Source organism: Ammodytes marinus (assembly GCF_949987685.1).
Source record: "Ammodytes marinus genome assembly, chromosome: 2".
NCBI classification, from domain to species: Eukaryota; Metazoa; Chordata; class Actinopteri; order Uranoscopiformes; family Ammodytidae; genus Ammodytes; species Ammodytes marinus.
This window is the reverse complement of record NC_137231.1, coordinates 25,174,315-25,300,012: the sequence shown is the minus strand read 5'-3', so window position 1 is coordinate 25,300,012 and position 125,698 is coordinate 25,174,315. Positions and strand designations below refer to the sequence as shown.

Here is a 125,698-nt window from a genome sequence, read left to right as displayed (position 1 = left end):
GTCACTGTCTGCTACCTGTACGCTGTCTGCTACCTGTGCGCTGGTAAAACAAACCCGGTGTTAATACAAAGCCTAGGCTGTTTAAATGTTAACAAAGGGTATGTTAACAAAGGGGGGCCTACGTAGCTAGCAACATGCCTATTTACAGAGCCTATGCTTTGTATTAACACATGTTGTTCAGCCTGCACACAGGATGGACAGGTAAAAGATCATTGGGAAATATTCCCTGATTTTGACAAAAAGGGAATTTGACAACAAGCTTTCTACAGAATGGCTGACTCCACCTTTAATGTCTACCGGGGCTTTCATCTTCATTTCCATGTATTGTTGTGCGGGGGGAAAGTATCATAGATTGAAATGCACCCACCCACTTATTACTCAAGTAGACGTGACAATCCTGACAAGTGGCCATCCTCCTCTATCTCTCCAGATACAAATCATATTGAGTTCCCGTCTGGATGCGTGCTTATCACGGCCATCTTGCCGAGGCCTCTCTCTTTCCCTCATCATGGCACTTTACCGTTATCTTGCCTGGGGCGCTGTAATGCAAGGACACTCTCCAGTTTCACTCAACAGACCTCTGCCTTCCTCTGTGACTCAGGTGTCAGAGTGGCCCTCAGCCCAGTGGGACTCTTTTACCAACCATGCATGATACGCTCCTTAAGGTAAGGTGATGGGCACATGAAGGAACAACGCCATAGCGGACCAGACCACAATGCACAACATGTGCAGTGGAGGTGCAAACTACAGGGGCTGGTCACTGTTCTCACCAAGAACACTGATTTGTTCCAGATTTGAAAAAAAACAATCTCTTGTTTTATTGATTTACTCTCATTAAATCAACAACACATGAGGAGGCGGGGAGAAGCAGAAGAAGGAGTCAGACGAACCTCAAAAGTTCAGACATGGACGGTGCAGAGAAGGCTGCAGCCTTGTTATACCTGTGGAGCAACTTTCAGGCTTATTCAGATGATAACAATGATCAAGGACCATATTGTGACATTTTAACAATCCACTGGGATAAACAGAACTTGTGCTGGTGGTCTTATCTGTTCTCGCTGATCCTGGTGTCTTTAATGTCGGGCCTGTCCTGCTCCCTGCTTTCCTTCCCTTAAGTCCTAGTTTTTTTGGCGCACGCTTTAATGTCTGTCAACGATCTATGGCCAGAGCAGCAGTCGGGTCTTAACTCTGGTCTTGGCATGGCATTATCTGGGGATACAAACAAAGCAATCTTATCAGTGCTTCCTTTGTGGTGTCCCCCTCCCCATGGTGATAACCTGAATCAGTTCAGAGGAAACAGAGCAGGGAGGAGCAGGCCTCGTTTATATTGATTGTTGTTGCAGTAATTATAGTTAAGTTATAGTTTCTCTAAATGTATTCCCATTACTTCAGATAGCCCCCAATTAACCTTAATTGTATCTGACTTGTGCACTATGAATGATTTAATCTAAATTTGAATATACATTTCTTTATCTATATTAAACATTTCAAAACCTCTTCTTCAACATGTTTGTTCAGGGTTCATGGTTCACTAAGGGATTTCTGCTTCCTACTGTTGCAGTCTTGTAGATCAATTTATCTGCATCCTCTCCACTTTTACTGCAATAAATAAATAGGTCTTCTTGTTTTACCAAATGCACACGTCTATTTTAAGTTATTTAATCTAGTTGAGTAAATGCATTTTATTTCTCCACTTGAAAATACAAAAAAATTAAATGTCACTCCCCTCTCTGCCCCATTTCGTCTCTGTCTCTCTGCACTATCAATAAAGCATAAAAGTGCCTAAAAAATATCTTTAAAAAAAAATCTCCCACTGAGGTTAAATAGTTTAATACGAATTCACTCTGTAGTAGTGTAGTTTCAACATCTTGAAATAACCTGTTAAGTAAATACTGTATAGTGTGCCCCAAACAATTCATGAAACATGTTTAAGAAAATATGATATTTTGGGATATATACTAGAATTATGTTTGTGTTTGCATTCTTCCACTGCAATCTTTGCGCCCTATACTAAAATAATGTATTATTCTTCAATTGATAGATCGGAGCAAGTGCATTCAGTTCAGAACTGCACTTGAAAACAATCACATTAAAGGCACGTATCTGGCTCCCAGATCAGGGTTCAGAGACTGAAGAGTCTCAAACTGTGCAGCTCTTGGTGTTCTTTCCACTAAGACAGTAATGTCCTCTGTAGGGGCCTCGGAGGGATGCACTGATGCCTACTGACTCGCAAGATTTGCAGGATTTCTTCGGAGGCCAAGGAGCAAATTCTTTGTAAATGTAACCGTGCGTCCGTGCCTGTGTTTTTTTCTGCAATATAAGTGAGATTTGTCGGCTCGGGAGACGGTCTCATCTCCCTTTTCTGCTCTACAGCTTTAGCATTTAGTTTATCTTTATAGGTCTATCTCCTTGAATTGCATTTCAAAGTTCAAAACAATAGGCAATAGAACAGACAAATGTGCTTCTGATCCCTCCCTACAGGCTGTGGCTCTGGCTGGGTTTTTATGCTATTCTCAAAAACAAAAACATAATTACAATAAAGGCAATGAAAAGTCAAATACCGGAAATTTCTACTCCTCTACGGAGATCTGAATTTCACACAGTGCCAATTGCCAAAAAAAATGTATCAAGGCGAAACACATGGAAAGATTCATGTTATTCCTTTCAGCAAGTATTATGAGTTTCACCAAAGCAAATCCTTTTTTCACCCACATTCATCTGTGTCTTTAACTTAACTATTAAGTGTTGTTTTTGTTGTATTAGATCAGGTCTTGACTAAACATCTACTGTGTGTAATCACATTTGTATTTGAAACAAACAGGCAAACAGTACCTTGTTGATGATTACGTGAACAGCCTGTGTATTTGATGTTGAACTTTAGAGCCTTTCAGCAAGGATGAGATGACTTAAGGTTTAGAAAAATCAATTTTACCGGTATCAGTTGTTTTATCAGGTATTTGTATCAGTATTTGGGACCAAGACACAAACATATATTTGTGGCGTACAGCAAAATTTGTTGAGTAAAAGTTAGATTGAAGCACTTTGATTTATTGGAGGTATACTTTCTATAGTCCACCTCCACGCATACACAGATATTTTATAATAATTTTTTACTTCAATGGTTTTGAATTTAACAAATATTTTCTCTGCAAAATGTTGCTGCTTTTTCATTGTTATGTGAATCTATAAGGGAATATAGCAAACAGTTACATGCCTACAAGAATCAGTCAATATACAGTAGGGGAGAGTGGCCTAAGTTGTGCAACTTTTCACTCAAAGTGACTTTAAAGTAAGGCCTTGACAGTAAAGTCTCCAACTCAAATATGTACATATATTTCAGGGTGTTGTGCATCCCTGGCAATAAAAACTTTGGATCTGGAATAAACTGTAGAAGAAATATAGCTTTCGGAAAAAAAGTTGTCTTGTTGCACAACTTGCCCCCGGTGTGGTGTAAGTTGTGCGGTTGGAGAGAATACCATGGGGTGAATTGTGCCATTGATATATATCTCATAAACTGTAATGCAAGACAAATCCATTAGACAATCACTTATTTAAGGTGTATTTAAAGTAAATAAAGTAAATAGTTGACAAAGATTGAAGGACAATTTTCTTAAACAAGGCCTAGCAGATCTAGGTGGTTTTGCCTGCAAAGCTCACAATGACAAAGTCACCATCATCATCTTTCTGGCCATCTGAACTCTCATCAGTGGTGTCGTTAAGTGGAATTGAGATGTCACTCTCTTCTGAGCTACTGTAGACAATCACTTTTTTTTGGTGATCAGCGTATACAGCCATGCCACTGGCACAACTCTCAGAAATGTACTTTGCACTAGTTGCTCCGTGCTTGTGGAACCAACTGCCACCTGACAAATGTGATTCCCCCTACATTTCTGCCTTTAAATCAAGGCTCAAAACCCATATGTACACCCTGGTGTTTCCTCCCCATTAACTATCTTACCTCTGCACTACTATCTGTGTTTATGTGGATGTATGGGCTTTACGTCTTTTATTTTGGTTATTGTTATTTTACCTTCATTGTTTATCTACTGAATGCACTATGTACAGCACTTTGGACAGTGCAAACTGTCATAAATGTGCTTTTATAAATACATTTTACTTACTTACTTACTTACTTACTTACTTACTTACTTACTTACTTATAACTCACATAGGCCCTTTGGCACAAATCACCCCATCCCCAGAATTTTGGATAATAGGCATGACGCAGCAATTTAGGGCTGACATTATGCTAACTATATAGACTCAAAGTGTAGCATACCAAAGCACTAAAACATGTGTCAAATGTTTTCAAACGTGTCTATAATTGTTCAGACACAATAATCAAAAAACCTTGATCATGGAAATTTTACTTTGAAAGGCAAAACACAGTTTTTTGAGCTTAAATGTGTCTCCCTTCTTTACAGGATGAGTCAAATGGATGGCTCTTGTTAAATATGTGGTCACATTTCCAATTTCTTCCACGGTTTTCTAGAAACAAGGGGTGGCACAACTTCCAAAATGCACAACTTAGGCCACTCTCCCCTATATTGATTTCTATTCTAACATAATAGGCAGTTTGCTAGCAAAATGTTGTATCTGAAGTTATTGTGTGGGTGTAACAATTGAATCAGTATCCAACAAAGTTTTCATCTTTTTCTGACGTTACATGTGCTCTGGACTTTGCTTAACCCTGATCCTTGTTGCAGCAGGTGGATCCAGCACTGAGCGTTCTCTCTATGCTGTATCACATTAACAAGTCGAGCTGTGGAAATTCACCTTATTCTAGTCATGTGTCTCTGATTTTTGCTTGGCCCCATCGTGAGTATATCGGCCCTTCCCTTCTGGTACACTATCATTAAGCAGATGTTTCCTTAGAGAAAAGCACTCCACTCCAAGTTATTTTAGCTCAAATCCATATGTGGTCTATGAGGGACTCAAACGCACAACTCACAAACAACCAAAGTGACCTATGGGAACCATGTGTGTGTCTGTCTGCGTTTTCCTGGGCCCCCACTCTGTGTGTGCTGGGTCAGAGCAGGCTGTGGCTTTAATAAAGGAACAGGCTTGGTACAGAGATGCCAGTCTGACTGCCTGGGGACATTCACACTGATGGGGTCCAGATGAGAGCCACCAGACTGGACTTTTTCTTCAACACCAACAGCCAGTTGGTGCACGGATTACAGTCTCTTCCTCAAGCCTCTCTCTGGGTTTACACTGGGATTTGTGGGGTAAGCCGCCAGATTTAAGGAACATTCTCCTTTAATGGTACTTTAAAGCTTTTCAGAGATCACAGGAAAATGTGTTACCTCATGTTCCAAAAAAATCAAAACTTCCAAACATGTGCTCGGCTCACAATGGACGCCTCCTTTCTTTTCTTTTTTTTGTTGGTCATCAAATGTAAATATTTAATCTCTTCCTGGCCGTTGCATTGTGGGGTGTCTGGTAACTTCCATGATGAAGTTGCTGTTTCCCTCTTCACTGTGATCAGTAGATGTTTGTCATGTTACCTTCCACGTCCTGACCAGGCACTTACATCATCCTCCTCCTCTGCAGTGTCGGTTTTAGCAGGGCAGAGGAATTTACTTACAGGTCAGACACTAGATCAGCAGAGCGGCACTGAACTGTCCTCTGTCTTTCTCAGGGCAACGTGAGGTGACAATGCAGTAAATAATACAACCATTTGGCAATAGTATACCACAAGTGAAAATATATTGGTCAACCTTCAGGGATTTTGCCACATTAACAAAGTGGCAGCTGGTCCTTTAATATTTCTGGTTGTGGTAGGCATTGCAGGCAAAGTGGCCAATCAATGAGCAGGAATTTCTTTTTTTATATGGCAGATTCCTGATCATTTTAGATAAAGTGCCTTGTGTTGTCAAGTATTTCATTTGCTAGATTAACCAACAGCACAGATTCCTGTCTGGTTATTTTATCCACTTAAAAAAATCTCAATTGATTTTCCAGAAAGTGTATTACTGTATATCACAATATATATTGATAATGTGATAATTATGACATAGTGTGACAGACAGAAGATTGTAACATTATGACCCACCATTTACAAAGGAACATAAATGTAACATTGATTGTATTAATCAAAATAAACTAAATGGGACCATAAATATAAATAAAAAAAGTTGCAGAATTGTGCATGCTTTGTCAATCAAAACCTCAATATTTACTCCTACATTTCCTCTGTTCTCAGACCTCAACTTGCACTACAATAATCTGGTGAATGCAAATCGCTCTGAGTACTTTTCATAATGTGAATAACAAAGTAGACACTCAAACAATAGCAACCTTTTAAATTGACTTGTTTTCGAAGAGATTAAGAGATGACATAATGTCCCAGCTCTGCATTTTTCTGTTTACCACTTACCTGTCAATCAGGCATGCACTAACCCTTATTCTAATATTTGAAGCCAACATCTGTTTGCTACTGTTGGCCTTGTGCAGAGAAAGTCTGGAAAAATCCACAAATAAAGAAGTAAACATTGCACTATTGAATCCAAAACCACAGTTGTTTGGCTTTAGAATACTAACATTGTTTTGTGCCAGCTGTTAAAAGTACTTTTATGGACATTTTTGCTCTTTTTCAGAGAACAACAAGCCAGTTGCCACTTATGTTGTTGAAAACAGTTAAACCTGAGCTGTTCCAGGTCACACTTTAGTAATGCTATGTTGATTTAATATGACAAAATATTTTTTGTTTAATTTTGAATCCAGATGACTTTGCCATTTTCTTTTTGTTATCCTGCTCTTCTCTATGTCTTCTGTTAATAATCCAGGATGAAGTCAAGAAATATATAAAGATGTGTTTGAAGAAATTTGAAATCATAGAGGATATAAAAGAATTTTAGTTTATATAACCTCACTGCTCTGAAGGTTAAAGCCACGGGGAAATCACCATCTGAGATGTTCCCTGATATTTTCAGGCATTTCCTGATTTTGAGCTCTATCATTTATTTCCATTCCTCTACACACAATGATGTAACAGAATGAGAGATGTGCTTCTGTAATACAACGGGATGGTTTGCTTCGTCATGATAACACATTATCACACACACACACACACACACACACACACACACACACACACACACACACACACACACACACACACACTCTGTTGGGTTTAAGGACATGGTGCTCCACATTGACACTATATTGTGTTACTCCATTCCATTACTGCTGACTAACTCTCGGTCACTCGCTTGAATGATAGCAGAAGGGTGCATGGAGCAGGGCAGCGTCCGTCCGTGTCAAGTTATCTGGCAAAGAGGACCCTGGGAAATCTGGGCCAGCTGAACCCGATCCTTGAAAGCAGAGCCTGCTGCTACAAATTCTGGTGTTAGCGATCAAGCACACTTACAAAAAATATTCAAAGAAAACGTTTATTTAATGTCTCAGTTACAAAGCAGTTTCGTCACAAACATGTTTCATTGTCACATTTATCGATGGAGACGTGAAGTACAAATAAGTCAAGTTGATGTACCATTTGCATGACAACAGTATTACCTGTACAACATCGTACAAACACAACTTTATAGGGACCCGAGAGGGATGACCTGCAACACCTCTTTCTCATTGGTCAATCGCACACCAAAGGCGGACCACCACAGGTTTGATTTAATTAATCGCTGATGATTGTTATAGAAATGACTGAAGCAGGAACTTGTACCCAAAATAATGTAAACACATAATCAGATCATCAATACTATTAACAATTTAATAAAGAGGTCACAAAAATCTTTATTTACATTCTGTTTCCACCAGTGAAATCAAATATAACTGGTAACTCTACCGTAGAGCTGTGAATGATGTCAGCACGTTGATTACAAAAGCATCCGTGGGTGAGAAAGATGTGAACTAGGTAATCATTTTTGCACCTTGTGTTATAATGTTATTTATCACAGCTGTGTACGAGCACCTATTGTACTGGCATGAGTTTTGGTATCGTTTGAATTGTGCATCTTGATTTTTTTGAGGATGTAATTTTCCTTAGGATACAGTACAGTAAGGATTACTGTTGGTGGGATGTGTCCATTGTAACAGCTGGGTGTGTAACCCCTGGCTACGACCCACAGGTGACACAACACTGTCTATGGACTGACCTGAGAGAGCAGCGACCCAACAGCTTCAGCTTGTCACAGAAGCGAGAGGACATGGTGTTCTTCCTGCAAACTGGAACTGCAAAAAAGACAAATACAGATATGTTAAAGTCAACTTTATTTAGTGGGATTTTAACCAAGAGGTTTGTTATAAAAAAACAAAAAACATACTGTAAAAGTCATGGTAATTGCACGTGTATTGATCCCAAATCTCATCTTGAAAATATTCCACAAAGCCAGGCCAAAAGATTGAGCCACAGAACAGACGGATTGAGTGTTGCATACGAACCTGTGTTGGTCTTGCATTCCTGAATATTGCACTTCCTGAGTATTTCTGGTTTGGAAATCTTCTCACAGAGGCTGTTTGGCATGACAGCCCAATCCAGCTCACTCACACAGTTAACGTCACGCAGCTGCTGACCCCCGCCACAACTTGTAGAGCACTGCAAAGTCACACGCACGCACACACACAAAGCGATATTATTAGTCCACTTGTTTGACTGTTACAACTGCCAGCATCATTACGCGCCCTCAGTGCCTCTATGAAATCTCTTGTATGACTGACCTCCTCCCAGTCCTCCTCCTTCCATTGAGTGCAGGGCTTTAGACTGCACGTCTCTGTGCTGTTTGGCCTCAGTGTGTTGCTACAGCGATGAGGTGCTGGGCAGTACACCAGCCGCTCCCTGACACCTTCACCACAGCTGCCCGAGCACTGAGGAACACACAAGGGTTTAAGCGAGGTACCCTTAAGCCCATTTTTATTTTTTTCCTGAGATCCAACTCTGCATCTTTGCGACTACACTGGTGAAATATCCTCAGCAATAATTGTGGCCCTCGGTGGAAATGGTTAAACAAAAATGTGATATCAAAACCTTGGCAAATAAACCAAAAAACAGTAAAATTCTTTAGGTTTGCGAGAAAATAAACAGAAACATGTAAGCAGTTCTTTAAAGCTATAAAATAAAATGTCAAAAGTGGAATCTGTAGATGTTTTGCCTGATGTATTTAAGATTGAGGTTACATTTGGTAAATGTTAGCTGCTTTTAGTTGTTGTCGAATGTTTTTAATGTTTTTGTTTAACTTTCATTTGTGTGTATGTGTGACTGTACTGCTGCTTGTCTTGGCTAGGGCACTCTCAATGGGTTTTTTTCCTGGCTAAATAAAAGGTTAAATAATATAAACAATAAAAGTGTATATTGCTCTTACCGGTCCCCAGGGTGACAAACTCCAACTGGTACAGGGCTTGTGGGGGCAGGTCAAGGAGCTGAGGGGTCTGCTGGACGCAGCTTGACAGTGGAAAGGTCTGAGAGGACGTTTATTCTGAGATTCCACACACTGAACATCGCGGTACCTCCTTCCAACCAACACACAGCTATCTGGACACTGCGGAGAATAACACAGGGCAACAGAAAAAAGATATATAAAATAAATATATATAATATATAGGGGTGAAGAAATATGACAAGTGAGAATTTGCAACACAAGAAAAAACTTTTGGTCGTCTGGAAAAGTAACAGGTAATAGGCTAAGTGGAATTGTGATTAAGTATTAAGTGGAACAGCCTAAGTGACAGGAGGAAGTCTAACATGACTCGCCTTGCTCCAGCTGCCACTCTGCCAGATAGCACAGGGCTGCAGGTGACACGTACGCGCAGGCTCCGGTCTCTTCATACTGACACAGTCCTCCTCCTTCTGGGAGCTGCACTCGACTGTCCGCCATATTGCTCCGATCCCACACGTTGTTGAACACTGGGGGAGGCATTTTCTAATTACATATTTGATTTGGTGATGATTTCCTACGACAAAGAAACCATAGTAGAAAACTTTTCACTATTACATGTGTGGCTATCTTATCCACCACTGAAAGATTTGTTGCATCTGAACCATGGTATTCAGTTGCAAGCAGGGACGGTTTTGAAAACTCTCGCTTTGGGTGATTTCAAAGATGCTCCATCATTAAAGTCAGCTGAGATATATGCCACTTTTCCCAACATACACATCTGCTTATTGTTTGTCTTATGTGTTTTCAGGTAACGTCATTCTTTTTACTCGAAATTGACACTCTAAACCTCAAATTTGAAGCATCTGAGAAGATTTTTCAATCCTCACTATCAAGTCATTCTCCATGCAAGAAAAACGTATTAAAAGTTTAAAACTTAAAAATATAAAAATAACAACATGTCCGCTGTGATGGTTCGCACAAGTTTCAAGTCAACACAGGTCAAAATGAAGCCTTCAAAGCCACAGCGATCATGGCGTGCCCTGGATGGGAAGAAAACAATCTTTAAAAGTTATGGTATGACTTGGAAAATAACCAGCATTAACGTCAAATCCATAGTTAAAGGGCTTACACATGCAACTTCACTGGTATGTTGCTTTAGTTAAGAGAGAAGGATATCATGGTCAAACAAATGTTGTCTGTGCCCACCTCGCTCCAGTTTCCCACGGCCCAAAACATATCCTTGCTGACTGGCTCTCTGGCCGACAGGTTGCCTTGTTCACTGGCAGAGCTGCTCACGGGACTCTGTGGTTGCTGCTTGTTTTGGTTCTTGGAACGACTGCCTTTGGTCGAGGTAGAAGGCTTTTTAGAACGCGTGGTAGAAGTGTTTTTCTTTGGTGTCACAGCAGGCTTCTTTTGTTTAATAATCTTAACTGTGGTCCGGGGAGATCCTGCGCTTGTGGATTGTTTTCTTGCCGTTGTGGAGGGAGCGTGTGTTGTGCGTACGCCAGCTTTGGAAGGGACTGAGCGGCCCCTGTGCATGGAAGGAGTGGTGAGGGAAACCCTGTGCGTCCAGTGGCTGTATGGGTTGATACGAGAGGTGGTGGTATGGGGGCTGAAGAAGGGATCAAAGTGGCGAGTGGTCTTTGCCCACGTTTCAGTGCTGGTGTGTGGGGTGGAGTACGTGGTGGGGATGGTGGTTGTTGGCTCTTTGGTTGTGTGCACGATAGGGGGACTTTGTGTCTGTAAAGTGGGAGTGATGAATGCAGGTGTGGTTGATTTCAGAGGAGTTTTGAGCGTTGAAGACCTTGTGGTAACATCCAGGTCAATAATCCCCTCCTCACCCATTGTCCTATCCTCGACAACATAATCATACCCTGGAGTATACATCACCACATTTGGCGTACTTCCCTCCTCCTCCTCCTCCTCCTCCTTCTCCACCTCATCCACCTTTTCCTCATCCACACCATCTTTTTGTCTTTGGTCTTTTTTATCAGTAGAATTGGCTTTGGATGTAAAAACTTTCCCTCTCGTATCCTCGTTTTCCCTCGCTTTAACACGGAACTCATCCCCATCTGTGACTAAGGTCTCTGGGCTTGTGGTTTGGAGGGTTGAAAGGGATGTGGTGGCAGGGATTAAAGCGGTTGTAGTTTCTTTGGTGGTTGTTTTCTTCCTCACAGTGACAGCAGCTGTGGGCGCAGCTGTGGCCGCGGTGCTCGCAGGAGCCCAGGTGCTATTGCCAGGCTGCGTGGTGCTGGGCTGGCTCATAGGTGGTGGGTACATGCGGCGGTAATTAGGAGGAAGGGGACCGGGCCGTCTGCGATGGCTGGAGTTGGGGCAGCTCTGCAGGGCACACAGTGATCTGGATCGAGGTTTGGTTGAGAGGTCGCAGCCCTTCTTGGAGGGCAGGGCACACGTGACTGTACGTGAGCGGACACCACCTCCACACGAGACAGGGCACTGCGAAGAAGATAGGAAAAAACAAAAACTTCATTCATTCACTTATTCAGGTCAAAAAGAAGTAAGAGAAATAAAATCAAGAAAACAGAATGACAAAATCAAACTAAAATTGAAAACAGATGTACACCTCTTCCCAATCGCTCACAGCCCATTCCTGTCCACAGGGTACATCTCTGCTGCAGGGCACCACAGGTTTAGGTTTAAGGAGATGCTTGCACTCGACAGGGTGGAGCACCCTCTCCTCTCCTGACACCGTGCGAACACACAGCACTGTTCGCTTCCGTATCCCTTCTGATCCGCACGTGGCCGAACACTGCTGCCAGCCACCCACCCACCACCTGAGGAAGAGGGGATGGACAGGAAGAGAGCGTGAAGAGAACTAGAGAGTGCTGACAGAGGTGATTTAATGGCGTTCTAAAATTAAATGGGGAGCACATGGTAAGCAGACGGCGTTGTCATCCTTTGCTTACAAGGAACATGGCAGGGCATATTTTGTAAATGTGTGATACAAGCAATACTTTGCCTTGAGAAAAACATGTTTTACTACAAAACTTTTGTCATTAAAATATTTTTTTAATACATTAATAGTTAGTTAGTTAGTTCTTAATAGTTCGGTGACAGAAAAACAAGTAGAGAGCATTTTAGAGAAAAGGACCTTGCAGGACAATCCATCGTCTTGCATTTCCGGTGTCTGTCCTCTGGACGGCCCTCTGGGTCACACAGAGACTCATCCACGACGCCCATGTCCATTTCAAAACAGCGCACAGGCTGGTACTGCTCACCTGGAAGTCACAAAAGCAGATGGCCAAGTCAGGTTCAACTTAAATGTCACTGACGTCCTCCTCCGACCTCACATTCATAGAATAACATTTTTTTTGCAACACCAACCTAAGCCACATGTGGTGCTGCAGTCTGTCCACGCCCCGTGTCTCCACCTGTAAATGGGCTCCAAGACCTCGTTTCCTGTCCCTTTGGTCTTCTTGATGGTGTACTCGTACTTTAAACCAGGGTTTCTTTCCTGAAATAGCAACTGGACAACCACATGAATTGTTATGCATTATTGCCAAGACCATCAACTTTTTGACATTTATAATTCACCTTATTTTCCCGTTTTCATCCATTTCTTATTCCAGGGTCAGGTGACTTTGAAATATACTTACTTTTTTATCTTGAAACGATAGGCTGGTTTAGAAAATACAAATTTTGCACATTCTAATTGGTTGGTTATCCTTGAATTTGGTCCCTTTTCCCTTTGTTGGGCGTACTGTACATACCTGGAGCATCAGGGGCTGTTTGGTTGGTCCAGGTGCGGTGAGGTTCTCCAGTTTCCCGCTGCGTTCGTAGTAGAAGGTGGTGCCTCCGGCCTCGTACTCTCCGTTCCACTGGATGATGTAGTTGCCGTTGAGGAAGTAGTCGTCTGATAAGTCGCTCCGCAGTGCCAGGAAGTTATCTGCCTCCTCCACTTCCTTTATCAGGATGTCCCGCGCCCCCTCAGGTATCACACCCACGTCCACGTACCCTGGGAGAGAGTCGGGACGGGAGTCATAGTTAAAGCAAAAAGGTAATGGATGGCCCACCATGGCTGCTGCTATACGCTCACATCCCAGACTACCAGACAGTTTCTCCCCTCTGATCTTTAATAGAGGGTGGGCTCGCTCTGTGGGGGTGGTTGGCATGTATGTGTGTGTGTGTGTGAGCGTACGTGTGCGTCTATTCGGCGTGGGGGGCACTGCCCTGTCTCTGTTTTTTATTGTGTGTGGATGGGGGGAGGGGGTTGGGGGGGCTGGATGGGGGAGGACGTAAGCGGCTATGAGTAGGTCTCTGGGGAGTTTAATTATGTTTGTGGGAAGGTGTGTGTGTTTCTGTGTTTGTGCATAGGAGAGAGGGGGGGGGGGGTTGCTCTCGGGCCTGGGCCTTTTGAAGTCTTACACATCTGGGCCGGTTATCTGGAAAGGACGCCGTGCGGGGCAAACGCACACACACACACACACAGAGAGAGAGAGAGGGAAAGAAGGAGGGATTGCTTTATTGTTTTAGTCCCTCTTTCTCAATTAATCTGACTTTGCCATGTGTTGATTCTATAATTTGAGTTATAGTTTTTCCAAGCTCATAAATTCAGACGAAGACATGTATCTCTTTAGACAAATACAAACACGGGCCTGCAGACACACACACACACACACACACACACACACACACACACACACACACACACACACACACACATACAAATATACACAAACACACATTGCACCAGTCAAGTGCAGCGGGACAAACAGCTGCACTGCAAGGACAAGAAGGCTGCCATGACAACAAAGAAACAACACAATGGCGTCATGCTAATGAACTGTCCTGAAATGACTTTCTGCCTGAAGACACTAGACAGTGCACTTTTTCACACCCTTCATGTGGGTTATTAGTGTCTTGTCTGTTTTGCATTTTTTTCAACAATTTCATATTAGTATGAATGCTTATAATAATGATAATAATAATAAATGTTATTTATATAGCGCTCTTCTCTCACTCAGAGCGCTTATGTCAAGATCATTCAATTTTGTTTCCTGCCGCTCAAATATTCTCAGTGTAGCACTCACCAAAGCCTTCTTGTTCATCGTAAGACTTATGGACGGTCTCACAGCTTGTGCCATCGCCCAAGCAGACTCCACAACGATCCTCCACTGCATTTGAGTCAATGCCATTGTCACAGCCTACCTCCTACGGCAGAAAAACACACACACACACACACACACACACACACAAACACATGAAAATACAGTCACAGACATGGGGGCACATAAATTGATAAATTGGCAGAGACAAACTGGTCCCTCCATTATACTGTCGTTACACTGCAGCTTGTCTCACATCCTGCTCCACTCTAAACCCCCTCCCGTCCCAGTCTCCTATAGTCTCTTACCAAAGCCACAATACCTTGCACACTCCATTGACGCAGATGTTTCTGGACTTGTTGTTCATGAAGCATGGCGTCCCGTCCGTCACGGTGTCAAGCATCTTCTCCGAAAAATACTCCACAACTGGACGACAGTGCAGCTCACAGGGATACGCTGAGGACGGTTTAGGGTTGGCCGAAAATAAAAAGATTCATTTAGTTTCATTGCAATGAAATGAGTTTTAATCCAGCCCAGAGAAAATGTCAAGCCAAACTATTGGGGATAGATGATGAAGCACATTGTTAATTGATGACGAGTACATTTTTGGAGGGGATTTTTTCTAACAAAAAAAGGATCTCATAAGCTCAATTAAATACATTAATTATGTATTAACAGTGAATTGAAAGTGGGCAATGGCACATAAGAAATGCAATGTGCAGTACTGAAGGACTGCGTTTCCCTGCTTGTGCTAAGCTGCAAGGGGTAGCTGCCTCAATGAAGTCTTTCCAGTGTAAATGCTGCCCCCTTTTGGCTAACAAGTACAATCGCAGCTCCAGAATTTCTGTGATATAAAAAGGGGAGTAAGTATGGAATTGCATTTTTGAGGTTTTGATCACTTACATGGGTTAGCCACAGGAATCCACTGGTAGAGCTCATTGTGGTAGGCCACCGTATCAAACTCACTGCACAGCATTTCTCGAAAGGTTGGGCTATTCTTCAGACAGGGTTTGGTGTTACAGGTCCGATAACGCTTCCTTTCCCCAACGCAGTACTTGCCCCCGAACTCTGGTCTGTGGAAATAAGTACCACGTTTAAAAATTAACCAATGTTTAATCTAAGAATGTCATTTGTTGTAGAAGACATCCTGATGAAAGGATTCATTGAGTGTGTTAGATGGTGTGTGAGACAGATCTAGAATCAGATCTTACTTAGGGTGGTTACATTCCCTGTCCGCCGACTGAACTCCAGTTCCACAGGTCCTGGAGCAGTAGGACCAGGTACTCCACTGTCCCCAGCCTCCGTTCACCGTCTCTGGGAGTTTACCTACGATCACGCACTCTCCTGAGATACACCACTGGAGGAAACAAAGCTGGTAAGATCACTCAAATACTCACTAGTAATATGACACATGTAATAATCAATGCTCTGAGAGCTAATACCTCCCTCATATCTGTAAAGCTTACCATCTCCAACCCCCGGACTAATGTAATTCAAATGCTAACAAGACAAAGCAACATATATTGTAACCAACCTTCTCCGGTCCACAGCGGGTGCCATCTATAGGTGAGTCCAGTTTGGAGCGACAGGAGCCATTCACTGAACACCAAAGAATCTGGCAAACGTTCTGAGAGAAAGATGGAATCCAAAAACATTGAGAAAAATAAAAAATATTTGTGAGATTCAGTGTAAGGTTGGTGCTTTGGTGCCCAATACTCACATCAACCTCATGGCAGAAGGTGGCATTTGGGCCATACTGGAGCTGGCACTGGTGGTGTGTGGTGTATCGGACACCAAGGCGAGCCAGCGGGGTGGTGAGGTCCCTTTTGGAGGGACGATCGTCCAGACAAAAACCCCAGCCGCGACTAAGATATATAAACAAAGATATGATATTAATTTGTGAACTTTTGAAAGACATTAAGGGAAATGGGGACAACACAGGTGGTGTTTGAAATAGATACTTGACAGAAGGTCAACATAATAAGACTTCTGCAGGGAGAGAAATCCTTGCCTGTAGCTACTAGCATGCTTTCGCACATTGAACAAACATTTCTTCAATGATAGAAACGTGTGCCATCCTGTGAACATGGCAGTGGAAATACCCATTGCTTGTTTCAACACTGAATTTTGCAGTCTCCTAGCCAAAACAGGGTGATTCTAAATTCTAAATTCTACTGGTAAAACATGCTGATTCGGCAAACACATAAACTCTGGCTTCATCATTGACTCGGTTTGCAACAGAATATAATGAGAGTCCAATCAAAACATTTCCAAATAAGTGTGAGCGCCCTTCTGTCATTTTCTGGAGTTTCTGTGCTTGCCTTTAAAAACTGAATTCGTAATTATAACTAAGTTTTGTTCCCCCACACACACCACACCCAAACCCCAGCTGTCTTTTTGGATCATTTTCACCAAATCTGCACAAGCTAATCCAGGAAGAGTCATTGGTAGTTTTGAAATGACTCCTGTTTTCAAACAGTTTTCACTCAAGCTGTGTGTTCCCCATAGAGAACAAATAGCCTGAACACTGACTAAACCATGATGATACTTTTTGGTATACTGGCTTCAGAAGAAAAAGTATAAATGGAGGCTTACTCGAGGAAGCGCGTGATGTATTCTTTGGAGCAGGAAGACCAAGTGAGAGGCGAGCTGTCATACATTAGCTGTCTGGACATGATGAACGGATGCCTTCCTTCCAGTTCACAGTCATTCCCTTGACCGTCATGATGAATTCCAAAGCTGTGCTCAAAACAAAACCAACATGACTTCATTTTGACATGTTATCACAACACAGAGAAACGTCTGACAAGAATAGATGGCCTCCATGCTCTGGCTGCTGCTCTTGCGTCTGCAAAAAGCTGATTGTGCATCTAAAACAAACATATTACTAATCTTAAAAGAATTACACAGCAATGTCTCACAATCCCTATATCCATGCAAGTAATACATCTTGTTTCCATATTTGAAATCCGTAATTTGATGACTTTTGTTTGTTTGTGCATTGTCTTATATCATTTAACATCAGTACGAAGCAGTAAAGTATAGGGCGCTGTTAAGATTGAAGTGTAGGTTAAATGGAGCCTATAGAAAGTTCCATCAGGAAAAATACTTAATTGATTTGCTTGTTTTTCTTCGTTGATTATTTTATATATATATAAGCCATATGCCTCCTGGCTCCTTCATATATGTCTCTGCTACCCTCTGAGTCTGTACCAACTCTCATTTCATCTTAAAGACGTTATGTTAGTAATCTGGCGCCTTCTGATTGAACTGACACTGAAGCTGCAACTCAACAATGCTCAGGAGGAGAAAAATAGGATTAAAGAATCATGTGTCTGAGTCATCCAAAATGACGTCTTTGTCACCTTAACAGTTACTAACAGAGCTACACCCATGATGCCACATCAATCTTCTCGGGTATCTGCCTTTTTATGTCTGGTTACTAGATACTAGATAATAGTTTATCAGGGTTTCACAACCATTAAAAATCACACACACACAAACACACACACACACACACACACAAACACACACACACCTGTGGCCCATTTCATGAGCGACAGTGAAAGCGACAGGTAGTCCTGAATCCTCATTGATGTTGCAGCTGCGGTGCGGTTGACACATCCCAGAGAGATGAGACAGACCCAGCGTCTCACAGGGCTGGTTCATCCCAGCACAGATGTCTTTCCTGGGGAGCGAGTGATGGGGGACAATAGCAAATGATATGTGTGTGCATGCCATTTCTTTACCTTATTCTCACCATAAGAGTGTCTAGCATCAGAGCAAATCATTTATCCATATCATTGAAGTTATCTTTTGGAATGTGCTGGCCTATAAACGCATATACAGGTATGTAAATGTTTTAATCACTTGCCTGGTGACCAACACAGCCACGTCATGATGAGCCGGGTGTGTATCACTCTGGGGATTGAGGTTTTTCTGCCAAGCACAGAAACTGCCCAGAGTGGTGTCTGCATGGTGAACGATCTTCAACCCTTCCTGCAAAAAAACAACAACGGAAGAATGAGATATAACCTGAACCCACTGCCCTCTGGGGACAAATACAATTGAAATTGAACATTCAGCACATATTTGGCATTGTTTATATTCTTTTGTTACATTCTTTCATTTGAGGAAATGGCTTGAGATTATTTTTCTACCCTGGAGGTAACAGTTACAAAAACCTGTAAAGGTAGGTATGCGTCTAAGAGTGAGCACAATTCCAGCAGGGCCACAAAATACATGACATGTCTTTAGTGTAACCAGTTCACCTTTTCTTTAAACAAAGCTGTTTTATTATTGATTTTACAGTGATGTTATGAGTATTGTTCAATGGAATCATGACAAGACATTTTATTGGGACAAACAAGATTTAGATTGCTTTTGTTGGTGCGTCTAACAGTTTCTTGTTAGACTTTGTTTGAATTTGCTTTCCAGTTTGTAACCCGTGCAGCTATGAATGGAAGGCTGATGTAAACCAAGGTGAGTTCATAATGTTTAATGGGGCTTGAATCTTCAGCTGGATTCCCATTGTGCAAGGCGCTCGAACCACAGCCAAATGTAGGAGAGTCTCCTAATTTACATCGACTCCTACCCCAGAGAGGAATGCTCTACAGATGTGCGTGCCTTTTCACTCCGACTATACACTCTTTGGTTCCAACCGAAACATACGCCTTGCCAAGATAAAAAAAAATCACATTAACGTATCTGGAGAAATCTCTTGTTAGGAAAGCGTTACCTCATCTCCCTGCAGCAGAATAAGGCGGACCAAGATGACGTGGATGGCATTACCAATACTGGCATCGTGAAAGATCCCAGCCACCTGTCAATATGGAAATATTTCACTACTATAAGATGTTTGCCAAACATTGCATGGATTATAGAAATGTGTAAAAACTCAAGAGAAGTTCATTCTAAATCTCCTCACCATGTTCATGATGGTGAAGATGTAGGACTCCACATTGTCACTGCCGTGGTATTCTATGAGTTTGGAGTCGGCCACCACCATGGTCTCCACCCAGCGCTCCCTGCTCACCGAGCGCTGAGAGCGGGACTGAGTGGACTGCTGCTGCTCCCTCTCCCATGCCTCCCTCTCCCTCTCCACCTGCACAGAGTCACTAGGAGCATCTAAAGTGTGGATAATGGAAGACAGCGCTTGCATCAAATTGACTTGCTTATCCTTGCTTGCTTGACACAGATACTACTCACTTGTGCACAATAACGCAAACACATCTGCAGTAGCATTACGCATGCACACACAAAGATTCGGACACATACACACACACACACACACCTTGAACTCCACAGGGGCTGGGCGTCTCCTTGGACTCGACACTGCGTTTTTTTCTCTGACTCTCTGGAGCAACCCGTGGATAGACAACGTGGGGCTCTGGAGTCCCTGCAGCATCTTCAGGAGACTTCTGGACAGGTTCAATAAAAAAGTGTCCCTCGGGCAGGGAGAAGAAGCCTCTCTGAAAAAGGTTCAAATGAAACATAAAAAATTACATCGATGAATATGCTTTGAGGAGTCTTAAAAATGAGGGCAATTTATCAGGGTCATGGCGTCCTACTTAGTCACAGCTCCAAAAAGTAATTAAGCCTCAAAAGATTATTTTTATTATCCCAAAATCTGCCTAATGCAGCTTTAGATCTCTTTGCATGCATTCTCAGACTGTGACTAAAACAGAAAAGAAGCAGCCTAGTAACAAGCACTTTTTTGGTATACAACATTCATCAGTGCAACAACAAATGACCATAAATTGTAGTGTTTCAACAATTCCCACATTTGAAAGGTGAGAGGTTGCACTTTCTCTTGCAAAGGGCCAATTCCTCAGTAATTTCCACTGGGGTTGGAATCCATCATTACTAGTCAAGTGAATGATTATGAACCTTTCTCCTTCCCCGAGGCACATTCTCTGTCTGCTGCTGCAGCAGCACAGAAACCTTTCCTCAAGTATGCCCTGCATGTTCTTACTGGCGTAGGCTATTGACTCACTTGATCGGTGAGGTCTGCTCGTGAACACACACATAGACAAGAGCATAGACACACACAGCTACATGAAAACATACATGCATGCCATCAGACAAAGTAGGCTTCTGTCAAACCTCTAACTTTTCCTTAAAACACACGCATTATGATTGTTTCACCTCCAGGTCATTGTTTGCAAGCTTTATTCATTAGGGTGATTGTGTGTGTGTGTGTGGGTGTGTGTGTGTGTGGGGGGGGGGTGTTGTGTCAAGTTGAGTCCAAACAAGCCCAGACTGTTCCGAGATGAACCCCTCCCTTTCCCTCTAAACCAACTTGCAACAGACAGAATGCCAAACAAATGGAAGAGCAACCGAGTAAAATTATTTTAGATTTTTTATTAAAGATGGCTGCTAGCATGTGCTGACTGATGGTGCGTGCATGTAATAGAAGCGAGTAAAAATAGACTGCAGATTGCCTCGTGATGAGGTACTGTATTTATAGGCGATTATGTAAGAATACAGATTAATAATGGTAATGACAATGGTGAAGCAGATTAAACTTTGATTTAGTACTGTTTGGGAAACACAGGCTTTTCCGGTCTGCCTGCCGTTAATCGTTCCGTCTAAGTTGGCGGGGATTTGGACCCAAGCAAAGTCATTAATAATAACTATATTAAAAAACGCATTATTTTTCGCTGATGGTCTCATTTGCTGTTAAAGGTAATTTATGATCATCAGAGGGAAAATGTGATTTTTTAATAAATATGTAAAAGTTCCTCATAGTATCTTTAACATGCACATGTATGTATGAACAATTGTAAGATATGATTGTTGCATCTGATTCTTGGACCTCCTCTCTATGTTCGAGGAGCCAAAGGCAGATGTCACAAATTGGGTCATGCAGCATGCTTACAGTTTGGCCACTTGTGGTTCCAAGGGGTCTACCCCGCTGTTAGTTGCAGTTCAGCACTGTTCACCTTTCTGGGTCGTCCTGACAGCTTTTACATCGTGTTTCTTGCAGTTTCTTGGGACATGTGTTTCTACATGAGTTCTGTTCGGGTATCCCATTTCCCATTCAGGGGGTTCAAAAGGCAAATTCAGAGTAGCACTCCCTTTGGAATGATCGTATTACTCCACCTGCTAAACCAGACCTTGTAAAATAAAATAGTGTCCACAAACTAGAACAGAAAAATTGTAGGAAATGACCAATCTGTTTTTCCATGTGAAACCACCAGAAGAACAGCAACAATAACGCAGCAAATGACAAACAACACTGTTCTGTATATATGTGAGTTTTTCCTCTTCCAAACTCAGATTACATAAAGTGTTAAGGGAGGGTTTTTCCACTGACTCAGAGCGTGGCCTTCTACCAGGGGTCTCTGAGTTGTGGTGGACTCATCCACAGAGCACGCAGGCTGATATGTCTAGTCAGCTGGGAACGCTTCCCAAAGGAAACACTCAGCTGATTTCCCTGCTGTACTATGTCTCATCCCATTTGACAGGATTTATATTTTTTCAGATGAAGATTTGTTTTTGCATGTGCGCCAAACATATCACTGCAAGACACACAACAGATACAACAATGCATGCGGTCAAAAGAGGAGAAGAAGGTTTCGGTGAATTCTTTGGTATTCTCTGTTATCATGCCTCTCCCTGTTGCCTCTTATATATTGTCCTGAGAGCTAAACCTCCAAGCGAGTCCTTGTAGAAAAAAGCAGGTGGAGGAAATCAACCAGGCAGGAATGCTACAGAGAGGCCCATCCAAACATTCAGACCATTGCGCTGCATGAATCAGTATGCACGAATGTATTCCTACTGTGTGCAAGACAGCCGGCAAGGCTTTGCATGTACAGTGTTGTTAAGGTGTTACTGGTGATCCTTAAATGACCATGTACAGATACTGTGTGTTGTCCGCGTTCAACAAACAAAAGCTAATTAAAGGGATCGCATTTAGAACTTTGTTTTTCATTTGAACAAAAAAATAGAACATGAGATATTTCTTGAACAGTTTCGGCTTGAATGCTGAATGCTGTGGCAGCTGAAACAACCTCGGACTGGACTGGAGTTCACTTTGTAACTTTGGCCACCTCTTCTCCCTCTGCCACCTCCTCCTCCTCTGCTCACTATTAATCCCACTCCTCTGACCTAGAGGAAGCGTGTTTGGGTGTGAGGTGCCAGAGCCAGGGGAGGTTACCATAACACAGATCTGTGCTCTAAATACATGGGCCATGTGGAACTGCTTTACTTCTGTTTCCTGCTTCTGTGGGTTTTGTAGTGCCGGCCAACTGGGTCTGGAATAAAGTCTCTGCTGTTAAGCCGCCTTTGGCCACAGCAGTTATTAGTGGGACATGAGGAGAGGCGGGCTGCACGGTGATCGTTACTGCAATATGATTAACCACAACAATTTCCTAACCAAACAAACTTGCATTTATTCTTAGTTTTTCTTGATTAATACGGCTTTCATTACACTTGTTATTTTTTTATACTTCACAAGATAATTCTTCCCTTGAGCTCATTTCTTCCTCTGAGGTCAAAAACATTATCGTATTTCACAGTGAGGGGGAAAAGCATCTAAGGGAAGAAAATACTCATATATTAGGTCTGAACTTGCATGCATGTTCTTGTTTGGTGTTGTGCCTAGGGGATTACTAAAGACTTCACTGAGCCAGCGTCGGCTTAAGTTGATTTGAAGGGTTTCCCATGGAAACAAAAAAAAGACAGTGACAGCACTGAACCTCAACCAATTACTCTGGAGAAGATATGGTTTCACATGTACAGTAAATAGTAGAGGGGAAGGGGAACCTGAACTTTCTAAAGACATAATCACCTGTGAAGTAAATACAGGTCACTTCAGAGCAGCTCTCTCGGTCTGGGTATATGCCACTTTTTTTTCTAAACAAGAACAGGAGTTTAAAATGACATAATGTGAAGGTGTTAACTTAGATATAGAAGGGGACCGTTTTGTTGCGTTTATGGCCCAGGTTTTATCAGCCTGTAGAAACCATCTTGCCTGCCTTCAACTATAGCTGCAGGCAGGTATGCAGCCATTTCCTCAGAAGAACTGTTGTGCAAACATGTTGCGAGATGATTTGCCTCACCATCAAAGGAAAGGCCAATGTATTGGTGAGGCTGCTGGCACAAGCATCACTTTGATCAGCACAAGAGGTGGGCAATTATCACTATAGGAATCCATCTTGAACTTCTTCCCCATGGTTTTGAGAAAGGATAAGATGAATGAGTGCTGAAACGATGAGTCGATTGATCTATTAGTATATCAGCAGAAAAAATTTAATTGTCAACAATCTAGAAAGGTAAAGGTGGAGTCAGCAACGTTTGTTGTGAAAATCTGACTACATTTAGCTACATACCGTTTACTAGGCTTTGTATGAACATTAGGATATTTTATTCAGCGCACACACAGTAAAGACAGTTAGCGGATCGTGAGGAGATATCCACTGATTTGGAGAAAAAGTGATTTTGACAACAATGTTCTCCAGAATCGCTGACGTTACCTTTAAGTCATTGTTTCAGTGATTTGTTCAAGAAAAATACCACACATGTTGTGGTACCGTGGAGCTATTGGAAATTGGGACCAGCCCTCTTCATTATTTTCTGATATTTTATAGACCATATGAAAAGTCAATTATTGATCCTCATATTTCATTTATGCATGATAACTCCAGTCTTTGTGCTACATAAATAATGATAATTATGAACGTGTATCCCTAAGCAGTCCACTTCTATGTGTCTCCAGAGGGTGAATGACCTCCACTGCAGCAGCTGCAGGGTTTCCCTCCCACATCTGGCTGACTCTGGCTGTTTAGTGGTCTCTCTGTGGCTTTAGCTGCTATAAACCCTCTCCCACAGAAAACAGAAAAGCAGTGTAATAGATCACAGTGGTTCCCCTGGTGGGTTGGAGAGATGGGGCAATCCGGAGCGTTCTGGAGTTCTGAAGAAACCCCTCTAATTGCGGTAGGTTGTAGATAGGTGGAATTATAGAGTGACGGAACGCATTTTCCCATTGGTTTTAGTTTTAGCATTGATTTTTTGTTCCCGGTGGTCTGACTAAGATGTAACAAATTGACTGCATTTGCAAGATTTGGCAAGAAGAGGCAGTGTAACCCACACGATCATAACAAGAGAGGCGGGAGGCAAGACCCTGCAGGAGAGGCATTCCTGCTGTGACACAATCAAACAAAAAAGAGAGACATTTTTTCATGTCTTAAAATGACACATCACACCATTTCAGGGCCGGAAAGTTCCTCCTTTTCCACATCCTTTTTGTACTTTTTTTTTTCAAAATAAAGTTGTAAATCAAATGTATCTGTGATGCTTTCAAATATGCTGGAGTGCATTTTGAGCAACTCTTATTTGGTAAATAAAAGTTTTTGAACAAAAAAGAGAAGGTCTGGAGACGCTCGTGGTTAGAGCTTCCCCCCTTGAGGCTTAGTCCTCGCAGCAGACCCGGCTCCAATCCGACCCGAGGTCAGTTCTCTGCATGTCATTCCCCTCTCATGCCCCATTGCATCTCTGTCTCTCTGCACTATAAATAAAGCATTAAAAATGCCAAAAAATTCATCTTGAAAAAAAGAGAAGGTCCCGCACACTGTGTTGGCTTGCAAAAATAGAACTGACTTTATCTCTTGTACAGACAGCATAATTGGATCAAAAAGATGTCTGTCCAATAAATAAAGCCAGTTCTATTTTTGCAAGCCAACATAGTGTGCAGGACCTTCTATTTTTTGTTCAAGCTACTTCTCTCCAACACACCTGTGACCTAAGTCTTTTTATTCATGTGTGTCGTGGTATCCTTTTCCCACTTAAAAAGAGTTTGAAAAACCTGTGAAAATGAATTTCTCCAGGTGTTTCTGCATGGTTCATAGGCTATCTCTTTTATAATCCATATGTTTCATATGTTCAGCTGTCCCTTTGTCTTTTTGCCGCCCAGCGGTCCTCTGTCCTTTGAAGTTGATTTACTTTTTTGAATAGAAACATTAAAGCTGAAGTGAAAGGCAGACAAAAGGCACAAAGTCTGGGAACAAAAAGTATGACCCTATTTCCTGTCTCTACATCTGTCAAACCGTTATGTTCCAGTCTATAAAAATGTGGCAAACTCTATTACTGACAGTGTCACTCAGCGTAGAACAAAGTAACACTGGTGGGGGGTTGCGTAGACTTTGTGCGGGATGTGACTGAATGAATGAGTGAGTGAGGGCCAGAGAGAGAGAGAAGGAGAGAGCACAGAGGGAAAACATCTGAGAGACAAAGAAGACAGAAAGGGTCTCTTGGTTGGCCGAGAAGCAGCAGCCGTCAGCGGGTCTGCAGCACAGTCGTTCTGCAAATAGTGTCAGGAAGCCTTTTGAAGGGCAAACTAACACACAGGGCACTGTCAGATAGAAGGGTTTGCTTAACAACCTATACATGACTGCCTACACCAAATACCAGCTTTCCCAGAGCAATGCCCCTCTTTCCACTGAGTATAGACAAACAAAAAAAATCAGCCTAAAGCAACCAGACTTTTTAAAGAGATATGTCCTTGGAGGTTTAGTCAGTGATTCTGGAGAATGCTTTTTGTCAAAACATTTTTTTTTTCAAAATCAGTGAATATCTCCTCACAATCCACCACCTGCCCGTGTACACCTGTACTCTGTAATGAGCATGTTACTAGCTATGGTGGGGCCCTTTAGTTCACCCTCTATTTACATACCCGTCGACAGTAGTGTGTATTATGGACAGATAGCAGATGGTGAGGAGGAGATACATTTTTGACAGAAAATATTCTCCAGTATTGCTGACCTTTGCAGAGTGCAGATTTAGGGAGAAATATGCTACAGGAAAGCTTAATGTGCATTAGAGGATATAGGCTACAATCTGATGAATGAGTTAAGGTTCGAATTGACCTTTTTGTCCTGCTGTGCTAGTTAGACAATGCGGTTCCTTACCAGTCCTTTACAGGTGCTGATGGCAGCAGTTCCTCGCACACCGGGGGCCTCCACGGTGCCGAGGAGGTGGCAGGAGTTCCCTTCAGAGGGCTGATGATGATGCTCCGTGCTGCTGGCACTGCCGTTCCTCCTCTCCAGGATGTAGCCACTTGAAAGCAGGTTGTTGTTTGCAGTCAGATTGAACAGTAGAGCGCGACCCTGGTGGTTGACCCTGTAGTAAACCTGTCCCTCCGTAGCCGGGGGTCGCAGCTCACGCCTGACTCGCCCACCATTGAAGTGGTGAGAGAGAGAGTGGGAGATGAACGCTCCATCAGCGCTGGATTTCACAGGGTGGACGATGGTCAGACCCGACTCTGACAACTGACCTGCAGAACAGGGTTGAACACAGCACAACAGGTTAGCAATCTTCACGGTTAGGATGCATTGATTATTCTGATTTCCTACTATTCATTTCTTTGTTTTACCTGAATTGCATATTGATACTGATGTGTTTTTAACCAAGCAAACTTTTCTGATCATGCACTCAGTTCAGGCATGCAAAGACATGCAGCTTCACATTAAAGGTGCACACAGCACTGACCTTGCTCTGCAAAGAGGGAGAGGAGTCTGCCGGAGTCGGAGAGCGTTTCGTGGCCGGCTGCCAAGATGAAAACAAAGTGCAGCAGAAAGAGAACCGGGCGCTCCTGCGAACATCGCATATTTCATGTAGCCAAACTCAACGCGCTACGAACGAGTCCTGTGCACCGGGGTTCTAGTGGCGTTATAGGCGACCACTTCGATCCTACGCTGCACTGTCATGTCATGGACAAGCTCAGGAATCTGCCTCTCTACGAAGGGGAACGTGCACCGAGAGAAAGACTAGGAGCCAGATCATGGTTTAAAGAAAAGGGAGAACACTCCGGCCCTGCCAAGGAAGGAGGGGAGGAGGAGTGTTCTTTCTTTGGGCCAGTGTCTACTTTCCTCACAGTCAGGAGCGAGGGGGAGCAGAGCGGGAGCGCGGCTGCTGCTGCTACTGCGAAGGAAGAACATTCAATGATTTGAATACAGCAGCCCGCTTTGACATGTGTCGAGACTTGTCATCCAACCCATGGCTGCACTGCTTTAGCCTATCGCCGCTCCCAAAAACACGTGAACAAATTAAGTGGAGCATAGGCTAATTAAACTCTAATGCACTAATGACTTCAACAAGATGCTTTGTCCACTAACCAAGCTGATCCAACAGTGTCTAATAAATGTAGTAGCCTAGTGCTTCTGTCGATGTCTGTGTTGGTGTAAGTTTGTTCTCAAATAGACTTTTCTTTATTATTACAAAGTAAAACATATTTTTCTACAAACAAAAGCTACTTCAGTTATTATAAATGCATACGATTACAAATTGAAAGCGTTATAATCTATCTTCATGATAAGATTAAATTTGGCTACTTTTAGAATAACTGTTACCTTGGTACAGATAGGCCTAATTTCATATGATCTAGCGAGCCTCTTCCATGGGGGTCATTTTATAATAGGTCAAAGGGGTCACCTTATGTTCATTTATTTCCATTAATTATTTCCCCCGGCAAAATTAGGCCTTAGGTTACCCCAGGCCTTTCATAATTGAAATTATGGTTTTTCCCTGTTTTGGCTTTATGTCGGGTAATTTTTCTAAAATAAAAAGCAGGAGAATTTCTTTATTTTATCAACAAGAGGGAAAACAGGACCGAATGAACATAGACACGCTCCCTAATATAGAGATATAGATAGAATAGAGATGCATAGGTATAAACTTGAAAAAGTGAGTAAAACATTATCAAAAATGAGTGCATTTGATTTGCATCTTGTAATGTTTGAAGAGTTTGTGACATCTTAGAAGAAGAAAAACAGGTTTGAAAGTCAAACAATAGGCACATCCGATGCAAACAGGCATTGTTCGCTTTAGTTTGAGTAAAATGTTCAAAGGACAAATATGTGTTGTGCTGCTGCAGCTTTTTAACTATTATTTCTATACAGACATGTTCTGATTCTGCCATTATTTGCCAACGCAGTTTAAATCAGTTTACACCAATCAGGAATTACACCCGTTCCAGGGTGCAAGATTGTAGTGCATGCAAGGTAACAAATATAGTAATGGTATGACATTATTTCCAGATAATATTTCCTGTCAACCGTGTCATATTGTAGTTCAGGGTGAAAGGCTTTAGCCTGGGGGCGTATCTCCTGAATGCCCCTCTCAGAAAATACTGCGGTTATTCAGTTGTCTCATGTATCCCCGGAGCAGGTTTATGCGTCACTCAAGTGCTCTGAGACATGACACATTCCCTCCTGCGTTGTCTCAGTTTACTCATTCAGTGGAGTCTAAACGTCTGTCTGTCTGTCTGTCTGTCTGTCTATCTATCTATCTATCTATCTATCTATCTATCTATCTATCTATCTATCTATCTATCTATCTATCTATCTATCTATCTATCTATCTATCTATCTATCTATCTATCTATCTATCTATCTATCTATCTATCTATCTATCTATCTATCTATCTATCTATCTATCTATCTCCATCCACCCATTCATCTATCCATCGATACATCCATACAGCTAAATAAATATATTTTCATTTAAAAAAGGTGGTTACAAACTTACCACGTATTAACTTCTGCTGTGTTATTCAAAGCTTTGCATATGCTTATATGTGTCAAGAAGTGTGATGTAAATAGTTTTATTGTTGAAACTAAATATTTCAAAACGCAGCATCTTTGGTACTACATTAGGCTGCTGTATAATGTGGCAGTGGCCTTTAAACAGGGAAATGTTTGTTAGATTTTCTCAGTCTCCTTAAGAAATCTGTCTTGGAGTGGAGCAAAGATCATTTAGGAAAGGTGTGGGCCCCCACTAAAAATAACTTTGAAAACCACTGATAGCACACAATTCCACACATTTATATTAGCCTACTAATGGGCCAAACTGGGGTGTTCCCTCAACAGGACCACATACAACTAGCATGCTATTTTTGGAACAAACAAGCAGTGCCTTACTGGAATTAACACACCCACAAATAGTTCGTTGTTGTGGTTTACTACTCTGAGAATGTCTACCTGATCAAACAGGACTCCGCAATTTGTGCGATTTATTACAGTTTTTATTACAGTCGCTTTTGTGCTTTTCTCACATCACTACATTTGCACAGCAGTTAGTGCATTTCTCAAAACAATTAGTGCAAACTGCAAAACCTAGTGGATAACCTGCAAAAGTACGTCACTTGCTCAAAATGGATAGTCTATTCCTCAAAAGCAAGTATTCATGTCAATGAAACTGCCAGTGTCATCAAAATGAGAAGTCTTGACACCATCGTTTATGAACAAGATAGTCAAATGGCTTTGTCATGTTTTCATTATGACAGTTTATTCTCTCAGTGTTTTCCAATGCAAAAAAAAGGTCAGAACTCGGTGACACTACCTGAAAATGCTCAAGACAGCACTATACACTACTTGTACAGCCATTTGAAAACAGTAAAGTTACACATTGCTGTAGTTAGGGGAGTAAGTGAGTAGCCTACACTGAATACGTATGTTTCACATTTTTACTGTATATGCTCTTTGCAATTCTACAGCATTGTGCAAAAGAAAAATACACTTCAGTCACTTATTTAGAACAAACATAAAAAACACCCTTTTGGTAGAGCTGTGCACAAATGTGAACAATGTAACAGGACATATTGTAACTGAACATATATATAGGTAAATCATTCTGGCACATCCAGACGTTCCTGTCTGTCTGGCCACATATTTTCATCTACATCACAACGGATATTATCCCTTGCAATGCAGCGAGGAAAGTATCTCCTGGAGTGGCGAATCCACCATCTGCATGACTCTGCTGTAATGTCGTCACATGCTCCCTCTTCCCGTTGTGTCCCCTTCCCCTTCCTCCCCGCATCCTCAATCCTCTTCCACGATGCCGACCTTGCATTTCTGTGTCACAGAATTGTAGAAATGGTACACATTATGTCCTGCTCGGTTCATATACAGTATGCTTGCCAAGTAAGGGTACATGGGATTCATCCCTGAGTGACTGTGAACAAGTGGCTTGTCATTGGTTACAACTAATTCTTCACACACCTCCTCGTGAGTGAAAGCTGAAGTCCACCTGAGAGCAATTGTTCAATTTAGGAGACATTTCCAGGAAAAAATTATAAAGAAAGGTGTAAAATTTGCTTGACAGAATTTGATAACTAGTTCAACAATTTTGTATGTAATGACTAGCAATAAGACTTAGCTTTATTGGGAACGACTATTCAGCATCTATAAGTATAGTTCATTTTGGCTGACATGACATAAGCAAATGACAATGTTAACAGCAGCGAATTGTATGACAGCAACTGATACATGTCCAAAAGCATTTGCAATTTGTTCAGAGGAAGGAGAAATTGCTACTATGATGTGCTCAAATGACTAAATGTTGCGGAGGTTGAACTAATAGTTATGAGAATTTTCATTCTGATCTGAGAAAAGCACCAAAGCAACTGAGAAAAAACTGTAACAAGGTTGTTGCTCACAATTGTCTCACTAAGTGATCAAATGAAGACTGCATCATCATATGTTCCTGTATACTTTTACTGTGTAAGGCAGACAGTTATCTTCTGATACGCATCTTTGCCAAGTGGGGAGATTACAGACCAGAAATCTCTTTGCATTAGGCTCCATCCCAGAATGAATCACCCTCTTATCACTCCCAGAGACGTTACCCAAACTGACCCCCTGACGTCCCCCTGTTCACAGCCTGTGCAACAGACTGTGAAATGTCTGAACCTGGTAAATAATCAGGACCTTTTGTTAGTCTTAGGTGGGAGGGAGAGGCGTTTGCAAACAGAGATTGTTGTGGCCTCATTCCTCATAAAGGCTTCCCTTTGTTGTGGTGATTAACATGTCTCACAGTTTTGGGGCAATTTATGACAGTAGCATTACTGTTTCCCAAAATGCGTCTGTTTTAGATCAGCCTTCTAGTCACTGGGTTAGTGATCAATGCTCTCAAATGACAAGAGAAACGGAATATCATCAATGACCAAAAAGAAGAAACAATGCCTTTTGAAAATTGATGCAATAGTCAGTGTAACCCACAACAAAAGGCTGACCAGAGATTTTTTTTTTCCAGTACAAAATCTGTTTTACCTGGTCACCAAAAACAGGTGCAATTACTTTCAGGAGCTTTTTCAGGAGCTTTTAGGCATATTCTGTGGTCTTTGTCAGCAGTTGGAGTTTACTGAGGGGGAAACCAAAGTAAAAGTAAGCTGATCTTGTAGTAAGAATGTTGCCATTCGATCATTTTCCAAGGTCAAGAATGAACCAAACTCATATTTGTTTTTTCCTAATTCTAAAGTTATGTCATTTGAGATGAGACTTTGAATTGTATTTCCTTTGAAATTCATTCCGTTTACAGTTAGGCCTATATGATTCAGGGACAAAGTCTTCTAAAGGCCAGTATTTATTTACCCATGATATATCGAGAATTAGCCATATAGGTTTCACTTTACCGATAATATAGTGCAAAAAAAGTAAATACCCCATGTTAATCCAGTCTGACTAGAATCCCTGCCATCTCCACGTGTCCACCGGGGGCGGTGTCGGGGCGTTGCTCGTGAACTTTGTTCTAGTGAAGGGGCGTGTTTGCTGTCTGCGACCAGTCCTTTGAGTTCTCCAGGAAGAAAGGACATGGACTCAAGTTGGATAGGTAAGATGATGATACCATTTTTACCATGAAGCAGTGTTACTCGAATAAAATGCCGCTTGAAGTTTGTTGAAAACAGAAATCTTTCATGCCATAGTTTGGTTATTCTTGGATTTGTCTAGGCTACAATGACATAAACACGTGGGAACTGATCGTCTGTGTTTCTTTGCGACGTGTGTGTGTGTGTGTGTGTGTGTGTGTGTGTGTGTGTGTGTGTGTGTGTGTGTGTGTGTGTGTGTGTGTGTGTGTGTGTGTGTGTGTGTGTGCGCGCGCGTTTCTCTTTGAAGAGCACTATGACCTGTTGACAAAATGTACTGGAGTGTTGAAAGATTTTGTTTACATTTGTGTTCTAGTGGTTGTTGTCGATCTTCGTGTACTAACAAGTGATGGTGTCTATCACAGCATAGTAGACTTTCCTTTAATACTTTGGTGACAAAAGTGTAAATATGACAACAACAAAAACAACACAACTCTTTCTCCCCACATGCAGGACTGCGCTGCATCTGAGCCACAGGGCTGCTATTGTATACCTCAGGGAATTAAGTGACCATGGAGGATTTCTGGGAAGCAACCTTTTGGGTGCTTAAGATCTGGCTGTACCTCATTGTTGGCCTCATCATGATCCCAGCCATGTTTGGCTTCTCACTGGGCATCTCCGAGACCTACATGACCATCCTGGTCAAAACCTTAGAGGTACTGTTGTTTAAATGATGTTCCATGTAGATGCTTACACAATTCTCATTCACTGGTCCAAACAAGACACAAGCCATGCATGTCTCCTGTCTGTCCTCTTCTTCAGTGGGCCACTCTGAAGATACAGAAGGCAAACGCAGAGGAACAAGAGCTCAAAAGATCTTCATCCAATGGTGAGAAGAAAACTGATCCTCGAATGAAAAAAGAGAGATAGTCATATCCTTTATTGTGACAGATATGTGTTGTGCTGCAATACTGGATTGCACAAGAGACTTTATTACAAGTCTCAACGAGCATGTGGTAATGATATTTCCAGCTTTGAGAGAGTAATTGATTTACCTGCACAGTTCAGAATTCTCTTATGTTTTTGTGACCTTTTAATGGCAAGTTTTTCTGGACTACAGGACTATCTCTGTCTGGCACCATGACTCTGTTCATTTCAAAGCCCTTACGATAGGCAGCAATGTTACATTGCTTTGAGAACTTTGCCTATCTCACAAGACGCAATTACTCAACTCTTTATCACTCACTATTTAAGCTGCACAGGGCACAACCCCCGACCTGTAACGCATAAAGAGGTCAGTTATGTGCGCTAAAACTGTTGCCTCTGCCAAGCTCAAAGTATGTCAGTGTTGCATTTTTAAACGTTGGACTATAAATACAACAAGTGGAATTGCTTCATAAACTTCGATACGGTGGACTCTGCTCTGAAAGATTTGATTGAATATTGAATTTGTAAATCCAGGTTTTGGACTTTGCTTGCCGAGTTATCAGATAATGTGGAGTCTAGGCCGGGGTCAACTCTTAACTGTTCTCAGAGCTGTTGGTGGAGTTAGTCTAAGATACCCGGCAGAGCAGTTACTCAGAGCTGCTCATTCAAAAACTTTAAAACTTTAAAAGGGCCATTTTGTTGGCTGAGTAGATTTTTCTTAGCACCCTTTTATCTGATGTTATCTCTTACGATATCAGAGCCAGTATTTCATGTTGAAATTGGCTTTTGCTGCCAAATGACACGTTGTACATTCTTAGGTGAAGCAGAGCTGCTGGTGACTGCTCTCTCCTCTTAAGTGCATGTTTGATTTACTGTTATTTTATTTTTATTTTATCACATCATTCCTGCTAAGTACAGAATATAAAGACAGTCCAAGAAACACATTCCTCAAAGAACTTTGTTTTATATTTCTTGCGTTGAAACCTTGTAGTCCTTTATCGCTATAAACACAATCTTAAGGCACAGGGCAAGGCTGCCTTATCTTTCAAATTGTTACTGAGATAATGATTCCTATCAGATGATATAGACTGTGTGTGTGTGTGTGTGTGTGTGTGTGTGTGTGTGTGTGTGTGTGTGTGTGTGTGTGTGTGTGTGTGTGTGTGTGTGTGTGTGTGTGTGTGTGTGTGTGTGTGTGTGTGTGTGTGTGTGTGTGTGTGTGTGTGTGTGTGTGTGTGTGTGTGTGTGTGTGTGTGTGTGTGTGTGTGTGTGTGTGTGTGTGTGTGTGTGTGTGTGTTAGGTCTCATTCAGAGAGAAGATGGCTCGATGCAAGAAGAATTCGAGGAAATTAGACGTAGTCGGCCCAAACTGGTTGGCAGCGGCGATTTCACACTAAGTGACTCTTTCTATTTCAGCCGGAGAGGAATCGAGAGCATTGTAGAGGATGAGGTAAATTATTTTCTTCATCAGCAAATTGTAATAAGTTGTTTTTGATCCCTGGTTTTTGCATTTCAGTATTCAGGTGGTCTGGTAATGCAAGTCTTGATTTAGAATGTTTTCTCTATTTTAAATGAACTAGGTGACGCAGAGGTTCAGTTCAGAGGAGCTGGTGTCCTGGAATCTTCTGACTCGCACCAACAATGATTTCCAGTACATCAGTCTGAGGCTGACGCTGGTCTATGGCATCGGCATCTTTGTGAGATACTGTATCCTCGCCCCACTCAGGTATACAAATAATAGTCTGCAAAATGAAAAATGAAACTGTAGTGATACATTTTTAATATTAGTTTAGGTTAGCTTTCCGTTTGGCAAACAAATTTAACATTTAACTTTTGTCTGAACAATTTATTCATTAGTTATTTTTCTGCTGAAAACTTGAGGATTGATTGATTGTGCTCCCCTTCCACCAGGATATTACTGGCCAGCATTGGCCTTACCTGGTTGGTCATTGGAACAACTGCGGTCGGATTTCTTCCAAATTGGAGGTAACCACAATAACCAGCCCTAATAATAGTCCTATTGCAAATCTACCCTTTTTTCCCCATAGAAATGGTTCCCTCCTGATTTGTGCGTGTTTGCTTATGCGTGTGTTTTTAGGATGAAGTTCTGGCTCAGTGAATGGGTGCATGTTATGTGCTACAGGATCTGTGCCCGAGGACTCTCTGCCACCATCTGCTATCACAACAGGTAAACAAAGAAAGTCAATTAATAAAACAGTTTGGGAATATCTTCTGATACTGACTTCATGTCTCCACCTCACAACCACAGGGAAAACAAACCCAGAAAAGGAGGAATCTGTGTGGCCAATCACACCAGTCCTATCGACATTGTGATTCTCTGCAACGATGGGTGTTATGCGATGGTATGGACACAACCTTCTTCTATCTTAAAGGTGGAGTCAGAGATTCTGGTCAATGCTTGTTTGTAAAAATCAATGTATATCTCCCCACAATCTGTACTGTGTGTGCACGGTAAAAACAAAAAAAACTGTGTTAATACACAGCCTAGGCTCTGTTAACGGGCATGTTGCTAGTAACAGTGGGCCCCCTTTGTTTACATACCCTTTGTTTACATACCAGTTTGCAGAGCCTCTGCTGTTTATTAACACCAGATTGTTTTTCAACGCACAAACGGTACAGACAGGTAACAGATCGTTAGGAGATATTCACTGATTTTGACAAAAAGTTATTTTGACAACGAGCGTCCTCCAGAATCGCTGACTCCACCTTTAACATTTCCATAGAGATAGGTAATAATTCATTCTGAAACATGACGTGCTCCCCTAACTTTCAAAATGTGTTCCATCAGGTGGGTCAGATACATGGAGGTTTGATGGGAGTCTGCCAGAGAGCCATGGTGAGGAGCTGTCCACATGTCTGGTTTGAGAGAGCAGAGATGAAAGATCGCCACCTAGTGACCCAACGGTCAGTTTTCTCCAGTGTGTCTTTTCAGGCTTGCCTTTGCATGTGTTCCTTGCCTGGTTTTTCTCTCTGTGGTTTATCCCCTGTTTCTAAGAACGGGTTGGCATATTCCTGGCAGTAAAAATCCTCAAGAGTTTCTGCATCTCTTATAATCCAAACAAGATCAAATGTGTTTAGGAAATGTTGCTCCTGGACAATGACTCATACAGTTTGGAATCCAGTATCTCTTTCTATCAGATCTCAGATGTTTGATGTCCTGATTGTGGAAAAAACTCTTCAAAGGTGCAATATGTAGATATTTATGTAGTCAGGAAATGGTTTCCATTACTTCTTTGTGTTGCTTCCAGGTTGAGAGATCATGTGAATGACAAGACAAAGCTTCCCATATTGATATTTCCAGAGGGTAAGAGTGACCGTGTGCATGGGTAAAGTTACTTTATCCACACCAAGTTTCATGTTTGTCTTTGTATCATCAAAGGGAGTGTTGTTTTAGCTCAGTGTCTGATCACTGACGAATGAGCAGCTATTCTATGTGGGGCTGGACGGTGCTCACACAACCCTGTCCTCCTTTAATCTCTCGTTGTCTGGTTTCCACAGGAACATGTGTGAACAACACATCCGTCATGATGTTTAAAAAGGGAGGTTTTGAAATCGGAGGAACAATATACCCAGTGGCCATTAAGGTACTTCAATCTTGTCTTTCAATTAAGCTCCACCCTTCATTAAGATTTTAGTTCCAAAGTCAAGTCCCTCACTGCACTTCTGTGGGTTTTTTTGTTGTGTTTTTTTTACTTTTCTTAGTACGACCCAAAATTTGGAGATGCTTTCTGGAACAGTTCCAAGTATAGCATGGTCAGCTACCTGCTGAGGATGATGACCAGCTGGGCCCTGGTCTGTAACGTCTGGTACCTGCCAGCTATGCACCAGCAGGTATGTGCAACATGTGCTGAAGCATGTGAGCACATGCATGCATGAAGCCACGTGTACAGCCCACAGGTCCCCCCCCCTCCCCCCCCCCCCACACACACACACACACTCTCCCCCGACCCTCCATATATGTACACACACACACACACACACACACACACACACACATAACGGTAGGCTGAGTTTGTGTTTTATTTATTTTTTAATGGCAGGAGGGGGAAGACGCCGTCCAGTTTGCCAACAGAGTGAAGTCGGTCATCGCTCACAAGGGAGGGCTGGTAGACCTGCAGTGGTAAGATTCAACCTCTTCACTTTGAATTGGATTATTTTTTTGCTGGGCTATTTTTTTCTTCTTCTTAACCTGGAAACAGACTTCTAGGCTTTATCTGTGACACCAGCAAATAGTATTTTTGTGCATTGTACCGTCATATTTAACTTAAGTTTTAAAGATTTTCAAAGAATCACCAAAGTTAGTTTTAATCCACAAAGATACATGCCATCCCGAATGTCCAATATGAAAAGATTTTTCTTTTTTAACTACGCCCTTTTTAGCTCAACAGTGTTTTTCAATGACATTGAACCGCATTGAAGAGATGTGTGAAAGGATTAGCGCCCCTCTCACTTTGTGCTGTCTCATCCTGGCTGCCTGTTTAGGGACGGAGGCCTGAAGAGAGCAAAGGTGAAGGAGTCCTTCAAAGAGCAGCAGCAGAAGCAATACAGCAGCATGGTGGTGGGAGACGATGACAGCAACGGCAGCAGTGACTGAGACCCCTCCCCCCCACCCCTCCTCCCCCCACGGGTTCACTGCGCCAATCCCTGCCATGTGTTCGGAAGATTTACACTTTAAAATAAGGCCTCGCTCCTCTAATACTTTCTCATTAGCTCGACCTGACAGTGAATACTGCCAAGTGGACTTAAACACACTGTGAAACCTTTAGGTACAGCTGCGAGGAGGAGAGTCTCAGTGATTTGCGGTTTAACACAAGTGCAATATTGAGCATTACGAGAAGCAGAGTGACTGTGAAAAGGAAAAGCTCTCTTGTTTCTCGACAGCTGTCGCTGCTGGAAGAACACTCTTGAATGAAATGTGGGATTGCAGGGAAGCACTAGCAAGAAAAACTGGATTTACGAAAGTGCCTACTCTCACAGTCAGTCGACTCATTCATGTTGTGTTCATTGTTTTTTGAATAAATTTTAGTTTACAATTTCCACTACCAATGGTGTGATTACAGTATATGTATAAAGAATATACCATGAGGTGGTTTAAAGCACAACATGACAAATTATGTATGCATAATATGACTGATTTAAAGAGGACAACTACTTGGAACAATTTTGATTTAAGCATTTCAATGTAGATCTTGCTGTGTTAAACTGCAACATAAGCAACACTGATAAGCACCTATGGTTTTAGGTAAAAGACAACCTGTTTGAACAATCTGATATTATTAAATGTATCACTGATTGGCACTCAGATTAGTTTTGTTATTCTAAAGGGACATCTCTTTAACGGTTTCTTTTTGACCCTTCAACCTCTGCTGCTTTTTTCACATAGCTGCAAAGATGAAGCACGGACACGAGAGACACCAGGGTTTGGCACGTGAATAATACAGGAGAGTGTTGCGTGTGGAATCTCAGTTCATTAAATGTCCACTTGAGATGTTCTCAAAGGATAATGCACAGTTTAGACTTTTTGGGTCTCTCTCCACCGGATGGTTTTCCTGAAGGTTGATCCTCACCAATGCCATTTGTCTGTTGCTTCTTCTCTTTGGCCCCTTAAAGCAAAAATTAAAGAAAGATTTCTTACAAGTTCACTGTAACTACGTGAATGTTGCCGCAATCCTGAGTTTCTTTTTTATTCAAATGATCAGCGTTCTCACCGTCTTTCTTATGATCGCCCACATCTGTTGTGTCCTGCATTATATCCTGTGTATTAAACAGACAGAATGTTATCACATGATACACAGTGACAGTACCACATCATGTAAGACAAACCAATCAGCTTTGAGCCTCTACTTGACGACAGCACTTACCTGCAACAATGTTGTTTTGTTTTTCTTTATCTGTTCCTGATATCTGCAAATATCACAAATGTAAATAAGTTTACGGGTGACCTCATCTGAACTCAGCTGAGTCTAATTGACTTACAATGGTGCGCGGTGGACAATAGCCAGCGTGACTTCCTGTCTCTTCCCTTTAGTGAATGCGCCAGGAGAAACTAATGATATAGTGAAATATTTATGGGCCTGATTAGTGCCTCACATCTGTGGTTCCCTCTGCACAGTTCAAATGACAAACAGGTTGCTGTTGATTCAGGCAGACACATTTCAATTAAACTGCTTTTATCTCTTGGCAATAAAAAGACAATAAAGCTGCTACGTGGCAAATTAGCCTGTGGCTGTACCTCAATGAATAGGCCTACAATAGGTTCTACATACAGAGCAGGCCTGGCTCTAATAAATCCACTATCACACTATATATTAGATATCTATAGATTAGATATTTCTCGTAGGTTATGATTTTAAATGTAGGTATTTAGTTAGTATATTTATTATTATAAAATATTGTTATTCAAATCTATCTTTTATTTTATTATCTGCAGGAAAATGGGAAATGATAGTGTCTGCCTTATATCATCAGCCTAGACTGGCACCACCTTAACTAAATTGGAGTTGATCACAAAATACTGTATAACCATTACACAAAAATTGAAGATTATTCATCTGCATGGCAAATATGTGTCACAGTTACAAAACTACAGATATAACACTTTACTGAACTAAAAAAAATACTGTTGTGTTTCCTTAATTGACATCCCTTTAATGGGCATTGCATGTAAAATATAAAATAACTAAAAATAGCCCTATTCTGTTTACTGAAAAATCACAGCAGTACATTTACCTATGCAATGGTAAACATGAATCTTCTTCAATTAAATGTTTATATACGCACACAAGCAGAAATGTACCCACCGCTGCAGATAGGAGTCACAGTTCCTGTTGGCAGGTTTAGTGTTCTTCTTCAGTCCATCCGGTGTCCATATCGTGCTGTTATCTACTCCTACGTCCACTCTGCCTGCAGCTCCAGATGCTATAGGCATCTCTGCCAGTACCAGTGGGACCAGAGTTTTTAGAAATAAGAAATAAACTCCAATCATCTGGATGCAACTCAGTTGTTGCGAGTGTGCTGAAATGGGTGACGCTTGCCTTGCAGCTTTTCACACACTCCTCTCCCCTTTAGTTGTTGACTGGCCACTGTGTGAACAGGACAATGTGGCTGTGGAGTTTATGGAAGTGTTTGTTGATGTATCCTTGGCAACAGTGTTTCAAAGGAATGGAACAGGAGTGAGGCCTCTGTGAGTGTGATGACTGACATATTCTTTAGGCTACCTTACTTTACTTAACACATTTGTGGTATATCTCATCCACACAAAAACAGAAAACAGTTTTTTGTCTCAATAAATTGTCCTAAAGTTAATCCCCTTTTTTGTCTCTAAATAGCCTATACAGAGGAAGGCCTACAACAAGAATTATGCTACTACTATAGCAATTATTAGTATGCCTTCTCAAAATCAGCAAATTTGAACATTTAGTCAAATCTTATGAAAAATAATACTTTGTGTGTGATCTTCAGATTTTATTATTTCGGGTACACAAACCTGTTAAGGCATTGATATTCTTATACAATAAATAAAATGAGCATTTGTAATCAACAAAGAAGCTTTTTAGGAGCCCAACACTTTATTCCCTATAGCATACAAACCAATAAAACAAAATTATTATGCAAGCCAGTGAAAGAAACAGCAGTTATCAGCATGTTTAGATGACTTCACAGCATGGATTACATCCCTGGTTAGGATTCTTCCTTCTCATCTCCGTGAGTGATGGTGTAGCAGAGTGACTTGTAGTCGATGTTGCCAGTTGGGTCGATGGGAGCGAGAGCGAAAGCCTGATCCGCCTAGAGGTTTATATTAGTGACAAGTTGAGTGTAAATGATTATCTAAAAGAATAGTCGGAGAGTCTTTCTTTATAGAAAAAATGTACAAACCTCCTCTGCTGTGAATTTATCAGCCTGGTTCATCAGTAATCGTCTAAACCTTGGTAAACAAGGACACAAACAAAGTGTAAAAGTAGAGGATAAATTAGATTGTTGTGAAAATGAGAAAGACATAAGGTGCTTCGAGGAACTTTCAGTTCTTGTTCATTCTTGCACCCCCTTTGGACAAAAGCGGTAGTGTTTTTACTATGCCAGCTTTTTTTTGCACTGATGGTTTCGTTTGCTGTGACATGTCATTCATGATCATTAGAGGAAAAATTAGATTGTTTTAGAAATATTTAAAAGTTCCTCGTAGCACCTTTAAACTAATCAATTAGATGTTTCTTACTCATCCTTGTTAACAAAGCCTGTCCCATTGGGGTCAAAAAGCTTGAAGGCTGCAAGTATGGTGTCCTCAGGATCGGTACCTGCAGAATAGAAAAGAAAGCATTGTCTTGTAAAAGTTCATCAAATAAGATCCAAACTATTCATTTGAATGTCTTTGAAAAGCTCTCACCGTTGAGTTTCTCCCCGAAAAGAGACAGGAACACGGTGAAGTTGATGGGACCTTTCCCCTCGTTCAACATCTCATCCAGCTCTGTGTCCGGGACATTAAGCTTCCCTGATACACACACAAACACATGCAAAAACACATAATAAATACACATGGTGAACCAATGTAAACAAATATATCAATTACAATGAGAAATGCAGGTTAAGCCTACACTTTTTTATTTTTAGGTATGAATCAATAGAGTATACTATAGATTTAAAGGCAAAGAGAAATACCCAGCTGTCCATAGGTCTCCTTCAGGTCTTGTTTTTTGATAACACCATCTCTGTCTTGGTCAATGCAGCCGAAAGCCTGTATAATACAGCACAACAAAATAAGAAGGATGAAGAATCCAAACAAAATACATATTCTTCAACGGTTCAAAACTTTTTTCATTAGAGTAACAAGTTCTCACAAGTGAAAGTAGGCTGATCATCATTCATTAAAAGTATAGAAATACTTGAAAAGTAAGCATTGCACACAATTGAGTTCACAATGTTCTTTTCTTACTAACAAAGATATAAGATTGTACGATGAATTGCATTTAAGTCTTTCCTTTCTTCTCAATGACAAGGGTCAAATGAGGTGAATTTAGCCACAAGTTCATGGAAAGCAAATGTAAATGTATTTGGTGAATCAGTCACATTATCTGTTATCCATTGTTGATGAAAATTATAGTCAGTCATTGTCTTGATCATTTATAGGAGCTGCTGTACTAGGAGTTGTCTTCTAAAAATCACTTTTCTACTGACATCATGAGATGTACGTTGTGCAAAAAATGAATAACTACTACTCCCCTTCATCGCATGAATTTGAAAATGAAAAAGATCACGTGCACACAACTCCCTCAAAGAAAGGTTTTAAAGAGAGTTGTGTCAAGACAGAGACACTCACTGTACCTCTTTGAACTCCTGTATCTGGGACTGCTCGAACATGGAGAAGACATTGGAGCAAGACTTCTGCGCTCCCCTTTGTCCCTTTTTTGCCTTCTTACTTGCCTGAGTAGATGAAAAACAATTTATTGAGTTTACACACTATTACTGTTTTGATAACATTTTTACTGCAGACACATGCTTTGTATGATGCCTACCAATCAGTTCTGAGTTTAGGTCTTTCAAAATAACAAGATTATATTCTTAAATAAACAAGAACCTAAATAAGGCACATTAACATTATTCACAAATGATCTGTTATGGTTTTAAATCATCACTGACTAAGGGTACTGAGAGAGGGCAAACAGCCTGACTTACCATGTCTGATTGATCGTATGTGGACTCCCAGCAGAGGTGTGATGCTGGGGTGGGTTTTTATGTATAGCCCATCTTATCTTCTACCCTCCTGTAATAGCCTGTGGTGGACAGCACAGTCCCTTACATGGCCATGGCGGCTCTCTGTCAGCCACTGATAAGAGGTGAAGCAGTCAGGATTCCTCCAGGCTGGAAAATAGAGATATGAAGAGCAAAAGGGGGAGAGGGGAGACAGGGGAAAGTGACCTCTGACGTTCGTCAGCCAATAACAACTTCTCAGAGGTCACATGAAGCTCTAGAGGTAACTTAGATGTGTTAAGACTTTGGTGACAACTTTGCCTGATGCTTCATAGAAAGCTTTTACCTACAAATTACAAATATAATAGTTTAGCCAATAATAGTAATATTAATAATAATTTAGTTATTCCAGCAATAAGCTCAGGGGTCACCAATGCAGGGCACAAGATAAGTGTATGAACTATGCTTCTTTTTTTTTGTAGGTCGCTTGTGCATCGTTAAAGTTTTTTTTTTTTTTTTCATGGAGCAAGCTAGTATATTTTTCTGTGCAATCTAAACCAAAATGGGTCCAGTCAGTGAATTAAGGAAAGCGCCCCCGTGCCCAAAATTTCTATTAGAGTTGAGTTTGATTATTGATGACAAAGTGAATGGTTTTGGATCAATGCACATTTTTCTTTCATTAATGAATACTGGTACCATGAAACAATAGATATCAATTTGATTTAAATAACTTTAAAACCATCTGACAATCTATTTCAACTGGCATTAAATGTCATTCAGATACTTTAGTTTAATTAAGCAATTTTATTTACATTTTAACTTATTCACATCCAAAGTAAATTTCATCATGCACATACCTAGAACTACAAGCAACTGGCACACACACACACAAGACATTAAAGGGGAAATCTAGATATACAATATTAAAGAAATATTTCATTGCTGACAAATGGGAGTTACTACACAACAAGGCAATGAATTTGATTTAGTCGTATTTTACAACAGCATTTACAAAAATAATCCTTGTGTTGTATCACATCTTGCAGCAGTGAGTCTCCACACAAATCCCTTTAGAGACCAAAAAGGGCCTTCAACTGCAGACTGTGGATGGCAAACCATCAATGTTCTCAGATCAGAGTTCAGACTTTCTTCACGGCTGTCCTTTCCTCCTGTACAGCTCAGTTTCCTTAGTGTCCGTTTACCGTGTCAGCATGCATGCGGCCATCTTACAGGCCACCGCTGAGATAAGGGCAGCTCCACGACCACTCCCCTCGTCAGACTGGATGAAAGTGATGTCACAGTGAGGCGTGAGGTCCCTGACCATTTTGTGGAACTTGTCACGGAAACTGGAATAAAGAAACAACATGTTAAGTCTACACAATCAGTCAGGTTCCGTTTCACCGCTTCCCTCTTACCTCCATTGTTAAGTTATACAACTAATAAATAAAAAAAAGTGGATTTCAGCAGTTTCATATAACGACAACAAGCATTCAATGTTTCCCTATACTTATTATGTTTGCGTGGAGGGGTTAAAAAGTATAGCAAGAGATATGGTTAATTTCAGTCAAGTACTGCTTTGGCTACATAGGTATCTGTGCCTCTTCCACAATTGATTTCTACTTGTTTGATTGCTGAACATTGTGGCAGAACTTCTTTCCAGTTTGATTCATTCAATGAAACTTACAATAACTAACTTTTTTTCTTGCTATAAACTGGAAACACCCTTTGCCACCAAATAATCAGCCTCTTTCCATTTCTTGTAACTTATATAAAAGTGTGGCATAAAGTAAACTAAGATATGCCATGGCCTAAATAATATGGCATTCCTCACCATGGGTGCAACTTGTAGACAGATCCGTCAACCCCCACTGTGATATTCAGGGATTCCTGGCTGCGACGCTCACGCATCAGGTTGATCACTCCAGCGAGCCCCGCGCCGCACATGTGCGCAGAGCGAGTGGAAACACTCTCACAGACCAGACGCAAAATGTCACAGTCCAGCTCAGACGGCAGGAGGCCCAGCGAGGACAGGATGTTGTAGATCTGTTTTCTGTCCCCGGTGTCACTGGAGGGAAAATGTTAAAAAAAAAAGTTTAAAAAAACAGACATTTCTAGATTCACAATCAGATCTTGAAAATTGTCATGCTCATTTCTTCAGTTTTCATTTATATCTCTTATATATTATGTGCTTTATTGCCAATCAACACTGTTATATAAGGTTGTGTCATCAGCATACACTCATATAACACAATGTGCTTCACATTGTTGTTTTTGTTATATTCATCTGTTTTGCTTATGCAAATGCATCGATTGTCTTCATGTATGAACAGAGTTTTATGATATTTTTGGTTAGGATCCATTGTTGCTCACCTCTCCACCTGTGAGACGTAGCGTGTATCAAAGCTGCCACGCGTCTTCAGAAACTCTGAGGCTTCACCGTTAAACAGCAGGTCTTCATTCACCAGCTTCATCAGAACGAGCCTGACCAGCTCGCCCATGTACTTCCCACTGATCAGCTTCTCATAACTACAGGGGGCAAGAACAAAACAAGAGACAGGTCTTGGAAATTAACTCTAGACAGGATGTCGAAATAGTGGAAGAAACAGAAAGGATATGGATGTGGCGAAACTCATGAGCAAACAACTTTCTTTCCCAACATGTAATAGGAAAGGAGAGGAGAGCGGATAAGGAAGGCCACGTCAGTACTGAAGCAGCTCAATGAGGCTGGCCTCAGCAGTTGTCTATGTGAACGGGGTGCCAGTGCAAAAGGTAAACAGCCATTAGGCCCGGCAGGCACTATGCCAAGGGATCATTAATCTGACACCCCCACCTGCTGATTGACCACTGACGTACGAGGGCTCCTGACATTTACAAACATCCTCGGGAAAAACAGAGGGTAGCTTGGCAACTCCACAGAGAACTCAGGTGAGCGTCAGGTGAGTAATGCTGTGGAGGGGTGTTTAACTGAGAAAAACAATAAGAGAATGAGGGAGGGATTGTGTGGAGCACTCTAAATTATAATGGTATTGTCTCACTAGACTAGCTTTCCCGATGGGTGTATGTGACTGCATGTTTGAATTGAATGCACTCACAGCTGCTTTCCGGGGTTAAGCGACGTCTCATCTACCACTCTGTCGTACTCCAGTCTGAAGTCCTCCAGCTCCCCGTTGGATCCAAATGCCCCCCACTCAGTATTCACGCACATCCTGCCCTCCTCCCCTTCCACCAACTCCACTGTCCTCAGCTCCTCCATGTAGCACGCATTACAACCAGTACCTGGTGAGAAAAGAAAATCAAAAATAGTGAAAACATGAACCTTACACGTGCTTGAGTTTGTTTGACTGTATGTGTTCATTCATGGCTACTCACCAACAATCATCCCAACTTCACAGCTGCGATCCTCGTAATAGCAGGAAATCATGGTGGCTACAGTGTCATTCACCATCGCAACCACATCCATCTCAAAGTCCTGTGTGACAACAACAAATCAAAATGCCTTAAGAGTCTTACAGCTTTAGATGGGTGTCAAAATCATCTTGTGTCATTTATTTCTAAAGGAAAGCTATTGATATATACAGTAACACACCCCTCGTCTCTTGATAGCATCTCTGAGTAAACCAACAACATTGTTCCCTTCTGCCCCAGACGCCTTGAAGCCTTTGGTCCAGTTTAGCAAGATACCCTGTGAGGGAAAAAACAAACAACTATTAAATGTATAAACTTTATAAAATATACAGAACCTAATTAAAGTGGATCAAAGGGAGTGTTCTCTCTTGGAGTGGTGGGAAGGTGATGTAGATTATCGACATGCTATACCTACCTTAGTATTGTTTTAACCGATATTCAGTGTTACAGTGTAAAATCCCACCTTGTCAATATCCTCGTGTCGTACAGGAAAGGAGAAGGTGAAACCCAGCGGCAGCTTCTTGTGCTTGATATGATGTTTGGCCAAAAAGTCGGACATACACTCTGCTATGTAGTCAAATAGCTGCAGAGGGAGAGAGGACCAGAGAAAACCACAAAATAATTTGAACTAATTTCATTCTAAAACGTCAAGCCTTACCATTTAGCAGTTTTCAAGCACTAGATTTATACGAGCTCTACAAGTGGACATCTACAAACATCCGGTAAAGAAGAATCGACACTTGGAAGAAGACAAAATTCACTGTAAATACTACATTCACTTACCATTTCAGCGGTGCCTGTCATGGCATCCTCTGGAATGGAGTACATCTGGTTCTTGGTCTCCACCTTCCAGCTCCTCTCTTGATCTGCACCCACCTTCACCAGCATCACCCGGAAGTTGGTTCCACCGAGGTCCAGAGCCAGGAAATCGCCTACCTCTGATCCTTCAGGGGTGGAGCAGACGTAAGTCGGGAGCATTTTGATGCTGGACTCCTCGTGGGTCTCCAAACGGAGTCCTCTGTCCATCTCACGCTGCATCCTGTTCATGACTTCTTTTAGGTCTTCCTTGTCCAGCCTGAACTCTGACAGGATCTGCTCTACCTGCAACGAGAGGACCAAAGAGCAGGTCAGCAGCAGCATACAGAACAATTAACTACATATGTATTTGAGTGGATGCCATATGCACTGGAGCGATGCTTGTGAACCATAGTGTGAAACAGAATTACCACCAGTAGTTTTGAAAAGAGAAATGAGGATTCACTTGAAAACCATGAAGATAAATCAGAAGATGTATTAGAAAAAGAGGAGCAGACACATGAGATGTTATAGAAAGAATAAAAGGAAACACAAAGAAAATCACTACAATGCAAAACAATGAAATAAAGTGGAGTGGAAATTTCCCGTGTATTATCACAAATTAGAATCTGAACATCTAATACAAACAAGCTCCTCACCCAGGGTTTCTTCTGAAACAACATGGAGCAGTCTGTGTGTAAAAACTATGGTTATTTCACATTATTAACATTCACATGGAATAAAAACACACGTCTACACTAAAGTGAGAAATGACTAAACCTCCACAAAATCTGACTGAAGAGCGAATCTTACCATGAGGATTTTATCGACCACAGAGCCGAAGCTACAAGGCATCTTTAACATCTGGTCGAGATTGGAGCTGACACACGGCATCTTCTCGGGTTTAACTAAATGAGCCTCTGTGTGTTTCTAGGTATGTGGTGAGTGTGTGTTCTCTCTTTGTGTGTGCAGAGTCAGTGAAGTGTGTGAGTGCCACTGTATAAGGACCTTTTTTGTCTTTTTTTTTTACCACAGCTGGCCACACCAAACACGAAAGCCCACCCCTTCACAGCCTCACCCCATCTGCCGAGCAGGGTTCAACACACACACACACACACACACACACACACACACACACACACACACACACACACACACACACACACACACACACACACACACACACACACACACACACACACACACACACACACACACACACTTTAACATATACATCTCTTATATTTAACCTATGACATGAAGCTCAGTTAACACAATTCACAATACATAGGATGAATAACCTCTAAAACTAACAAAAGAATGCTGCAGGTGAACCCCTCCTGTGTTTATCAGCGCCAGTAGTTTACCTGAACAGAGGTCAGAGCTTTTCTTAGCCCTGAACTCCGGCTGTGAGGAGCCTCAGATGCAGGATTTCTAAATAAACCCAAAGAGTCACACTGGCCTAAAGAAACGTACGGCTATGTAAAATATAGTCACACTGCTCAAGACTAAGTGTTTACACTCAAGCATGAAATATTACCTCTTAAACCTTAAATGAGACCTATATAAACAGAAGATGCCATTATATTGTATTTTGCAACATTACATACGATTAAAATATTCTAAATGCCTTGGTATGAACTGAGAGCCACACTACGGCCATGGGCACACTCCGGAGAACCAGGCCTCAAAAAGTCATGCACTGTACTTAAAAACTAAACAAACGGTATCCTTTCACTAACCTTTGTTTGTACCTGATTATTTGAAAAATAAGTTGCCATTATTACTTACTTACTTAATGAGGCTGCTTGGGCTGTTTTACCCGAATATTTAATCACGTATATATGCACAAAGTAAATGATAGATATAGGAAAGAAGCAGAGGTCCATACTGTCAGAGAGTATTAGTAAAATGCAACCTTGACTTTCACCAACTTAATCAAATTTAAATGTATGATTTTTTAAAATTTTACCTTATCCATCGTGCCACGACGAGGATTAAGTCCTGTGTGTCTTGCTGACCATCAGTGCTTTGCAGTGGAAGTTCACTCTTTCTTCCCAGGAGTTGAGAGAAATTCCCAAGTGTCTGCCAAGATTATATTTGAACTTGGTGTCTGTGCATCAAGTGTTAAAAATAAATAAATGTTATCCCTTTAAGGCAAACTGTCCAGTCCTTATTATATTCCCAACATGTTTGAGCTACATAGTGTTCAGCAGAAAGTCTCAAACACATTTACATATCTGCAGTATTATCAAGGCCTAGTTACTAAATAATGACATGGATTCTTTAGGAAAGCAGGGCAGAAGTGTTATACATAAACCTAAGGATTTCTCGTCAGTCCATTGGATTTTTCATGAAAGAAAAAATATGAATTCCTCTTCATTTGTCCTCACTCCTGGATTCGTCTTCTTCCTTGCAGTCAAGAAGTCCAGTTAATAGCCAGTCAGTTTAACATGCAAAAATAATACAATTGAAAAAAAAAACATAAAAAACATTGAATTTTAAATCCATATCTTCATTCAAGTGATTAACACAGGGAAAAAAAGATTTTGAGATAAATTACTAAGCAAACCCCCAGTTTGTAAATGGCCTTCTAACTAACCATGTTACTTCAATATCTTAAAGCAAATATAAGTAGTTCCAGGAAATAAAAGCCATTTCTTCCCTTTGTGAAGCTGAGCCGTCAACAGATGCACCTGAAGCCTCAGCGGTTTCCATGCCAAAATGATTTCAATGTGTTGCCTTGGAAATGAATTACGGGCACGCTTCTGCCATGGAAAACACTTACCACTGAGTTAAGTGTCCAGCGCAAAATTGTTAAATGAAGCAAGGTTATGGTTAGACAAAAAGAAAAGAAAAAACAAATTGGTAGGCACACAAAGCCATCACACTGTTCAAACTGTTAGACCCATAATATTCATAATAGTATTATCATTGCAGAAAAATAAATACATGCTACACAATTACATTACAAAAGAATCCAACTTTTTGAGTTTAATTGTTTTACAATTTCATGACAGTGACTATTTTCTTATAATAATTAACAATGTCATCATCATATCCATGTCAATATTATCATTTTAAACGTATCTCCATTATTTACAACATCCTTATTTCATGTAAAGGCTTTTGGTGCTAAATTAGAAAATAATGATATCATCCTCAAGGAAGCAAGTTATTTTATTATAACTAACCAGGATAAGTATCCACTAATAGACCCATTGTAAAAAAAAATAAAGTCTATAATGAAATTAAAAACATTGAAAATGTCCTTGAAAAGATCCTTTGTACAGATACAGTCTTGTATTTTATTACTTTTTTTTTACAAGTAATTATATTGGCCTTACCTGACCACACACAAAGTGACACACTGTAGCCTACTACTTTTATTTTTTTAAATGTTGAACAAATGTCTATAAAGGATTTACACACTTTCAACTTCAATGAGTATTGCATTTTTTTTGTCATATTTTTTTCTATTTTTAAATCATTTATTGATATGGACCTGTGTGTCTGAAATAATGTTGAATTAAATTGTATCCTCTCGGAACTATGAGAGTAGCGACGTGTTTCACCGGAACTATTATTCAGTAGGCCCGTTTGTGGATCGTGACGTGGTGATTGGTCACTAAACTGAGAACTACAGTTAGCGTTTACTCCGCTGGGATTAGGTTGCGTAACGCCTGTTGCACATATTAACGAGTTTTAGTTTAAAAGGAATACAAAGTGTTTTCGGTTGTTCTGACGGGAATACCATAGTTGGCGTTGAATTGTCCGGTAAGTTAGCTGAGGCCTCACGGAGACCAGATAGCATCTGCAGCTAGCAGCTTGCTACATCTGACTTCAGACATGTAAACAAGTTTCAAACTGCATTTATAGGATCACCAGCTGGTGTTCTGTTTGTACGGCACAATGTCAGTAAACTAAATTGTTTGTCAAATTTCACTTAATTTGACCGTAGCAACGATTTACGAATGTGGAGTATAGTTAACAATACTGGGTTAGCTTGCTGGCTATTAATAAGGAGGCTACTTTCACTTCTCGGCTAACACACTCAGCTGCTGTAGTTGCTGCTGTAACAGCTGTAGTTTACTTCACTCCAGTTTCTTAAGCTTCGTTGTTGTTAGCAGCTAGGCTGGCTGGCTGAGCTGGATAAGAGCTGGTGCTCTCATGTGACTCTTGCTTGTGCTTTCTTCCTAATTAGATCCTCGGGTCTGTGTGATAGTATCCGCTGTGACTGATTGACTGAAAGACCAGCATCATGAAGCTGTACACCATCAGCATCCACCATAAAGGAGCGACCAAAGCAAACCTCCTCAAATCGGCCTTCGATCTCTCCTCCTTCAGCTTCTTCCAGCGCTCCAGGTGGGTCTGGCTGACAGGGCTGATAGGGTGCCTAAATACCCTTAAACGTCCATAAAGGCACTGAATAAGTACATCTAAAGATGAGGCATGAGTTAATTTGTCTAAAATAAATCTTTAAAGAGTCTTAAACATGCATGGACATTGGAAGTAAGATGACGTGAATCGTTTCCCCTGACGTTGCAATTTAAAAACTGCACTTAATTGCTGTTGCTATTATTGTAAAAAAAAATAATGTTGCCTGACCTTCGCTGGAATACTTTTCCACCTTTGACCACAGATTATTGTTTTTGCATATTTAGTGTTCAGGAGTTTATGACCTTCACCAGTGCCTTGATTGTTGAACGGACATCACAAGGAAGCCGTGCCTCTGTCAAAGAACAAGGTAAAAGTTAACAGTCTTAGAATGTTCAAATAAAAATACATTTGCTGACTTGATTGCAATTTAAAATAGTTTTTACCTAATTTGATTCAAATGTTAAGCTGTTTGGTACCTTCTGAAAACAGCAATATTAATCATGACTGGAAACATTTAACTTTTGTCATTTTGTTATTATTTGGTCTCATTTATTTATTGTTACTATTGGAGTGTCGCTCTACATTTGTCTGGTTCTCAGGATGTGTTTTGTCTCTGTCTATTGAACAGTGACAACTTTGTGTTGAAATGTTTGAAGGAGAAGCACTGTATATAGTCAACATTTACACTATACTCTTTCTTGCAGAGTACCTGTGTCATGTTTATGTAAGAAATGACAACCTCGGTGCAGTGGTCATTGCAGATTCGGAATACCCACAGAGAGTAGCTTTCACATTGCTAGACAAGGTGAGTACAGAGACATGTAAATATAGCTGCATAATTATCGCACCTTGCTGTCAACTTCCATTTACATTGTTGCCTTTTGTTTGTTTTAGGTATTAGAGGAGTTCTCCAGGCAAGTGGACAGTATAGACTGGCCCTCTGGTAATCCTGAAACTATTAACTACCGAGCATTGGACATTCATCTATCTAAATACCAGGTCAGTGTGTAATCTCTTCATAAGAAATGATATTAAAGGAAACCATCTCAGCCTCTGAAAGACAAAACTAAGATTGTGTTCTGAGATTAGATTCATATGAAGATGGAATTCATGGATCTGTTTGTTGCAGACTGCAGAGTTTTTTTACTGCTTAAGTGCTGCCAAATGTTCAGCATGCAATAGCCGTGTACCTGATAGCTTTTTGTGTCGTCGTTTCTTCCCAGAACCCCAAGGAAGCAGATGCAATGACCAAAGTGCAGGCAGAGCTGGATGAGACAAAGATAATTTTGGTAAAACGCCTCCCTAAACTGAAACCAAAATGTGGCTCTACATGCCTGAAACGCAGCATTTTCACAGCCCTTGTGTGTCAAAATCTTAAAAATGTCATAAACAAACAATTTTGTTTCTGCAGCACAACACAATGGAAAGTCTTTTGGAGAGGGGAGAGAAACTGGATGATCTTGTGGCGAAGTCTGAGCACCTTGGAAATCAGTCCAAAGCCTTCTACAAGACTGTAAGTAACGATGCCTTATTGACACTGGACTGGAAATCCAATGGCCATTCAATATTTGGATACCTGACTGTGTGCACATGTGCTCATGTTATCCCTGCAGGCACGGAAACAGAACTCATGCTGTGCAGTCATGTGACGTCGCTGCCTCGTCCGTGTGGACACGCCTCTCTCTGCCTTTCTGCTTTCCTACAACTCCCATCATGCACCTGCCACCAGCTCTCAGCACAAAGGAAAGAAGGGACGCTGTCTAATCCGGGATTTGGCGCCAGGGCTGACAGTGGTGTCCAGTCTTTAAGTGTGACCTATCCGGATTGTGACTGATGGGGGGGCTGAAGGAGTGATGGGAATTGGTCCGGGGGAAGAAGTACAATATTAATTATTTTGATCCTTTTCAAGGGTTAACATCTGTGCAGTGTTTGAATACCAGTTGAGAACATACCCGTGTGACGTTGTGTACCGGTGATTGGTGTTGTTGAAACGTCTTTAAACCATTTAATGTTCTTCAGATTCAAACGCATCTTAACAGTTTGATTTCAACTCTTTAAGTATTAACCACGGTTGTGCTTCTGCTTCGAGGCAACTCTGACAATCTCAGTCTTATCAAGTGAATTCATATAATGTGTCATCATTTCTTTTCAGTTCTTCATAACGAGTTGTTTTTCCTGCAGGCATAGCTTTTTTCTGCCCACTAGGTGGCACTGTTTATTTACTTTATTTTTTCCCAACAAGCCTCAAAGTTGAGGTCAATCTAATAACTCTAATGTGAGCCGAGCCAGCAAGTGGCTGCTTGGACAAGTCATATCGAAATCTCCCAGAATTATACAGTAATTTTGAAAAACCTCTTTGCTAGACTGGATTATGACCTATTTTTTTGTTGCTTTTCTCTGTCTCATAGTGTTAAATGAAATCTTAAAACATTCCCACTGTGGGTTATTGTGTGATTGAGTGATGATGCATCCTAAAAGGTTGATTATTGTGTAGAACGGCGTTTCCTCATAGACCCAGCCTTATTGAAGTGTCTCGTCCTGTTTTAAAATGATGTCTCATGAGACCGACAGGACTTATACACGTTATCTTTTATTGTACTGTAGCCATGCTTTTCTTTCTGATAGCCAACACACACAACACTTATGCAGGATTTTTAGAATTCAAAAGCCCACTCAAGCCTCTGCTCGGCTTGTCTGTACCTCACTGATCACTGACATTTTCCCGTCATTAAGTGTGACTGTTTCCCTTAACAGACACATGTTGAGTGATAGAAGTGATCCCAGTCTTTTTTTAAGACACTCCATCGCTGACTGTACTTTGTGCTTTGTATTTAGGTCTTGGCTGGATAGAATTTATTTTGTTCTTCAGGAATCGCTGATCAGTATAAATTAACCGGATGCCTTTGGTTGTGTGTTTTAGATGTCTCTGCTGGCTTTCTCTCGTACGCGTGTATGATTTGCTGATCCCCCAACATTGGCAGGCTGCATTTGATGTGCCTGTGTGTGCGGACTGTTGTGTGTGTGTGTGTGTGATCAGACTTTGCTCTCTCTGCTTTTACTGTATGAACTTTTGTGCAATATCTCTGCAGACTGTTGGTGTGTGTCTCTCTTTTATAGCCGAGAGAATAAACAGAACTATTTCTCATAAAAGGAGAGTTATTGACCTTAGTATATGCTATTGTTTTGACCAATTCCCATTTGAAGCGTGCCCAAGGTTGTTTCTGAGATACTTGTTTGATCTCTTCTTTTCAAAATGTCCAATTAATGTGCGGAATTTGAAAATGATTTAACAGTCAACATTAAACGTTTGGATCCGGATGTGGTCTACAAATTTGGAAACAAAGACTACACACAATAAACTGTTCTTTTCTGTCTGTATTAACTTTTTTTTTTTGGTCTGTTCAAACGCAGATTGTTTTGAGAACATGTAATCTTGCTAAGATAAACACACACAAAACAAATGGCTTCTGGTTAGCTGGTGGTGTTTGTAGGCCTCTGAGTGGAGGGGTGGGGGGAGAGAGAGAGTCAAAGGTGGCATTGAATTGTTGCAGAAAATCCTGAATGTAAACTTCCTGTGAAGCGTCTGAAAGTCAACAGTCCTATCCTATCTTTACTCCTGATCGGCAAACAGAGAGGTCAGCTGAGAAGCTGATGCAGCCTTCAGGTGTTGTAGGAAATACCGCCTCTTTTTAGGAAAATAATCCATTCAAGACTAGCGAGTGTTCACAAACTGTAAATGATCACAGAACTAGGCAAGTGTTTCCACTAGCTAAAATGTTAGCCCGTGTTGGTTACAGGTAAAGTAGGCTATACATTGTCAAGTGCAGGTCTTCGGTATACACGTGGGTTGTAAAAAAAAAAAAACGGATATATAAAAAAAAAAATCAGACAACTTAAAATAGCCTATTCCGAGTTTCTTGCTCTATGAAATCTGTAAAGTACGAATTCAAAGGAAGCGCGTGAACGCAGCAAGAGAGGCGCGTCTCAGGTGAGAGTGGAACAGTGCGAGCTGATGAAGACCGACCGCACAGCCTTGAAATGTGGACGGAGGTGAAAAACAAGAGCACGGCTGTCATCAGCGACATGCACAGCTCGAAGGTAAGAAGTTAAAAATGGAAAAAGACGATTGTCTCTTTTTTTTTGTAAAAGCTATGTACAAAACACAACAGTTGGTCCAAGAGCGAGCCTCTCTCTCTCGATAGTGTCCTACTTGACGAAGGTTGAAACCTAACTGATACATTTGTTTACCAGCCTTTAGGTATTTCAGTGTTTCTTTACTTGGTATGGACTATTGTCTTGTTTGCTTGTTTTAAGCATGCTACAGGAAACATTATCCTACTTCTGTTAGCCTATAGGCACTTTGCTTATCTTGTTTATCGTTGCGCCTGTCGTTTGCCCCGGACAGCTTTGTTGTTGGGGTTCCTGCAGAAAGTTTCCTACCTCCGCTGCCAGCAACACGACTTGTTGCTGATCTAGCCTCAACGATCGTTTCTTTCTTTCTTTCTTTCTTTCTTTCTTTCTTTCTTTCTTTCTTTCTTTCTTTCTTTCTTTCTTTCTTTCTTTCTTTCTTTCTTTCTTTCTTTCTTTCTTTCTTTCTTTCTTTCTTTCTTTCTTTCTTTCTTTCTTTCTTTCTTTCTTTCTTTCTTTCTTTCTCCCAAACAACTGTAAAATCATTCATGAAGTGGAAGATTTGAACCCGAACGAGACGATCTGAGCTGCAGTGTGTCCTGTCCTGTTAGCGCCCTGCTCTACTTTTTTGTTTTTTTCTCTCTCTGAAACTGTTTTTACTCCATTTTCAGATGGTTGACCCAGATCTCACACGGCAGCTTTTACACACTGTTCCACAGAGAAATGGTAAGATTGATATCTCTTCTCGGGTTTTTATTTTAATCTTCACATTGAGTTGAGTTCAAATAAATCTGTATTGTATTGTCATTTTAAGTTGCAAGTTGGTCATTTTTATTATTCTAGTAGCCTAAACTCAACTACAGCTATGTAGACTTCCATCCTGTTGTATCAAATACAATTCATTAAATCTGGACATTTCAGTAAAACACAAATAGGGCCTTTATTTTGAAAGTCAGATTAAATTCCATTTAGTAGGTCACAAATATGCAAATGATTAAATGTGTCAGGTGTATGTATGATTTGAATCATGTCAAGTCATTCATGTGCTTTTTCTTCACATAGTTTCAACTGCAGCTGCCACTCGTCCATCCAGCATAGAGGATTCCTCCTTATCCCAGACCAGTGGAATCATTCCTGGTAAGCCCATGTCTCTGAAGGACCCTGTAAGACCTGTTCCAAAGACAAACACTTGATTCTGAACAAATTGGACTATTTAACTCAAATAGTCAAGACCTGCGGATAAAGGGGAATAAAGCTATACTGCCAATAGCCAAGCAAGCTTTAGGAGCATTAAGAAACATTTTATTTTGACGTTTTTTTATTATATGAGTATGACGGCAAAGCAATGGGCGTTTTGTCATCGTGATCCAATTGCTTGGGGTTATTTTCCTTAGTTTCTGTCAGACTGGCTTCTTTTGTCAACACTTCTTAACAAAGACTTATGCTGCTGTGTATATTTGTATATGCATTGTTTTGGTGACTTCCTGATTATCATTTGAACCTTTTATTCTAGAGAGGTGTGGACCTCTTTTATATACAGTTTATAGTTTGGACACACAACTCCACCTCTGACAGGAAAGGTGCAATTCCAAAGAACTGAAAAAGAAAACAAATTCTCCGCTTAGTAAGAAAATAACAATTTAGTAAATGCAGTGAAGATGAATAGGAAAATGGAGATCACATGAGTGTTTGTGGTCGTAATACAGATGTAACAAACTGTAGTTCAACTGGTGCATGAATGCATCCTCATGTATCGTAGTGTGTTGAGTTGTGTTTTAACATGTGCAAAAATGTGTGTGTGTGTGTGTGTGTGTGTGTGTGTGTATGCTTACAGGTGCAATTGCAGCCACAGTATTCATTACCTTTATACTGGCTCTCTACGCTGTCCTCTGGAAGTGCATGGTGTCACCCCCACAACGGTAAAAAAAACAGAAATAAAAGCTAACTTAGATTTTGGCTGGAGCTTCAATTAGATTTTGTTGACGCAGCAGCGTTCTTGCAAAACTTTGCCATTTGTTCACCCTGTGTCACATGTCTGAACTTTTGTTTCCCAGCACATCAAGGAAAAACAAATCAGCTGACATGATAAGCTTTTTTTTGTGTCTCTCTTCCCAGAAAGCGTGGCAAGGTGAGGGTGCGAGTAAAACAGAGGACTTCTGTGTGAAGACCGGCTCCCAGGCTGAAAATAGCTTGCAGTGTTCTGTTCTGTTCAGCAGACCATTTTTGGATATTAATGGTGCGGACTAAAATCTGGAGGCAGACTTTGCTCCCAGTCAGAGAAAAGCACCAGAGGGGACAGTATGTCCGTGAAGAAGAGACTCCTTTTACATCCAATGATCAAACCAGAAATAACTTACTTCACTGAGTGGATGTGTATCCCCTCAGCTTGGTTGTTCCTGTTGTCTCAGAGCTCCATGGTGATGTGAAACACTTTTTCTCTCTGTCAGATTGTGCTCCTTTGTTTCATTTTCTTTTTCCCCCCTCCTTGCACTACTGAGGGACGAGGCGGCTCTGGCCACAGCTCGCTCCGCGGACCGATAAGCTGTGTGTATGTGTGTCTGAGGGAGACTTTGTGCTAGACTAAGTAAGTGTAAGTGTGTGTAGATTTGCATGTTTTCTACCTGCACCAAATACATAGTTGCATTTTTCAACATGTCCTCTTTTAATGGCATAGTATTTGTGTATTTTCTGTAATCTAGAATTTTCTAGGTATAGATTTTTATTTAATATTTGCCCTCTTTAATCCGTATGGTTTATTCACTTCACCCAGAATGTTGTAACTACTGTGTGACTTTACTGTATGACTTTTGACTATAATGAACTGTGACTTTTTTCCTTTTTTTAATAAATTTTTTGTAATGTGAACATGAATATTGTGAATCAGAGTCACACTTTGTTGAAACTTTAAATGAGAACATATTGCTTGTCTTTGCTTTGTTTCATGGCCCATATCTAACTTACTTAAAGGTGAAGTAGGCGGTTTATTTATGTTTATTTAAGTGTAAAATCGCTCTTTATTCATACAGTGATCACTTACATAATGTGCGTGTTTCATAAAGCCGATCTCTCAGTCAGCTGCTTTGCATACATACTATATAGTAGAAAGTATGCGATTCGGAACGCAACCATAGCATATACACTCCATGGTCTCACTGCCGGTGCACGCCAGAGCAACAGATGGGTGAATGTGTATGCGCCTACAATGGCGGAGCAGGTAAAAATCCTTCCCAATGTCTGTTTTGATGGTTATCATGTTTTATCACACTTATGGATCTGAGATGATGCTAGATAACTTGCTGCTTGAAGACTGCAGCGCATTAATGTGGTGACGTAGGGACGAGCGAGGGGACTGCTAACTGCAGTAACTGACAGGAAGTTAGCTAAAAGAACCAGTCCGCTTACAGCACCTTTAAGCATGGAATGAGGTAAAAAGTTACTGTGGAAGGGCTTATGCATAAACTGAGCAGTTATCAGATAGTCAGTATAAGTGTAAAAGAAAGGGATTTCCTCTTTAGTTTGTCCTTTAGCGTTCTCTTGTGTGAGCTTTTGATGGGAATCAATATCAGAATGAAACAAGTACATAAGCTGCTGATTTCCTGGATATACTGAATGTTCTTAGGTGAATTGGCACAGGCCAGCAGCCACAGGGCCACCCTGCTTATTGTGCTATTGTTACCTTTTATCTGAGTTCTTTGTTGCAACCACATCACAGGTCTGACACTTTGTTGTTTTCATAACCAGTTCTACATCTTATAAAAGAAAACAGCTAATGTTAATTTATGGACCAAGGAATGAGCGTTTTGGGTGGACATTCTGGTGAATTCATGAGAGCAGAGACACTACAAAGGTTACCGTAACACATTAAGAAAATTGCTTCCGCTTTGTTGCGGATAGTTTTGTTTACACTGTGGATGGATTCTGCATTGAGCCAATTATTATTATTATTATTATTATTATTATTATTATTATTATTATTATTATTATTATTATTATTATTATTATTACATTTATGGTTTAGAGATTCAGAGTATGATCCTATACTTCAAATGATTTACTTCTCCAGCTCCAGGGATTGTACACAATACGTCATTTGAATGGTCACGATGTTCTTAAGTTTAGAACATTATGACCATCAGTCATTGTTATTCATAGTATTACGGTTTATCTTAATTACTATAAGAAACTATGACTGATTTGTTTTTTAGCAGTTTAATAAAACATTGCTTTTCTGTATTGTACTGTAAACGTGTGCTAGTTGGTAAATTATAGAATAGATAACCAGAATATACTGTCTTTAATTTAACAAAAAAAAACTTACATCACTTGTCCAACAGATGGCAACCCAGATGAAAACTAACAGAGCAGAGGGAACGTGTTTAGTCTAGATTTCTACCTAAAGCAAAAGACAAATCATGCTCGCACACGGCTGTGCCATTCTAGAATAAAATAAGCGTGTGCACAAGTTAATTAAGGAAAGATATTTCCTGTAATAAACCAGTTCAGTGTGTTTATTGATGATGCGGGACTTGTAACAGTTATGCACTTCACTCAGTTCCTCATACTCCTTTGTTCCTCATAGTGTTAATTCCGACTACCTGATAGATGGTTTTTTTTTTCAAAAGATGCACATACCGCATCCTGTTGATAACATCTTTAGTTGCTTCACAGTCTTCCCATCTCTACAGTGAGTTTAACACTTTTTACAGGTCCCCTTTTAAGGTTGTGTATTCTTTCACTGAACCGCACCAGTATAATCGTATATGAATATAATCTGTTAAAAGATGGCATGAATACAAAACCATAGCATATTAACATTAGAAAGTTATAGGTGTTTATGTCAAATGAGGAAAGCTTCTATGTACAATATTTAAACTCTTGGAACGGAGAAAAGAAAGAGTAGATAACAGACATTTACGGCTTGGTCTTTACATTTATAAAGTATCTTTGGATATATAACTATATGTAACACTACATGATTCCAGCAGAGTCTCAGAGAGTTCATTGGTTTCAGTGAACACAACTCGTTCCTCTGAAAAATCCTCCTCCAATGTATTAAAATAAATTGTGTTTGTCATGCATGTTATCTGTTTAAGGGCTGGTCTGTCCAATAGTACCGTGACAGACTGTGGACAGTAGTCGGCCTGAAGTGGCAGGACACAGGAGAGAGACGGGGTGTTCAGGATCTCAATGTCACAGCTGCTGCACTCCTCCACCTTCTGGGACTGCAGCCTCTCGCAAGTCTGTACAAACATTCAGAGGGGATTATCAACTATAGAAATGTGAATGAATCATAAAAGCAGGTCCATACCCTGTGAGTAAAATTTAACATCGCCACTTGTTAAATTGGGGGAAATAATATAATAATTGTAAATGCCCAGGGTGACAAATACAGAATTTTTTGCCTTCAATACTCTTAAAATCTCTTTTCTACAAACAAATCATATAGGTTTATTGTTATTATTTTGAAAGCCGGTAACTAACCAGAATGTTAATTTATGTATGTTTTCTGCTTGTAGGGTATCTCTGTGCAATAATCAATGTGAGAAAATAAAGACAGTTATCGTAATTTGAAAAAATCAAAAAGTATGATCATCCATAATAATATATATAAAACATAATGTCATAACGTTTTTCTGGGAAATCCATATACAGCCAAAATCCTCGACATTTTGAAACCACTGTGGAAGGGAGGACCGCATTGTTCATGCTGAAGAGAGCATCAGACTAATTTTCTTGACAAAGTTTAATATGTGTATTTCTGTATGTAGTATGTACTATAGTTTTTTCCTCTCTATGCATGCCTTTATTGTGTCCGTACCTCATGCAGGAAGCTGTCTAACTCAGGAGTTTGGACGTTCATACCAGCAGGATAAACAAATATGTCCTTCAGCCCGCTCTTTAACCTGAAAGAGAAACAGAACGGTAAATAAAAAAGATAAGAAAAGATAGAAAGGTAGGTGTCTCTAGGTCGACATCGGCAGGAATAAATGTTTATAGGAAGATTCAAAAGATGGATGTCACTCACATTTTGATTTGAGGCCACAGGAGAATGGTGCAGCCCAGCAGTAACAAGACGGGAGTCAGCGTCTTGGCCAAGTGAACAGAGTCTACCAGAGGGGCAAACAATTAACACACAAATCAGAACATTCAGGCCTTTTGTTCTGGTATTTCAAAACTTTTAATCCAAGACTCTTAAGAGGAGAGAAATAATTAAAGATATTGATATTGTTAAATTGTTGTTTGTCCATGAAAGAGGTGGGTGTTATAGAGCTCACAGTTAGTTGTGGTTCTGATGGTGATGGTGGCAGGTTGACCAGGCCCCTCTTTAGTCAGAGCGCTCACTGACAAAGTGTACTCTTGGTTCTGCTTTAGACCTGCTATGGTCACAGACTTCCGACGAGGGTCTGCTACCGACATGTTAACCATGTCTGGAGGAGTTGAGGAGAAAAACAAAAGATTCAAAACAGTTAAGGTTTAGGGCTAGGGGGTCAGCGTAATCTGATTTGTTTTCTCTATCGACCAAATACATGAAAACGTATAAATGTTTAGAACAGCAATAGTTCTTTTTATATTTTTAGAAGCTATATTTAGCACATTTCAGGGTTTTTTTTAACCCAGAAAGACATGAAGAATTAGAAAATATTGGAGTTTTTTTCTCTGCACCCACTTGCAACATGATCTGGCATCCTATCAGATCCTACTTCCTGTATTGTAACAAGGTAACCGCTAATGAAAGCCGGTTGAGCCGCATCATCTTCACTGTAACGCCACTGCAGTGTCACCGAGGAGGAAGTCCTCTGAACAGGTTCCACCACACTCGGTGACTGTACAGATTCTGAGGAAAAATAACAACTTTAGATTCAATTGAAATTCGAGGAACAAACTTAAGCAACAATGCAACCACTCCAACTGATGTTTTGAACTTTCTGCCTCCTTCCTTTTATGTGCTGATGTCAGAATCTATCAGATAGTGGCTGCAATGTATTTTTCCCCCACTAATCTGGATTTTGTGGTAGTGGTGTTTTTTTGTGGTTGTTTGGATATAATGTGAATCGCCGTCTTGCCTCTGCTTCCTCCTTTCTGCATATCTGACAAACAAGCAATATGGTTTCTGTTCTGTTGAGTGTTGAGGCACCAGTTCTGAGACATCACTCTCAAAACTCTCTGTTATGTGCCTATGGGACCAGCAAAATGCCCAAATAACCTCATGAAGAAGATACAGTATATGTCTGTGCCATACATAAATACAAGAAAAACTGACTCAAACATCTCCAGAACAACTCATTGATCAGTAGTGACACTCACTGAGCTCTTGTGAGTATCCAGTCTGTATCTCCAGTAGTCTGTGTCCACTTTCTGTGCATCCATAAATATTAAAGGTATACCTAAAACCTGCTTTGGAATTTCCTGCAAAATAAAAGTGCATGGCACTAAAATGCCTGAATGGGAAAACACTTAAAAGATGAATTTACAGTAACCACATTAAGAAAACATTCAAAAAAACTTACCATCAGGTATGAACAATGTGTTGTTTCCCTCCTGCACCTTTATCCATCGCAGGGTACAAGGCACTACATTTCCCACAATGCACCACTCCACAGTATAGCCGCAGGTGGCAGTGTCCTGTTTGTCCCAGGACAGATTAAAACCAGCAGATGTGCCGCTGCTCAAGCGCTTCTCTACTGGGAGAGGCTCTACACAGAAGCATCAGAAAAGTAGCAGTCAAAGTAAACAAAAAGTCAAGTACAGCGAACAACTCCCATCATCACTGAACTGTTCTTTGCTTTCTATCTATTTTACCACATTCCTTGGTCTTATTGTAAATGTATGATGATCATCTCTGGATCACCATCAACATATAATCATCCCCTGTCATTTTACAAAAGTCTGACTTGCAAACTCAACAACAGCTGTTATTGGAAGATGTTATATATGGGAAATTAAGCTTTATATTTCAAGTGTTGTCACAGAGGAAAGGTGCTATATATATACAGTATAATCACAGTTGTGCTGTTTACCTCCGTTGTCCTTCTGCGGGATGGTGATGTGAGCAGGGATGGTGGAGTCGGTGTGGACAACAGCCTTGACCTTGACCGTGAAGTCATACTGTCCCGGTCCAATGGAGACATCATGTGCCTGGGTTTGTCCACTGTTCTTCCACTCGGTCCAGTTCTGGCCTTCGAGCGACCACTCAACTATGTAGCCTTGGATGTTTACCGTGGTCGCTGAGCCAGGAATGTGCTGAGAACAAAGGGCGGTTCATGACAGTTGGGAAAGGTTCATGCTGATGTGACATATATTTTCCCCTTTAATCAACCCATACAAAGAGTTTGTTTGCTATTACACCAATGCTTTTTTCCAGAATTAAACAATTGGAGGAAAAACAGGAAAGCTTTTAGAGTCTCACTGGAGTCCACAATAGAGTGACTTGACGACTGTTGGGATCAGGAAGCTGCTTTATTATCCTCCATACGTCCAAGGTCACCAACGGATCTGAGGTTAAGCAGATCAAGATCATTTGTTTAAAGCATCACAGGCAAGAGAGATCATTCGGTACCAGTATTAATATTTTGACATGATAATTATGCAACCATGATGTGCTGGGTTGATTAATGTTAAAGGTTAAGTTATTGCCCGATTAAATGGTAAATGGACTCCACTTATATAGCGCTTTTCCCTGGTTTTTCACAGACTCAAAGCGCTTTACATTGTTTTGTACACATTCACCCAATCACACTCACATTCATACACCGATAGCAGCGGCTACCACGCAGGGTGCAAGCTAACTATCGGGAGCAATTCGGGGTTCAATGTCTTGCCCAAGGACACTTCGACATGTGGCGGGTAGGCGGGGGGATCGAACCTCTGACGCTGCACTCCAGAGGCTGTCCCTGCCCACTTCGCCACTGCCGCCCATTCAAACAGTGGATGAAATGTTTGGTCTGAGAATGGTCTTAACTCAAACTTCACTGTACCCTGCACTGTATACACCATTATTACCCTGATAATATAAACCTTGTGTACTCACAGGTTATGAAGGATACGGGCTGGGTCCATTGTCCCCAGAGCCTGCCGTTAGCCGAGCAGCGTACCCTGGTGGAATAGAGGGTGTTGGGGAGCAGATGTTCCAGTTTCACTTTGCGGAGACCACTCACACTCCTGGCGATCAACTGTTACAAACACTCACATATTAGCACTAAGACGTCCAACTTTCAATAGTGCATTATGAATATTTTAGTTTAAAATGCATTAAAAACTCACCAGAGTGGTGCTGTCTGGGTCTGTAGTGACCTGACAGAGGAGGTGCGCTTGAGTCAAGTTACCCTGTACCATCCAGGACACAGTGGTGTCTGTCACCCCAGGGCTCACTCTGTCCAACTCCACAACAGGTAACACTGACAGCAACACACACACACACACACACACACACACACACACACATAAAATACACTAATTTAAAAAAAAATTATCTTCATGTGGATTTTCATCTTAAGTGAACATTCAACAACACAATGACTACACTAGTAATTTTAAGTGTATTGTGTTTGCCTGCTTGACCTCTGACCTCTCTCAGAGATGTTGAAACTGTAACTCTCTGCCTCCTCTCCTAGCCGGTCCTTCACCACCACGCGGATCTTGTATTCTTCCAACTGTGGGACGGCACGGAAAGTACAAGAGGACCTTTCACAATTGATGGGAGTCTGGTCTGAGTTCCTGTGTTTTCAACAACAAAATAGGCTTAATCCAATAGAAATGTCTGTTCGGATCAGCATTTACAAAATCAAGTCTGTCTATGCCCGACATCCTGAATGTTTGGTAATGTGTATGCTTACTCTATGTGGAGAGTGTGTGTTTGCTTGCTGCGGATGGGCAGGTGTGCTTCTTTGCCTTGATCCCAGGTGCAAGTGACAGATGTCAAGTCTGAAGATGCACAGCTGAGGTTTCTGGGCTTATGGGGAGGGACTACAGCACACTCACAAATATAGTAAAGTTACTTTTGAAAAAAAAATTAAAAAAGGAGGAAATTGAAAAAAGTATTAACTCAAACTTACAACTAACGTAGTTCAAGATTGAATTGATCTTGCCTGTTGCGTCAGTGCAACTCAGCAAATGAGCTTTGATTAATTTTGTTGGGACAGTCAGGTTGTTTACGTTGATAGCCTTGACTGTTGCTCCAATGCTGATGAGAGGGAATTTCTTGTTATCGAAGGCAATGCTGGTAACATGGACTCCTTTTGGGGGAACACAGCAGAACATGGCACTGGTGCCCTCTCTCAGCACCCCTTGGAAGGGGAAAATCCTGGTCTTATCCTTTGCCTGGGCTCCTACAGGCCAAAGAGTTATCTCATGAAGAATTGGCAAGCAGTATGTACAAGAAAAATCTATAATCCCCATTACATTCTATGGATACTTAAATCTCCTGATCATCAAACCTCAGAACAAGACTCTAGTGTAAAACTTCATGCATCATGCATACTATTCTATTGCCTCCACCCAATGATAAACAATAAAAAGAATAACCATTCAAGTGAATTATGGCCAAACTTTGAGTAGGGTGTGCATTGCAACAGACATTTGCACGGACTGCAAGAGCTGAGAAACAGCTAAATAAAGATTTGTGATAGGGAAGAGTAAAGCACTGGGGCGTCACGTTACTGAGAGAACGGAAACTAGTGGTTAGTTGATGTCCTGTCCTGATCTTATCAGGAAAAACAGTGCATGCAAGAAACAGAACCGACACTCTATGTATTTGGTTTGGTTTTACCCATTTACATTGAGAACTAAGAATCAGCATCTCACCGTGGTTGGTTATCCAGTTGCTCCAGAGACTCGGGACAGACTGATTATCAGAGAAATGTCGTATCCTGACCGAGTGATCGACACACTCCAGAGGCAGATCAGAGGTCCATGTCCACGTGTATTCCTCTGCATCCACGGGAAATAAACTCACATTTGTCTGTAGAGGGCGTTACAAGTAATATGAGCAATACTATAAAATACTGGGATACATGGTCTTTAATCAGCATGAAATCCAGGCAACCAATCCTTCAGTACTCACGCTGTAAATAACGGTGCAGTGTTCGGTGCGGCCGATCTGGATCTCATAAATGCCGCCCACAAAGCCACTGTGGTTGACCAGCCAGCTCACTAGGAGGCTTTGCTTGTCACCGACGGCCTGTACATGACTGATGCTCGGCCTTGGCAGTTCCCAAACTGGTCGCACAATGCAACTCAGGGGTTTGACTTTGACTTGAGGGGTTTTAATGGTTTAAAAGAGGTAGACAAGTGAATTTAAATGGTCAAACTTACCAGTGTCCAAGCAGCATCCATTGTTATCCTCAAAAATGATTAGATACAACCCCAGCAGGTTAATAACATACATCCTCAGACTCATAATCCTTCTAGAAGAGAAATGATCAAAGCCAAACCAGAGTGAAATGCTCACTGACACTGAGTGAAAGTCTCATGAGTCAGTGGTTAATGGCAGCACGCCCACAATTTCTGTATTGCATAACAACATACAAATCAGAATCGTGAGCGGTGTGTTTGAATATCATACTGATATCACACTGATAACGATATACGCTAGAAACACAGATGCTTGCCACAATAGTTTTATATATACAGCACAATAGTATTGTAGCACATCACAGGTCTGATTACACAGATTACAAGAGAACACATATCAAACAACACATTGTTAATGTTGACAGTGCATTACACATTTTACACACAATAAATTATCAGGAAAGGAGATGAACAAAAAACATACAGCCATCCACTTACAGTATCAAATAGCAAGATTGTTTGGCACTTACGTGAGAAAAATAAAAACAGGTATATAAACGTGTCTTATAACATAGTGTGCATAGGTAGCCTTTCCATAAAACTATACATATATAATATTTATACAATAATGTCAGTATATTTTGATGTCTTCTGGTTGCTTACAATCCCTTATAAATATAATTAAACATCACATGGAGAAATCATAATCACTCTATACATGGTTTTGGGGAAGGGCTTGATTGGCCTCTCAGAAATGTCTTCTTTCTTTTAAGTGCTTATTGGAAAATAACAGCAATACTTCTGTCCTGATTTCCTGCTACTTTGAGGTCCTCTGTGATCGGGGCCCAAAAGTACCTCTGCCATCCAACAAGTGCAACAGATACTAAATAGAATCATAGAGGAAGTAAAAACACTGGGGAGAACAGGTATAAAAGCTGATTTACAGAGGATCTCTTTTTTCTTTTTGCAAAAAGGCACAATGGTTTCATCTGGCAGGAAGAGAATGATGAATAAAAGGCACACGGATCTGTCAATACTCTTTTCCTGTAAATATTCAGGTTTTTTAAATATGATTGTATATCCATCCCATTCAGATGGATGCAAAAAAAAACACAAATACACAAACTCATGTAAAGCAACATATACATGTATATACTTTTCAGTTCATTCAGTTTAACATCAGACAGCTTGAATTGTTCGTTTCTCTGTCCCTTGATAAGGATCATCAGAGATAAACAATGTTCTCCTCGCCTGCCTCTTCTCCGTTCTGTCCTTCTAGAGAGAGGTAAGCCTGCGGGCGGAGGAGAGGGGTGAGAGAGGGAGACGTGGAGTAGTCGTCCTCGTAAAGTCTGTGACTGCTGACCTCTGACCTCCAGGGATCCATGGATCGCCTGTCCAACGACGGGCTGAAGTCTGCTAGAAGGAGAACAAACCAAAAGCCTGAGAAAAAGATACTTTTTCCCCCAGTGTGCAAACCTTGTACTATATTGTAAATATTAGTATGTGCCCTTGACCCACAATTTATCCAAGTGATGTCCTCCTGCGCGATACTGTATACCACTATGCTAAAATAGATCCCTATATTGAAGCTCTGTAACAATTCAGCTTTCATTAAGGAGTATTGAGGTACTCTGGTGAATTAAATCAGACTTTTCTCTGAAAAATGCACTCTTCACAGTACGAAAAAAAGATGAGCCAAACTAACCTACAGCAATATAATGAACGTACCCACTACAGCATGTTGCTGGTTGACAAATGACTGCATGTGTTTGTCTGCTGTCCAAACTTAACAAGACAAGGAATATATATACAGTATATATATATATATATTCTCATATTCCTTGCCTTGTTAAGTTTAGACAGCAGATATAATGATAATGATATACACTTACTGTTGCTGGTCCTCTGTGGCTGTGCAGTGACCCTGCTGCTGCTGCTGCTGAAGGGGTGGATGGAGTCGTTCAGGGGCCGGGGGCAGCCATGGTTGTTGCTGTAGTTTTGGAATGTCAGAGCATCCGGAGGCGCTTTGTTGTGTGTCTGGCTGAGCAGGGTGTTGAGGCTGTTGTAGAGGCTAGAGCTGAGGCCCAGGTTAGCACTGTAGTTTGGGTTGTGCAGAGGAACACTGTGGTTCTTCTTAGGGGGCGAGAGCAGACGCTGGTGCTGGTTGTTGTTGTTGCCCGGGGGCTGGTGGAGACGGTGCTGCTGCAGGGAGGCCAGTAAAGTCGCCTCGTTCTCGTACACTGAACAGTTACCATCCAGGCTGCCTGAGCGACTGTGGCTGGACTCCTGGAATATAAAAAAAAAGTGAAAAGAAAGCAGAGGTGAGAATGGTGAGAATTGATAAATAATATCAAACAACAAAACACTCAATGTTGTTTTAAAAAATCACTTCAAGAATATTGAATATCTTTGTATAGTGTCACTTACATGGACCTTTTTGTTTTCATTTGTCCTTTAGATATAGATTCATTCAGAGTTTTGTAATACCACTTTTTTACTGTAAATTCTATTGTATGTAGGGTTTGTGTAATGTCTCATGTTTGTGTATTATGATGAGTGTGATTATATACAGTATATTGTATTGTCCCAATGAAAACAGCAGGACACGAGGAAGAATAGCTTCTAGCAAATGCTAAGGCTGATGTGGATCCAGATAAACAAACAAACAACCAAAAACTTTGCAGTGCGTTTTGTTTCCTCAGATCCACACCACACATTCACATTTATGTCCTCATTCCTCTCCTCCCCTTTTTCCTACCTTGTACACATCCAGTGGTATGTTAACGGGCAGGCTTGTCTGGCGGGTGTGTCTCCAGCTCTGCAGTAGCCTCTCCTGGATGCGGATCTTGTCCTTCTCCCTGTCCACAGCCCTCTGGCCCTCCGTCAGTCGCTCCAGGTTCTGTTGATACTCCAGCAGCTGGGCCTCCAGCTCCTCACGCTCACAGCGCAGACGCTCTGCCTCCAGGAGGCACTGCTGCTCCCGCTGCTCCAACACACTCTCCTGCTCACTCTGGAAACACACACACAGATGTCAGCATCACGTTAAGCCAACTATTTCCTCTTTCTGTGGATATACAGTAGTGGAGGTTTGTGGATATAATTAGTGTGATTAGGATTAAATGGTTCAAAGATGTATTGGATGTGTTGTCGCAGTATATGGTATTGTGATATTGTCTTGCTGTAACCCCACAGTGAGGCTTCTTTGAGAATTAGGGTGGAAAATAACAAAAAGCAGGATCACTAAAAGGGACAAGAGCTTCTTTCTAAATTCATAATTTCAAACGGACATTAGATGAGCCGCAGTCCACCCATCAACAGGAGCTTTATTAAATTAGAGTTCCTTGTTTTCACATTTAATGGGAGAAATTTCAAAAGACAACCAATCTGTGGCCAAAGGAAAAATGAAGTTACAATATTTTTCCATTGTCTATATCTACTACTACCTAAAAGTTTCTGATGAAAATCAGTATTTTTTCCTGAATAGCACCGCTGCCATTGGGTGAATACAACAGAGAGAAAAGCCAAACGGAATGGGTCAAGAGAGAGAACATGCCACTCAGGACGTCAGCATGAGGCTTACCTGTTGTTTGTCTCTGGCCAGACACTCTTTGTCCCAGCGCTGCTGCTCCTGCTTCAGCTTCACATTGAGCTTCTTCACCTCATCCACCTCTTTCCTCTCCAACCCTTTCTTTTCTACTTCCTCTTTCTTCTTCTCAATACTCCTCTGCTTCTCCTGCTCCTGGAAACAACACACTGGTTTAATCTTTTTTTCCACTATTCCTGAATGAGGCAGAAATGAATATTGAGGCAGAAATGATGAGGCAGAAATGATATTTTAAGGAAGTTTCTAACTTCCTTAAAATATCAAGTCAATTTGAGATAAATATGGAGAGACTGATACCAGACTGTTTTGGAGGGAGGTGATGGTTCGGAGCTGAGGCCTTTCCCCCTCCTGTAGAAGGAGTTTCTGGACTTCATGGCAGCTGTCCTGGAGGGTCACAGCCGCCTGCCAACACAAGGAGGAGACGCCTGATCACACTCCACTTACTACCTGTCCATTATCATGGAGTTGGGGAAACTTTGATCAACCAATAGTTTGCGTCTTGAATCTGAATCGCAACACAAAGCTAAATGGACCTTTCAGCTATTTTTCAGAAACAAATAAAAAAAGGTTTAAAACACTAATCTTTTGAGATTTATTATACATTTGCGCTTGAGCTAAATGGAAACCTGAGGGTTTTGTTCTTTACTTCATTTGAACTGATAAAACAATAGAGAAATATAAGATTAATAAGAGAGTCGAATAAATTTGTCATAGGATCTAAAATGGAGTGGGCATGCAGTCATAGTTATTATAATTTTTATATTGATTCAGATTGCATGCAATGTCAAATATTCACTAGTGCATCTTTTGTCTCACCTGCAGACTATATAGAAGCTGAGTCAGACTCTGGACGCTCTCTGCCACCTACAGAAACACTGTGTTATTACAGAGGAACAGTAAAGCATATTGATTCTATTCACAAACACCGTTCATGGGGAACCACTGTGGTCGAACCTTTAACAGGGTCCCTTTGGAGTCTCCTCGTCTCAGCTCCACAGCAGAGTTCCACAACACGCCGTCCAGCCCCGTCTGCTCACTGTCTGATCCCAGAGAGGTGGAGCTCAGACTGAGCGTGCTCAGATAATCAGCTGTAAAAAGGGCACAAGTTAAATGTTACTGCCTGCACATGTTACGTCATGTGATTCAGCCACATTAATAAAAAGGTCAAGTAGTGTGTTGGCAGAAAAAACATCATCACACAAATTGAGTCATTGAGAATTACAGCGTCTGTGTGTGACTGACGTTCAGAGGGAGACTCCTGGATGCTGCTGCCGTGGCTGTTGTAGCTGAAGCCTTCCGGCCCTTGGACAGGAGAGCTCTGACTTTGTACAGAAAGGCCATCACGAGCCTGAAGAATGCCAATCAGGTTCTCCGCTGTGAAAATAAGCAATAAATGTCTGTCAAAAATTATGAATAAAGTGTGGTTTGCACACATAAGAAACGAGGACTAATCTGCCAAAATAAGTGAAACAACAGTGTTGGTGTACCATGGCAACGTACTAGGGCTTTTAAGAATGGATACAATTTCCTTTTTGCTTCGAGTCCCCCATTAAGCAATGAGTTAGCCCTATATACTGTATATATAATACTAAGTAGGTGAAGTGCTTGAAACAGTGTTTCCCATATATAGATTTTAATTATAGATTTAATTATTAGGCTGCAAACCAAAATATATTGTCCCCCTACGAAAATACTTTTCTGTATTATAAAGTCTGTGTTAAATGCAGTTTAAGGTAATGATTGTCTGAAAAGTCTGAAAGAAATGTGCATTCATGTACCTTTTTATTAGGTTAGTCATTCGTTACAATCATTAGCAAGCATGTCAACAGCATCATGTAGCCCACACTCTTTAGTACCCACACAGAGGATTTAAAAATGTCTGACCTTCTTTGAGTGCAGCTGTGAGCAGTGAGGAGGCCTGTCGTGGCGACTCGCTGTCTGCTTCTGGTTGTACCAGCAGATGGCGATGTGGCACAGGTTCTGGAGAATGCAGGGTTAACTCTGTAAGCTCAGCATAAAGCTGTAACTTCTCCTCCAGGCTGTTGCAAATTTGCTGGTCCTGACCCAACAGTGTCTCTGCATTAGATAAACAATAAAGGTAATATTTGTGATGCCTCACAAGCAGGTACAGGTAACAATAAAAATGCGCTTGTGGGCACAAGACAAAAGGTTTTTCTTACCTTGGAACTTGGTGATCTTCTGAACTCTCACTTCTGATGCCCGCCTTGCTTCCTCTGTCTCAGCACTTCGCTCTTCTTCCTCCTCCTCTTCCTCGGGACAACTGCCAGGTAGACCAGTAGGTTAGATAATGGGTAATAAACTCACATACACTTACATACATTAGCCAGGAACACATACATGTTCACAGACTTTAAGTGGAAGCCCTGGCTAATGCATACCTGTACAGGCAAACACGGTACACTTGACTTGACACACACATACCTCTCTACGGCCTGACGTATGTGTCTCATCCACGCATTCCTCTCGTCTCTAGTGGTGGTGTGAACTTCGTACATCTCTGGTCCCACTGAGGAGGCGGAGATAAGGAACATCCCTCTCTCCTCATTGGCCACTTCTCTGACAATGAGTTTCTGCAGAGGGATCACAGGAGGCTTCTGGTCCTGGGAAAGCAGATAAAACCCATGAAGATGGTTTAAGAAGATGGAGACAAATGGATGGGCAGCTGCACAAGAGTTTCTCTGAATTTCTAAGCATAGAGTATTTACCACAGCAGCAAATACAAAGCGCTGATCTTTCTCTTGTAGGAAAACCAGGACGTCTGTGAGCAGGAGAGCCAAAGTATCTGTAAACGGACAAACACATATTGATTGGTTGTCTGTTACACTTAAAAGATCTGGTGGTAGGTAATGATCTCTTACACACCTTTTAGGCGTCCTGTGGCAGTCTTCCAGTAGACCAGGCCTTTGTACTGCAGTTCCCTGTTTTTGCTGTGCAGGTCCTGCTTGCGGAACACCTTGCCGTTCTTTAGCTTGGCAAAACTCTTGTTCTCCAGTCGGGCCAGCACCTCCTGCAGCTCCTGACACCTCTCGTACTTGTTCACAGTCAGGTCCACGGCCGCGATGATGTCACGGATCTGAGCCAGGGACCTCGACACATCACAGTGTTCCTGACTTCCAACTGGAAAAGAAAGTTAACGGAGCGAGGTCCGTTTTTTTTTTTAGATATTATAGATATTTAAGTTATTTCTTTATATATTCCCCCCAAAAGAATCCACTTCCCACATAGTAATTGTATACAGCAATTCTCAAGAGACTACTTGAAAACAGCGACATCAATTGTTACTGAAAAAAGAGCTAATGCAAAATTGATGAAATTCTTTCACTTTCACAAATATTTCAGTTAGTATGACACATTCTATATATTTGGAGGTAAAAATGTTGCAGCAATTGTTAAGATCATGTGACAAATATTACACTAACTTTTTGATATAAAAGAACATAAAAAAGGCCTTGCCCTGTTATTGCTCCCAAAAAACATATAACAGACACGTGTATGTACGGCTTTGTTTAGGACAGAGTAGAGCTGACGTACCCTGAGTGTACAGTAGTATCCTCTCCAGCAGCACTGGGTACTTGGTGATGCGCTGAGTGACCAGCAGAATGAATGCCGGCACCTCTCTCCGTCTGACCAGAGAGTTATTGCTCTGTTGCTGTGAGCAGAAAGGTTAACACCAAAATGAGTCCATGCTCAATCAAGACAATTTACTGGTAAACTACTTATTTAGAAAGCACCACGGCTCTGGAAGGAAGCAGGAGCTTACTTTGACAAAGTTTTGGAATTTTTTGTTTTGCTGCTGTAGTTCTTTGAAGACGTTGACCGCGTCCGTGTGATGGCTGCAGAACTCTCCGTACACCTGCTTCATCTTCTCAGCATTTTCATCTGAGAACTGAGAAATAAACAATGAGAGACAATATACTATACTCAACTACTACATATATACTATGAGTATCCGTTTGTCTCTATGTGCACCAATCCGTCTTCACCATACCTGCTGAAGCAGTACATCTCCAATCTGACTGATGAGGTAATTGCGCTGGTTGTCGGGTTGTGTTGCAGTCTGTCTGCATTCCTGCAGTGCTCCAAAGAGGTTCCTGTGAAAGAGCAGCAGTGGGTCCAGGCAGGGGAAGATCCGGGCCACACAGTCACAGTCCAGCTGCAGCTCCTCCAACATGCCTCTGCGGAACACCTCCGACATGACCGTCAGGGTTTGGATGTGGTGCAGCTCTGTCTGCATCAGCTCTGTTTGGGCATAGTGGCAGTGGATGAAGGGCGCTGAAATGTACAGTATGTGCTTGTGTACAGATGCAGATGTTCAGATTCATATCTGCGTCTCTGCCAGTAGCTACAAGGTACCTCTTGTTGATTCGAGTGGCCCCTTTGGACAAAAGCAGTAAGGTTTTTTAGGGGCCACTCACACTAGGGCCGCGGCCCCGTGCCAAAGCTCATTAGCATACTAAAGTCTAGAACGTTTGGCTAGTGTGACCACGCCATCCGTATTCCAGCACGGAACAGCCCCTTGGCCACGGCACACCTGGGAGAGGTGTGCCGTGGCCAAAGTACAGATGCTAATGAGATGACACGCGCACAAGCAAGCGCACAAGCAAGCGCACAGGCGGCGTTCCTGACGTGAATTTATTAAGGATGCATTGTCCGTTAACGTCCGCTGCCTTACTAGTCGGCACCAGAATTGCCCACCACTTGGACTTGTAGCTATAATGTGTGAGAATTAACGTGTGTGTAAGCCTAGGTGTGGGCTAATAAAAGAGGGAGAGAGCTAATTAGGTCGGCTCAGAAAGCACAGCAAAAAGGTTTTCGTGTTTACTCACGTTCGTCAGATGATTTTTTTTCTTTTTCCTCCCGTCAGCTGTCATAACTGCATTTACGCATGGCGGTGGAGACGCACCCAAAACAACACACCGCAGCCCGGTGATAAGGAAACAGTAGCCTACACTAAGGTTTAACAAGAAACTTTATAAAGACACTTAAAAAAACGATCTCTGCCCATACAAAAAGTTCTGACTTGGATTTGATGGAGCGATCGATGTGTACAAAACCATCCGGATACATATGGTCTGATGACGGGCCGTTATATTAATAATAAACAGCGTGCTGCACAAATATGAGACTGTTCACCGCGACCTATTACGTCAAGACTACATTTTAAAAAAAACAATAGCTTAAGGATTCTCGTTGCTCTAATGTGGAAGTGGAATATTTGATGCAAATTTGGCCGGATGAAAATATTCACAAACAGTCGTATAGCCTACAAGTAGACTAAGCTCCAAATCCTAAACGTGCACGGTGACGTAGGCAAGGTGCAAGTGTGCCCAGGCCACGAGCAGTGTGAGCACGGGCCTGCGGGGGGAGTGGGGAGGGGGGGGAATCGTGCTGAATCGTGCTGAGCACGGAACAGGCAAACGGCACTAGTGTGAGTGCGCCCTTAGACACCAGTGCCCAAGCTTGTGCCGGCGGCGTGTGCATTTGTTTAGGAAGTGAGTGAAAGCAAGACCACAGGATGCACCACCATGATGTAATGTATGTATATGCGACTATGTAAGAGTAATAATGGTAGTATGACGCTGGTGAAACAGTTCCATTCGGGTAACACAGGATGTTACGGTCTGTCTGTCGGAATAAGTTTTGTCTAAGTTCCGGCCCGGGGAGATAATACACGGGCAAAGGCATTAATAAAAACTATACAACAATTGGATTCTTTTCACTGTTGGTCTCCTTTTCTGTTACAGGTCATCTATGATCATCAGAGGAAAAAATAGTTTCATGAACATTTTAAAGTTCCTCGTAGGAGGTTTAAATAGCATAATTAAGGTCCCTGAGGTTTCACCAATCATTTCTGCATATTCATATGAAATAAGGCTTTAAGAAGAATTGTCCTACCATAAATGACATCCTGACGTTTAACGGTGTGCCTTTCATATTGCCTGCAAAACTCTGGTGTGACGGCCAGACTCCACGACTCCACATCCAGTCCCAGCAGGTCAGCTGACAGGTCGCTCAGTAGAGAAGCGTCAGCAGCATCTGAGGGAGCAAACACAATGAGCAATGTCTTCCTTTCTACATCGCAATCCACTCAACAGTTATTCACAATGTTATGTGTGCACAGGTGTGACAGGTAACGATGCAAAAATCTTCTTTCTCACCCTGTGTGGTGATTGGCTGCTCGGTCGACGGGAGGGTCGCTGTTACCGGTGATCCCTCGTCAGACAATGAGCCGTCGGTGCATGCTGTCACACTGTACTCACTGTCCGCCCCTGCTGCATCACTAAACCGTCTTTACAGAAACAAAATAAAGTTACATTAAGTATGATTTCAGTACTTCCTTGGAATTTATAGATAAAAAAGCTCACTTAAATTTTGTTGAACGAGTGCCTGCTCATTCAAGACGTTTCACGTTATTAACAAATTAAAAATGAACAATAAATCACTGAATGCAGTCTAAAATTCAAATTCAATTGACCTGATGAGACCAATGAGGAGGAAACTGGAGACTGACTGAAGAAAATCTTAAAATCAATATTTACATAATCGGATGAAATTTTGATAATATGGAAACAAATGGATGTGGTGGTGTCCATATTAAAAATGTATGTATGTAATGTATATAGTGGTAACACTAGCATCCTACCTGGTGTCTATAGAGATTGAAATGCTTTTGGAGAGAGGGGCCACCGTTTCTCTCCTCTCTCTGGTCATGATGGGAAGTGTAGAGGAAGAGGAGAAGATGGAGGCAGGAGAGTTTTCTTTCACATAGTCTGGGGTGAGGAGAGACCAGGAAAACAAGCAGGAAGATGAATCAGTCACACAATGGAGGTATTCCCATTCTACAAGTATGAACTTCTGTTTTGTGTTAAACTGCTTTTTTATATATATGTTCTCATCAAGTGTCACAGCAACTCAATTATATAGCTGTGAGGAGTTTTTTTTTTCCGTCGGTCACTGTTTAACTAGGCATGCAGGCTACAGTTGTGACAATATGTTGTATTGATCAAAGCTGATTGTGTTTGACCTCTAAACACCATTGTCAGACATCAAACGCTCAGTGAAAACATTGCTTCACATTAGGAAACAAAGTGATCCAAGAGAAAACACTCAACATCTGCACTCATGCACAAACACACACATGAACACAACCCAGGCCAGACTCCCCCCTGCTGAGAGTCATTCAAATGTAACTTAACAGGGGAAAGAACAACAGGGAAGTAGGGGAAGGGAGGACAGGTAAAAATGGATTAATCAAAGACTAAGGGAGGACGTTATGGTGGGTTGGGGCGGGGACAAGACATCATTTCTGACTTACTCTGTGGGAGAGACATGGTCTTGCTTTTCATCAGCACAGCATTCCTCTCCTGTGGCTTCTGAGGGAAGATTTAACCATATTATCATCCACAGCTGTAAAACATAGTTTGTGCTTTAAATATCAAGTCGATGTGGCTGTAACACAACAAGTAGACAATTTCAACTTGACAAAAACAACAGGGTAAAACAGGGTACAATTTGTTGTATTTTGACCATGCCATAGGCCATTGTTTTGTTTTGTTATTATTGTATGTTTGTGCTCCATACCATGGTATTATGGTCACAAGCCTTAAATAAATGAATGAATGAATGAATGAATGAATGAATGAATGAATGAATGAATTAGTATGAAATACCTTATTCCAATGGCAATAACACAAGTGACTTAGATGAGCTGGGCATTAGTGATTGACAAAGTGTAATATACTGTATGACTTTACTAAGGATCCCGGGATGGCTGATGTAGTGTGTAGTAGTTATTAATGTTGTTTCTATGTAGTTGTTGATTACTGATACTTGAACTATGTGCTGTATTAAAAAAATGCCCCTTTGAGGACATCAAAGTTTTCTAAACTAAACATTGAAGAGACCCCCCTGGCTCAGATACTCATGTTATTATCATTAGTATAGTATGTGACGTGACAACACATTCCAGGAGTTCCATTGCCACCAAGAGTTGAAATGCCTTCCCCTTCATTTTAGCCCGTCTTGACTTCGGTTACTAAGTTATTTTTTTTTTTGGCATTTCGCCTTCACAAGACAGCACGACAGACTGTGACAGGAAACACATTGAGAGACAGAGGGAATGACCTGCAACACAAGCTGGCTCCATACTGGGGATGTGGCCTCCTAGAGAGCACACTTTTCAAACTACTGGACATTTTCAATTAACTTTTGCAGTTACTTTACTTCTCACATTTACTCAAGAAGGAATTTTACAACCCCATGAGATGATATGTTAACTGAGTGGAGTCACTGAGTGGAGAGTATGATTAACATGAAGCAGTGTTTCTACAAGTGGGTATGGTGAAGGTTTGCCGCTATTCATGCTGATCGACAGCAGAAATGAAAGGAATTAACAGTGGCAAAGTGGGTAGGGAGTCTGCCTCTGGAGTGCAGGGTCGGAGGTTCGATTCCCCGCCTACCCACATGTCGAAGTGTCCCTGGGCAAGACACTGAACCCCAAATTGCTCCCGATGGTTCAGACAGCGCCTTGCTTGGCAGCTACTGCCATCGGTGTTTGAGTGTATGTATAAAAAATGTGTATTGTGAAGCGCCTTGTGACCCTGGTCTGTGAAGGGCGCTATATAAATAAAGCTTACTTACTTACTTACTTACTTAACCAGAAAAGGTGTTGAGAAAGAAGGCTACAAGATAGTAAATGTATCTATTTATAGTCTTTTTAAATCATTCGTTATTCCTTCTTGTAGATTTTTACCTTTCCACAGGCTGCAACAGCCTCTCTGCAGTTCTTATGGACGTTCAGGAAACAGTCTGCAGACAAAAGGCAGATGAGATCCCAGTTAATGTCATCAGTCAACTGATAATAAACAAAATTAGCACATCTCTGGATTCAGTGTCCAGATGGCTGTCAGGCTGCCCTGCTCCACACGGATCAACGTTGAGATTTTTGGGAGAAAAAAAAACTGACTTCATGTCTTGTGCTGAACAAAACATTTAAGGCAGCATGCGCAAAGAGATTTACATGAACCCCTTAACAGTTCAGCTGCCACGGACATTAAACAACAACAGTGCCGGCAGTATAATAGTACTTACTGCAGCACTGCAACAGCTCCTTCCCAGAAACAGACTTCTCACAGGCCACACAGAGAGCGGGGCCAGATGGAGACACAGGAACAAACTGGTGTCCATTAGCGCCTGCTGACTTCTCCTTTCCCTCCTTCATCTCTTTGCCCTTCACCTGAAACACAAGTCATAAATAAATACTTGTAAACGTACTCAGTCGGTTGACATTTACTGAAGTTAATGCCACACTATCATGTAAACCGCCAAAGTAGAAATAACATGGCTCTGACGAGCGGGTAGAAAGAGGCATACAGCGCTCATCTTCTTGCTGAAAAACACCTGTTAAGTGGAGTGAGTTGAGATAAAGGGGCCACTGAGTGAGCTTTTCTATTGACTGTGTAAGGATTTGAGGGGGACTGGCTGCTGTTGTGATGCTTTATCCTCAGGGGAGCAGTACGGGGATTCCTCTGTATATGTAAGTGATAGCGAAGTGTTTATTTTCAAATTAAACTTTTACACGGAAGTTTAAGAGTGCATGTTTGTTTTTGGACTGGAATGTGTGTTGCGTGTCTGCACATACAAGGACACATGTTCTGGAAACACATGTTTAGTAGATGTAGAGTATACTATGGAATGTGTTTTGGTTCCTCACGCTGTGTGGAGGCGGTGTCTACACATTATGTAAGAAGATATTTTCACTGTGTCCCGTTGCTAAGGGAATTTTCTCCCCTCGCCAAATAAAGGCACCGTGGACAGACAATGGCTCCCCAACACAGGAATTCTGACTGGGCCAGTCTACAAAGTGGTAAACCTTTTATTGTGTTACTTTGGGAGGCTTTTCAGGTCTGACTTTATAAAGAAAAAAGAAAGTAAACTATAGCGATTTCTCAAATGTGTTTCAAGCAAATGCAGTTGAAATCTTAGCCAGAAGGCATCATATGTTCCACTGTGTCACACCTTGGTCTTGTTGCGAGTGCTGGACATCCTGCTCTTCAGGAAGCTGAAGGTCCGGCTGACTTTGTACTTCTCTGACTCAACCTTAGATGGGATTATGTACTTATCCCACTCCTCATCCTCGATCCTGTTTCAATGTAAACATTTTAGTCAGCGGCCATTACAACTTCTTCTATCATTTCGGCCTGTGGAAGACTGCAGCATTCAAGCCCAGCATGCACACTCTTTAATAAAGTGATCCTTCTGTTAATACTTTTAATATCCCTAGAAAGGTTCAATAATCAGGTACATTGGTGCCATGCTGGAATGGAAGAATGTCCAGACAGTCTTCCAGGACCCCTGGACTACAGACTATTACTCTTAAAAACATGCTTGGCATGCTAGGAAGTCACTATGGACTCTAGTGGCTACTATTTATAGTACGACCTTGACAAGATGCAATTAACATTGTGTCAACTATTGACAGCAATATATGCTAGTTACATTCTAGGTGAAAGGCAACAGGGACAGAACGTAAAGGAAGGAAACATGCAATATCAAATCAAACCTATACTGTGACTTGACATAAAAAAAAGTGTTAATTAAATTCATACATGACCAAAGACAGCTGCAAAGAATCCATGTGGTTAATGGATGAGTTGGTAGGAATGGTTTTACAACGGGGTTAGCATGAGTTAAGCCACACATGCATGGCTGCGAGGACACTTGAAACATACTCTTTGAGGAACTCTGTGAGGGTGAGGTGTTCGAGTGAAGCGCTGCTCTCCTCCTCTGCGGATTGGGCCCGCTTACGGAAACCCAAAACCCTGTGTGGATAGTAACACACCTCAGACCAAGTTGTTGGGTTTCGGCTCATCGGGAGACGCAAAATATTTTTTTCATAGGTGTGGCATCTAAGATTAGAGTCTATAAATCATTTATGGCTCTAATAATGTGTGTACTGAAAATAAACAGTTTTTAAATGTTGATAGTCACATTGATGTGTATACAACAAACTGTTTTAGTAAACCTTTTAACATACAAGCCAATGCTAAAGGTAGGGGTACTATACACATTTTGTTAACATTAGATGGATACAGATATTGTGAGGGACAAAAATTGTTGGTCAGTATTACTACAATATTCACTGATAGGCTATCAGGCTGCTGGTGAATATTGTAGTAATATTTAATGATTTATTCTGATACTCTAATAATATGATAATCTGATCCTCTAAAATAATTCCTCTGTTGGCTATGCATGGTTTTAAGCACACAGAATGTATTAGTGCATGATAAATCCATGAGGCAGTGAGATGGAATGAGTTATAAAATGGTTATGAGCTGTTGAGTTTATGAAATGAAAACAAAATCTATACAATTTGTCACAGGGCAAGATTGTTAAGGAAATGCTTATTTAGAACACCTGTTAAAATCTATATCCAAAATACACACCACAATATGCACATACTAAAAATTGAATATGTCTGATGTGGGTTACAAATTTGGTTGATTTTTCTGAGGTTTGGAGTCCAGGAAGGCCCCTCGTTTTGTTGTTTACCCAGGGTTATTTTGAGGTTGCAATCGGAGCATATTCTGGCCCTGGCCTTGCAACAGGAAATATGTCACATCCTGCGCACTCAGACCCCGACCACAGGTTTAACACTGGAGATACGAATGTGAATGCAAACACACACACACACACACACACACACACACACACACACACACACACACACACACACACACACACACACACACACACACACACACACACACACACACACACACACACACACACACACACACACACACACACACATGCTGTCCCATCTAAGCCAAAGTCTAACCACTGGTCCACACTGAGATGCCTAAAAAAGGGAGGAACATGTGAGTGGTGGGTCATTTGAGTGTATTTCTCCTGAACTCAAAGCAATGACACTGGGTTTTACCTCTTTTCTCTCAGTTTCAGGAGTCTCAGTCAGGCTGAATGCTCTCTGCTCTGTAGGGGGAAAGCAACAAGGACAGGCAAAATGAATAAGCCAGAAATACACTGCAATAAAATTGAAGAGCTTATTATTCTAAGTGAATCAGCCAAGGGCATTAAGTACTAGCATCCCTGATCACAATTGAATTAGAAGCACATACAAGAACCCCTGAAACAAATTGGATCCAGCAAACCCCTACAGAGGAAGAGCAAACAAAGCACAAGTGTTTTGCATTGAAAAACCAGAAGAAACCGAAGATGGAAAGATCCAAACCAAGAGGGAAACAAAACATTTGCCCATATGCAGGCGAAATAGAACCCATGAATTAGAAACAAATCAGATGTTTTAAAAGAAATACCTAGATAGTCTTTTTCCAAAGCCTCAGGATATTCAAAAATACACAGTCTTAAAGATTTAGACTTTGCTACTTGTCTGTCATTGTAGAAATTTGTAGAGTTCGGATGACTATAGGGAGAAAGTCTGCTCTTGATCTGTCGGCAACTGAAAATTATTATGAAAATCTTCTCCTGTGAGACGGAGGTTTGTGCACTGCACATTAGGAAAGCCGTACTCAACCACCGAATTACCACAAATATAAAGCTGTACATTTTGGGGCAACAATAAGAAATTTCACTGTTTTCGAAAATTGTATTATCAGAATAACTTGCCAAAACAAGACTATTTCAATAATTGAATCGAGTTTTTGCATTTACATTTAAATTACATTGGGTCATTAAAAGTTTGAATATACCAGCTATGCATTTTCATTGTGCAGCTAATCACCAGTACAGCACACGGATCACCATAAAGAGAAAAAAGACGGCAGTTCACCAGCCGACCAGCAGTGGTCAAGATAATGTTCGACGCTGTTCATGTACTTACTAACTTGGTTGAGACGAGAGAGGGATTTAGACAGAGATAATGCTTGAAGTAGAGAACGGCCACTACCGCTGAACACACCATCTACATGGGACAAAGCATGGCCTTAAAGCTGCACTCCAGCATGTATTGATAAACACGCATGAGTAGTGCTGCTCTATCAAAGCAGAGCTGACCCTAAACACGCATATACTTTGCAGAGGTTCAGCTGATTTATGACAACCCCCTTTTAAGACATGCGGCACATGTGTCCATTCAGCTGGCTGAAAGGTCAGAGGAGAGAGGGCTCAAAGTTCACTCACCTTCTGCCAGGTCAGTGACGGTCGCGTCTGGGTTTAGCAGCGGCCGTGACGGCTTGGCCTTTGGAGAGGAGTAAGAGTAGGAGCGCAGACGAACCTCCGCCTCCTCAGGGTTCTGGGAAGAGAAAGCGCAGTAAGAACAAGTTATAATATTAATTAAAAAAATTAATAATTATTTATTATTATTTATTCAGGCCACTCAAATACACCTTACATGTACTAATCATAAAAGATAAAAACAGATGCACAACAATTAAACAGAGCAAGCATAAATACAAAGCAATAAAAACACCAACAGACTAAAAGAAGAATGATAAAATACAACTGGTATGCCAGTTTGAAGAGGTGGGTTTTTGTACGGGTTTTGAATGTGGAAAGGAGACTTGGAGGGCTGCAGAATGCTACAGTTGTGGAAATAAACATTCAACACGTCACTATTTTTTTCAATAAAGATGTTTCCAATGCAGTTTTACTGTAGGTTTCAGACCAAACATGGGTATTAACTCAATAAATTGGCCCATTCTTCTACAGAAACAGGGGGGCCCACTCGTGAATCCTGATCTTCAGATCTTCCACAAATGTTCCAGTGGTTTTAAGTCATTCCAACATCTTTGTTTTCTATCACTGGAGCAAAATTGTTGAGCAAATATGAACTGTATGTCTGGTCTAAATTTCATGTAAATAGCTGCATTGGAAATATGTTTTATTTTAACACTGTATACTTTTAGCATTATTGAGCTGTTGACAGTGTGGACGTATCTGGTGATTGTTTATAAGGCAGGTTGTGTCTGTTAAGGTGCTTTACGTTTAGCACATCGGGTCACAGTGGAACCAGACCCAGATGACCTTCTTATCTGATGCAAATTAAAATCAAAATGTTGTAGTAAGATCAGGAAGAAAAGTCAAAAACTCTTGTTTTAGAGGGCAGTTCAATCATAAAAACCCAACATGCTTAGAGAAAAACACTGTCGCTGAATACTTAACACAAGATGTTTAATGAGGTGTACCTTGGTGGACTGGTGTGTGCTGTCAGAGAATGTGCGGTTCAAGTCTGGTGACTCGAAAGACTCCCTCTCTTCTCCTGAGCTGGATCGCAGGAAGGGTCGCTGCTTTAGAGATGTGCAGGGGTAGGAATGTCCCAGTATGTCCTCTTCTCCACTGTCACATTCAAGACTAGGACTATTTACACACACAAACACACAAGAACAGACAACATTAGTATAAGCCTGAGCCTCTTAGTCTAGGCTTCACACACATTATTACTGTCATTAACTCAAACATGAAGATAATGCTGATTCTGGGACCACGATGATCTAGATAAGATAAGTGCAAATCTCTATGGAAAGTCCTAATGGCCAAAACCCCATACTATTATCAGGCTTTCAACTGTGCAGCACTGTTCCGGCTTTAGCGTTCACAGAAAAATATTCCTGAGGAAACTGGAAGGAATGTTCCGACAACACACAAGCCGCTCAATTGTGTGCAGACTTCCTGTCACTTTCGGCACCTTCACTGACTACAATCAATGGACTAAATGCTTTTTTGCTGAGATTCCACACAGATGATACTTGTTTGTCTTAGTATGGGTTAGTCACAGGAATGTTTTCCAATCCTATCAACAAGTTGGCCATTACCCAGAGTGTTTTTTCTCTCATTTTACCATACAAAAACTCCAGCTGTGAGGTAATCACATCAACCTTAGTAAAGATAGTTCTGCAATTAAATACATCAGGTCACACTCTGAGTACCTTTGATATTTTTATTCACTAATTAACAATAAAAATAGCGTCCTACCTCAGGCCGCGGCTGGTCTCAGTCAAGCTGCATCCTCTGCTATTCAAAGCAGGAGAAACTGGCTGCGTCTGACGCCTCTGTGCTCCCTCAAACCAACGGAAGGGGGAAGCCCGGGGTGAGGAAGGAAAAGAAGGGGAGGAAGCAAAGGGAGAGGGGGGAGAGACTTGAGGAGATGGAGCTCTGTGATTCTCCAGGCCTGGGCGCTGGATTCCCCTCTCACAGGTATGGGGAGAGGATGGCTGCTGCTGATCCTGGGAGCAGTTCCCTGAGTTAGCGGAATTCATGGAGAAGTGAGAAGAGTCCCAGCATGGGCTTCCAACACAGGGCCCGGGGCTCACCTCCTCCTCCCCTGGAGAGCGGTACTTAATGTCAGCTCCGTCATCCACCTGAAGCAGAAAAGTGATTAAGGAAAAAAAGCTACGAAAAGGAACAATTCCACCGGCTGTTTTGTAGCTCCTGTAATGGAACATTTGACAGTATACAAGGCAAGGCATGTTTTTGAATAAATGTTATAAAACTATATAACTGATTAACTTTGTAAAGTGTTGTACTAACACACTCACCTGGTCCACCAGCATAGTGTTGGCGTATACTCTGTCTTTGCCGCCATGGATCATCGCTGAAAGTCTGTCAGCTGCAGCCCGGGTTGGTGACGAGGCCTGGCTCTCCCTTATGGACTGGCTCTTCTCTACAGAGACAGAGAGAGGAGAGAGAGAGAGAGAGAGAGAGAGAGAGAGAGAGAGAGAGAGAGAGAGAGAGAGAGAGAGAGAGAGAGAGAGAGAGAGAGAGAGAGAGAGAGAGAGAGAGAGTGTGGGGGGGGGCAGAAAGAGAAGGGATTTTTTAATATTACATTCGGTTTCCACAGCAACAGCAAATAACTTCTCACAAACACAGGAAATGACATAGGCTTCCTGGTTGCAGTTGCTTGTCATTGTTGTGGACCGTGGGTCTCTGTATGAGAGTGTGTGTGTGTCTGTCTGAATGGCTCTTTGCACACACACGTGAATGGGTGTGCGTGGAGCTGGGAGTAGGCATCTGTAGGCATGTTTCTTCCCCACCCTGCCTTCAATGCAGCGAGTGAGTGGAAAAAGCTCCTGGTGAGCACACAGTAGCATTGAGAGGAACCCCTTCAACACAGTAGAGTCACTGTGAGCAGTCGCCTGGTTTCTGCTGTTAAACAGGGGAAAACACTCCTGCTCTCAAAACACACACACAGCGCTCCCTCTGGGATGTAGCTCTGTACAAAACACAGTCTCTCCACAACACATGATATCTTGGAAAGTATTGCTGGTTAAAAAACAACATAGAGATATGCATAAGCACAAAGAAGCTGAACCTTAATAGCCACAGCTCTCATTACAACAAACCTTTGTTGATACATTTATACTATATAGCTATAACACTAATGTGCTAAAAGTTAAACTCAGTAACATGTCAATGCAAATATAAAGCATTAATACAAATGTCTGTATGTATGTACAGTATGTGTCTATTTGGTGTGTGTGTGTGTGCGTGTATGTGTATGTATCAATCTTAAGGTGTGATTCTTTGTCAACTGCTTTTTTGATAAAAAAAACCTCTATAACTATAAACATTTCTATGAGATCATGTGATATGACCACAATCATGGTATTGATAAAACTAACTTTGTCTTTTTTCTTGGCATCACACTCATTGCCTGTGGCCTGTGTGTTACATGCAACCTCTATAGATATCTGTAAAAGGCTGATTTTGAATGCTGCCAAGATCCCAGTTTTTTTACTTCTATTAGTCTATCATAAGCAGAAGAACGTGTCACCAACCTTGAGATTCGCATTGTATGATTAACTCAAAAGATCTAGAAAGATTTGATCCATTTTAGAGAGAAGCTCTTAAGATCTGACTCTGAGGGACTGACACTAACTTTAAATGGCTGTCAATGAACATTTCAGCATCTAAAACATTTAGGATGCCAAACTCCAACAGAACATGAACAGGACTGAGAAAAATACATCACCAAAACACAAGGGCCTCAACCCCTAACTACTCATGAATGTACCAACTCCCCCAGTGCTCTAGTGGAGCTTCTAAGTAGGTACACAGACATATAATGTTTAAATTCAGCAGCTCACAGGTATAACAGCATTATGCATGTAAAGTGGTAAGAACAGCGAGAAAAATTAGATTTCACAATCTGCGAAACATTCACTGGAAAAAAACAACTTACCAATTTAGCACCGGCTATCAACAGTGCACTACTCATCACACTAATCAGAGGAGGCAGCCTCATTAGCTCAGTTATGATTAGGTTCACCTAATCATAATCAATGACAGTCTCACCTTACACTGGCCAAGCCATGTCAGCATGCCACTGGTGCAAAAACATGTCTTTGGTATCACTCTTTCCAACTTATCTCCTAAAAATAGAAATGAGAAATGTTTAAATGAGTTGTGACCATCCTCTTTATAATAACAAATCCATAGTTTATCCAAAGTTTCCAAGCTGCCAGCACTGCAGAATAGAAGAAAGAGGAGTCCAGCAGTGAATAAATCAGACCAACCATTGGCCGTGCTGCCTGTAGGCAGTGAGTCCAATAAATCTGAGAGGCAACAGGGAGACATTGATGAGGACAACAGATGATCCTCATTCCATCCACATCAAATGTTGAAAAAAAATGACCCGAGAAGTGCAGGATACACACAGCATGACCCACATCACTCCTAAGGCTGAGAAGTGTGTCCAGAACTGCCTTCCTAGAACGTACTGAAAAATACCGTTAAGTTACTACAGCCTGAAATCAGCAGAAAATGTCAAATACATAAACATTGCAACCTGATCTTCTGTTGTTCACATAGCATCTGGATCGGTAAATCCTCTTAGTTCCACATGAAAACATTATGTACCAACCTGAATCCAGGTCCATTATACCTGCACAAAGTCATGTAGACCTTCTACTGTGTAGTACAGGAATAGTTTTAGTCCAACATCATATCCAGACATGGGGGTCAGATCTTGGATGTGGGTCAAACTGCTGTTTGAAAGCAGATACTGTTTCATATAAAGCACACTAAAGGAACCTGACAGACACATTTAATAGTGAAGGTTCTGGGCCAGGTCCAAATGCCACAGCTGGCTGCCACCGGCCCGATCACTCACACACCTCTGACCCATAAACACCGCCTCAGTGAATATTACTGTCAGGGGCTGAGATCTGTGTTTAACATTAGTTAACTGAGGGAATAACAGAGAACCAGGGAGTTCATATTACTAACAAGTTAGAGCCGCACAAAATTAATCTTTTTGCCAGAGAAGCTGTCTTTATCGCTGAGACAGAGATTGCGGTCCACAGGTTGACATTTCAAAGGTTTCGAAGGAATGCAGAGCAGTGTGTGGGGCTATTTGTATAGGCTTTATGCTCACAGAAAGTATATTTTGGAGCGATGTGATATTCAGAGCATGTCCCTGAGCGAGAGCCAACCCTATACAGTAGCGGCGCCTGGAGCAGCGGCAGTGAAGAGAGAAAAAGAGAGAGCTTGAGCTTTGCAGAGACTCAGACAAAGACAGCAGTCACTGCCAGGTTTCCAGACCAGGGCAGTTAAACAGAGAGAATGACCCTTCAACCCATGCACACCCCTGGGAGGGAGAGATCGAGGAAGGCAGGATGGAGAGGGGGGAGGCAGGGGCTGTCACAACGGGCTCTTTCTCAAGGTACACTCTCTTTGGAAGCTGCTGGTGTGCGGAAAGTGGCAAAACAAAAAAGTTCAAGATAAACACGTGGATCATAGCAGTTAATTGTGTAAACACCTAGGCTCGTTTATTATGAGTATAGAATGGATTATTTATCCACGCTGTCCCCTCTCCTATGATGTAAGCCGCTTTTCAAGCACCGCACCAAACAATTGTCACTATGGAGAGAGCTGGAGAGACTTGAGGAGCGGAGTGAAATAACAAGCAGAGTCGAAAAGAATCAAAACAGGGGGTTGTTATTACCTCATAAAAAGGGACGAGGTAATTGTTCCACCTCAGTGTTCGTGGCGGGCCGTTTAAATCATTAAAACAATTGTTCACCAAGATACACAAACCCGCTTTGAGTTATGACACCTGCGGTCAAACATCCCGGTCCAATCATCACATTGTGCGTTCCCGTAGTGTTTACGTTGCAGCGCGTCGGTCGGCCCAAGAGATCCAGGAAGAGGTAAACCCAGAGTGAACAGCGATCAGTCCTCACAGTCAAGAAATAAACGTGTGGTTTCCCGCACACCTGAAATCACATTTCACTTTACAGGTGCATTGTTACAACACACAGCTGTTTTCCTTCAGATTTAGACTTCTGAACATTTCTCAATCCACTTGGAGGCCACACGGTTGGTTTACAAAAGTCTTGACACTGCCAACATTTTCTGCAGCACAGACAGGCAGTGTGCATGAAATTCGCCCAATGTCAATCACAATTAAGAAGCAATAACAGGCATAATCTAGAGGAGATTTATGGTGGAAGATGAGGAAAAGACTGCTGGAGTTGAGCCATGGCACAGACATGGCAGTAACTCGATCTGCCTCTGTGTCTCTCTCGCTCTCTGTTTCTAACTCTCTCTCTCTTCCTAACAAACACACAAAGCCACTTGCACACAAGCAAATAACGTTTTAACCATGCTGGTTTCATTTTACACTATTTTAAGCATTCACTTCAGCTCTCCAGTGACTAATGGTGAAGCAACAAAACTTGCGTGTAAAGTTTGAGCAACAGGATTACCCTCGACTTGGTGAAGTTTCTCATACATGGACAAGCTGTGGAAAACGCTGAACTTCCATGACACTGCAGTGACACATAAACAAAAACAGATTTGACGACAATCAACTGCAGGTGCTTGAGCATTATCAAATAAAAGGAACATATTAAGCATTGGGAATCCCTATTTTTACACTTCCCAAGCAGTCACATGAAGCCACTCAGCGGGTTCATTCATGCACACTGGGCCCATGATGTCCAAAAAGCCCCAAACCCCTCGGTCAGCCTCGAGTGGACATCTGACATTCCCCAACACACTGTCACATATCAGGTTACATCACTGGCAAACATGTAGTTATCTCACCCGTATTGAGTGCCGCAGAGGGGCCTATGAATAAGAATGTGTAATGGGAACAGTCTAATTTTAACTGTATTGTTCCACACACAGTGAACAGTGAGACATGTCTGCCAGGAGGGCATTTTACGGTAATGTCTTCTATTCGCCATCTGTGACATGATGTAGCAGTAAGAAAAAAAAGTGATGTCTCTCTAACCTCTTTATAACTCTTTTCCAAGAATATTTGACTGTGACATTAGACTTTAACAGCTACACATAAATAAACAGCCAGCAGGATGGAAAGTTTCTTCTCTATTAAGATGTCCACAACTATCAATTACAATCCCACTCAGTGTTACCTTTTTTGCCGGTCTTCCTGTGCATCCTCATCTTGGGGAAAGAGGGCCAGGAGTAGTTGAAAGGAGAATCCGAGTCAGAATCCATAATTGTGCCGACTTTGAGAACAACTTCATCCAAACAGCTCGAGGTGTTTGATGAATAAAATGATCACCGCGTCAGTTTAGATCCATTTCTCCAATGAGCTGAACAGACACTGTGGACCGGCTGCAACATTCACTCTCCTTTTTCCAGAGCTCCGCTGTAGAAACACTCTGACACTTCAGGAGTGAGCCAGCATGTTCACCCCCCGGCCACCCCTCCCCCAGAAATCCACCCCCTTCCCCCTCCACAACTTTGCACCAACTGTCCCACAGAGCACGGGACCGAACACTGTCTGCACCTTATTGTCCTTTCTTGAGTGGGTTAGGGTTAGGTTTTTTGCCGTCTTTCTGATTACACTCTCTCAAATCTTTGCCAACATTCGACTGTCCAAATCTTTTCTCTGTACCCCTCAGTCTCTCATCTACCACACACAGAACCACTGAGGGAGAGAGAGAGAGAGGGATCAACACATGCTGACAGGAGCAGGGGGGAGGAGTATATTGACGGCTGGAAAAGAGTGACTGAAGGAGGGAGAGAATCGGTATAGAGGCAAAGTCAAACATAGGAGTGACTTCAGAACCCACAGCCATAGACAAACACAAGGGCAGACGACAGCTTTAGAGAAAGGTGAGCCTCAGACAAGGGGGGGAGAAAATCATTAACCCTGCCAGTTCATGATTGTCTCAGAGAAATGCCAGATGCGCATACTGACTAAAAGGTACAAGCCGTTCAACCAAACATGCCCGGTGCCACGTCTCTAAAGGGACTCCTTCACGATCACTCCATTCTCTCTCTCTCTGTCTCTTTTTCCATATAGTTTAGCATGTCGAAGCCAAGCTACGGGGAAAACAAGGGGTTTGAAGCATTGTGGGGGGCAAACTGCCAGGTCAGCAGCCTCACCATGGAGACAGCAGTGAGAGCCGCTGCTGTTCTTCTGTGTCGTTTCATTCTTTTTTTTCTCCTCTTTTTTTTCCTCTTGCCAACTTGCACAGTATACAGTGCTCTGTTTGGAACAGCAAGTAAAATACAAGTACGTTTGGCTAGAGGTGGTAAAAAGTGAGATATTGGGTTTAAGAGACACATAGATAAATCAAGACAATGACACTCTGGAAAGGGGCCCAACATTGGTTTATAAATGCACATAAATGACGGAATGTAGGCAGAATAAATCGAAGTGGTTTCTCTGTGTGTGTGTGTGTGTGTGTGTGTGTGTGTGTGTGTGTGTGTGTGTGTGTGTGTGTGTGTGTGTGTGTGTGTGTGTGTGTGTGTGTGTGTGTGTGTGTGTGCATGGGGAGGGGTTATGGAGGGTGTTGGCACTGAACTGGTGAACATTAATGCTGTCTTTGTGGGGTCTGTGCAAGGTATAATCCTTTTTTCCGTTCTCCAATTAGATCCCTCAGCTGGGGTCGGAGACTCTTGTTAGCGTATCCATATCATAAATCCCTCTCTCTTGCTCATGCTCTTTACCCCCACATTACACACACAGAAACACAAACACACACACACAGAAACACAAACACACACACACACACACACACACACACACAAACACACCATTCTCACACTCCTCTACTCTCCTCTCCCTAGGGATCTCAACAAGCTGCTAGAAAAAAAAAAGAATTCAGCAAAGCCCCTGGCAACCCCCATTCAGCCCAAAACAACCCTTTTTTTCTCCACTTCCCCATACCCCTTGCCCCCTTCAGAGCGCACTTCCCCACTGCAGTCTCCATCTCAAACACACAAGTGCATACAAACACTGACAACACACACACGCAAACACACACATCAACCCCCTTCATTTCTTCAGCTATGGAGACCGGGGCTTGTCAGGATGAAGTGGCCTTTACTGTTTGTTCACTAAACTCACATTAAAATGCTGACCTGGGAGGATGTGACCCGGGGGACATGGGTGCATGAGTCCCTCTGTTTGTGTGCGTATGTAGGTATTTGGGGGAAAGTGTGTGTTTGGGTGGGGTATTTGAATGTTGGGGGCATTAGGAGGGCAGAGTGGGGGAACGAAGAGGGAGGCAGAAGGATGATGGGGAGAGAGAAACTCTTTCTTTATAAAAATGTGAATAATATATTTAATTATACCTGCATTGTAAAACTTGTACAAGCGGCTATGGCCATACATTACAGTCCTGCCAATGGGAGTTACAGTAATTGGAATTGGAGAGAGGAAAGACTTGACATCAAGAAGTCAGGGCGAACATGACAGCTACGTTCGAAATTCCTCATCTGTTGCTGAAGCTCTGGGTACAGAAGTTGTGTCTGTCCATATGATGACGCATTAGCTCAAGTCAAGCGGACATGTCGTATGGGATAAAAACAGACAGGAATCCCGCTATGTGCTTCACTTCTTTGTTTAGAAAATGTTTTTAACCTGCAGGTCTATCGTGACGCCTGACAGCTTAGGAATGTCTAATGAGGAATTTAAATTCCTTAGAGGGTCAAATAAGCACTGTATTCCCGGAAGATTTACATGCATAAAACCTGACTCATTTGCAGTCTGAGCTATTTTTTAGTCAGGATAACAGGATACGACCAGTTTTATTCGTCTGAACCACATACAACGTTTAAAGGGATCGATCGAGGTCACAGGCAGGAAGTCTTCAAAGAAAGTCCTGCACCAGCCACCAAAACACACACACACACACACACACAGTATAAAATGCATAAACCATACAGCATGGAAAACGACACCAGCCACAAGAAGTTAAGATTGCAGATGTCCACTGCCAAGTGTCATAAAGCCTGAAGCCTCAGCTCTTAACCACAGCATTCTTACACCGAGGCATCAGTCTGCTCTGCAGCGATACAAGCCAATTATTAACCCGCAGGATGTTTCAACTCAAACCCTTCTCTACCCATCCTAAAGCACATCAACCTTCTGCCACCTCGTTAGGATTCATTCCTCTTCCCCTGTCACTGCTTGTGGGAATAGGATGACTCAGAATGGTTCTCTACATGTTGGATTAAAAAGGTGCCAAGATTACTGTAAACACAGGGTGATGATACTCCAAAAACTCCATGTAGAGAGAGAGGGGGGGACTAGGGAGGTCAAGCCAATGGGCTGAAATGTGATCCCATAGAGTCCACAGGGATAGTAGACAGCCCAGTTGAGGATTAGAGTTGAGTTCCAAATTCTGTTCAGGAAAGGAAATGTTTCCTGCAGTTGGACTCATTTACTGATTTGAAGCGACTTGGATAACTTCCAATGAACATAACACCAACTAAAAACAACAGTGATCAATTTCACTGTGCGCAAAACAGGATCCACAGCTGAGGCGCCGCAAGCTCCACAATGTAAAGCCACATCTAAAAACAAGGCCTGCAGTGCTGAGAGAGCAATCTTGCTTGGAAGGAAAGTTTAAAAAGACTCTAAAAAATAAAATAGTTTACCGGAGTCAGACTGTGATGGGTCGTCTTCGTCCTCCTTGTTCAGGCAAAACATCAGCGGCTCCTGGTAGTCCTGAGTGAACAAACGGGGAACCGTTCATCAAATAGCACACACACATTTCCACAGTCAGGCTCTCGTCAGGCTACAAGCAAAGCGGAAAAAAAACTAGTGGAACTAAGTATAAAAACACAAGTGTTTGGTGAGTGCCTGGGTGTGCGACAGATGATCGACTAGGTAACCATCTGCATCACATAAAACAGGTTCTATTGGATGGCCAGAATCATGTGCACACGCCACACCTCTCAGAACATGAAATACACACTTGACCCGTTCACAAAGCCAGCTATTCAGTGGCGTGCGCAAGGTGCCAACTCCGACACCTTAACAATAAGAGTGAAACAATGTGGAGCATTGAGCGGCTGTCAGTGCCTTGTTCCAGCCAAAGCCACACTTTACCACCGGCTGATGCAGATGTTTGTGGAGATTAAATGGAGCTTTGAGAGTTTTATAATATGGAATTATATAACCAGGATTCTTTAAGTGACACCTGTCATTGCAATAAATGTTCTGGAAGAACAGGTAACTAACTCATGGTCATATTTGGCTCCTCTCGTCAAACAAAGCTGTGCAAACCTATGGTGCAAACACATTTGCAGTATGAGTAAAACATATTATTGTTGTATTTTAGTCCACAGCTCTGTTTATATGGATTGTGATCAGAAAATATATTGCTGTGCTTGCATGGAATACTCACATTTTCTTCTACAGCAGAGTTCCCTCCATTGACATCAGAATGCAACTCTGAAAGAAGAGAAAAACGTACTGAGACTAGACTTCCACTAGACTTCAAAAGAGGCTTGAGTAAGCACAGATGTGTGTCACTTTTTAATGGTGTACTTTATGCAATGTAACATCTAATTTTTCGTTTATTTTCATTACCTGGGGATATCTTTACCGTGTGGCCTTAATCTCCTCTCTTTTTGTTTAACTACCGTGTACGTCCCAGATCAAAGAACACAGTGTATGAATGCTTACCAGAAACAAGGCAGCGACATGCAGAAATGAGTGCTTGGGTGGTTTGATATGAGGCCTGGGGTCACATTTAAATATCAAGGCAGGAAATGAAGCAGATGGAAGTGGCAGCAGCAACCCACAAAGGATGTATGGGTTGGGAGAGAAAGTCAAGAGGGACAAGAGATACATGATGAAGAGGAGGAAGAAGAAAATCCAGAGGCAAAAGGCTGAGGAAAGAGAATATGTATAATAATAATTATAGGGAAACCCCTAAACAACAAGCTTATTTTGACAAAGGTCTTTCTGTGCCTCAGCGTGACACTGTTAAACACATTCACTGGAGTCTGATACAGTGATGCCAGCTGGCCCTGATGTTGCTCCACAGCAAGAGGGAGAGAAACAGAAACAGAGGATGACGGGAAGCAAACTTGTAAAAGAGACTGTGACCTTTCGAATTTTCTCCTGGTAACGAACTGGATTTTTTTTGTTTTTTTTTTACATTTTTAATCGCTCGTCTTAACATTTTGATTAATTATTTATCTGGAAACAGTTTATTTTGTATAAAATTCCCAGAGCTTAAGGTGACATCTCCGAATTGCATGTTGTGTCTAAACCGTTCGGAAAAACAAAAGATATAAAAGCAGAGGAAAGCAGAAAACACATTTTATAATATTTTGCATTGGAGCTGGTTAACATGACTTGAGCAATGAATCAGTTATCAATATTCTTGGTGATTAATTCTCTGTCAGTCAACTTCTTTATAAATGAAATTATTAAACTAATTACAGCGGTATTATACAATTTTTTTTTGGAAACTATTATATTGGAATGATTCATACTATTCAAACATGACTTAGATGTTTGCTTCCTTGAAATTGCATGACCTTCTTTCCCATTTACTGCAGTATGTTTACAACAGCCCGATTACTGCATTTGAGTTTTGCAATACCTAAAACCCCCACAGGAGGGCAGTAGATGTCTATCAGTATTTAAGTCGGATTCAAGCCACTGTATCCAGCCTCATAAAGCACAAGAGAGAAGAGTTGAAACTGGATGGTTTAGTTTAGCCAGGTCTCTCACACCACACTAGATAGACAGGTTATTAGGGGGCATGGTACCGTTCTCAGTAGGATCATCCACCAGTTCTTCCTTTCCTATGATGATCTCTGCACGTTCCCTCCTTAATGCTCTGATCTGTGGGAGGGAAGGAAATGTAGGTAAGTATGAGGAGGCAGTAAACTCAATTATAAAGATTGTGGACAGACAGACTGATTAGCTTTGTATTAAATATATATTAATTTAAATTGCCCAATTTTCCACTGGCTTTAATTTGATCGTACTTTCAGGTACATTTGCAGTTAAGAATTGCTCGTGCGCAAGGTCCTCCAAAAAGAAAAAGCCAGAACATTATGCCTGATAATATCAACAGCAAGTGTATTTGCAAGTCTGATTATAATTGAAAGTGCTTTTTTGTCTTAACCCAGCATTACATACATTCACGACTTACTAATAAACACTGATAACTCAAACGCACCTCTCTGAGAAAGCCTTCATCTTTGAGGCGGTCTCTGAGCAGCAGTATATCCGCGTGCCGGCTCTCCTCGGAGCTCCACCTCAGGTTCTGTCTGACGGTCAGAGTCAGGTTCCCCGTGTCGTGACAGAACCTCAGCAAGCGGGACCGGTCTGCCCACACCTGGGACAGCCCGGCTGGGGGCGTGGCTAGAGGGTTGGGTGGGCTGCAGCACAACAGGTGGGTTAGGATGATAGCAACAACAACAAAAATAACATTAAGGTGGATTTCATTAGAGAATACTACTTTCAATCAGTAAAATATGGTTAATACTTCCTTCCAAGCAATTAAAATAAATAAACAAATAAATAAGTAGTACTGTCACTCAGTGCAGATGGTGGTCTTCTTGTTTTTCAGGCTAAGTGAACAGGCGTATAAAAGGTGAGCTAAAAGATTTATGGACCCAGATTGAGCACAAAACATTCCTGAGTTTGACAGGTAATTCAAACAGGTGTTTAGCATTTCATCTGGTCATAAAATGTTCCTCAAACAGTATATTGTAGTGTTGGTACAGGGAAATCTAAAGAATGTGAATAATGTGGAGCAATAGCTGGGTGGTGGTAGTTAGCAGAAAAGCAAGAGGGTTCTTGACAGTGGACAAGTCCAGGGTGTACCCCTCCTCTCGCCCAAAGTCAGCTGGGATTGGCTGCAGCCTCCACGCAAACCTCTAAGAAGGATAAGCAAGCGCATCTAATGAATGCATGGGGAAATACCTAGTGTAAAACTTGGTAATTTTTTACATTTGAAGGAAAGCTTTCCCTGTTTGTTGGGGTTGTGTGGGAAATGTTGTGAAAGACCATGTTACAGCAAAACAGTGATTTATTTGTCTTTTCTCTCCCTGCAGTGCCCTGTTGGAGCTGATACATTCTTACTGTGTGAGCAGTTCTAGGAGCTCTGAGTTGCCGGCTGCTTGTGCTAGGTGCAGTGGCGTGACCCCGTCTTGGTTTGGCATAGACACGGCCATCAGACCCCCCGGCTGACAGAGCAGCAGCTCTGCCAGATGATACAGACCCCACCGCACAGCCAGGTGGAGGGGAGACTCCCTTACATTGTGCTCTGGAGGCAAGGGAAGAAACATAGGACGATAAAATAGCAACACATAACTCTACAGAGATATACATATTGCACTGAGATCCACTGAAGACAGTGAGATGAGAAACGCTAAGCCATTGGCAGAATGTGTGAAAAATAGGAGGAAACTAACTGGTTGAAAAAATCTCATCTTGATAACCACCTCCCCATGATAATTAACCCAAATGTCAATGATTGATTTGGTCTCTTCACCAGATCCCTCTGCTCCACTGACCCACTTAAAGGAAATAAAAAAGCTTTTCAAAGTAAGCTTGGAAATGTAATTTTGTATTTTTGAAGATTCTTATGTTAAAAGAAGTATCAAAAGAAGAAGAGAAAGAGAAAGTCAGAGCATTCCAAACAGGGGAAAAAAGGAAAATTAGCTCATCATTAAGGTAACTCCCACTGGATAAAGAAAATTATAGAAGCACCTTAACATGCTGCACAATTCAAGATCCTGAAGTCTCTACCAATTTAGTGACACCTATTGTATTTCTGTATTGATGTTACTGTTGATAAAATATGTCTCAACAGTACGTGTCTTTTGGTAAAACAACTGCTCCTGTCTGTTAATGCAGTTTCCTTGTGTTTTTCATCAAGATTTTTGTGACTTAAACCCCATAATATTGCAGCATCTGTGACTGATTTACCAGCCATTCAGACGTAACTGCAGAATTGAGTCACATTAACTTTAATAACAATAAACATAACATAAGGAGTGTACTGCAGCTTTTCATCATTTCGTAATTTACTTTTAGAAGAGATTCATTGTAAATCATAATCAAATTGGGATTCATTTACAGTAAACAAACCCATGTTTACTTTATATATATCTAAAAGGCTCAACGTCGGTTCTCAAAAATGCAGTTATTCTTTTTGACCAAGAATATTCTGTATCCAAATCCCCTCAGGGTTTTGGATCCAGAATATTATCAAGCTCCAAAGAAGTATCTTGATTGTGGGATAGCATGCGGATTAGTTCAGTTTTTCCAGTGCCTTTAAAAAAAATTAAGAATACACTATAACAAATGCTAACCACCGATATCACATACAGCATCAGCAATAGAGTGATGTCATGAGCAGTGTTATCAAATAAGCTATAGACATTTAGAAGGAGACGGTGCTATGAAACAGACTGCCATAACTATATTAACGGTAAATCTAGTTTCTATTTATGTAGGTGGCCCATACACAAACACTCAGATCACACAGGCAGATGGTGGCATCTAGTATACAGTACATGGTGGTCAGCACACATATTATTAGACACAGACACAGACACACGCACGCACGCACACACGCAGGCAGGCAGACACGCACGCACGCGCGCGCGCACACGCACGCGCGCACACACACACACACACACACACACACACACACACACACACACACACACACACACACACACACACACACACACACACACACACACACACACACACACACACACACACACACATTTATTGGGCTCTGCCTAGGGCTACTTCCAGATGGAACGGCTCTATTAACCACATTACATGCTGCTTAATTGGCTTTGATGAATTCCACAGAAGCACACATGTGACCATGTTCACTTCCGATTTCAGCCTAGTAAGCACGGAAAATGGGAATGACGGCAAGGGAGAAGGTGGGTGGAGAGGAGCCGAGTTGAACAGTTCACCTTCCCTGAAAGCACTGGCTCCAATTTTCCAGCGTGATGCTGAGAGATGACGTTATGAAAAAATCTGTCAACCATATCTGTGCTCACAAGACCTCAAGATGTTTTGTTCATGAGCTGAGATTTAAATGATAAAATATAGTCAATCCTTCAAAACTGTGTCTGTCTTTAAACTAAATTACCCCCCAAACCATTCCTTAACCTTCCTTGTCTGTCAATTTACACTGTAAAGTTTCATTTATTTAAATATTATCCATCTAATGTGTACAGTTTTAAATCTTTATGAATTTAAATATTCAATGTGCTTTGGAACAACAAATCGGTGCAGGAATGCCCATTCATCAACACAAGATTATCCTGCTCTCACCGTTTCCACTGTGGCTCCCCAGTACATTCCAGGTCTGGGGGATATCCAGGTTTGCCATGGCCAGGGCCACGCGATGATCCATAGCCCAGCGAGAGCTCTCCTGGCCCAGATTGAAGAGGCTGCTCAGCTCCTTGTGAGACGTGGAGCTCAGACAATGACCGTTTATCACCAGGTGCTCTGCCAGATCCTAAGAGCAAAGCACTCATGAATAAGATACAATCTGTGATAACTGCTCTGTAAAAATAAAAAACTTTTTTCACTTAATATTATACTTATAGTCAAGGTAAAAGAGCATTTATTTAAGCATGAACATTCTGTGTATAAGGATATGGTTGAATGTTTATTTTACCACTAGGAAGCACAAACATGCATCCAATGTTAAGAGTGCTATTTGCTATCTTCCCTACCTGAGCATCATCTTGGACGTACTCCAACGAAGCTCCGCCCACCCAGGTGAGGGTTGTGGTTTGGGAGCACAGGTATGCCTGCACAGAGACCACTTCAGCCAGGTTATGTCCTGAAAGAGAGAGAGACAACATAGACTTCACTCAGACATATTTGTAGATAATGTACAATATTTACATTTATTTATTCCATTCTACTGCCTACATTTTTCAATAGTTTTTTTTCTCTCTTCATCAGTTGTTGCGTATTTGCATTGTATATTGAGTATGTGTTGTTTTTGCTTTGCATTTGTTTGACTTAACATCATTGCAAATGAGGGTCACCCCTCAATTGATCTCTTGAGTATAAATAAAGGTTAAATTAAAAAATTAAATACATTTAAAGAAAATTTCAAAAAGAATATAGGCTATATATAGTATGAGATCAAAGTTTATTTCACTTCAAATTGAGGCACTGTCTCTAGTCACTTGTATCTTGTTAAAGACTGTGACATTTGAAAAAAAAATTATGGAGTATATACAGTAACATGCTAAATATACGAAACCCTAAATGCCAACAGCCTATTGTGCCTTAGAAATGTCAGAGCGTGATAAAAAACTTTCAGATTTTCATTTTGTATGCTGATAATGGGCTTTTTTTATTTTTTTTTATGGAGAGGGAGATCTGGTTGTAATAGTCCAGCTATTGTAGATAATGCGCAAGCCCACAGACTGCCTGTTGCCTGTGTCAACCTAGACAGAGGCTCAGTAATGTTGACATATTGTTTATGGAGCCGCTTCCCTCCTGAGAGGAAGCTGATAAGATTCTGTACCCTTCCAGACCTCAAGTCACATACAGTGTGTGTGTATGTGTGTGTGTGTGTGTGTGTGTGTGTGTGTGTGTGTGTGTGTGTGTGTGTGTGTGTGTGTGTGTGTGTGTGTGTGTCTGTGTGTGTGTGTGTGTGTGTGTGTGTCTGTGTGTGCGTGGGGGGAGTAGAACATTAGGGACTGTCAAAATGTACGGTTCAGTGTCAGAATTTTTATTTTATTTTTTATAATTCCCTCCCTTTTAGATTTTTTTCTTTCCAAAATACATACAGTAACACACCAATGCAATACACATAATACACATGCACATACCAGGCACGATAAAGCAGAGCATGACATCACTCTGAGCCCTGGTGACATGGACCAGTCTGGATCCTTCCAAAACAACATAGACCTCTGCATCCTCTGGCACCGAGTCTAAACCCTCCAGCAATGCAAATACCTTGGCCTGGCCCTGAGGTAAAGAAAAACATATGAGGGGTTGACAGGGAGAATCAAGAAGAAAGATGCTACTGAGTAAAACATATCTTTATTCATATAGAAAGAGGCTCAATTTAAGACTATTGTAAAGCTGTGTTCTGCATTTCTGAAAAGCACATCAAATCCCTTGACAGCATTCCTCTTGAGGGTCCAATAAAAACTTCCCTCCCAATAAAAACAGGAATGTATAGGGGTCTACTGTAAAGTCCTGTCCTGATCCCGACAGGCCCGGACCCTTTAGACCTGATCTGAGGCGGGAACAAAGGTGAAATAGGGCAGAACAGTCAGACCTCTGACAGTCTGATTGATAGCCTTTAAGAAAAGTTGCGCAGGTCAGAGGTGGGTGTGGCAACATGTTGTAAATCCTCACATAAGAGCCCACAGTTGTTGTTCAAGTTCTAGGCCACTGAATTTTCAAGAGCTGGGGATAGTTACATTTTCATTTTTATTAACGTGGCCTAGGTTGGGATACCAGAACCAAACTTATTTTCTATTCTTTATTTTTTATAAAAAGAGAGAAAATACTCAAATGTTTGTGTATAATTATAATAACGATACTGACAGAAATCTATTGGTCCACCTACGGTGGCCTTAATAGGGCCAGACAGCAATACAGCCATAAAAAAACACTGTGTGGGTTATTCTGGGAAACCTTTCAAATGACTGACTGAGGCATTAGTAGACGAGACAGGTTGAGGGAAAGAAAGGACAGCAAAAATGTAAATTATAAGGCTTAATTTGAAATGCAATGGGCATAGCGTTGGATGGTAAAGGGTGTTTTTAAGTAGACTTTCTAGCCTTGCATCACCTCAACAGCTGACCTAATTTTGCAGACTATAAAACCGAGAGGCTTTTCTCTTCACTGCTTTCGCTGGTTCAGATAGAGATCCCGCCTCCATGTCTCTCCCAGTCTCACATGATGATCCTACCTTCAGGTTCCCTTAAACATTTAGCAACAATCCCTTATCATCTATTCTCTGAAAGAGAGAACATCCGATTTACCACAAATCATATAATGTCTACACAGCTTCTCCTGTTCCACAAGTTGACCACTAATGATGTTGTGGCCACTAGATGAAATACTGGACAAACAGTATCAGTGGGGACTACCTCAGGCAAAGGAAGAATGGAAAAGAACAGACTCTGAAGCTAGAAACAATTGATGCAGCATGAAGTGATATGATGTGTGCCTGACCAGCAATATGCTACCATTTGCTTTGTTCTCCACCTTGGAAAAGATACACTCAAGAACTATTAGACGGATTGCCATTCTTTTAATGATCCTCTATTTATTTTATTTAGTGCCAGTAGAAGGCTGACATATGTGGTTTTGAGTGAAATATCTCAACATCAATTGGATGAATTGCCACGAAAATTGTTAAGGACATGTGTGACTGCCTGAGTTGTTGTTGCATGCATTGGTAACCTTTAAGGGACCTTGAGTAAAATGATAGAAACAGCATTCAAAACATGTCAAATCAGAAAGGAGTCAGTTGACAGAATGCAGCGTGACCGATGTATGACCCTTTTGATCTGCAGAAAAGCATTAGTTCTGTTCATTATTGTTTGTGTACAATGTTAAAATCCCAAACTGAAACCAATAACAAAAATATTTGACAGCAGTCCTGCCCTGTTTGACTACAGCTTAACCTTCCAATGCTGAGTAAGTAAAATACAAATAAAAATCATGAATGATGAATGAATCACAGAGTTACTTAGTTACTAGTTAAATACACAAATGCCAGGCTTGCATTGTCACTGTTGTGCTGATGGATACGTTTCTTATTCTTCTATCAAAGAAACTATGATTAAATACTCAAATAATCCAACAGCAAAACATTGTACTATTTCATTCACATACAGTTTCTGTTTGATCAAAGTCAAAAGTCTGTCATAATGGCACAATCATTGACCCAAGTGTCAAATCTGAAGTTGTTTTTATACAGAACTTTATTTAAATTAACTTTAGTGAACTGAATGAAATGCACAGAAACCAGTTGTATACTTTCAGATAAGACTTTTGAGGCATTTACCTAAAAACCTTGGTTTGGCCACGAGGACAAAACCTCTGCCACAGACCTTTGGTTTTTATAAATGAGGCTGCGGATCCCTCACTACATTCCTAACTCAATTTGCAGAGATTTCCCAGAGTAGCAACTAACTCTTGAGATTAACTGGAGACTAGCTGGTCTCAAACTTGACTGCAGTATACTCACATACAGAGGCACTCTCCTCCTGCTCAGCTCCATCTGTGCACCAACTGCAGCCAAAGACAGACATTAAACAGACATTTGTGAGAGCAAAATTAAAAATTAAAAAACCTGGGTCAGTAAGTATGTGTAGCCATGTGACTCCTCACTACCTCCTTGGTTATTTTGTCTGCTCCTCTGATCCCAAAGAGATTATCAAACCTTCTCTGAGCCAATAAAAGTGTTTCTGATTTGACAGGATCATCTTTTGATCTCAAGTACATGAGTAATGAATTTAATGATACAATTTTACCTTGGTGTGTAGAGACAGCAACAGAACACCAAATATGCCCAAATATAATATGCATGCTCTGTAGCCTATTCCTGTGTGTGTGTGTGTGTGTGTGTGTGTGTGTGTGTGTGTGTGTGTGTGTGTGTGTGTGTGTGTGTGTGTGTGTGTGTGAGAGAGAGAGAGAGAAAGTAGGACATCGATTAAGTTCAATTGCTGCCGAGTTCTGATCTGTTCTTTATCAGTGGCCACTTCCTAAAGCGAACACAACAGCAGGGTCTTAACCATTTTCAAGAAATTGCTTCCTGTGCAATCACATTATCTTTCGCATTTTACAATCTATAATGATATAGAATTATACTGAACAAATATTACAGTGAGAAAAGGCAAAGCAAGATTGGTAGCTAGCTTCATGAAAGAGGAGTGGGGATATGAATATGAAAGACAACACTGGATATTAATGAGCAGATTCTACAAAAACATTAGCTTTAAAAACAAGTGCTTTTAAAAAATATATAAAATTGAATTTCAATCACTTCAAATTTGACCTATTTAACAGAATAAATTTGTAGCATTTAATAACGTTAGGCTATACTTTACAATTCGAACAGGTGTGACATATTAGCAAACAAACGGTCGCAGATAGGAAACAGACACATAAAGTCGACAGCTAGTTGAAAAGGGGTTCACGTTGTGTTGAGGTAATTTCCTACCTTCGCAGGAGCTCAAACTCCGCCACGGGACACGTGACAGTGCGTTTAAAATGTAGCAAAGACAGCACCTAACTCGGACTCATCCTCCTGCTGCTAATTCAAGTGTCAGCGTCAAAGCTACAAGTTGAGAAATGGCGCTCGTGAAGCTGCTGCTTCCAGTCTGAGCTGCAGCCTCCACTGACACAGCAGCAGCAGCATCCTCCTCCCTGTCACTTGCCCTCGGTATACCGTCTGTTCTAATGGAAATTCCTTCTCACATGTGAAAATTAGCCGTTTCTTTGAGGTTACAGCGACCTCTAATGGACTCAACGGCAAAGAGAGATAATCCACACTTGTTGAAATCTGTATGATCAGTGGAAATTGGAGTCAGCGATTCTGGAGAATGCTTGTTGTCAAAATCAGTGAATAACTTGTAACAATCGACTGACCTGTGTATGCACTGGAAAAAAATATTGTGTAAATACACAGCCTAGGGCTAAGCTCTGTAAACTAGTGTGTATTTACACTTGATTTTTTTTTCCAGACTATTTTTCAAACACAATTATTATGATTCGGTTTCAATATTACAAAGATTTATTTTTATCTGCTTATAAAACATTTGTCAATGCCAAATATTAAGAAAATACAAAGCAGACAGTCACGTGGAATTTATGCAAACAGACAAGCACAAAAACGTTCACTTACATACCAATTGAAAGTGTAATTATAGGACTTCCAATAAAAACACCTTCACAAACACACACAGGCTAATCATACGGTAAATGCATGGTCTCTTTGTTGCCGGTTGTGTTTTCAGTCACACCAGAGAGAGACCTTGAGTTTCTCAGTCTCTTAAAAACCTGTAACAAATGTTTCTGTTTGTTGAAGCCTATCATTGTTGTCACGCCAGGAAATGTGTGTCTGATGTTTCGAAAAAGGAGTTTTAGAGTTGTTAAAAGGCACTCTAACCCAGTCTAAAGCGGGGGTTGTCCCCCTACAAGCCTCAGGTGGCCTGGAGCTGTGGTCTACTGGCTTCCCCCTGTGTCAGGCCATTGGACCTGCTGGCTCCAGAGCATGGCACCTCCTTCCTAGGGAGGGAGGAGGCGAACATTGTGTCCAACATGCCCAGCACCTCCAGGAGTTCCTGCTGGTAGTCTATCTCCCTCTCCACCAGGTCCTGTAGACGCAGCAGCTGTCTGTCCACCACCGGTGACTGGCCCACCACAGACCGATAGATGTCCAGGAGCATCTCGGCCGTCGGTACAAGGACGGGAGCAAACCTGTGGTCAACCAAGTTCCTGGAGAAGAAATGGTAAAGGAGTTTTGAGTATTCATGTGGCAAAAGGCTCCTTCGATGTACAAATGTAGATAAGTCTTTATCTGCGTCCTACCCTATGAGGAAGTTGAGCAACTGAGAGAGTCCCTGTTCGTCGCGTCCTGCCAAAGCGTTCTTCAACGTTCCTCTTCGATCCAGCTCCTTCATAACAGCGACGGTGATCTCTGGCTTTCTCGTCCTTGTCCATGACTATTAGTTCAAATGAATACACTGGTATATTAATACAACTAAAATCAAACTGACATCTTTTTAGAAATGCTTGTTTTTGCATTAGGGATGCTATTCATCCTGCCATTTCACTTAGTACAACTTAGCAACAGGAAAGTATTAGTGCTACTGTGTTACATAGCAAATTGAACAACTTTAAAACTAAAAAGGAACCTCAAACATTTGAAAAACTTTTATAAATATGTGAAATGTATACCTCAAGGGCTGTATCCAGAGCTTTCGATACATTAAATTTCTTCAGCTGCTTGTCGTATTTGGCCAAATGCAGTCTCACAGGCTTACTGACAAGATAATCATCCTGGAAAAAGAAGGAGAAGGAAAAAAATGATTAACAATGGGGAGAGGGAAAATAAAGCAAACAGTCTCATAAGCCTTATATAACAACTCATTGACAATAAAAGTCGTAAGACTCATTATCTCATTCACTCATTAGACTTCAGTTAATCCATGTCATTTTACCTGTTTAGGGACGTAATTCTTCCCCTTGACAAAAGGACGATATGATGGCCTTCGCCTCTGTTGGCCAGAGCTTTCCTTGGACTCTTCAGGGCTTTTCCTGTGTTTGATACTCAGGATACTGTTGGTCATACCCACGACAATGGACTCATCATCCGGCTAAGGAAAACACATTCATAGTGTTACTGTCAGGAATTAATATCTCTTTTGTGTACAGTGGTTCACTTTGATGACACATCAAACACTTGGAAACAACTCTCAAGAGTGTACACCAGTTTACAGGTTGTCAGAATACTTGAGATCATCAGGAATTTCAGTCGATGGATCACTCAAGGAATCATCATTCAACACAGGAACTCCAGAAGACAATCAGCTAGTCAGGAGCCGCTTTGCTTTGTTACAGACCATAATCAGCTAATTAAGCAATTTCCTGTATTGGGTTGGTATAAATATATATAATATATATATTCTTTTCTTCACATATTTGAACCTCACTATATATATATACTTGATTCAACTTATAACGTGAAAAACGAATAATAAAAAAGGAGAATAAAAAGGGTTAAATATAATTACTTACAGCCAAAGCCACACTGAGGATGGAGGCAGCGTAGTCAAAGTTGTGGACTACTTTATAGTTTGTTGTGTTGTACACCTTCACATGTCTGAAAGACAAAACAGAATCTCCGCATTAGATCAGTTCATGTATAAGAAGAAAAAAAAACACACACACACACCACACACTTGGAAACAACTTTCAAGAGTGTACACCAGTTAACAGGTTGTCAGAATACTTGAGATCATCAGGAATTTCAGTCGATGGATCACTCAAGGAATCATCATTCAACACAGGAAAGCCAGAAGACACAACCAGCTAGTCAAGAGCGGCCTGTGCCCCTCAAGAGGACATCAGCTTACAATGATGGGACAGTGGTCTGAAATGGGTTTTTAAGTTTTAAATCGGGGATAATTAAACTATATAGTATATGCCTATACCACCCTATGCAGTGAGTGGACATGTTGAACCTCAAATTGTATTATGCACAGGGAATTATGTTTCTGCTAAATAAAATTGTCACTTTTTATTGCTTTATGTAAATATATAATATGTACATAATTTCCATTAGTATGCTATAACAGGCCTAAAATATTTTTTTGATGATCGATTTTTGAATAATTTGAAATCATAAAGTGAGTGAGAAAAATTGAAAGGACATGTAGTAAAGTTTAGAGCTGTCCCCGACCTAGTTGAATCTGATTGATTTGTCAATTCTTGCCGATAGTCGACCGATCGTCAAATGTTTTTTTTCCCCTGCTCATAGATCTGCATAGCCTGTACATACACCTGTCCCCGTACCTGTCCAGAGAAGCAGACAGCAGTCTCTGTCCATTGCTGCTGAGACACACACTGGTGACAGTTTTGTGGTGGTTCTTCAATGACACCAGAGGCTGGCCTCCTTTTAGCAGATCCCACACTTTCATATAGCGTCCCCCTAAAGGGTGAGGGAGAGAAAGCTTTTAATGTCCTGGATAAACATCAGCAGTTTTAATAAAGTATAATGAAATGTGTACAAGTTGAAGTACTGGTGCAGATATTTGCAGAGAGGCAAATAAAAGTTTAACTTGTGTATCATAGCCCAGGCCTTCCAATTTTTTGATTTATCAGACACATTTTCTGGGTGAGTCGGGCAAAATTGATGATTCCGTAGCTTTCTACCTGCAGAGACAAGGAGCCCCTCAGAAGGATAGAGAAGCAGGCTCTCCACTGGCTGGCCGTGGTCCATGGTCATCACACTCTTATCCACTCTGGCATCAAAGAGTTTCAGTGTGTGGTCATAAGATCCTAGGAGGAAAAAAAAAACATGAATTGTTAGTGACACAATTTTTTTCATGTTGGTCCTCCTTATATCTGGAGTGGCAGACTAACAACTGGAGAGCAGCATTTATAGCAGGATTACAACCGATTCTGCATATTAATTATTAAATTATTTTAGGTAAAAAGTTACAGTGTGTGTAATGATTCAAAATTTGACTTTTCTATCTTCTTTTCCTTGTTATCTTTTTAAGAAGAAATTAGTTATAGTAAAAAAAGGGAAAAGAAAATCAAGAAAAAGAAGAAAATATGATCTTAATACACCATAAATCATTTAGGAAATAAAAAATATCAGTCAAAAGCCAAATGTTGGTGGATTTTAAATGTCACTGTCAAAACATAAAGAGAGGCCTCTGGAATTTACAATTTCTTCTGCTGCGGCAGACATGCAGCCTGTAAAAGTACAGAAGTTCACTTTTATATCACATCAAACACTTTGAAACAACTTTCAAGAGTGTACACCAGTTAACAGGTTGTCAGAATACTTGAGATCATCAGGAATTTCAGTCGATGGATCACTCAAGGAATCATCATTCAACACAGGAACTCTAGAAGACACAATCAGCTAGGAACGGTGTGCTGTGTTTTTGGAATATTGAAACTATATTGTACATGAATATTCCAACCTATGCAGTGTGTAGACATGTTGAACCTCAAATTGTATTATGCACAGGGAATTAAAATTGTCACTTTGTATTACAATATGTAAATATAACTATGTACATTAGTATGCTTTAAAAAGGAACAAAATAGTTTTTCTGATGATTGATTTTTGATTGAATTATTTTGAAATCATAAAATGTGTGAGGAAAAGACATAAAGTAAAGTATAGAGCTGTCCCCGACTAAGAATTGACCTAGTTGAATCTGATTTGTCAGTTCTTGCCTATAGTCGACCGGTCGTCAAATCATTTTCTTTTTTTAAATCAACACCATTTGAAAAGTTATTACTTCCATCTCACCAGTAATAAATAGATCTCTGTTGAGTTTGCTTGTGACGCCACAGCGGATGTAATCTGTGTGTTCTTGGTAGGTGTTGAGCTCAGTGGAGTTTGGGATGTCCCAAAGTCGACACGTGTAATCGTCTGACCCTGTGAGGATCTGGTAGCGGTCTGACGTGAAGTCTGTTACATGTACGGCCCTGAGCAGAAATAAAAGAACAGAAGTTTACTTTTATGACACATCACACACTTGGAAACAACTTTCAAGAGCGTTGACAAGTTGTCAGAATACTTGAGATCATCAGGAATTTCAGTCGATGGATCACTCAAGGAATCATCATCCAACACAAAAACTTAAGAAGAGCTTATCAGGAGCCACCTGTGTCCCTGAACAGGACATCTGCTTACAATGATGGGACAAAGGACTGAAATGTATTTTTTGGTTTTAAAATTATGTTTGTGCTAAATAAAATTGACACTTTTTATTGCTTAATGCAAATATAGCATACATGTACAGAACCCCCATTAGTATAAAAAAGGCACAATATATTTTTATATAGATAGATTTTTTTATCTGCATTGATTCCATTATGTTAATTACTTTGAAATTGTAAAAACCTAACTTTTCCAACATAACCTCTTTAGGTGCTGCCAAAATGTTGACATGAAGCCTATTTAGTAACACTGTCCCACACGAGGTGGGATACCTACTTTGTGTGCCCTTTGAACATCCTGAGTGCCACCTTGCCACTGACATCAAACAGCCGGACAACCGAGTCCTCACATCCTGCCACGAGCAGCTGGCCATCTGATCTGAACCTAGCACAGTACGCAGTGTCCTTAAAGCGTGTAAATGTCTTCACAGGCTCCTGGGAGAATGGGCCGTAAACATGGATCTGTAGAGAAAACAGTGTTAGAATGACAAGAAATCTCAAACTAATGCTGCATAACTCAATACTTGAATATTCAGAGGACAGACTGAAGCCGGACTTATTTTATGAGGTGAGCACTGACTAATTGTGAGAGAAAAAAACACAACCAAGCTTAATGTATGCAAGAGAGGCCAACTTACCCTTGTGAAAGCTGTCACAGCAAAGTTATGTGGCGCCACTGGGGAGAAGTCTATGCTCGTGATTGCACCAAATTCTTTTATTTGGACCGGAGCCTGTGATAGGAGAAACAGAGATATATTTTTAAGACTGAGAAAAACAAAATTAAGGATGAGCTTTTTTTTGCCCACGTTAATATTGAGACCCACTGTACGCAGGAGAGACTCACCTTGTAGTTTTTCCAGTAAAGTGTGTCTTGCGTGACTTTCTCTCCAAGTTTAGGATAGACTTGGATTTTCGTAGGTTTAAACGAAGCCATTTCTGTGTCGATTACGAAATACTCTTCTGTAAGTGGTAAGATACAGAAAAGACGAACATTAACATTTAGTAAGACACTTGAGACTAATGATTGTTTACGGTTTAAACCCTCACCGATCTCCTGCCAGCTGACTAATGGCTTAAAAAAGTACCAACCAACTGAAATGAATCAATCTTAGTGAGGTTTATAAAGTCTAGAAAGACACCAAATATGTCACAATGATGCACACTTCATCGATAATACTTTAATTCGATGGATTGGTACAGCCAGGAAAACAGAGCTCGAGAGTGTATTCATTATTTCCCTCAGTGAAAACACGGTACAGCTACAAGGATACACTGTTGTTTTTTAGAACATTAAACTTTGATATGGTGAAATAAACGCACTTAACTACATATAAATGAGTTAGGAGCTCAAACAATGTTATATTGATTCACAAGAGCAAGATAGAAGAAGGCTTTAGATTTCCAGACATGAAATTAATGTCAACATAGTTCACGTGTTACCAAACAGCATCCAGACCCACCAAACTAGGCAATTTATGAAGGCTAAGCTAACGAGTTCACTATTTTGAAACAGTAAATTTCTCCACCGAGGTTTACAGCTGTGCAATAACAAAATGTCTACGTCTAGACTTTTCTAATAACTCCAGTTACACGTAATGTTACAGGGTTTTAAAATAGGCATATTAAGCAGATACTGGAGCCAACGTGTTCAGCACATACAGCAGGCGAGTTAGCACACTTCGCTAATAGCAGGCTAGCATTTTCTACCAAACTGAACTTTGATTATTCTCACCTTTCAGCGAAAAGTTCCAGGAGTGCAAACTTGGTTTTTTAAGTATGTTGTGTTAAAATGACATGAAACTGATTATAGTTGTGCTAGAAAGCCAAAGGTTTCTCATTTTAAAGAGTTATCACGTTGCCTCTCGGGGCAGTGGAGGACGCCATGATTACAAACGTGACAACTTCCGTTATGGAAGGCATATCTTTATTGTTCACTGAAAGCATGAACAATTTATACTTTCACTTCAAACCTCAAACACAAGTTTTAATTTGATGAATTTATAAAACGGTACTGATGGTGGAGCTAGTACTGTAAATTATTTATACACCAGAGTCGAGTTAGCCTTCTTATTGTAGCTTTTCAAATTCAAATAGAACAGAAGTTGAGTGGTTGTTAAGAAATTTATAGAGTTGCTTCTGGTCGATATCGATTATTTTCTCTTCATAACGTCACTACTTTTTTAAATACATTTTTATAAAGAAGTATTCTTTTTCCGTAATTTATTCGAGTTCAAGAACCTGAAAAAAAAATAAGATATAAGTCATGTCCAATTAAAAGCACAAATAATAATACAATTCCTTAAAATTATATAATAATAATAATAATAATAATAATAATAATAATAATAATAATAATAATAATAATAATAATAATAATAATAATAACTTTATTTATTTTGCACATATTCACAACAAGGTTTACAAAGTGGTTTACAGGAATCATACAGGTGTAATCATAAAAACAATATGCTTGAAGCACTATATTATTAAATAAGAAAACAATTAAGTGAATAAAAGGAAAAAATAAATATAAAAGAAACATTTTAAATAATATATTGGTCACACCAATTTAGAGCACATACTATATTTGAAAATACAAAAATATTTAAATTATTTTGAAATATATTTCAAAAAATAAGTAATAAGTAAAATCAAATTGAAAACACAAGAAGAATTCATAGGAAGAATTAGAAAAACATTGTTGTCGATGTTAAAAAAGTTGAAAAACTGAGGACACATCCGGCTAGTTATCCATCTCAGTGCGTCACTTCCTGTCTTCGCTCCTTTCTCCGAGCTTCTCTCGTCTGTGTGACCCGCGTGTTTACACACTCCCAGGTCAGTTCACGTCTCTACAGGCTTTTAAGCTGTCTCGGTTTCCTACAATTTTAACATTCAATGGAGGAAATAGTTCCCTGGGTTACATCATGAGCTAAAGTGCGAAGAAAATGTCATCAATACTTTAACGCTGGCATCAACTTGAAGAGGCCCAAGCTAGCTGTAGCTTGACTTGCTAACTAGCCGGTAGTTCAGTTGTCATGATTTCGGAGAACCAGGTCAAAAAAAATAAGCTTCCCTGTTTCGGAGGATGAAAGGTCAAGAGTGAACACACAGCACATATTCTCGTTAGAGCAAACTTAAACAAGTAACAGTGAAACTAACACATATCTCTTCTTTTTGCGTTGTGAGCCTAACTTAGCCATTCACTTTAGCTGGCCACCTCTGTCTGATTCATGCAGAACTTGAGTCGAGACTAAAAAGTGTGCTGCTATTTTTGGGCTTCTGGCAGCTGTACATTCTTGTTAGTTTGCTATGCGAACACGCAAAATGACGGGGCGGATTTTTTTGGGAGTTTTAGAATTAGCACATTTTAATTACAACCCCCTATGCTTCCAGTGACCTGTTGAAACCACACATTAGGTGCTTACGCTTACATCAATTTCATATGAATCACTTATAGTGTAGAATTACTGGTGTTTTAATGTCTTCCAGCTCTGTGTCCAATTAGATTTTTTCCACCCCCCAAATAACTGAGATTTGTGAGCAAACATTACATTTCATAACGTATATGTGCTGTGTCTTCTCAGATGAAGGAGTTCATAATGAACCAGGAGAAGCTCGCCAAACTGCAGGAGCAGGTCCGCATAGGCGGAAAGGTAAGTTTGAATGTTCTATTTGTTCGTCTGTCTTTGGGTGATGTCATGTGTTCCTATTTTAAAGCTCATTGTTGTGCTCTGTAGGGATCAGCCCGCAGAAAGAAGAAGGTGGTGCACAGGACAGCTACTGCAGATGACAAGAAGCTGCAGTTCTCCCTTAAGAAACTGGGAGTCAACAACATCTCTGGCATTGAGGAGGTACAGGAAATTATTTCTAAAATGCTTTCAGTTTAATGTTATACGCAATGCTGTAAGGAATCCAGGCAGATCAAAAATCAATCATCAAAAAAACATTTTGTGCCTTTATAGCATACTTATGCATACGATCGGTCAACTATAGGCAATAATTGACAAATCAATCAGATTCAACTAGGTCGGGGACAGCTCTAAACTTTACTACATGTCCTTTCAATTTTTCTCACTCACTTTATGATTTCAAATGATTCAAAAATCGATCATCAAAAAAATATTTTAGGCCTGTTATAGCATACTAAGGGGTCACTCACACTAGGTCCGCGGCCCCGTGCCCAAGCTCATTTGCATACTAAAGTCTACAACGTTTGGCTAGTGTGACCACGCCATCCGCATTCCAGCACGGAACAGCCCCTTGGCCACGGCACACTTGGGAGAGGTGTGCCGTGGCCAAAGTACAGATGCTAATGAGATGACACGCGCACAAGCAAGCGCACAGGCGGTGTTCCTGACGTGAATTTATTAACGATGCATAGTCCGTTAACGTCCGCTGCCTTACTAGTCACCACTTGGACTTGTAGCTACATACAATGTGTGAGAATTAACGTGTGTGTAGGCCTAGGTGTGGGCTAATAAAAGACAGAGAGCTAAATAGGTGAGTGCAGAAAGCAAAGAAAAAAGGTTTTCGTGTTTACTCACGTTCGTCAGATGATTTTTTTCTTTTTCCTCCCGTCAGCTGTCATAATAATGCCTTTACGCATGGCGGTTGGGACGAACCCAACACAACACACAGCGGGTGATAAGGAAACAGTAGCCTACACTAAGGTTTAACAAGAAACTTTATAAAGACACTTAAAAAACGATCTCTGCCCATACAAAAAGTTCTGACTTGGATTACTTGATAGAGCGATCGATGTGTATAAAACCATCCGGTACGTATGGTCTGATGACGGGCCGTTATATTAATAATAAACAGCGTGCTGCACAAATATTAGACTGTCCACCGCGACCTATTACGTCAAGGCTACATTTTAAAAAAACAATAGCTTAAGGATTCTCGTTGCTCTAATGTGGAAGTGGAATATTTGATGCAAATTTGGCCAGATGAAAATATTCACAAACAGTCGTATAGCCTACAAGTAGACTAAGCTCCAAATCCTAAACGCGCACGGTGACGTAGGCAAGGTTCAATCGTGCCTAGGCCACGAGCAGTGTGACCACGGGCCAGTGGGGGGAGTGGGAAGGGGGGAATCGTGCTGAATCTTCCTGCAGCACGGAACAGGCAAACGGCCCTAGTTTGAGTGGTCCCTAATGGAAATTATGTACATATTATATATTTACATAAAACAATAAAAAGTGACAATTTTATTTAGCAGAAACATAATTCCCTGTGCATAATACAATTTGAGGTTCAACATGTCCACTCACTGCATAGGGTGGTATAGGCATATGCTATATAGTTTAATTATCCCCGATTTAAAACTTAAAAACACATTTCAGACCACTGTCCCATCATTGTAAGCTGATGTCCTCTTGAGGGGCACAGGCCGCTCTTGACTAGCTGGTTGTGTCTTCTGGCTTTCCTGTGTTGAATGATGATTCCTTGAGTGATCCATCGACTGAAATTCCTGATGATCTCAAGTATTCTGACAACCTGTTAACTGGTGTACACTCTTGAAAGTTGTTTCCAAGTGTGTGTGATGTGTCTTAAAAGTAAACGTCTGTTCTTTTATTATTAACAAGGTAAATTCTTAGTCGGGGACAGTTCTAATTTGTTTGTTGTGTCGCACGATTAATACCCCCGCTATGTCGCAGTGCTGTTCACTTCACATGTGAACCGTTGAGCAGAGGTAGAGCTGAGCCGGTGAAAGGTACGTGTAAAAATGCCTATTTATGAAGGAAAAAAGACCATGGAGAAAGGTGTAAGAATCCGGATCTAAGCCTCAGTATTTATTTGAGTAAATTGACAAGGCATGTTCACAGGACAGGAAAGCAGGAAGAAGAGCAGTCCTTCTCTGGATCACAGTATTATATTGTCTAACACGTCTACTGATTGGTTAATTCTTGTTGTCAGGCAGATTTCAGGGTCCATCCCACTTGTTCTTCTTCTTGACCGAAACCAGATATCATGAAGTTTACCTCCTCCAGCCTTGAGAAGTTACCCAGACTTTGTTCTAACATTTCCTCTGCCTTAGGAATGTTGCTATCTCATGGGACATCAGCTTCAGTTTTATGGCTAGTGTCTGACTAGTGTCTGACTATTGGTGTCCAAGCACCAAGGAAAAAGTGAGAACACTTATTCAAGTCAAATGTGACGAATATATCAATTGTTTAAATGATTATATACTGGTAAATGCCAATTAATGAGGGGGGGGGCATAATATCATACAAATTAGAGTTATTTTTCCTAACAAAACCCTCAATAAATACGTTTCTAACGTATTTTTAACTAGGAAAAATATAGTTTGGGACCAAGCACTACACGCTCAGTCCGCTCGTAAATCATCCACACACAATTGGGTAAACACTAAAAACCAGACCCTCAATATGTGCTAGTTAACCAACAAAAGTAATCACCAACATAGACAACAATGAAAGGAAAATCAGTGAGTGATTCAGAGGGAAATATTAGACTTTGTTTTACATTTGTCAGAGTAAAAACAACACTAAACAGTTTAATTACACATTCTAATCCTTCTTGACTAGTGGCATTAGTTAATCGGCACAGCACCTAGAATGGGTCTAAAAAACAGATGAAAATATCCACACTAGGCATTAGTAATTTATCATTTCATCTAGTTTCAATTTGTTTACTAAATTCATACAACTCCATGGTAGGTATTGACAGTAACTAATCTCAGTCTGGAATTAAAAGGGAAATACAAGATTAGACAATACATTGATTTTCAAATGACTAACACAAAACACACGTCAGGGGTTCAGAGTCAAATACAAAGGGTTTACATTTCTAAATTCACATAAGGGTGATTTATTCGTCAATTTCCAAAACCCATATAGGTGATCAAGGGTCATTGGCTCTGAGAGCACAGTCAGGTGCATACATTTACTTTAAGATTGGGGCCTTATCAAAAGAGGGCAGGACACTTAAGCAGTGATAACATTTCTTAACAAAAAATTGGTTACGGCTTTTGTCTTCGTAGACAATTAGTTTTAACTTATCTGTTTTTAGAGTCAACACTTGGTTGCAATTTATTTATTTAACCTCTTTCAAAGGAGAGGTCTGTGGAGGAAGGTGCACAATGTGTGAGTGGTCTCCAGACTTACATAATTTATTTATAAGTACGTTCAATTTACTTGTTTCACCACTTGGGTTTAAGCTCACCTTCTCTGTGAATGTGAACTTTGACCCGCACCTACCCTCCTACCTGTAGGTCTGGAGTTGTGTTAGGAGTTGCCCCTGGCACAGCAGGCTGCAACACAAAGCTTGAGACAAACAATTAGTACAGACAGACAATTAGCACAGTTAACATCTTATATCAGTTAATTTGCCGACATCAGAAGAAGGCACGTGACCTCCCGCTCCTGATGTCCTTGGCTTAGGAGCACTTCATGTGTTGTGTTGTGAAGTGTGTGTCTGTATGTGTATGTGTGTGCGTGTCGCTCCTGGAGATGCTGTCATTGAATGGGCAGCGGGGTGTCAGTTAGCTTACATAACCTATATAAAACTCAATTAAACAATAATAAAAACTGAAAAAGAAAAACGTAACTTTTTGAAGTCCCTCAATTGGAACTGACTAAAGTCCCTTAATTGGAGCAAATCAAGTCCCTCTTTTTGGACACACGTAACTACATGAACCTTAATGATACCAAAAAAGAAATAAAAGTAAATCAACCTGTGGATTTATTCAAAAACCTAAAACATAAATGTGTCACCCTCCTTTCGTGAAGGGAAAACAAAAACAGTCTGCTATTAAAGTCAAAAGTATCCTAATGTGCTTTAAGGGTCAATTAAGTTAACCTACAGCATCTACTCGTTATCTAATTTGTAATGGCACAAGGGCAATAACCAAGTAAGGTTCAAATAAACTTATCTCTGTCTGAATAAAACTGTATTCAAAGGGGAAACACAGGGCCAAATAATAAAATAAAACAAAACAAAATAAAATCCAGGGGAGAGACGATGGGGCCTCAACTCTAGGATGTTATGTCTCTGGTGGCTTTGAGCAGGCAGCAATTGGTTCTGCATTTTGTGGGCAGAACTGGCTTGTAGCAGGCACAGGAGATTCATCAGTCTTCCTCTTGTGATTCACTTTTCACTTGTATCGTATTAGTCCATGGCGTCCACATCGCTGGCTGTGGGATATTGATCACGTAGCACTTTCCATAGTTCATTGCGAAACACAGTGAGGTGTTTTCAGAGCTCTCTGATCCTTGCACAGAGAGAGTCACTTGTGTCTGTAGACGTCTGTGTCTTGTGGCTGGAGGCCAGATGGGGTATCTTCAATGTCTGTGTCAGTGGTCAGGGTTGATTTGGCAGTGGTCAGGCACCCAGAGGCTTCTTCCTCTTATTCTTTCAGATGCTCCACAGTTCTTTGCAAATCATTATCAATATCCTATCCATCGGTGGAGGTCACAGTGTCGTTAATCATATGAGGGGAAAGCATTTAGCTGTTCAGTCCTGAGTCTTTGCTCAATGTATCCAATAATTTCCCCATCTTGTTCAGAGTAGTTTGAGCACAGCTAGGAATGTACGGGGGAGGGAAAGGTTAGGGATCATCCTGCCCCTCATCGTCTGTTTATCTTATCAATGTGGCTTTTTTCCAGGGAGGGAATGCTTTTTGCCAGGTGGAAAGTATCCAAACAAAGAAATAAAAATAAAAATAAGAGTGTTCCCCTATGAATTAGAATTATTAATTAACTATAGATAAACTAATCAGCCAAAAACTAAGTTATCCTGCCTTTGCAGTGTAACTAGCTTTAAGAACCACACAGCTGTCCACTGAACAGGCGGGTTCTGCAGAAGGGATAAAAGAAAAGAAAGTTAACGAAACCTATAAAACACAGTAATATTGATTACTTTGCAGTTGCTCTATTCGTGAAACATGCATTTTGAGGACCCTAGCAGGGACGAGGCACACAGGGACTGAGTGTGTCTAACTAACTTTTCCCTCTTTTTCATTTTCAAAAGAAAATAAACAAAAATTTTCGAACCCACCTTTAATGTTCACACATCAAAAGCGAGTCTAATAACCAGACATCAATGCGTCTGTGGAGTACCTTTAATTTGAGATATTAGAACGCTTTAAAGGAAAACAAAAAATAAACACAAACAAAACAAGCAACTTAGTGCACCTTTAATTTTTCCCATCTTCTTTATCTACTATCAGGGCCCTATTGCATGAAATACCACAACGGGTGTATTTAACCTTATTAAGATGAAAGGGAACCTTTAATTTAGACCTGGTTTTACCTCACAAAAACATAGCTGAGTGCACCTTTAATCCTGCATAAGGTTAGGGCAGATTCAATTTTCTGAAAGAGAAACCTCAGAGTGTGGTCTCAAACTGAATTTACACGAGTGCCATATATGAAAAGGACACAATCGAAACAACTATAAGGGATTATAAACTTAATTTAAACCTTTTAATCTGATAACAGGCATTAGTCCTGCCAATAGTGTTACTGTTGCACATATCCAACTCACAGGCTGTGTGTGTGTGTGTGTGTGTGTGTGTGTGTGTGTGTGTGTGTGTGTGTGTGTGTGTGTGTGTGTGTGTGTGTGTGTGTGTGTGTGTGTGTGTGTGTGTGTGTGTGTGTGTGTGTGTGTGTGTGTGTGTGTGTGTGTGTGTGTGTGTGTGTGTGTGTGTGGTTAGTTGTTAGACGTTTAAGGTATTTACATGCAGATACAGAGACGTACAGTTAGTGAAATGCTGGCGTAGAGAAAGAAGAGTATATAAGATGGTTTCCGCACAGTGTCCATACATAACTGGATGTAGCCACACTTGTCTTACAGTGTCCATACATAACTGGATGTAGCCACACTTGTCTTACAGTGTCCATACATAACTGGATGTAGCCACACTTGTCTTACAGTGTCCATACATAACTGGATGTAGCCACACTTGTCTTACAGTGTCCATACATAACTTGATGTAGCCACAGCTGTATTACAGTGTCCATACATAACTTGATGTAGCCACAGCTGTATTACAGTGTCCATACATAACTTGATGTAGCCACAGCTGTATTGTTCGGATGCAAAGTATGGAACGCAAATAATCAATTTAATAGTTTCTTTCATCTAGAGTTATCACCTTATTGTGTGATAACGAAGGCAGTTTATCGTACCCAAAAATTATATACACTTTAATCATTTATCAAAAACGTAATATAATGGCCCTCTGCATTAGGGAAAATATAAATAAGCCAGCATTTCACACAGGAAAGGAAGAAAACACAAATAGAGTAAGGGAAAAGAGGTAGTTACTTACTTGCCTTGTCAATTTCCTCAGACAAAAATAAAGAGTCTATACTTACTAAACATAAACAAAAATCTACAGAATTCGAGGTTATGAAAACAGAACAAACAACCACTCAATAAAATTTGAAATAGCCAATTTCAGAAACAGGCGTTTCTGCTCACCTCTTTGATTTTCCATGGAGATTGAGTGACCGGGTTCGGAGTCCAGACAGGCTGCTGACCATTCAAAACCTTCTAAAGGCCTACTTCGTTTTGTTATAAATTAAATTAACCCCTTCAAGGCATCACGTCGGGGTCACCACTTGAAAGGTACGTGTAAAAATGCCTATTTATGAAGGAAAAAAGACCATGGAGAAAGGTGTAAGAATCCGGATCTAAGCCTCAGTATTTATTTGAGTAAATTGACAAGGCATGTTCACAGGACAGGAAAGCAGGAAGAAGAGCAGTCCTTCTCTGGATCACAGTATTATATTGTCTAACACGTCTACTGATTGGTTAATTCTTGTTGTCAGGCAGATTTCAGGGTCCATCCCACTTGTTCTTCTTCTTGACCGAAACCAGATATCATGAAGTTTACCTCCTCCAGCCTTGAGAAGTTACCCAGACTTTGTTCTAACATTTCCTCTGCCTTAGGAATGTTGCTATCTCATGGGACATCAGCTTCAGTTTTATGGCTAGTGTCTGACTAGTGTCTGACTATTGGTGTCCAAGCACCAAGGAAAAAGTGAGAACACTTATTCAAGTCAAATGTGACGAATATATCAATTGTTTAAATGATTATATACTGGTAAATGCCAATTAATGAGGGGGGGGCATAATATCATACAAATTAGAGTTATTTTTCCTAACACCGGTAGTTTGAAAGGAATTGGAAAAAGTGAAAAATGTCAGAGGCCTGTTCTCTGCCTCAGGCCTTTTTAACCCATGTATATATGTATTTTTTTTAAATTATTTAATAATTTGAACTCTCCCCTCCTAAATAAGCAAAATAGAACATATTCAAGACTAACCCCAAACTCCTTTTTTTCTTCCCCTTCCATTTCTGTTGTGTTCCATCGTAGGTGAACATGTTCACAAACCAGGGAACAGTGATCCACTTCAATAACCCCAAAGTCCAGGCTTCCTTGGCTGCCAACACGTTTACCATCACAGGGCACGCTGAGAACAAGCAGCTCACGGAGATGCTCCCAGGAATCCTAAACCAGCTGGGAGCCGACAGTCTGACCAGCCTCAGGAGATTAGCAGAGAATCTGCCCAAACCAGGTGCCTACAACACTCTAAACTGATCTCTTTGTATTTATCTGTAGTTGTGTGAGCTGTCTATCAACATGTTGCTGTGTGTTCTTCTTCTTCCCCCTCATAGCTGGAGACATGAAAGCCCCCATGGTCGCTGTTGAAGAGGAGGAGGATGATGACGTTCCAGGTGAGCACATTTTCACATCTCCTTTTTAAAACATTGGTTTCACTTAAATATATAATATACTTTAGCATTAAAGAACCACATTATTAACAGTCCAGAACAGGCTGTCCTACATGTTCGCATTCATGAGATGGTTAAATAGTTGATAATAACTTGTATAGCAATACAATGTGACAATTGTATTAAGCATAATTTACATGATTCCCAGTGCATAATACAATCTAAGGCTCAACATGTCACAACACACCACATAGTGGTATAGTCATATATAAAATGTTTTCATTATCCACGATTTAAACAAAAAAAAAATTTAGACCACTGTCCCATCATTGTAAGCTAATATCCTCTTGAGGGGCACAGGCCGCTCCTAACTGGTTGTGTCCTCTGGCTTTCCTGTGTTGAATGATGATTCCTTGAGTGATCCATCGACTGATATTCCTGATGATCTCAAGTATTCTGACAACCTGTTAACTGGTGTACGCTCTTGAGAGTTGTTTCCAAGTGTGTGATGTGTCTTAACCAGGTTAATTCTTAGTCGGGGACAGTTCTAATTGGTTTGTTGCGTCGCACAATTAATACATCAACCGCTATGTCTCAGTGCTGTTCACTACACATGTGAACTGTTGAGCAGAGGTAGAGCTGAGCCGGTACTTTGAAAGGAAGTGGACAAAGCTAATAACTTAAAGGCCTACTTCACCGGTTTGAATATGAAGGTGAATTGAATTCTGAGATCCTATGTAGTATAAATGTGCAAAAAAAATTAAAATCGGTTCATCCTAGCCTGAGAAAAGGCAGAAAGAGTGTTTTTTTTAACCCTATATTTCTCCTTCTCGTGACATCACAGAAAGAGAAATATAGGGTTAAAAAAAACGTACTTGTAAATATTACTGTGATGTCACAGTAAAAGACATCACAGTAATATTTACAAAGTAAGTTTTTTTATTTTAACCCTATATTTCTCTTTCTGTGATGTCACGAGAAGGCCTTGAGAAGGCCTTTTCTCAGGCTAGGATGAACCGATTTCAATTTTTTTCGCACATTTATACTACATAGGATCTCAGAATTCAATACACCTTCATATTCAAACCGGTGAAGTAGGCCTTTAAGTCTCACTATATTAAAAAGAAAATTAAAAAGCGTTGGCTGACTTTTGTTGTTATATTCCTATTTAGTTTAGTTTTATTTGCTGGTTAAATAAATCTCATTGAGACAATTACTGATCTTCATGTAACTGCTTATTGACCTGCATACTTCTATACACATCTTTTTCTGTTTTCAGATCTTGTTGAAAACTTTGACGAGGCTTCAAAGAACGAGGCAAACTAACAAACACCATCAAACATATCAAGGCTCTTCTTGACTCCCTGTTCCTTGGCACAGCAGCATTTTGTAATTGTTCATCTGTTATTGCTCTGTGGCTACAAACTAAATGTTTTTTTTAATTGTAACCCTGGCAATTTGGCTAAAACAAGAAAAATTACCTTTTTATGGCAACTGTTACCTTCGCCGTTTGTCTGATTTGCTTCGTTCTGCAATATAAATTGAATTTATTTAATTCAGTGGAATGTGCAAACCTTTCTCTTCCTCATGCTGCCTCTCCTGCACTGTGATGCCCACACATCCAAACTGTATTGGTGGAATAAATCATGTAATAAAAATAACAAAAAATTATAATCCTCCAACTGTTTTTTTTTTTTTTTTTTTTTTTTTAGTATTTTTTAAAGAAACATGTTTACTTTGTTAGGGAATAAAAGACACCTAACACCTATTGAGCCATTCATTTCCAGATTGTTAGCTGGAGCATTACATCTGTACCAACAAAAATGAACATGCACTGTCAATGGAAAATGGTCTGCCAGACCTCTTTTTCAATGTGAAACAGGAGCTGGAGTTACTTCTCCCTCTGAGATGCTAAACAAATGTTGTGGCACCAGGCCTTTATAGATAACTGTATCTGAACATCCATATATCATTGAAACTGGTGGAAATTACGACACTTTAGCTTCCAAAAGATTCAAATATTCTCCTTTTAACATAAGCACTAACATCAAGTGCTCTGGTGTTACACGTTAGGTAGTGTCACCTTTTGGTGCCACTGAACATCAACTGGCATTGTATCTGTGATAATCCATATGTTTTCAGTTCAGCCAGAGGTGCTCAACATTCATTTAATGATGGTTTCCTGCGTAGAAGGGTACAAACAATTATTTCTGAATCCGGAGCCTAAAACAAGTCTTATTCACTGAAATACTACTGTATGTTATAGATGTTAGGACTGTCGACCCCCTTCTTAGACAGCCTTGACGTTTTGGTATCTGGACTGTAGTGACATTCGAAATGACAGTGCAGTGTAAAGTTAAAAACAAAAAATGATTTCATTTTGGGAGTTAATAATTGAGTAAGACATTGACATCAATGGAACTTTGTGGCTTCTTTGCCCGCAATCATCTGATTCTCAGGGAAAAGGGGATTTGAGTGACTAAAATCCATCTGAACTTGAAATTGCATCACTTTAGAAACTGTCTTGGTTCATGGAAAGTGGTGAAAATCCTTTTGAGCTACTTTTAAATCTACAACAAAACTGAAACTAAAGTCTTAAACACTTAAAGAAAGTATATAAAAAATACATAACTTGTTAAAATTCCCAACACTTAAACCGAACTATATCTAATAGTTAGTTCAGAGGCATTACAATTTACTTAGCTTACCACCAAAACACAGCATTCACACCATAGACAAGGCAAGTGTATTTATATAGCACAATTCAGACACAGGGACATAAAATACCATCAAGATTAGAAATTTGAAATTGCATTTAAGGAATAGAAAAAACAACCATAAACACTGTAGAGCAGTTAATTGAGTGTGTTAAATGCTCCACAAATGCAGAAACATGAATAAGGTTTTTAAGGAACTGAAACTAAAGACTTATTTCTGTTCAAATGACCTTAAAGCTTTCTCAGAATTTTAGGTCAGTGATGTGTATATGAAATACTTGTCATACCATGGAAGGGTTCTATTTATTATGCAGTGTGACGAACTCACTTACAAACTTTAAGAGGACAAAGAAGAATTCAAACACCAAACACTTCCTCAGCCCTCAGGTCAACATGCACTGCAAGGCATTGTTTACTGTGGAAGTACCTCACACTCCGCTTAACACATGACAGGTGATTTACATATGTGCGAGGAAACCTGAGCAAAATGTTTGTTTTTTTTAGACTGAGCTTGAAGTCTAGTTCTTTCATTGCTGACATTTGGCAGACGAAAAATATGGTTTGCCCCGTACATGACTACAGTCATTGCAGGGAAAGTCCTGCTGTTTCTCCCTCTACTGTCCCCTGCGAAGGTGTTATTGCGCGTGTGCATGTACATACATGCGTGCATGTATTAATGCGTGCACGCTCCTGAACTTTGGGAGCATCAAATTTCTTCACTATGTTAGTGTAATGGGGGGGAAACCTCTGAAAGAAGAAGATTTTTCTTGGTCATCTGTTTGACCAAAATATTGCAGGAATAAAACCAGGATTAAGTTTCATTAATGACTTTTAGGATTGGTAAAATATTATGATTACCGTGAAGATAGACTGGCTGACATCCTTTTTACTGTAAATATTATAAAGATATATATTATTTTTATCTTGTCAAGTGCCTATTGTTAGTTTTAAGACAAAAAAAAAACATTTTTGTATATGACATTGCAGTTTCAAAATGACTTAATGATGATAAATTGATTATTAAGATAGTTGATGTTGATCGATTGAAATTGACGAGATAAACAGTCCTCAAAACAAAAAAGTTCACCACACCCAGAAAATGAGGATTACTTGAAGATAGAGAAAACAATGTTTTCTATGTAAAACAATTCTATTCCATTTCTGTATGTTTTGTTTCCATCGGTATGATATCTTTAATACTGTTTCATCTTTTAAAGGATTTAAAGTTTGTCATGGTTAAATACATGTTTAAAAATAAATGTAAGTCGTCATAGGGATTTGAAGATCCAATGTGCGTGTGTGTGTGTGTGTGTGTGTGTGTGTGTGTGTGTGTGTGTGTGTGTGTGTGTGTGTGTGGTTCCAGGTTTGTCAATCGGATACAGTATCAGATGCTGCGTTA

At 40.9% G+C, this 125,698-nt stretch overlaps 10 protein-coding genes across 10 annotated transcripts; 4 read left to right on the top strand and 6 right to left on the bottom strand.

Moving 5' to 3' along the window:
• Positions 1 to 7,380: 7,380 nt before the first annotated feature.
• LOC307266055 (A disintegrin and metalloproteinase with thrombospondin motifs 12-like) lies at positions 7,381 to 27,450 on the bottom strand. Its single transcript, XM_080047953.1, has 24 exons — positions 26,888 to 27,450; positions 26,308 to 26,672; positions 19,692 to 19,869; positions 19,326 to 19,525; positions 19,137 to 19,220; positions 18,273 to 18,397; positions 17,937 to 18,086; positions 16,994 to 17,137; positions 16,119 to 16,263; positions 15,933 to 16,025; positions 15,610 to 15,755; positions 15,302 to 15,471; positions 14,721 to 14,854; positions 14,384 to 14,504; positions 13,064 to 13,308; positions 12,678 to 12,819; positions 12,445 to 12,571; positions 11,917 to 12,127; positions 10,539 to 11,789; positions 9,707 to 9,859; positions 9,318 to 9,494; positions 8,677 to 8,823; positions 8,401 to 8,554; positions 7,381 to 8,190 (listed from the first exon to the last, which is right to left on the bottom strand). Exons 1-24 carry the CDS (start codon positions 27,003 to 27,005, stop codon positions 8,075 to 8,077), a joined length of 4,896 nt encoding a protein of 1,631 aa, XP_079904079.1. The 5' UTR covers positions 27,006 to 27,450; the 3' UTR covers positions 7,381 to 8,074.
• A 4,487-nt stretch (positions 27,451 to 31,937) lies between these two features.
• On the top strand, positions 31,938 to 37,961 carry agpat9l (1-acylglycerol-3-phosphate O-acyltransferase 9, like). Its single transcript, XM_080039344.1, has 14 exons — positions 31,938 to 32,008; positions 32,496 to 32,698; positions 32,805 to 32,871; positions 34,207 to 34,355; positions 34,486 to 34,631; positions 34,817 to 34,891; positions 35,004 to 35,093; positions 35,175 to 35,268; positions 35,715 to 35,830; positions 36,175 to 36,230; positions 36,425 to 36,510; positions 36,629 to 36,757; positions 36,967 to 37,046; positions 37,409 to 37,961. Exons 2-14 carry the CDS (start codon positions 32,555 to 32,557, stop codon positions 37,518 to 37,520), a joined length of 1,344 nt encoding a protein of 447 aa, XP_079895470.1. The 5' UTR covers positions 31,938 to 32,008; positions 32,496 to 32,554; the 3' UTR covers positions 37,521 to 37,961.
• Positions 37,962 to 40,606: 2,645 nt separating this feature from the next.
• Positions 40,607 to 42,277, bottom strand: myl7 (myosin, light chain 7, regulatory; the record flags this gene model as incomplete). The annotated part of the gene is made up of 6 exons (XM_080044426.1): positions 40,607 to 40,711; positions 40,802 to 40,850; positions 41,139 to 41,217; positions 41,307 to 41,411; positions 41,579 to 41,654; positions 42,242 to 42,277. The coding sequence occupies 6 exons, from the start codon at positions 42,275 to 42,277 to the stop codon at positions 40,607 to 40,609; spliced, it is 450 nt and encodes a 149-aa protein (XP_079900552.1).
• A 485-nt stretch (positions 42,278 to 42,762) lies between these two features.
• Positions 42,763 to 47,701, bottom strand: gck (glucokinase (hexokinase 4); the record flags this gene model as incomplete). The annotated part of the gene is made up of 10 exons (XM_080035521.1): positions 42,763 to 42,778; positions 43,810 to 43,953; positions 44,439 to 44,672; positions 44,978 to 45,133; positions 45,700 to 45,883; positions 45,977 to 46,076; positions 46,194 to 46,289; positions 46,476 to 46,595; positions 46,796 to 47,113; positions 47,621 to 47,701. 10 exons carry the CDS (start codon positions 47,699 to 47,701, stop codon positions 42,763 to 42,765), a joined length of 1,449 nt encoding a protein of 482 aa, XP_079891647.1.
• A 2,720-nt stretch (positions 47,702 to 50,421) lies between these two features.
• ykt6 (YKT6 v-SNARE homolog) lies at positions 50,422 to 54,554 on the top strand. The gene is made up of 8 exons (XM_080044122.1): positions 50,422 to 50,584; positions 51,012 to 51,172; positions 51,472 to 51,554; positions 51,892 to 51,992; positions 52,082 to 52,186; positions 52,411 to 52,476; positions 52,599 to 52,700; positions 52,801 to 54,554. The coding sequence occupies exons 2-8, from the start codon at positions 51,069 to 51,071 to the stop codon at positions 52,834 to 52,836; spliced, it is 597 nt and encodes a 198-aa protein (XP_079900248.1). The 5' UTR covers positions 50,422 to 50,584; positions 51,012 to 51,068; the 3' UTR covers positions 52,837 to 54,554.
• Positions 54,555 to 55,171: 617 nt separating this feature from the next.
• Positions 55,172 to 57,830, top strand: LOC307269319 (uncharacterized protein). Its single transcript, XM_080052260.1, has 5 exons — positions 55,172 to 55,285; positions 55,987 to 56,041; positions 56,378 to 56,452; positions 57,150 to 57,234; positions 57,431 to 57,830. Exons 1-5 carry the CDS (start codon positions 55,226 to 55,228, stop codon positions 57,477 to 57,479), a joined length of 324 nt encoding a protein of 107 aa, XP_079908386.1. The 5' UTR covers positions 55,172 to 55,225; the 3' UTR covers positions 57,480 to 57,830.
• A 2,064-nt stretch (positions 57,831 to 59,894) lies between these two features.
• On the bottom strand, positions 59,895 to 66,731 carry osmr (oncostatin M receptor). Its single transcript, XM_080035495.1, has 17 exons — positions 66,626 to 66,731; positions 66,375 to 66,529; positions 66,116 to 66,272; positions 65,311 to 65,640; positions 65,149 to 65,278; positions 64,881 to 65,029; positions 64,577 to 64,710; positions 64,344 to 64,485; positions 63,723 to 63,808; positions 63,334 to 63,556; positions 62,824 to 63,009; positions 62,621 to 62,722; positions 61,983 to 62,150; positions 61,591 to 61,743; positions 61,341 to 61,422; positions 61,134 to 61,218; positions 59,895 to 60,555 (listed from the first exon to the last, which is right to left on the bottom strand). Exons 1-17 carry the CDS (start codon positions 66,708 to 66,710, stop codon positions 60,247 to 60,249), a joined length of 2,676 nt encoding a protein of 891 aa, XP_079891621.1. The 5' UTR covers positions 66,711 to 66,731; the 3' UTR covers positions 59,895 to 60,246.
• A 233-nt stretch (positions 66,732 to 66,964) lies between these two features.
• On the bottom strand, positions 66,965 to 103,687 carry LOC307266213 (rho guanine nucleotide exchange factor 28-like; the record flags this gene model as incomplete). Its single annotated transcript, XM_080048188.1, is given in 40 exon segments — positions 66,965 to 68,020; positions 68,497 to 68,890; positions 69,363 to 69,614; positions 70,185 to 70,343; positions 70,506 to 70,610; positions 71,025 to 71,072; positions 71,163 to 71,296; positions 71,451 to 71,582; positions 72,093 to 72,284; positions 72,389 to 72,489; positions 72,651 to 72,829; positions 72,935 to 73,011; positions 73,092 to 73,346; positions 73,761 to 73,878; positions 73,990 to 74,115; positions 74,218 to 74,468; positions 76,125 to 76,265; positions 76,388 to 76,518; positions 76,873 to 76,999; positions 77,545 to 77,602; positions 78,982 to 79,037; positions 79,320 to 79,464; positions 80,247 to 80,370; positions 80,960 to 81,049; positions 82,174 to 82,190; positions 82,192 to 82,223; positions 83,092 to 83,172; positions 83,391 to 83,502; positions 84,395 to 84,566; positions 85,182 to 85,567; positions 85,745 to 85,869; positions 94,071 to 94,140; positions 94,823 to 94,869; positions 96,201 to 96,276; positions 96,617 to 96,818; positions 97,525 to 97,708; positions 99,748 to 99,934; positions 100,155 to 100,264; positions 101,271 to 101,412; positions 103,655 to 103,687. Coding segments are annotated over 40 exon segments (5,562 nt in total). The 3' UTR covers positions 66,965 to 67,829.
• Positions 103,688 to 105,190: 1,503 nt separating this feature from the next.
• On the bottom strand, positions 105,191 to 111,762 carry utp15 (UTP15 small subunit processome component). Its single transcript, XM_080043426.1, has 12 exons — positions 111,608 to 111,762; positions 110,720 to 110,835; positions 110,514 to 110,606; positions 110,153 to 110,337; positions 109,463 to 109,641; positions 108,346 to 108,471; positions 107,986 to 108,121; positions 107,209 to 107,293; positions 106,632 to 106,787; positions 106,369 to 106,470; positions 106,000 to 106,133; positions 105,191 to 105,906 (listed from the first exon to the last, which is right to left on the bottom strand). The coding sequence occupies exons 2-12, from the start codon at positions 110,807 to 110,809 to the stop codon at positions 105,612 to 105,614; spliced, it is 1,581 nt and encodes a 526-aa protein (XP_079899552.1). The 5' UTR covers positions 110,810 to 110,835; positions 111,608 to 111,762; the 3' UTR covers positions 105,191 to 105,611.
• Positions 111,763 to 112,658: 896 nt separating this feature from the next.
• Positions 112,659 to 123,256, top strand: LOC307266267 (transcription factor BTF3-like). Its single transcript, XM_080048243.1, has 6 exons — positions 112,659 to 112,710; positions 113,460 to 113,528; positions 113,613 to 113,726; positions 121,224 to 121,425; positions 121,526 to 121,585; positions 122,862 to 123,256. Exons 2-6 carry the CDS (start codon positions 113,460 to 113,462, stop codon positions 122,906 to 122,908), a joined length of 492 nt encoding a protein of 163 aa, XP_079904369.1. The 5' UTR covers positions 112,659 to 112,710; the 3' UTR covers positions 122,909 to 123,256.
• Positions 123,257 to 125,698: the final 2,442 nt, after the last annotated feature.

Excerpts from the sequence above, each read along its gene's own strand:
- LOC307269319 (XM_080052260.1), top strand. The coding sequence starts at position 55,226 with ATGTGGACGGAGGTGAAAAACAAGAGCACGGCTGTCATCAGCGACATG. Across the intron at positions 55,286-55,986 it reads GCGACATGCACAGCTCGAAG|ATGGTTGACCCAGATCTCAC; the intron begins GTAAGAAGTTAA and ends CTCCATTTTCAG. Across the intron at positions 57,235-57,430 it reads ATGGTGTCACCCCCACAACG|AAAGCGTGGCAAGGTGAGGG; the intron begins GTAAAAAAAACA and ends CTCTCTTCCCAG.
- osmr (XM_080035495.1), bottom strand. The coding sequence starts at position 66,710 with ATGAGTCTGAGGATGTATGTTATTAACCTGCTGGGGTTGTATCTAATC. Across the intron at positions 61,744-61,982 it reads GATGCCAGATCATGTTGCAA|ACATGGTTAACATGTCGGTA; the intron begins GTGGGTGCAGAG and ends CAACTCCTCCAG. Across the intron at positions 61,423-61,590 it reads CATCAGAACCACAACTAACT|ACTCTGTTCACTTGGCCAAG; the intron begins GTGAGCTCTATA and ends CCCCTCTGGTAG.
- agpat9l (XM_080039344.1), top strand. The coding sequence starts at position 32,555 with ATGGAGGATTTCTGGGAAGCAACCTTTTGGGTGCTTAAGATCTGGCTG. Across the intron at positions 34,356-34,485 it reads AGAGCATTGTAGAGGATGAG|GTGACGCAGAGGTTCAGTTC; the intron begins GTAAATTATTTT and ends TAAATGAACTAG. Across the intron at positions 35,831-36,174 it reads CGCCACCTAGTGACCCAACG|GTTGAGAGATCATGTGAATG; the intron begins GTCAGTTTTCTC and ends TGTTGCTTCCAG.
- LOC307266267 (XM_080048243.1), top strand. The coding sequence starts at position 113,460 with ATGAAGGAGTTCATAATGAACCAGGAGAAGCTCGCCAAACTGCAGGAG. Across the intron at positions 121,426-121,525 it reads AGAGAATCTGCCCAAACCAG|CTGGAGACATGAAAGCCCCC; the intron begins GTGCCTACAACA and ends TCCCCCTCATAG. Across the intron at positions 121,586-122,861 it reads GGAGGATGATGACGTTCCAG|ATCTTGTTGAAAACTTTGAC; the intron begins GTGAGCACATTT and ends TTCTGTTTTCAG.
- utp15 (XM_080043426.1), bottom strand. The coding sequence starts at position 110,809 with ATGGCTTCGTTTAAACCTACGAAAATCCAAGTCTATCCTAAACTTGGA. Across the intron at positions 108,472-109,462 it reads CAGAGATCTATTTATTACTG|GATCTTATGACCACACACTG; the intron begins GTGAGATGGAAG and ends TTTTCCTCCTAG. Across the intron at positions 107,294-107,985 it reads CTGTCTGCTTCTCTGGACAG|ACATGTGAAGGTGTACAACA; the intron begins GTACGGGGACAG and ends TTTGTCTTTCAG.
- ykt6 (XM_080044122.1), top strand. The coding sequence starts at position 51,069 with ATGAAGCTGTACACCATCAGCATCCACCATAAAGGAGCGACCAAAGCA. Across the intron at positions 51,173-51,471 it reads AGCTTCTTCCAGCGCTCCAG|TGTTCAGGAGTTTATGACCT; the intron begins GTGGGTCTGGCT and ends TTGCATATTTAG. Across the intron at positions 51,993-52,081 it reads CTTTCACATTGCTAGACAAG|GTATTAGAGGAGTTCTCCAG; the intron begins GTGAGTACAGAG and ends TGTTTGTTTTAG.
- LOC307266055 (XM_080047953.1), bottom strand. The coding sequence starts at position 27,005 with ATGCGATGTTCGCAGGAGCGCCCGGTTCTCTTTCTGCTGCACTTTGTT. Across the intron at positions 18,087-18,272 it reads GTGGCTGTGTTGGTCACCAG|GAAAGACATCTGTGCTGGGA; the intron begins GCAAGTGATTAA and ends CTCGCTCCCCAG. Across the intron at positions 8,555-8,676 it reads AGGAGGAGGACTGGGAGGAG|TGCTCTACAAGTTGTGGCGG; the intron begins GTCAGTCATACA and ends GTGACTTTGCAG.